This window comes from Crassostrea angulata, chromosome 9, assembly GCF_025612915.1.
Source record: "Crassostrea angulata isolate pt1a10 chromosome 9, ASM2561291v2, whole genome shotgun sequence".
Taxonomy (NCBI): domain Eukaryota; kingdom Metazoa; phylum Mollusca; class Bivalvia; order Ostreida; family Ostreidae; genus Magallana; species Magallana angulata.
In genome coordinates this window covers 29,872,392-29,994,566 of record NC_069119.1, presented here as the reverse complement: position 1 = coordinate 29,994,566, position 122,175 = coordinate 29,872,392, and the positions used below count along the sequence as shown (strand labels likewise).

The window sequence follows — 122,175 nt, the reverse complement described above, 5'->3', positions numbered from 1 at the left end:
CCTGGGTGGGGGGGGGGGGCAATATGGCAATATAGTTTTAAGGCATATAATGTTTAAAATCTTCTTCTCTATTCTCACACATCTTTATGAAAAACTGACTTCATAATTATGTTAACCAGGAAGTCCTCTACTAAATTTTTTTTTTTTTTTTTTTTTTTTTTTTTTTTTTTTTTTTTTTATTCAAACTTTCATGTACAAGTTATTTGCATCTTCTTATATGTTTAGTTTACAGTGCATACACATCACATATTCACTTCATTTGAGGATATAAGTATAATATAAACACAGTCACATAAAAAAGCACACGTACAGACAGGTGTATACACCGACAGACAGACATATATATGCACAAACAATCTTGAAAACTTGCTTTTATCACCCATGAAAGTTGGAGTATTTTTAGTTATGAGGTGGGGGGGGGGGGGTGAAAGAGGGTGGAGAAAGAGAGGGGAACACTATCTATCAAAAAATCATATATATGCAAGAGGATACATAAAAGTAGACTTAACATTTTTTTTGGTCAATATTTGCTTACAATTTCCTTGCAGCTATTATAAACACATTTTATAACAAATCGCAAATAGTTTGCCAATACTTTTCATACTCAGCAAATTTACAATTCTTCAACAACAGTAGTTTCTCAATATGTATTCTATCAGTGACTGTTTGTTTTAACATGAGCGTCGAGAGGTTTGGGACATTCTTATACTTACTGGCAAAAATAAATTGTTTTACTGTAAGAATCAATATGTTTTGAAGTCTATACATATTTCTGTTTTTGAATTTACCAAAAAGTATAGTTTTTTTATCAAATGTCATTAAAAAATTAAACTTCCTTCTTAACCATTCTTCAAAGTAGAGCCATATTTCTTTGACATGAAAACAGTCCACAAATAAATGTTCTATAGTTTCTATGTCTTGATTACAGAAAGAGCAGGCTGGTGAATCAATTATATTGAGTTTGAAAAGGTACTCATTTGTTGGCAAAATTCTATGTAAAATCTGGAATTGCAACCATTGAAATTTGGATTCTTTCGAGGTTTTAAATGGGAGTTCAAAAATATTATTCCATTCTATTTCTGTAAAAGCAAATCCACTTTCTGTCCACTTCTTTACTGAACGAATTGATTCTTTTTTGTTATCGATGAGTACATAATACATATCCTTACATCCTTTGCTTTGTTTGTAAAAAATACTGAGAGAATTTGGAATAAATGGTCCATATTCTACCTTATTATTATTTAAGGCTTTTAATCTTTCAAAAACTGCTCCTTTCAAACTCCTATATTCTAGAAAATTGGTCTTAACATTTGAGTTTTCAAGAGTTTCAAGGCTTACAAAATTGCCTTCTTCTGTCATCAAATCTTTAATAAATTTATAACCACAGTTGAAATAATTCTTAATAAAAATTGATGAGTTATTAATTTTAATATTAGGATTAAACCATATATGTTCATTAAGTACTTTTATGTCATTTTGGCTATAGGACATAACAATTTTTACCCAATCTAATAAAACTTCTTTCCAAAACTTGTTACTTATCTTATTGCTAATATTGGTAATAAAGTCTGAACCTTTTTCCCATAGGGTTTCTATTTTTAATCCTAATTCTGATTCAAAAAGTTTTACCCACTTTGTATTAGAGTGGATAAGTCTTCTTATCCATGTAGATTTCAATGCACAAACAAATTCCATATAGTCTATCATTTTTAATCCCCCATATCTGTAATCTTGAATTATAATGTTTTTCTTTACCTTATGGACCTTGCCTCCCCATAAAAAAATGTAAATTTCTTTCTCAAACTGTTGAAGGTATTCTTCACTAGGTTTTGGTATAGTTAGGATTAAGTGGTTAAGTTTTGGTATTATCAGAGTTTTAATCACAGTCAATCTTCCAACTGTTGTAAGATTTCTTAATTTCCATTGTTTTATCAAACGGGTTACTTCCAAAAATTTTGATTGGTAATTTAATTCTACCATTTCATTCAAATTAACAGAAAATTTAACACCGAGTAGATCGAAAGTGGGATTGTTCCAGTCAAGCTTCCATCGCGAGTGGTGAAAAACTTCTTTTGAAAATTTTTTACTTCCGATACATACCATTTTAGTTTTGGAGAAATTAATTTTTAGACCAGATATGCATGCAAAATAATCAAGTTCTCTTAAAATACCATCCATGGACTGAGGTGATCCATCAAATATTATTGAAGTGTCGTCAGCATATTGCGAAAGTTTGTATTCTACACCATCAATTTCAATTCCACGAATTTCTTTATTATTTCGAATCAAAATCCCTAGAACCTCAGCACATAGCAGAAAAAGATATGGGGAAATTGGGTCACCCTGTCTACATCCTCTCTGAGGAAAAAAATAATCAGAGGCAATTCCATTTTGTATAACACAAGATTTAATATCACTATAAAAAGTTTGGATCCAGTTTTTGATTGAAATCCCAAAATTAAAGAAATCCAGTGTTTGGTATATAAATTTCCAAGAGATAGTATCAAAAGCTTTTTCAAAATCGATTAACATTAGAAGGCCAGGGATCTGATTTTGTTCAGTATATTGCATTATATCATATATCATTCTAATATTTTCTCCAATAAATCTACCTTTTAAAAACCCAGTTTGGTCTTCATTAATTAATTTATATAATACAGTTTTTATTCTATTAGCAATGCAACCTGAAGCAATTTTATATAATACATTAAGAAGACTAATTGGGCGCCAGTTTTTTAAGAACTGTTTTGGTTTTCCTGCCTTTGGTAAACATGTTATTACACCTAGTTTATTTGATTCTGTAAAGTGTCCTAACTCGTAAGTATTGTTTATGGCTCTTGTTATAAAGCTGCCTAAGTCGTTCCAAAAGAATTTAAAAAATTCGCTTGTAAACCCATCAAGCCCTGGGCTTTTATCGTTTTTCATATTCTTCAAAAAGTTATAGACTTCCAATTTATTTAATGGGCCTTCAAGAAGATCAGATTCTTGTTTATTTAATTTGGGAATGTCATACAACTTTAATTTTTCGTAAATGTTTTCAGAGTCTATAGTTTCCCTCTTTTGATAAAGGTTATCGTAGAACATTCTTAATTCATTTAGTATTTCAAATTGATTAAAAACAGTGGAGCCATCTTCTTTTTCAACTTTTGGTATAATTTTGCTCGAAAAATTTCTCGATTCAAGGCTAATGAAATATTTTGATGGCTTTTCACCTTCCTCTATCCACTTTACTTTTGATCTAATACATTGACCTTGCAATCTGTTTTTTCTAATAAGTTCTAATTCTGTTTGTTTATTTGATAATTCATCTTTTGTTTCTACTGTAAAATTCTGTTCAAGAAGTAAAATCTCTTGCTCTAATTGTTTTTCTCGTTCTGTTGTTTTCTTTTTCTTATAAGTTGAATAGGATATTGATTTTCCTCTAATTTCCATTAGTAATGTGTCTAGGAATGATTGGTCACTTATAATAAATTGTATATTATCATCTATTGTTTCAATATTTTCTAAATTGTAAACTGGGCAGGCGTACTGCTGTTTTACATTTTTTATTTTTTCTTTGATTAGATATACATATTCTTTGTCTTTAAGGAGAGAGTTGTTAAATTTCCAAAAACCCTTTCCTTTAAGAAATTCATTTGTTCTTACATACAAGACAACTGGGCAGTGGTCAGAGCGGTAACTGTTTTCATATTTTACATGGAGAGATAAGTTAAGTAAAGATTCTGATATAAGAAAGAAATCAAGTCTAGCCTGTTTAATTGGGTTTTTTTTCCTCCAAGTGAATTTTTTTAGAGTTGGATTATGCTCGCGATATACATCTTTCAGAGTAAGTGTTTCCATAATTTTTAAGACTTCGAGTCTTGCTTTGGTATTATTTAAGTTCTTATAGTTCATGGAGTCTAAGTCCTTATCAAAAACTAAATTAAAATCACCACCAATAACTATATGCTGGTTAGAGTAAATATCTTGAATCTTATTAAGGACATTTATGTAAAAGCCTGGTGAGTCCGAATTTGGTCCATATATATTTATTAATAAAAATGGAAGACTTTCTATGGTAACATCTAATAAAAGAAAATTACCATCACTATCTTTATGTTCATTGAGTATTGTTATATCACAGTTATTATTGATTAGTATAGCTACTCCTCTAGAATTTGATTTATATGAGTTAAAGTAGGCTTTATAACCCCATAATCCCTTTATCAAGCTTTCTTCCTTTTCAACAAAGTGAGTGTCTTGAAGAAAGTATATATTATAATTTTTTGATTTTAAGACTTTAAAAATGTCCCTCCTTTTATTGATATCACCTAAGCCTTGGCAATTTAATGTCAATATGCTTAGATAGCTTTGATGCACTTTATCATCCATGTCTATATAAATGCTTTATAAGGTTTACGGTTCCCGAAAAGAATAGAAAGGGGGCAAATAAAAGGGAGAAAAAACAGTTAAAATGTAAAGGTTTGGAATTGCGAAAGCACATCACGCTTGCTAATTTTACCAACACTAAAAAAATAGTTGACTGCATGAAGTTGACCAAAAACAACCTTTTTTTTTTGTCAACTTAAAAAAAAAAAATCATACAATAGTATAAATAATTAGAATCGGTCGTGAGGAGTTTTATATGTATAACTTATTGTCTGTTTTTTTTAAAAACCTTTAATCCTACTAAATTTTTTTAATTTCATGTCCCCTGGAGTATCTTTTTTGACTCTAGGACAGGGCTAAAATGGATGTATAGGTGTTAATGCATATAATGTTTAAAAATTATCTTCTTTACTCCCACACACATGAAAGGAAAACTGAATTCATGATTTTGTAGACCAGATCTTTTTGCCAAAATTATAGGTTTCATAGTTCTTTTTGAAAGATTTTAGGCAAGGGGGGTGGTCGTCATTACAAAGTTTGTGTATTGGTTATATGCTACTCAGGTGACTGCGTAAAGGCCAATTGGCCTCTTGTTTAACATAACTCAGCATATTTTGATTAAAGGATATTTTGTGCAAGTAGTCCCTTTTTATACAGTGAATAATAAAGCATCTCCAATGACTTCAATCATTTTTATCACAAATCCGACATGGGTGTACACGTTGCGACTGATAAACTGATGCGTTGAGTGGTGAAACTATTAGGAAAGCGAGTTGGAGTTTTTCAAACAAGCATTTTCATTGGCTGTTAGTACCTGCTAACTTTTACCTCTACCGTGGTATTTATAATCTATGTACCAACTGCCAACTGTGTCATTTACTCTGTTTCAGGACTGAAAAACTAAATCACTGCAATAATTGACTAGGAGTTCTAACAATAATTGCTTTTTGTTTTTTATGGTGTAACAACTGTCAAAAATACACTGTTTAAACAGGTTTCCCATTACATTTTTAGGCACATCAATAAATTCAATCATTTTTAATGCATCAATTTAAGTTAAGGCAGTATTTATTTTGTCATAGCTTATTCCAAAGAATTCTCAACAGATACTGACAATAAATGTTACATAACTATTGCATTTTATTGAACTTCAACTGATCAATGACACACTTCTACAAGTGTGCATGAGTTTTGAAACATACACAAAACTTGAAATTTACAGTTCAAATAGTAGTGCAGCGCCCTTTATGCAAAAACGCAAATGAATACACAGACTTTTGCAAAGCATATGTATAAAGACTTTCCTATTGTTTGTAGGTAAACGTATCGAGTTGCCTCTAAGGCTCCACAGAATTATTTGCATAATTAAGGTGTAATGTCCCTCTGCTATTAATTTTATCATATCTTTTTTTTTAAAAATTCATATTGATTTTCATAAAAGTCAATATCAATGGATTCAAATGAAACAAAGTTGAAGTAAGGAAGCGCTACTAGATTTTTATAAAAATTGATAATGTGTCTAGTCATGATATGAAGAAAACTAGACATAGTGAATAGAAAAAGCAAAATTTTACCATCGCAGCATGAAATTAAAAATATCAACTGTATATGAAAATAATATATAGGTATATACATTGCCAATTCATATTAGAAAATATAATGAAGCGCTGCTTTTTAGTTCAGAATAGCACTTTGTTGCATAGGTTTGTAACAAAAATTGCTTCAATTAGCAAGAGTTATCTTTCTTTATCATAGACTACATTACATACAGTACATGATAAATTGCCACAGTTTCGAATCAGAAAGGTTTTCTGTTTTTAAATTTGGATAAGATAATAGTACATTTAAATGGATCCATATGTTTTAGAAATGCTAAAAATGTAAACCAGTTGTGAGAGAATTTTGTTATAACACAAAAAGGGGATCAAATAAATGATCTTTCAGTAATTTATATGATAGAAATATAGTGATATATTGTCTTTAATAAAATGTAATATTATTATTTTTTAATTTTGTTGTCCCATATCTGCTCTCTCACTTAAGAAAACCCTTATTCAATTTTCAACATTTGAAACGGTATAAGTTTCAAACGACAATAATAAAGTCTGGAGTTTGCAATTGTCTTGGTTTTTCTCAATTAAAATTCATTCCCCTTTGTGAACGAGCCATTAAGAGAGAGAGAGAGAGAGAGAGAGAGAGAGAGAGAGAGAGAGAGAGAGAGAGAGACAGAAAGAGAGAGAGACAGAAAGAGAGACAGACAGAAAGAGAGACAGAGAGAGAGAGAGAGAGCAAAATTTCATCCAAAATTTAATGGCCTAAAACATCAAACTGTACTGAACTAGTACATAAAATTTAGTAATATTAAAAAAAAATTAATCCATTGGGGGAAGGGGAATGGGTATTACATGTAGACATTACCTCATTAAAATTTTGATAAATAATGATTCGCTTCCTGCATTTTTTTTTGGTAAAAGTTTTCTTTACTTTTTTTTAATTGCCAAAAGTTTGGGTTCAGTTCGTTTCGTTCAATTTTCTTTTTTTAATAATTGAATATTAAATAAATGTCGCCCTCAAACATAAATGGGGCCCAGCAGTGTTTCCCTTATTGCTACATGCCTTAATAATTGTGAGTTCACAGAAACAACGTGAGATTAATTTGTACAGAAGTTATCTCTCTTATCAGAGGGATATTCCACCTTAAGTACCAATTTTTATCATAAACCTTGCAATTAATATTATTCCGGAAAGTACGGTACTGTCATTCCATACAATAAATTAATTCATACTTGCTAAAAGAATGATCTACAATAAAATTATCAATGTGTGATATGAACAAATTCCAACTCCTTTTCAGTTTATGTATTCATATTATAATCTGGAAATGCAAAAAATTTTCAGTGTATGCCTGTCTGTTTGTCCGTTATTGTATTCTCAATCTGTCTACTAGATAAATGTACTTAATTTAAAGTGGGCGGAGGATTTTGAGCAAAATAATGAACTTGATCAAAAGTTTATCATCTGAGATTTCCATGTTTTTGAAAAATAGAGCTGTTTCAAAACACTTTATATCCAAAGTCATATGCAGTTGGTTTTTGCTGGGGCATCTTTCATATAAAAATTCTTTCAAAATTCAACATTTCTCTTACACATCTGGTATGTAAAAATAGTTGAAAATCCAAAATTTTTTGAGTGCAAATTAAAATTTGATATACTCTTGAATTTAATTAAAAAAACTAAGCTAATCGATCGAATCAGAAAGATTTGTAACACATGAATTAAGATATTCTAGAATTGTTAAAAATAAATATCTTCACTGTAAATACATATGTAATACATTAACAAGAATGAATCTTCTAAACATCCTAAATAGGCACCCTATAATTTGCAAAGGAATCAAACGATTCCAACATCTGTTTTGAAGTCCTGTGTTGATACCATTTTCCCAACAATCACAACCATTATAAACAAATCTATCTTAGAATCAACTGTCCCGACATCACTGAAAAACACCGTTGTTCATCCTCTTCTGAAAAAGCAGGGATTAGACAAAGAGGTGTTAAAGAACTACCGTCCTGTCTCCAACCTTTCATTTATTTCTAAATCATTGAAAAGGTTATCAATTCTAGGCTAGAAGATCATTTACAATCAAACAATCTGCATGATAGACAACAGTCAGCATACCGTGCTTATCACTCTATGGAGACAGCACTCTTGAGAGTCCATCATAACATTACATCTGCTCTAGACAAAGGAATGTGTGTTGTTCTGTTGATGCTGGACTAATCTGCAGCATTTGATGTGATAGACCACACCATTCTCATGAATCGCCTAGAATTTTCTTTTGGAATAACAGGTGCTGCGTTGTCATGGATACAGTCATACCTCAGTGATCGACAGCAAAGTATTGCTATAGGCCAGTCTAAGTCTAGAGACTTTCAATTGAATTTTGGTGTTCCACAAGGTTCAGTCCTTGGACCAAAGCTTTACAGCCTGTTTGCTAAACCTAAATGTGATATTTGCCGTAAACACAACATGAGTTTTCAGTGCTATGCTGACGATACTCAATTGTATATGGCAATTACACCTACTAGCAACTGGATAGATATAGCATCTCGTCTGCAGATTTGCCTGTCTGATATTGGTTCTTGGATGCGTTCCAACTATTTGAAGATTAATCAAGAAAAAACAGAGCTAATTGTCTTCGCCCCAAAACACAAAATTAATTACTTCCAAGAACTCAGCATCAATTTTGACGGCAACAAAATAAGCGTCTCGTCAATTGTAAAAAATTTAGGTGTCATTTTTTATGAACATGGATCACCAGGTTCGAAAACATCACAAAGTCATGTTACCACCAACTGCGGAACATTGGTCGCATTCAACCCTTAATATCAGAAAGCGCCAGTAAAACCCTTGTGTGCTCACTTGTGACCTCTTGTTTGGACTACGGCAATGCCTTACTACACGGTGTATGTACCAGTTCCTTGTCAAGACTTCAAAGGGTTCAAAACACAGCCGCTTAGATTATAACGCGTACTAGGAAATATGACCACATAACACCAGTGCTGGTCAAGTTACACTGGCTTCCAATCGAGCAGCGAATTCAATACAAGCTGATCCTACAGGCTTTCAAAGCCTTACACGGAACATCGCCATTTTATATACAAGAACTGGTCCAGGTCTACAAGCCAAATAGGTCTCTGCGCTCAGAGAGCTCTATGCTCCTTGTTCAGTCGCGTGCGCGGACTAGGTCGTATGGTGACAGGCGGTTCGACGTGGCCAGTTCTACATTCAGCATGGCTTATCCAGACTATTCTTAAGTATTTACGCATTTTAAACCTTATTTTATTGAGTACAGAGACAGCACAGCATTGATTTTTACATGTAAACAAAATTTAGTGTTATATAAGTATGTAGTTTTGTTTTTTTCAAATTTAGTGTATTTAGGTATATTATTTATGTTCTTAGCTTTTTATGCCAATAGCTTTTATATGTACAGCGCTATAGAGTAATTTAATATAAATTATATATGGCACTTTATAAATTTTGAATAATAATAAAAATAAAATAAAAGGTTTTTAGCTCACCTAAGCTGAAAGCGCAAGCGAGATTTTCTGATCAAATTTTGTCTGTCGTCTGTCTGTCCGTAAACTTTTCACATTTTCAACATCTTCTCAAGAACTACTGGGCCAATTTAAACCAAACTTGGCACAAATCATCCTTAGGCAAATGGGATTCAAAGTTGTGAAAATTAAGGGCCACACCCTTTTTAAGGGGAGATAATTAGAAAATTAATGAGAAAATTTCAAAAATCTTCTTCTCAAGAACAAAAAAGCCAGGAAAGCTGAAACTTGTGTGGAAGCATCCTCAGGTAGTGTAGATTCAAAGTTCGGAAAATCATGACCCCTGGGGGTAGGGTGGGGCACAATGGAGGGTCAAAGTTTTACATAGGAATATATAGAGTAAATCTTTAAAAATCTTCTTCTCAGAAACTAATCAGCCAGATGATTCTTTATAATTGTTAAGCTTTTGGCTCCAGGACAATTCTTCGGCCTCACAAGAAGGTTCAGGGTTTGATGTAGCTTGATATCCCATATATAAAAAATTGTTAAGGACTTTTTGAGAACTGCAATACTCAACATGTGATATGACTATTAAATCATCCTGTTAGAAAAGGGACTCATGATTATAAAGAATATCCAGGGGGAAATGGATTTTATTTATACAGGATCTACATGTAATATTGTACATTGTCCAGATAGTTTGTATTATGACTCCATTAAGCTGATTTTATCATACCTATTGTTCCTCAGGTGAGTGATGTGGCCCATGGGCTTCTTGTTTTACATATTCTTGCCCAATTCATTTCTTCAAACATTTTTCAATAACAATTTTTTTGGTTACTTCCTTACATTGGGCATTGTCTCAAATAATAAAAAAGAAGGGTATTTAAATTACAAAATTGTTTGTATATTTGAGACCTTTCAGGTGATATTAAGAAAAGGGGGCTGATCCCTTTAGAAAGGTGCCAAGAGATTAAACTACAGAGATGGTTAAATGGAATTTGAAGATATTTTCACTGGCCACCAGAAGGCGGTCCGTTATTTGACATACATTTAAAAATTGTAACTGCGTTTTTGCGGGATAGTCTTCTTCTTTTTTTTATATAGAAATAATATTATGCTTATTTTTATTTATTTTTTTTATAGAATTAATATTATGCTTATTTTTATTAATTAAAAGTAAATTTGCATGTAGAAATATGTTTTATGCCTTTAAAAAATATGACATTTTTTTAGTTTTACTCGTAAATGTAAAGTATGTCATAGACTATCGTGGAAGGCACGTTTTTTTTTTTATTGAGAGTATAATCTATTCAGAAAATTTCGGAGTTTTTCATTCTTTTCAAAACATTGTATAGGAATCGGTATACGGGACATACTTAACTAAACACTTGAAATAATAAAGACCTGAATGACAGGAAATTTTATATAAATGATTTATTTGAAAATCTATGTTCTGCGTCAAATAAAATGACTTTGTGTGTGTATTTATTATATTTCCATGTGAAATAAGGTTAAAAAAATATCATGGAATGACATCTACATGCATATCCATTATTTACGCTGCTTATTTTTAGTGTTAATCCCTATAATGTTTGAAAATTATCTTCTCTACTCCCACACATCTGTAGGGTAAACTGAATTCCTAATTTTGTAGACCAGGAAGTCCTCTACCAATTTTTTTTTAATTTCATGTCCCCTGAGGTAGGGGTTCTGGATCTAGGGCGGGGCCAAAACACTCATATAGTGTATAGGGCTGGGATTCTTAATGCAGGGTGTGGCTAAAAGCATGGTCCTTTAGTGTTAATGTATAGAGAATGTTTAAAAAAGGTCCTCTGACACAGAATAAAAACTGACTGCATATTTAGAAAAAAAAAGCTGTCACCTTTTTTAATATTTCATGCCACCTAAATGTAAGGCAAGTGTTATGGCTATGAGGGGGGTATATTTGTCTTGTTATTTTATTCTGCTCAGGAATTTCAATGAAACAAATGAGATACCCTGGTAATTCAAATACATGTGTATTTAGAAAAGAGAAAGAATGAAGCTGTGTATCAAACTTATGATATTGTGAAAGTTATTTGAGTTATCTTCCCTTCCTCCTACATAATGGAGTTATCTTCCCTTACTTCTTCATAATGGAGTTATTAATCATTAAATATAATGTAATTAAGAAGTTGTATGATCATAAAACTATGCAAGTATATTTTTATTGAAACAAAACAGTTTTGAAGTCTTTATATAAATAAATAGACTCATTAATAGTAAATTATTAACTGGCTTACCAAAATCACTGATAAACAGTACATGTAAAATAATTTTGGTATAAATACCATATGGTGTAATGATGAAGTATTGTGGAGGAATATTCAGAAATTGAAACAGAATGAAGAAAAATTTGAAGCTTGAACATTATACAGCTCTTCTCTTTTATGTTTCTTTTTCTTTAAATGCCCACAGGGAGAGTTTCTGTCTGCCCCTGGGGATGGGGAATGGGAGGTTGTTTTAATGAAACGTGTCTACTAGCCACCTTGTTTTAGTTTATCTATGAATTCAAAACATTACACATGAAACTTTTCTTGAAAATTTACAAATACAATGTATGAAAATTATTTTCATCTATTCTCTTGTACTTTTTCAATATCAGGTCATGCACTCTATTAGTTTTCGCTAAAATTATAGGTTTCATAGTCCTTTTTGAAAGATTTCAGGCAGGAAGGTGGACATCATAACAAAATTATAATTTTTCAACAATAATATATTTTTTTTACTCCAGAATGAAAATTAAATGCATATATGATACTCCTCGACAAGTTTGTGTATGGGCTATGGTACTCAGATGACTGTTAAGGGCTATTGGCAAACCACCTAGTGACAATACCTACCAACGCAACACCCCCCCCCCCCTGCAGTAAATGAAAAAGTCATTCAAAACTGATCTTCTGTATATGTAAACCTTGAATATGTTTGTAATCTTAGTCATTTCAAAGTTTTCTTATTCACTTTCTCCTGTGATAATTGCAACCCTCTATCTCAAAAAATTGATTCCAATTAATTTTCTTTGATGAGCTTGTTAACTGGGTTAAACTTGCAAAACATTATCATAATTTGCAACTTTCTGTAACACTAAAAGTTATAGGTTATATTACAGTAAAACATGGGGGAAATTGACACTAGTGACGCAGATGGTAGTAAAACTCAAAACTTTAGTGTAGTAAATCAGTCATCCAGCTATTTTATACCCACACATATTGTTTGACCACAGAAAATGTATACCTAACCAACAGCATAAATAGCTACTTTTACAGTATTCAAATGTAAAAATGAGAAATTGATATTAAAACCAAGTTTTAAAATTGCCAAAACACTACTATCATTATGATCAATGATTTTTAATTCTGTCCTGTAGGGTCACTTCATCAATTTAATTGAACCCATCTTCCTTACAGCAGGTAGGGTTAAAAATGTGAATGAATGAAACATCAGAAGACATTGTTACCATAAGATTTACATACAACACTAGTTAAACACTAAATATGTAACAGTAAACATCACTGAATTGTACTATGAAAACTATCAGAACTAACAAGCTCTCTCAGAGAGGGAGAGAGAGATGATTAATTTATTTAAAGGGTTTTACTTGTCTTCATCGTCAAATACAGGATGACTTATTTGCTATGTTAAAACTCTGTCTACTTTTCTATGCTGACGACACTGTCTTGATATCTGAATCTGCGCCTGATTGACAAAAGTCATTAGATGTGTTTGCAAATTACTGTGATATATATGGAAACTTAATGACAACATACCCAAAACAAAGATCCTCGTTTTTTCATTGTCCAATGTCCGAACGTAAATATTTGTATAACGGATAAAAGTATTAAAAACGTAAAATCATTTTGCTGTTTGGGTATTATTTTATCAAGAAGTGGAATATTTAATAATGCTAAAGAGCATTTAGTAGAACAAGCGTCAAAGGCATTACATGGTGTTTTACAAAAAATATGTTATTTTAACCTACTTGTCAATTTGACCTATTTGACAAAGTCATTAACCCAATTAAACTTTCCTCATGTGAAGTGTTGGGTTGCGAAAACTTAGATATTATCGAAAAAGTATATTTAAAATTCTCGAAAGTTACTCTTAATCTTAAATCCAGTACTCTAAATTGTATGATGTATGGAGAAACTGGACAGTATCCATTGTCACTCTTTGTTAAAATTAAAATGATAATGTACTGGGCAAAAGTTTTGACAGCCCACAATTTTAAGCTGACTACTGTAATCTATATAATTGTTATTTTTATAGATGTTACAATAATGAATCTTTTATACATCCATGGATAAAATACGTACATGATATAATCAACTCATGCGGGTTGTCTTATATAATATGGGAAAATCAAACAATATGTAGTTATTACTGGCTTAATTCAATAGTTATATTATGAAATCAATTTGTACAAGTCTGGAGAAGTATAGTATATAACTCACCAAAATTTAATGTATTAATTATAGAACTTAAAAACAAATCAGTTTAAAAAAGTACTTGTTGATTTTACCTATAGATCTACGGATTTCGTTTACATAATTAAAACATGTAACCATCAATTCCCAGTGGAAACAGGTAGATCACAGTCACAAAATTGATAAAAATTTAAGAAAATGTATGTTTAACTCTTAATAGCATTGGGGATGAATTTCATTACATTTTAGAATGTACCCATTTTGTAAATGATCAAAAAATATTTTTGTTTAAGAGATACTTTGAAAACCTAAATATTATAAAATTTAATGAACTAATGAATACTTATAAGGAAGAAAAACTAAAAAAAATTGTCAATATTTATTAAGAATATTTTCAAAGTTTGCTCTTCCAAAAACAAACTTAAACAACCTACATGTACTGTGTAATTGTAAACTCAACTTTTTATATCTTTATTGCTTCTACTGTGAACCTTGGCTGTTTTTTGTGAACATTTGTATATACTGATTTTGAATCCCAAATACTAGTGAACTGGTCTTGAATAAATAAAGAATTGAATTAAATGATATTTGAAATGTTTTTGGAGCTTGTAATTGTTTTAATTTAATTGATCCCTATTGGGGCTATTGTTATCTAAACATTAGGTGAACACACAGTTCAGTTCTGTTCAGTTCACACAAACCTCATTAACTACTTTGGGATTCCTTAACGACAAGAACAGACACAATTAGTGACACTTACATACCCCTTTGTTTTTTTTAGATCTATCTCTTTCTCAGGCGAAATATAACCCCCTCCTCCCCCCCCTCTCTCTCTCTCTCTCTCTCTCTCTCTCTCTCTCTCTCTCTCTCTCTCTCTCTCTCTCTCTCTCTCGTTATTTTTATAGATGTTACAAAAATGGATCTTTTATACATGGATAAAATTTGTACATGATATACTCAACTCATGTGGGTCAAGTGTTTGAGTTAAATCATTTATATTTGCATCAATGATATTTTTTAATTATTTCATTTCCATTACATGAAAATTGAATTTTAATACAAATTTGTAATAAAATAATACAGTATACAATAAATCTTTAAAAGTGGAAACCATTACAAGGGAAACATTTCTTTTAGGTCAGTAGTACATGCAATAACTTCAATCAATTTTGTGTTTTAATTTGTTTTTTCACTACAATGCATTTAGTATATACATATGCATGTATAGGAAGTAATTAATATAAACAAAAGGAAGGCAAAATATGTTAAAGAGCTTCCAAACGTTATGTTTCACTCTGTGATAGTTTATATAAGTTAGATGAACAGTATTTAAATGTTTGTTGTTAATATACTTATATTTGTATTATAGGAAAAAAAGTAAAAATTATTATTGAAATAAAACTTACAATTTTATTTATATACAAAATGGAAGTTTACATATACTTCATACAAATTATTGACTTTAGCAATGTTCTTGGTTAATTCCGTACACGTTTCTATTTACAGACTCTTAAGTGATTTGATAATCATGTCTCTAAGTAGGCAATGGCCGACACCACAGACCCTTCTTCCATGCTTATTTAAAAAAAAAAATAATTCCAAAACTGCACTTACTAAGATTTCAATGTATTTTTTGGAATAAATTGCAATAATTATGATTTAAAAGGAACAGTATTTTAATAAGTAGATATCTGATTAAAAATTAAATGATGCAATAGGGGTTTGTACGTCGCTGACACTAATGCACATAACTCATTGAACTTATTTCTCAACAAAAAGTAAATTTATATATGGACATAAAACATTGATTAATTCAAAATGTTAACAGCTTAAAACTATAAACATACCTTGACATGGCTTGGCCATTCTCTCTGTTCATCTGGACTTCTAAGGAAGTTGAACAAATCATGGTACTCTTCCAAGTCCATGGCAGATGCGGTCACAAATGAATTGATCAGTAGAAACTCACTTTATTAAGGTACGCAACCTTTAGATTGGGCCAGTCCATTTGCAATTCCCAAATTGTATTACATAACAGGGATACCATACAGGCTGATGTCAGCTATGAAGGGAGCCAATTAATGTTTACCTAGCTACCACCGGTGTGTATACGCAGTACACAGGTGTTAGCCCCCTTTTCTCCCACCTGAGGACTACCATTTAGAGTAACCTCCAAGGATACCCTATTTTCTTGGTAACAAAAAGAATCACCAAAAACAATATGATTTTCATTCATAATATGTTTTATTACAGACTGACAATAAAAGCACAATTATACCCCCCCCCCCAAAAAAAAATTGAATTCTGTATATGCATGAAGTAAAGATTTGGGGGGGGGGGGGGGGGCAAAAGCAATAAAAGAAGGGGGGGGGGGGGCATTATTATTTATAATTAAATTTCACAGCCATTAAATTTTGAAACCCTAGATCTCCAATAGCCAGTGATAAGATGGGTTTTCAATATATCGCAGCCATAATATTATGAACCCCCTCTCCAATGGGAATTGGAAATAGGTATGGGGTTCAATATATCGCAGCCATAATACTTTGAACCCCCTCTCCAATGGGAATTGGAAATAGGTAGGGGGTTCAAAATATCGCAGCCATAATATTTTGAACCCCCTCTCCAAAGGAAATTGGAAACAGTAGGGGGTTCAATATATCGCAGCCATAATATTTTGAACCCCCTCTCCAATGGGAATTGGAAATAGGTAGGGGGTTCAATATATCGCAGCCATAATATTTTGAATCCCCTCTCCAATAGCAATAAAAAAAGGAGGGGGGTTCAATATATCGCAGCCATAATATTTTGAACCCCCTCTCCAATGGGAATTGGAAATAGGTAGGGGGTTCAATATATCGCAGCCATAATATTTTGAACCCCCTCTCCAATAGCAATAAAAAAAGGAGGGGGGTTCAATATATCGCAGCCATAATATTTTGAACCCCCTCTCCAATGGGAATTGGAAATAGGTAGGGGGTTCAAAGTATCGCAGCCATAATATTCTTAACCCCCTCTCCAATGGAAATTGGAAACAGTAGGGGGTTCAATATATCGCAGCCATAATATTTTGAACCCCCTCTCCAATGGGAATTGGAAATAGGTAGGGGGTTCAATATATCGCAGCCATAATATTTTGAACCCCCTCTCCAAAGGAAATTGGAAACAGTAGGGGGTTCAATATATCGCAGCCATAATATTTTGAATCCCCTCTCCAATGGGAATTGGAAATAGGTAGGGGGTTCAATATATCGCAGCCATAATATTTTGAACCCCCTCTCCAATAGCAATAAAAAAAGGAGGGGGTTCAATATATCGCAGCCATAATATTTTGAACCCCCTCTCCAAAGGAAATTGGAAACAGTAGGGGGTTCAATATATCGCAGCCATAATATTTTGAACCCCCTCTCCAATGGGAATTGGAAATAGGTAGGGGGTTCAATATATCGCAGCCATAATATTTTGAACCCCCTCTCCAATAGCAATAAAAAAAGGAGGGGGGTTCAATATATCGCAGCCATAATATTTTGAACCCCCTCTCCAAAGGAAATTGGAAACAGTAGGGGGTTCAATATATCGCAGCCATAATATTTTGAACCCCCTCTCCAATGGGAATTGGAAATAGGTAGGGGGTTCAATATATCGCAGCCATAATATTTTGAACCCCCTCTCCAATAGCAATAAAAAAAGGAGGGGGGTTCAATATATCGCAGCCATAATATTTTGAACCCCCTCTCCAATGGGAATTGGAAATAGGTAGGGGGTTCAAAATATCGCAGCCATAATATTTTGAACCCCCTCTCCAAAGGAAATTGGAAACAGTAGGGGGTTCAATATATCGAAGCCATAATATTTTGAACCCCCTCTCCAATGGGAATTGGAAATAGGTAGGGGGTTCAAAATATCGCAGCCATAATATTTTGAACCCCCTCTCCAATAGCAATAAAAAAAGGAGGGGGGTTCAATATATCGCAGCCATAATATTTTGAACCCCCTCTCCAATGGGAATTGGAAATAGGTAGGGGGTTCAATATATCGCAGCCATAATATTTTGAACCCCCTCTCCAATAGCAATAAAAAAAGGAGGGGGGTACAATATATCGCAGCCATAATATTTTGAACCCCCTCTCCAATGGGAATTGGAAATAGGTAGGGGGTTCAAAATATCGCAGCCATAATATTTTGAACCCCCTCTCCAAAGGAAATTGGAAACAGTAGGGGGTTCAATATATCGCAGCCATAATATTTTGAACCCCCTCTCCAATAGGAATTGGAAATAGGTAGGGGGTTCAATATATCGCAGCCATAATATTTTGAACCCCCTCTCCAATAGCAATAAAAAAAGGAGGGGGGTTTCAATATATAGCAGCCATAATATTTTGAACCCCCTCTCCAAAGGAAATTGGAAAAAGGAAGGGGGGTTCAATATATCGCGGCCATAATATTTTGAACCCCTTCTCCAAGAGCAATGAAAATTCGAGAGGGTTTCAAAATATCGCGGCCATAATATTTTGAACCCGGGGTTCAATATTTTATGGGGGGGTTCAATATATCGCAGCGATATTTTGAACCCGGGTTCATAATATCGCATAATATATTGAACCCGGGTTCAATATTTCGCGGTATCAAAATATTATATGACACCGGGTCAATCCTCGTCTTGGGCGTTTTTTTTTCATGTTATTTTCTAGAACAAAAACCGTTTTTAATACCTTTTCTATCATAAAGTTAATACAGTGTGTTGGTAAATAAAGCACAATATTGAATTAGAAGATTTTTTAATGGTTTAAAAGTGGCTTAAAGGTGACTTAACGGTAACTTAAAGGTGGCTTAAAGAAGTTTGGACATTAAGGACCTATAAGTTATCCTTAAAGGCGGCTTAAAGATAGTCTTTAAACTGCCTTTAAGTCATCTTTACGCTTTCTTTAAGCCACCTTTAAGCAACTTTTATAGCTTAAATGGGGCTTAAAAATCGTCCTTAAGCTACCTTTAAGCACCTTTAAGTTATCTTTAGGGAAAACTTAAAGATGGTTATTCATACTTTGATAAATATAAAGATTTAAAACATTTATGAAACATACATGGTTTTTCATTTATTGTCATATTTTCCAGGCTTATGATGTAATGAAAGTATGCATCCTTAAAATAAAACTAAATCAGGATATCCTCTTAATAGTAGATTCAGTGTTAGTCTCGTTCAACCAGACGTTCGGCTGTCTCCGTAAAACTCCGACGACAAGAGAGTCTGGTAAAGCGTCACGTTGATAACCGCTACCGATAGGGGGCGCTGATTTAGTTTCATTTATAGAATCGTTGTCAATGTGTGCCGGTTAAAGATTTGTGTGATATACAGTACTTTATTTTCTTGCCGTGAAAATTATGGAACTTACGTCAATTTAGTCTTATACTATAGTCTCGCTTTCCATAGACTCATTAAACATGGCTGAACTTAAGTTCGACGAAGCGGTGAATGTTTGCATGTTTACAACCTTGACAGCTATAAAATAGATTAAGTATTGGTTTTTACCCTATCCCGTAAGGTAACACTTCAAATAAATCCTTTCCATTTATAACCGTTTTTAAACTTTCCAGTCGTAGATCTTTCAGTTTTAACGGCAAAATCGTTTGCTTCTGTCATTGTTTACATGTTATAGGAGGTGTGTTTCTTTCAACCAATCAAATTCAATACCATGATTTTGGTAAGCCTCGTTTTGACGTTACAAAGATTAACGTGACGCTTTACCAGACTCTCTGCTCGTCGGAGTTTTACGGAGACAGCCGAGCGTCTGGTTTCAGTCTTAAAGTTATCTTTAAGGAGAACCTAAAGATGGTCATTCATCCTGTGATAAATATAAAGATTTGGAACATAAATGGAACATAGATGGTTTTCATTTATTGTTATATTTCCCAGACTCATGATGTAATGAAAGTATGCATCCTTCAAATAAAAAATCAGGATATCCTCTTGATAGTAGATTCAGTCATACATAAAACATACCATGTGTTGAATGGCTACACCCCTTGACATAATCATTTTCTTCAGAACAATTACATGTCGACTGACAGTCCAACCCAATATAAGAGAAAGGACATGCAACGTCACAGTTTATTCCAACGTATCCGATGTCACAAGCTAAAGAATATTGTTTACAAATAGAGGTAACTATAAATATATTTTGTTTAGAAATGATAATTCTAGATATAGTATCAATCTGTATTCATGATAGTGTTACATACGTACACACGTGGCTTGGTCCTGATCCAACTGAAATCCAGAACAACACGGTGAACTTGTTCTACAATGTTCGTATTCATTTGTCAATTAAGGATTCTCGGGGGAGAATGTTTCAAACATACGATTTCCTTTAAATTTTTTTACAGTGAAATGTCAACTTATGAGTAAACTATGTGCAAAACATAAAGTAAATTGACCGGATAGTTTATCTGTTTGTCGCGCTCAAACTTTGGTCGTATGTCCGATTCATCACCGACATTTTATATAGGATTATAGAGGAAAATGAGGGATTTATTTTCAATTTCATATTTTAAAAAATTACAAACATACGATTTTCTTTAAATTTTCAGCGATGAAAGGTTAAGGATGACGTTTACTCAGAATGAAAAAAAAATCCACTGATGATAATGAAAAATCATCTATTGTGTGTTATAGACTTTTGCTTGTATTGTTATTTTTCACTTTCAGAAAAGTAGGTCAATGACCTACTTTTTGAGTTAAAGGCCATTGAATATTTATTGAAAATTCAAGAAAAATCCCATAAAATTTTACACTACGATTGAGATTTTCTTAATTATAAAAATATTACAAATAATTAAACACTTTAAAAAATAAGATACAGTTTACGAATGGTAGTGGCACTAAATAAGTACACAACATTAATATTTCAGGATCAATTTTTAAAAATAATTCAGTCCGAATTTCCTCTATCAGTTTTCAAATCCCTACCCATTTTTGATTCAATTTTACCAAAAATTGAATGATGATAATACAAAAACATTTATGATAATGAACTACTTATATTGACCTTATTCTGTTGGCATAAAATTTATATGAGGTCAATGATCAAAATTTTGAGATATGATGTCTTTTATCGTTTTTAAGCATTTTTCAATATTATTATTATTCGTGCCATAAGATTATTTTAATGAATAAGTGAGGTAAAACTAACGGACATTATGCAAAATTTTGTAGACTTAAATATAAAATCCTAACTTTTAATATTAGACTACTGTCAAAAAACTTTTAGCAGAAGACTAAATCTGCAAAATTTAGTCCGAATTTCCTCTGTTTGGCTAAAAGTCAATTTTTGTTTGAGCATAATTCCATAATAAAGTAAAACTATTGAATGTTTTGTCAATAATAATTCATTTCATAAATACTTTTTGTGTTTAGAACAAAATTTACTCATTACATTGAACTTTTTAACAATCGGAATTTGAGAACTCAAACCCTGAGTAAATAACACCCTTAAAGTAAACTTTTTGCCAAATTAAAACGAAATTGACCGGATAGTTTTTAGGCTATCCGTCCTCATATTTTGATCCTATAAACGTGCCGTGCCAGCCATTTTACATTATAGAATTGTATAAAACAAAAGGATGTTTACGAATCAAATTTAATTTTATTTGTATTAGAAGAAAAAAAGCATTTCCACTCACACAGAACGTAGAAGGGTCGGGTATATGTTTTTATTTTGCAAATTATAGTTTTGATTTTAACGAGGCCGAGTACAGAACGAGTACACACGCTTTCGCGCAGCGTTTCATTTGTATTGTGACGTCATCTTTTTGCTTGATTTACGCCATGGAGTGATAGTTTCAACTGCAGCTATTCAGCGAAATTTGTTGAAAATAGCTCGTTCGATGCGTAAAATTGATATGATATTGTGGAATAAACATAAATGTCTCGAAGTAAAAGCTATATTTGGGCTCGGGTCGAAAACGTGAAGAGGGTTCAGCAAGCCTGGCCCTCTGTCACGTTTTCTTAACCCGCCTAAATATAGCTTAATTCATATATTTCAAGATAGTAACCATGAATTTTATATAATGACCCTTAATAAGTGATGTTTAATATTTATTTTTACTTAAATATGTCTGGATGTTTTAATAATACTACATGTATAAAGATCACCATTTCCGCCTTTATCAAAAAAAAAAAATAGCCATTAGTTGACAAACCTGGGAAATTGTGCATACAAAAAACAACTTTGATAAGACCCCTGGAACAAACCGGGAGGTAAAAGGGTTTTTTTATTTGACCATTTGATGCCTTTTAGCAATAACTTTAATATGTAGAACAGAAAAACAAATCCCTAGGGCAGAAGTTTAAAAAAAAATATAAAATATGTGCAAAATTGATACATTTCAAGCGAAATCCCATAGGGTCCTATGTTAAAAATTAACAAACTTTGAGATGACCCCTTAAACAAACGGTGTGGTAAATGTCTTAGTTTTTTATCTAAAAATAATAATTATATCAGTAGAAATTCATGTAAAAAATTTCATTCAAAAATCTAGGGCAGAACAAATTAGACCCGGCCTCGTTAATTATTGACGCTGTAAAAGAAAATATTTACATTCTACTGTGTTTTTCCATTAAATTCCGTGATGTTTAAATGCCTCTAAATGCAACAAGTAGTCAAAGGTCAAATTGACGAGTTTTAATATGACGTCACAAACGTTGAACGCTGTAAACTGCAACGTCACAAGCGAAAATCAAACTTCACGCTTGTGGCTGTTACCGTGGCTCTTCCATTAATGTTAACTTACCCTTAGGATAAGATCGGAATTTTAAGGTATAATTCACATTTGCAGACAAGGCAAAAAGTTAAAAAATGTAAATATAAGCATTAAATCATGATTTTTTGAAGTATACACTCTCATAACTGCCGCGGTGTGTGCATACAAATTTTCATAACGCGCTAACGCGCGTTACTCAATTTGTATGCACACACTGCGGCAGTTATGAGAGTGTATACTTCAAAAAATCATGATTCAATGCTATAATGCACGACGCTAATTTTTGTCAATTGTTACGTCAGAGTCTCAACTGACGTCATCCTAAGACATTGAATCCGACGACAATAACGTCGATTTTGAAGAAGCGGCGAAAAAATTAAAATACTTCAGTCTGACATTATTCTTACGATTTATTTCACTTAAAATAATTTTATGATAAGTAATTTTTCTGAAATGAAAAAGGTTACATGATAACCTGTATTATTGAACATTTTACTTTAAATTTGTGTTTTACAACAGTAATGCGCTATACCCTGCGCAGAGGGCGCAAAATTTTAAACCCGCTATCGAACTTAATAGAGACAACGATTGTAACACTAAAATAAACATTCGAAATAAAGCGTCTGTATCAAACAATTACTCACCCTTTACATATGTTCATGCATGCATACTCATACATACAATGTAACATCACTACAACATTGATTAATTTAAATTTTTCTGTCATATTTGCTGATTCCGAGCTTCACAAAAATCTGTTTACGTTATAAAGTCGTAAAAACTTACAAATACTTCTTCCTCCTCCTGATTTTAAATAAAAAACATAGCGATATTGGGAATCATATCCTATTATCATGTCATATTTAATTAAAATTGTAAAGAAGAGGAAATGAAACAAACATTGCTTTTATCCAATGCATACTGTATTCATATTGATAATATCAATGGTACTGCCTAAACGATTTTATGTTCTGTTTACATTTTTTTTGACTGCCATTAACATTCTTGCAAAAATCTGGATCCGTAAAATTTCCGAACGGAACCACTTTTACCTAAATTTTGTGTGAGAAGAAGAAGAAGAAGAAGAAGAAGAAGAAGAAGAAGAAGAAGAAGAAAAAGAAGTGAAAAGAGAGGGAGAAAAAAGATTGACATGATCACAGAACGTAACACTAGAGTTACACATTTTTTTATTTCATTGCATCACCTGTCAAAAGATATAATGATATCGTAAGTCTAATATATTTGGACATCTTTACATGTGAAAAAGCATTATCATATGCAATTATCTGATGATGCAAACATCAGGTTAATCCTTGATATTGCACATGTAACTAGTTCATGAAAAAAAGAAACAACATACGTTTACATCTCTTCTAAGCAAGGTCTGTCTCACGTGTACTCTTGGTAGCCGGGTTTTCCTAATGTTCAAATACATATTAAACTATAAACCGTATGTAACAACATTTATTAACAGTTATTGATAAATATATAATTCTACTTATCCATACATATTCACCACAAACATTTTCATCAAATCACAGATTCAATTCAAACCCACTATGTTTTCTTTTGTATCTAAATTTTGAGTGGATTACTTTTCTGAATTATGGAATTGATTATCTCTCTTTAAATCATACGCCGGTCAATGTTTCCTTTAAATGGGTATCAGAGTTACCTGAATTAAATGACATCATTGGCTAGTGCATACAATTCACAAGTTTTAAGTTCCCTGTAAAAGTCATCAATGTTACAGATGCCCTAGACATATGACATTAAATTGTCTAACACTGCGCAGCACTGTTATAGCTTACTATGAAACTATCAGCGGATTTAAACGTTCATAAAACGATGCATCCTATATTTCAAAATACTTATGTAAGGTTATTTTATCATGATATAAATGTTTAACTATATTAAATGAAACAGTATAGTAAATGATACTTTGTATGACTCTTAGTGTGGTCCCCTGAATTGATAGTCACGTGACATTTGTTGAAAATTCTCCCGAAATGTAGGTAATAAACAAATTTTAATATTACAAGGGCATACCCTTATTTGAATTAAAAATTTAAATGATGATTAAATTTCACTTTTCTAGTAGATTCTGAAAAGTACTGCTTTGTATAGGGTTTATCTTTTATCAGAATAAATATTAAATAAATGAGCTCCGGTTGGAATTTATATGACTTTCGCTTAATATTTTACGTATTTATTATTTGAATCTATAGATTTCATCGAAGCAGCAGCACTTTTTAATAAATCAAACATTCCCTTAATTTATATTCAAAAGATCGCAATGATCTGTTTAGCGTATGCCCTTGTAAAAAGCGGATTAAGTTAGTACAGGTAAGACACTACTGATGAATAAAAAATGTCAAACCGGTGCATAACATATGCAATGAGCCAGAAGCACATGTTCCCAATCATGCCATACCGTTTTTGCCTACAAAATACATTTCTAGCTCTAATACTTTATAAACTTTATAAACAACAATGACTATTTATTACTTCATTTTTTTTAAAATGAAAAAGTAATCTCAGAATAAGAACTGTACATACATGTATAAAAACGTTGATCCAATTAATGATTAAAATCAAACTAAATGAAATGATAAAAAAAAAAAACCACGCTTTTCTATATCCGAACGCAGAGAATGATTTATGTTATAACAACTAAAACAAAAAATAAAGCAAACGAAGTTTACCTTACATACATATTCATAATACCATGATTTGTGCTTCTAAAAAGGGTCTCTTGTGAGAACAAAACTTTTCTTGTCTTAGTATATATTTGTTAGCTTCATTTTCAACCAATTTAGTGACACGTAAAATCGCTAAACTGCTTTTCGCAATCAGATACAGCCACACAGTCCTGGTAAATGCACGCATAGTTTATAACGGCGACAATTTCAGTAAGTCGAAAGAAATTTGAGATATCTGATATTGTTTCAAGTTCATACTAAGCACTGTGGTTACACTGATATTCGTGGATATCAGTTTTAAGAAATTTAGATTAAATCACAGTTTAAGGTGAAGGAAATTCCTTGCCAATAATTCTCTTAATACAATGCGTTATTAGAAAAAATGTTTCAATGATCCGTTAATTCTATGAATTAACTCCAAATAAAATCCTCAAAGATTGATATGAAACGAATATTGATGTCACAACAGCAATATATGTATTCAAAAAAGTGGTTCTGAAGAAACAATATTTTTTCGGATGAAACTTGTATGAGACCTTCAACATCGTGCTAAATCAAAAACCTAAATTAACGCCGAAACGACAAGAGTTACTTCTTTAGAAGACGTTTTAATTAAGAGATGGATAAACTACTTCAGTACATTTTGGTTGTAAATACTTTTTTGCAATTATAAGAAACAACACACACTTAAATCGTTTCAGAATAATAAACGTAAGCAGTCATCCAACAATATCTGGTTTACAACCTATTGTTTCTATCATTGTTTAGACTTCAATCTGATCAACAAATCAATGTACATGTAAGATACACTGCAGGAAAAAACATCAAATCAATTACCATGAAAGTCAAGGAGTGGCTCTTTATTAAGATTTTAATGAATTAAAATCGTTATCGTTTGTCATGTAATCAATCGTGTATCTTGTTAAACACATAGATACATCATCATCCTTAAGGTTTAATTAAATATCCAAATCAAATATATATATTGCTATATTTTGGTTTAAGAAAACATTGCGGACCAGGTACTTTTTTTTAATATTATGCCTAAATCACAGGATAAAACAATGGCATTCAGTCAACTGAAAGGTGTCTGAAAGGTAAGTTAAATGTGACTGAATGGTATAGCTCTCCCATTTAGTCATCTTTCCAGATTTTAAATTTAGTAATGAGTTGACTGTAATATACACCATAACACTATATATTCTATAAGGTACAGATATACTATTTACAATGGTTTCAAGAATTAGACCACGCCCATGTAAGTACAGAAGACTTTAAATCAATGTTTGACAACTTAATGTGCTCGAAAACATTGTCCTAGTAAGAACATAACATGCTATCTTACACGTCATGTAATAGAATTTTGTATTCACAAAGTTATCTGAGGTGAGAAATCTGGTGATGAATTATAATATTCAACAAGCATCAACCCTTGGTTACAACGAGTAAAGCGAAAGTAAGAAGAAACAGTTTTTTTCTCTTTTAAATTGAGAGCGCATGTTTGTCTATTAATATCCCTTTGACATAACTTTGATGATGCAAATAAACAATTACTGTTAAACGGAGAACAATAGACAAACATGGGTTGACTATGTATAAAGTCAGTACAAAAGTGGGCGTCTTCATCGTATGGAGATTCAAAAAAACCGTGGTGACCCCCGCATATGAAAACAAATTCGTACTTGTTATCAACCTACTTTTATTACACGCAGTTATGTTAAGTTACAGTTTAGATGTTGACCATTTCTGCAATTGAAAGAAAAATTCTTGTTTTGAAAGTTTATTTTCTCGCAAATATTGCATGTCCTTAAGTGCAGTCATCCTTTCTGTTCAAATTTGATGTAATCATACTTGGTGGATGTAGATATAGAAAATTGACAATTTCATAGCCAAAAACACTGCATAATATGTTATAAAACATTTCTGGATTTAAATGCCAGATATTTTTACCAATATACACATATGGTTGTTTGTATTTCTATTAAGGAAGAGGCAGTGTTAGAATGAATACTGAAAGCTTAAGCTTCGTTGGTCTAATATTCAATAAACTCTATATAAGATACAGAAGAATTACATGTACGCAGAAAAAGAATATCACTGTGGTATAATCTGTATAATTTGATTACAATGTAACATTAAGACGGATACTGTGAAGTGATAAGTCGCAATATCTTTTTGTTTGAACAAGTGACATTGCCAAGTAGAATATCCAGGCGTTAGATGACAAGTTGCCTTGTCGGTTGCAAGGTCTGATGACGTTAAAATAATAACGAGGCAAATGGAATATTTGTATGTATTGAATGAAAGCTTTTTCGTTTGTCCAAGAGGCACTCAGTAGCAACCATTATTACGTAATTCTTTCTCGCATTTCCTATACAACTCGGGTGAAGCGGGCACGAGGACACCTGGTCATGGTCCAACACAATACAATGTGCTACAGAAAAGCTGAGTTCTGTTCTTAGATATGTTGATATGAGAAGTAATGCAAATTAAGTAAAATATAAACCATTGTAATATTTTTATTTTTCATTTAATCCGGTATAATTGCTCTCCCGCCCCTGGATAATTTGAGGGGTTGTTAAGTTAAAACATGTAACCTATAACCATCTTCATGAAACAATACACATGTAAAACTATCTTGGCAGAAAAAATTAGGAAATATTATTTACTATCATGAGAGATTTGTACATTTTCAACATTTATTGATAACATATTGATTATTGTGTCATTATTTAGATACTAAACTGAAACTGAGTACTTATTTTTTTTTTTTTGCAATTTTGTTCGTGATATCAACATTTTGTTGATTATTTTAAACTTAAACCTTAAACTTATATTGACTTTATGTGACAATATTTTCTTTCATTTTCCTGAACTTGAGCTGACAAAATCAAGTAAAATCATCTTTGTGAAAGTTTATCATATCAAAAAGAAAGTTGATGGTTTTTTTTCATTTTCATAATCATCCAGTAAAAAGAATGAGTTGTGCACTTCTTTTACAGATCGCTGTGTTGGTTTACACATTAAATCCCTGTGGCACCACCTAAATCTAGAAACCTAAGGAGGATAGACAAATTATGCGTACTATGTCGATAATTCGAGAATCTTTAAAATATGACCAGAAAGTAGTATCGGTGACTTTCTACGAGAACAATCAACGAAATTGTTGAAATGATGAATAGTGACGGTGACTAGTTTCTTTACAACACCTACCATCGGTGGAAATCCGAGGATAATTTTTGCTTTTATATTTTATAATTTAATTATGTTCTGTCATTGATAATCCCGTTAAAAAGGAAAACTTTTGACATACAGGAAGAGCAGACTCCGACAAATCTTTTATTTTATTTGACAGTGAAAAAAGTGCTTTTGGGGGATTTTATTTTATTAGACGGAGGCTTTTTAACAGCCTACGTATATTGTGATTGTCTTGCTCGTGACGTCAAATAATGAGGATTCCTTAAGCATCATCTAGCGGTAAACGAAGTAATGAATAATTATGAGATTCGATGAAAAAATGGTGTGCTTCTTAGTCTCTGTCGTATATCGTTTGCATTTCATCAATTAAAATCCGCAAGTGATTTGGGAAGTCAGTGTATTTTACTTGCCGATAAAAGTGTCGTACGTGAAAAAAAAATAATAATGACAAAAAATCTTTAATATGATGCAAACAATAGCCATAATATAAATCATTAAAACTGGTACCATATAACTGAACTTGAGTTCTCTGCAAATTCAAAATAAATAGCAAAATAAGGTAAATGTGTTTATTGTGTCCATAGTTTTAACGAGAGAGAGAGAGAGAGAGAGAGAGAGAGAGAGAGATTTCTGTTGAGAAAAAACACAGTATATCAATATTTAAATCAAACATTGTATAATACTTCATTTTTAAGTATGCTTCCTTGCTCTTTGCTAGAAAATAAACATCACAAACAGTGTAGAATACATGTACTTCATTGTTAGACATACTTTTTTGCTCTTTGCTAGAAAATAAACATCACAAACAGTGTAGAATAACTATACTTCATTGTTAGACATGGTTCCTGTCTCTTTAGTAGAAATCAAACATCAAAAACAATGTAGAATACATGTACTTCATTGTTAGACATACTTTTTTTTTCTTTTTGCTAGAAATCAAACATCACAAACAGTGTAGAATACTTCATTGTTAGGCATGCTTCCTTTCTCTTTAGTAGAAATCAAACATCACAGTGTAGAATACTTCATTGTTAGGCATGCTTCCTTTCTCTTTTCTTGGAATCAAACATCACAGTGTAGAATACTTCATTGTCAGGTATGCTTCCTTTCTCTTTACTTGAAATCAAACATCACAAACAGTGTAGAATACTTTATTGTTAGGCATTCTTCTGTTCTCTTTACTTGAAATGAAAACTTTTAGAACGAAACATGTTTCCCTTATCTTGGAAGGAACACGTGTGGCACCTCGCGCGTTGATTTGATTAACAGGGATAACACGTGGACTATGACTGTAACTGCATGCTGGACTCAATCACACTGTACTATATTTTTTGTGTGGATACTAATTTTATGAATATAAAATATAAACATATTTCAAATGAATGTACGTAAAATAACGCCTAAAACGCTCGCTCGCTCTCTCTCTCTCTCTCTCTCTCTCTCTCTCTCTCTCTCTCTCTCTCTCATAGCGATCATAATAAGAGAATATCTGGATCGAAGACACTCATTAATCAAGAAACCCCTTCTGTAAGATAGAAAAGGAGAGGGGGGATGATGTACAGTTAGACAAAGTAGTTTGCAATTTAGAGGTTATCTTTTGTCTTGAACAGGTGTCAAACCTCTAGGATATGCCGTTTTGTACCTTGGGTTTGCAAATTACTATACACAGGATATAATATCGACTTAAACTAAATATACACAAGAAATGAAATGTGTACATAAATAGTTTGCATTGTATTTTTCAAGTTCGAGTTGTATGCATTTAATAACATGTACAGTTTCCCATGTTGTTTTGTGATGCAAAATAATTTCCTCCTTCCTTTTTGTAAAGAATAAACACCTTTAAGTAGTAATATAACAGGCTTATAAGGTTAAAATAAGAGAACACTAATTATTTCAATATTATCTACCTAACTCTGATGTCAACCTGAAAAATATCCTCGCAGCCTTAAATTGCCATAATACTAAACTGTTTCGCGAATATTTTAACATGATAAGTGGTAAGCGCGCTGTTTTTCCTTAAATAATAAAAATCAAAAAAAATTTCATTAGTTTAAAGCTGACATGAATTTATAAATACGCATTATTTCCCTTTTATTTTCTTTACACCCCCTTTATAAGGCCGAGAGCACTATTCATGCTTCACCGCATTTAGATATTTCATACACCCGAACACGTTACCTTGGACTAACAGACTTGTCGAAACGCGTATTGAACAAATATGATATGACAACTACTGCACTGGCAAGGAATATCCAATAAACGACGAAACAATACAGACTGAAATCCATGACATATACTCAAAAAATCCTCGATAACTGTAGACCGTTTTCTTGTGTACGTTATAACATCGCACATGCGCAAACCATACACTGTGGCAGATTAAGCAATGTCTCATGAATTTTAGAAACGGAGCGTTTTTGTAGAAACCAATGGAAACTATATTACGTTGTTACTTTCTTGGATTTACTATCATTTATCTACTGTGATGGATGTAGTGCCGCCGGTGTTTTCAAAAAGATACAGCCGCTATTCCCTCTGTATGAATGACACACGTGTTCGATGTGCATGCAAAGTACCGGTAAGACAGCACTATCTGTGCAAAATAATACTGGTACCTTGAAATTTTTCTCTAAGAATAAATATCTTTTGTAATTTATTGATTGTTGTTTCCTTTATTCTTAATAATAAACATTTTACTACAATGTATATTTCATGAATTTAGTCCGTGCAACCTGAATGCCCCGATTGGAAAGCAACCGACCGTAACTTTCTCAACCGGTATATATACCCCAGTGGCAGTAGAGGAGCGATCGAAACTAATATGGCAACCAAATTCTTTTATGAATTCATGTGAGCTTTAATTTCCTCCGAATTGATGCCTCCGTCTATCAGTAATTTCAGTTCTTTGATTTTTGTTGGTACATGCACCAGGTTTGTTATCTGTTTTTGTCAATAAGTCTTCGTAGATCCAACAAGTATATGTTAATTAAAAGTGAAAGTACTTATTTTTGGTGAGTCCAACAAGGTAAATTCATTCCACTAGTCTGCATCAGCGAAAACTAAACATATGTTTTAAAGAGGCAGTCTACGATAGAACCATGCAAATGGCTATCAATGGAAGTATATCAAAATTTCATGAGACTTGGCACAGATACTCATGGTAACCTAACTTGATTATAATGAGAAGGATTTTTATTACATTACATCAGTAACTATGGAAACGGATGACACTTGGGTTTTCCCCTTGTTCTATTCATAGAACTTTTGAAAAATTAGACAGCATACAATTCGTTTTAGTTTACTGGAAATATTACACACTGCAATTGAATGAAACTCATTTTTCACATTGTGAAAACCCATAGTTATTCTAAATAATAAGGAATTTAAATTTCTAAACACAATACACAAAGATATGTGGGCCTTGACTTCATGAAAATACTGAAATTTTACCAAAATTGACCTATTTGCACTAAAACTGACATAGCGGCCCAAGAAACGCATCAATTAATATAATATTTTGTCAGCAATATGGTCTTTATTTGTCTTTAATCTGGTTGAGGGAATTTGGTTGCAAATGAAATTCAGTGGATTTTTTTTTTGGGGGGGGGGGGTGGATTCGGGAGGGGGTGGGGGTAGACATGGGGCATTATTATCTAGGGTAAGAAAAAATGCTTTTACATAATTATTTAGATTTTCCTTGCCAAATAAAACAAGTAGTAATGGAGAATTAAGTAGTCTTAAAAATTAAACACACAGAATATATATGAATATCCCTCAGTCGAAGGGCCGGGGGGGGGGGGGGGGGCTGCAATTGTAAGGAAACTTGGACCATTAAGTTTGTCACCTAAAAGCGATGTGCAGTGGATTTTTCATCTTTGGACTGATCAGACCCCACAGTTTTCTGAGATGACAGAAAATAAAAATTTGAAAATAAATATTTAAAAAAATATATACCGGTATATTCATTAAAATATATGTATTCAAAGTATTAGACTAAACTCAGCTGTTAGATACACACATATATGTACCACTATAACATACATGTAAAGCATTGACAGCTTTAATAACAACTATATGACATTTCAGAAAAAGTATGCAATGTAAAATTCACATATGATAATCATTTCAAGTGGCAACCAATCTTTGAATGACCTTGATCCCTAAGATGATCACAGTGACTTGTATCTACATTTAGCATTGTCCTTGTGCCTGAATCACATTTAAACTCATTGAACTGTAAAACTGAAATTCAACCATACAGTTCAAGAAACATATATACCACCCATGCGGCAATAATGAAAAAGGTCAAAAATTCATATTTGGAATATCTATGATAAAGTATGCATCATTAATCATCTTGTACAGTACACAAAAACTAGCGCACTTAAAACTTTTATAAACAGCCACAACACTAGACAATAAAAATAATTCTATTAAATTGTGAAACATATATTTTTTCACTGTTATACCTCTTGGGTTAGAAAAAGATATATCAGCGTCCATTGCTTCAGAATCTGTAGTTCTCTCTAATAAACAGCATATTTCTACAAAAGAGTACATTTTAATGTATATCTAATATAATGTATATGTAGTCTATATATAAATAAAAATATAGCCAAATCTTATTTCTGATTTGCATACACAATATCTAATGTACATATACAAGTATCAATTGGATATCCCAAATGTTGATTAGTTGAACTCTCAATAGACATATTGTAATATAACTACGGTAAATATAAAGTGTAGATGATTAAAGATTTTAATCCATTAAAAGACATTGTTATTATCATTAATCTAATGTTGTCCAGCTAAATAAGTTTTTAGCATGAATACAAACCATAATGCTATCTTAATGGGACAAATACATTAACCAATTGAAATGCCCTTTGATTTTTAAGACATTTTTATGTATAAACCTGTTTTTCTCTTAAATAATTCAATGAAAGAACTAGGCCTGGCATGCCCCACCCCCCCCCCCCCCCCCCATATCTTTGGTGTGAAATTATCAGACAACATTTGTTCTTACATGTAGTACTCCTCAACTCCTTTGTATTTATATTTTCTGTTTCATATGTAATGGACAACAAAGTTTTATGAGTTGAATACATCATAATAATTCAGTCAATCAATTGTGTAAAAAACACACCTTTCAACTCCGCCTTCAGATCTGTATTAATCTTGACACAGTTTTCTCTCAATGCGTCTTCTGCGAACACCTATCAATGGTAAAATTCCAAACATCATTCTGATGTGTCCATTATGCATTAATTTCCCCGTAAACGTTGGTTCATTTAAAGTAGATCCAGTGTTCTGTGACGTCACACTTTTTTGTAAAACTTTGAATTCTTTAAAAATTGTGCAAGATAGTTTTATTTATTTTATGTGAATATAATCACATGGATGTAATTAGAATTATTGGTTGGTTAAAGATATTTTCGCACTTAATTTTATACTTAATTTCCAAATTTTTATATATTTTATCTATGCAAAGGGGAAATAACTCTTTTTCTGACTTTTCTCTCAGTTGTATGTCTAAATGCTATAGTTTTTCTTAATCCAACGATTAATTTTAAAATATTTTTGTAATTTTAGTTTTCTGATAAAGTTGACATTAAAATTAAACAAGAAAAACAAATTTCTGCCTACAAGATTTTACTTTTAACAGAAAAAAATACATTTTTCTAATGCTTAAATATGCTTTTGTTTGTGTTTATCTGGCATCTCAAAAAGTGTGATTACATGTATATTTTTTCCAACAATTGATGACATTTAAGTCTATTAAGTCGAAATCAGTTCGGTTTTTCAACTTTCCTCAGAGAATTTTACGAGTATGGAGCTACCTTAACAGAGTTTTTGTTCATAATCAAAACAATAATTTATCAGTGACAACAGGTAAGGAAATTGAGATCAAGCATGGGTTTATAAAAGCACTAATTCATTCCTTGAATAATAAAAACTGGTTTTCAAATTTGTATGAGTATTTCAACAAGTAAATTTTAAGTTTAGAACACTAATATACAGATAGAGTTCAGACTGTTTCAGCAATTTTCAAAGCAGTTCAGATTTTTCAGACAAATTTAGAACTATTCAGATTTTTCAGACAGTTCAGCAATATTGCTGAAACGTGTTCAGAACTGGTTCAGAGGCACAAAATGGTAGTAAGTAATTTTTTCAGATATGATTCAGATATATTTCAGTGAATTTAAGGAAATTTTCAGAATTTTTTTTTTATGAGGGATACCACTATAAAAACTGAACTGTATATCTTTTCCATTGATATCTAATCAAATGGGGAGGGGGATAGTTTTAATCTGATATTGATGTGCATTTATTTTATGCATAAATACATGTAGTAGGTCCTAGCAATATTTACTGGTACACATAAGAGTACTGTTATATAAATATTTTTGGTTTGTTAAGAATTATGTCATTAGGTAAAGGCAATTTTTTCTTACCAGAACCAGTTGGAAAATGTGTGCTCAGCTTCATCCATATCTCTCGGCTTTGAATGAATGTAATTCCACTCGCGATTGTGCCAGATTGAGATTGTTTATGTAGTGAAAGACAGCATGTTCTCCTTTTCCTTTTCCACTGAATTCCATATTCCTGTCTGTGTTTAGCACATGTACGCCCGCTGAAATTTGACAGCCTCAGTCCATGCACACCAGTACGATGATTCTGGTATTTGTGCAAAATCTGACTCAGAAGTACATTTAAAAAAATCTCAAGTGTGCTGAAGTGTCTCTCCCACAATCATAAAGTATGTTATCTGCTTTCTCTTTACAATTTTCACCAACACTACATTTCAAACCATCCATTTTGTTGACATCTGGCTTTCTCCAATCATTCTTCTTTATCTTCTTTACACGAGAGTTCCACAAAGGGAGATAATTTAATTTGTAAAAATCCCGAATTTAAACACTGGAATATAAGCTTAATATTTATTTGCAACCAAATTCCCATTCAAATATATTTTTTTATGGATAATTCTATTGTTTGAACAAAGAAACTCTAAATTTAAAACGTTTCTTGAGGTTTTATATCCTACTAAGAGAAGTAGTGTGTTTTGGACATTACCTATCTTATTATAATATTTGATCATGCTTAAAATCAAAGAATGAATTAAAAAATATTTGTGCACCAAATCAAAGGTATTTGTTTCAGATGTTATGTGAGTCTGACTCCATGTATGATTAAACTCTATTTAATACTGAAATGACTATCTATAATTAGCCTTATTCATGCATGAAATTTATCGTGAATAATGAGCTAAAAATAGAAATGGTCTTATCTGGGGGATTTCAGTGGTGGAGATTAATTTAACCATGAAAATTTGATAAAATAGACAATATACTTTAGATATATCCAGATGAACTATGAAAATTAATCTTCACCCTTCATTATAAAATTTTGATTTTGCATGGTTGTATCGCGGACTGCCTCTTAATGTGATCTTTCTGGTGGATTCACCAAATTTCTTGTAAGCTAAAATTTTCATTTTTTTGGTTACTTAACCAATTTTATATTTAACACGGTTGTAAAACACTTTGTTTAATACTGTGGAATCATTAAATTTCGTGGTGGCTCAATTTTCGTGGAATTCGTAGGTACCTCTCATCCACGAAATAACATCCTCACGAAATGATAATTAAGGGTAATAAAGTCATATTTCCTTTTGTAGATATATAAGAATACACGAAATTACGTCCCCACGAACTTGTAAAATTTAAGCCATCCACGAAAATTGGCCCCCACGAAATGTAATGATGCCGCAGTATTCGCTGAAAATTATCTGTAACTTTACATTTACATGTTTCATTTCAAAGAAAAATACTTTGTAAATTTTCTTCTAGAAAATGTATTCGTTAGGTTCTAGCTTTGCCTCATTTAATTCCGCAGTTGTAGTACGACATGCATATGGAGAACATTGTATTTGTCCATTCAATGCAGTAGATACAATGGGAGCAAAACCATATCAATTATGTGTCCAATCTAGAGAGAGTAAAATGATCTCACCTGTTAAGCATCACAATATCCAAGTATAAATTCAGATCATTTGAGCCACTTAACTTACAAGTAAATGTGACTGGTTGTATTCGTACCACTGTCCGACAAGGCATATGGGTTACATGTAAAAAAAAAAAGAAAGAAAAAGAATAAAAAGCGTTTATTAAATGGTAACATAAAATTTACTGAAGCATCGGCATAGGAGTCACTAAAACATAAAAGAGTATCAAAGAAGGAATTTTAAACCAATTGACTTTAGATATGATATTTTTTAAATTTATCTCATAAATAGGCTTTTGTACATAATATCAAAAGCATTACTCACGATTTAAAATATGCTTAACATGTTACAATTAACACTGACGGACATGGAATCCTGTACGATCTTGATTTTGCAATATACATGTACAGTTTTGTAGAAACAAAACCATAAACAATGAAGTCACCTTCCTGTATATTTTAAAGTTACAGTTCTAAACACCTTAAAGGGGCATGGTCATGATTTTGGTCAAACATTATTTTTTCGATTTTAGTAAGGCATTTTTAATAGGCAACCAAAATTTGAGTGTTATTTGTTGAGTTGTAAGCGAGTTACAGAGCTTACAATTTCTCGCTATGTAAACACAGCTATTGTTTACATTTTGAACGTTGAAGTGAAAATTCCAGTTTTAGACCTCAAATGAATGTATTACTCGTTAGGATCTGTTTATTTATGCTTAAAATGAATAAGAATAGACAAATCATCTTGATTTTTTTTTACTGGAATATGGTACCTATGTAAACAAAAACGGGGCACGAGCCTTGTTTACATAACGAAGAATTGTGAGCCCTGTATCTTGCTTAAAACTCATCGACGGGCACCCAAGTTTTATTTGATCATTAGAAATGCATTCATAAAGCATTGTTAATAATGAAAACAGAAAAATAAAATATGACCAAAATCGTGACCATGCCCCTTTAAGTTTAAGTACATGTATCACTGTTCCTACGGTAACTGTTTTTCGTAACAAAGCTATGTTTACTCTTTGCAGAGAATCAGAGGAAAGAATATGCGTTTTGATTGTTTAAAAGTTTGAACATAGAAAAAGAAAAAGAAAATTAACAAGCATTTTACTAGTTGTTTGTTTATGTTTATTTTAGTGTATTGATATAAACCTGTATGTTGTTAATTACGCAGCATTGTTAAGGCGTCCCGATGCTAAAATACGGCTGGAAAACGATATTATTTGAATCATGGCAAAAATAATTTTACCGGGAGTATTTCTTTAAATCTATGTTACATTTATTGACATCGATGTTAAACATTATATTTGATGCATTTTTGTGACGTCATATGTACTTCGTAATCACGTGACAGGCGAATCCTAATATTGCAAATGATCTAGTTAAAACGCATCGGCGCAGGTGATTAATGACATTAACTCATACATATTTTTAAGAAAAATCCTTTGTTAAGTCATAAACTTTGAAGTTCTTGCTTGGGAAACAAATAGATATTTCGTTTATAGAAGATATTGTTGAAACATTCCACAAAATCATCAAAATAATGCACATTTTTACTAATCAAAAGTGATTTACAAAAAATTGGGGTAAATCCGTAGGTTTCCGCAGCACGATTCACATTGGTACTTATATTCTCTACCAATTTTACGTAAAATATTCTAAAATTGTGTTGATCTTTCACCTGCGCCAAGCTGGTTTTACATGCATGGAAATTTCTTCATTCAGTTGTTTACACGTAGCAGGGAGAGTCTCCAAATCACTAGTTTATAAATAGTCTTTTACTTAAAACGAAGCTTTAAAACTGCCGATTATTTGATACTGGTTTTTAATATGAATGAATTCTGTACGTCTAGAATTAACTGCAGCATCTATATAAAGGAAACATGCGGTATTATACTGGTTTGATATAATTCACTTTTAACGTTAAGATACATTCCCTGAGAACTATCGACAGAAATGCAGATCGTGACGTCAAAGTTAATTATGACGTCATATCGTATGAAGTACAGACAAGTGACTTTCTACATATCGCATCGGGAAGCCTTAACATGCCCGCGTAAATCTCCAGATGAGCGTAAGAAAAATACAGAAACACTTATGTAAAGAACAAATCTATGGTTAAGTAAGTTAAGCGTCCTTCTAGTACGATTAAAAACTTCCGTCTAGTAATACAGATGATTTATAAATACCAACACCCAAAAGTCAATTGCTACTCATATTTCACACGTATGAGTGGTTATATTTTAACCGATTCATGCAGTGCAGGATTATTGTTTTCACTTAAATGTTATAGTGTAAGTTTAGTGGATGAATATAGTTATGTATGAGATGATCAAAGCTGTAGCAAATGCATGTCTGATTAAGGTGTGATTATTAAATAATGTATTGGTTTGTTTAAAAATTGATGAAGATAAAAAAATCAGATCAACAACTTTAACCTTTAAAAAAAGTTCTATATCTAAAAAAATGATTACATTGTCTACTGAGAGACATGTTTGTTTGATTCTCTATTTCCTTTCCAAACCCTGCTTTAGGCAGTTGTGATGTGATGTGTTCTACATGCACATGTATAGGGGGATATTCTGTTTGTCTTTTCATAAGCAGTTGACGTGTTTTTAATGAGAAGAAAACCAGTCTAGAAAGGATAAAAGTTATCAAGCAATACAAAATCCAAGTACAAATTGAAATCTTTTGAGCCATTTAACTTTTAAAAGTGTTTAGGTGACTACTTGTTACAAAAGTGAATACTGTGAAAACACCGACTCTTGTTTTACAGGTACAGTATTGTTTAGGTTATTAGAGTGAACATACTAATACATTTTTAAAATGGTGTTATATATATATATATATATATTCCACCTGTATCTCAAAACGACCGTGTAGTGAGCGACCAGCGCGCTAGGTTCCCTTCGTCATCGAAAGCAAGATTTTTGTCTTGCCTAGATGGCCCAGTGGTTAGCGCGGTGGCCGCTCACTGCTAGGAGAATGGGTTCCAGAGGTCGTGAGTTCAAGCCCCGGCCGGGGCGGAGGTGGAGCTCCAACAAGGTGAATTTCTTTGTGCTTTATGTATATCTTTATCATTCACTATGGGCAGGTATATGTCAATTTGAGAGTTATTGCAATGTTTGTGCTTATTATATATATATATATATATATATATATATATATATATAACTACATGCTAAAGCTTGATATATAATAACCAACACTGTAAACGACTTCAGAAATAAAAAATAATATGTGTGCCATTGATGCATATTTTAAATATAAGATCATACATGTCAGATGATATCGGGTTGACTTATTTCAACGAGACATTAAAAAATTATTTCACTAAAAAGCACTTATTCCCTTTTTTGCTTCGCAAATTGTCACTGGTTATTGCAATTCTTTGTAGGAAATATTAAAAAACATCAAATTGATCTCAATTCTTGTAGGCATTTAAAAAAACAAAACAAAAACAATAAACCAAAAAAAACAAACAAAAAAACAAAAAAAAAAAACAAAACAAAAAACACCAAAAATAAAAACAAACCAAAAACATAAACCAAGAAAACAAACAAACCAAATAACAGGTATGCACTGTCTTGTACACGTTATTATTTGCATCAGCTATTGTACGTATCTTCACATAATGATTATACAATATATTTCATTAAGCATTAGTGATTTAATAAATGGTTTGTGGATTATAAAAAGTGACCTGTGAACTATCCTCAGACTGATCGTCTTTTTTTTTTTTTTTATCAAAATCCCAAAACACTTAATGCCTTAGTATGCATTTTTTTTCTAAAATGCATGAATAAAAGCTACTAGCATTCCATTGAAGAAAACCCATCCCGCATTAAAAGATTCTCTATCTTTTTTGGTAATAGTCATGTCCCTGCCACACTGCAACGATTTATACCCTAATTGCCTACGAATTACTTAAGGTTAAAAATCGCCATTTTTTGCCAGGTCAGTCTTGCGATATTTCTACAGACAGTGCTTCTTTCGAATCTAGTACGACTCGACCACAATGTCCGCTCGACAATGTACGATGTTTGTACGATAACAGGACGATATGTCGCACTTCATATACGAATTTCGGCGATTAAATAACGAGCAGGTAAGATGGAAGACGATTGTTTACGATACTTTTACGAATGAGTACGAAATAGTACGATCGCTACACGAAATTACCACTTTTAAATACGAGTTTTCACTATTATATATCTGGTGTCTTAATTGATAAAGTGATTTTTAAACAAATTGTTGATTACAATTCTGCATAAAATATTTTTATTTAATTTTAAACAGATGAATAATACCATGAGAGCAATTTTCAATTAGATTATAAAAGATGTATGAAAAGACGTTCACGTAGAAGTAAATTTATGTGTTAAGATTAACATGACGATGTGACGTTGTTTGCAATTTTGAGTAAAATTGCTTTCATAATTTGCTGACGGGCGTTTACTATTGTATTTATAAATGAACAAGAAGATCTTGATGTTGTTTTAGTTCACGTATTGTTTAAACAAATCATGAAAGTGACAGCAACTAGATTCGATCTCGTTGCGAGCAACGAGTGGGACTTCCGTCCAATTTTTGAATAGATTAGATTAAACTTATCAATTCAAACATAAAATCGTAGATCTAAGCGAAAAAAATGAAAAAAGTTTTTGCGGCACTCGAGGCTTGAACCCGGGTCGCTTTCGCCATGTCCACGACTATATCGACTGAGCTACTCGGACTCCGCTTCAGAACTTTGACGCTTAATTTCTCGAGAATGCCTTGATCGATTTTAAAACTAATTACATATTCTTAATCAGTAAAAGTGTCACTATAAGGTGTAAAAATTTCAAAGAAAAATATTAAAAAATAAAAAAGTCGAAAAATTCAATTTTTCAAATTTCCTTCCGGTGACGACGGGAAGTGACGGCGGACATTCTCTTGACCGAGGTACATTAGAAAAACGGTAGATCTATCATCTCTGAAAATTTCAGCTCTATATCTTTGCTAGTTTTTGAGAAACCCGACAGACAAAATTGACTTTTTAAAATCGTAAACGGACGATAACTTCTGACCGGAAGTGTATTTTCAAAAAATAAAAATTATATATCAGGTTTAGATAAAAACACGTTTATATTGAAAATTTGAGCGAAATCGATTCAGCCATCTCCGAGAAATCGTCTGCACAAAATCGGTAAGAAAAAAAAAAGAATAATAAGAATAAGACTAGACACGATCTCGTTGCGAGCAACGAGGAGGTCTTCCGTCTGATTTTAGAATTTGAGATATATGTTCGATCTTGATTTTGCTATTTAATAGCTAAACATGATTTAGAATAGAAAAACGGGGTCTACATTCTAAGGGCCAGATACTATTTTGTTTCAGGGATAAGAGCTTTGTTCAACAAGTGTTTAGAAATTCGTCACCGTTGTTGAGATATCTGAAAAAAAAAGTGTTAGGGGCCAGTCCCTTACCTCCTTATTGGAGTCGCTGAACCAAATTTTGAAGGTTGCATTTTGTATAGTACATTATTTTGAGCATCTTTTCTTCTACACTGAATTTCAAAATATTTTCCTTTTTGAGATATAGCTGGTCATAGTTTATGGACTCTTGACCCCTAAAAAAGCATTACATTACTTGGATACAGAACTGTAAGATAAACATATCTGCTTCTATAGCCTTTCATTAAATTTCCCTCTGTAAAGAACTACAGATGAAAAGTTTTAAAGCCCTTTAGTTCCTTAATTTTAGGGGGCAGTCCCTTTTTTGATATCATATAAAAGGTCATTTAAATCTCAACACATTTTGTTCAACAACTGTTTAAAAATTCGTTACCGTTCTTGAGATATATGGGAAAGAACGTTTAAGGGGCTGATCCCTTAACTCCTTATAGGGGCCGTTTTACGAAATTTTGAAAATTGCATATTATTAAGTACATCATTCTGAGTATCTTTTCTTCTTTACTGCATTTCAAAATATTTTTCCTTTCTGAGAAATTGGTGATCAAAATTCTATAATTCTGGCCCCTAAAAACCCCTAATTATGTAATACATGATAAAATCATTACATTGCTTGGATACATAACTGTAAGATAAACATATTTGCTTCTATAACTGTTCACAAAATATCCCTCAGTAAAGGGTTACAGATAAAAAACTTTAGAGTCCTTTGGTCCCCTAATTATAGGGGCCAGCCCCTTTTTCTTGATATCAAATAAAAGGTCATTGAAATCCCAACCCATTTTGTTTAACAACTGTTTAGAAATTCGTTACCGTTCTTGAGATATATGGGAAAGAACATTTTAGGGGCCGATCTCTTGACCCCTTATAGGGGCCATTTAACGAAATTTTGAAAATTGCATATAATTTAATACATCATTCTGAGCATCTTTTCGTCTTCACTGCATTTCAAAATATTTTTCCTTTCTGAGATATATTTGATCAAAATTCTGGACTTTTGGCCCCTAAAAACCCCTAATTACGTAACACATGATATAATCATTACATTGCTTGGATACATAACTGTAAAATAAACATATTTGCTTCTATAACTGTTCACAAAATATCCCTCAGTAAAGGGCTACAGATGAAAGACTTTAGAGCCCTTTGGTCCCCTAATTTTAAGGGCTAGCCCCTTTTTCTTGATATCAAGTGAAAGGTCTTCTAAATATAAACTGTTTTTGCATTACATGTGTGAACAAAATATTTTTCAGAAAAGAGATAAACTAAGAAAACCATGAAAAATTACGACGTTTTTTAGTCTCAATTTTCATGACCAGGCGAGCTTTAACGCCGTTTGAGCATGACAAATATGAATGCCAAATAGCACATCTACAATCTCTTGTCTACAATCCCTAAAAGTTTGAACTCAATATCTTTTACCGTTTAGGAGGAGATCCCTGGACAAGCCGACCCTCTGAAAATCGCTAATACGTCATTATCTCAAGAACGGAAGTGACGTCATCAAAATAAAAAAATATGTATTTAGTTCAAATTAATATCTATCGGATCTGAAAGTTTCATGAAAATCGATTGAGCCATCTCCGAGAAATCGCCTGCACAAAAATGCGTAAGAAAAAAAAACAAGAATAATAATAGGGAAAAAGAAACAAAGCAATAACAATAAGGTCTTCCGTTGGAAACGGAAGACCTTAAAAAGTGAAAAAGAAACAATAGAATAATAGAAGGGTCTTCCGCTGAAGACGGAAGACCCTAATTATATTTGATTTATTCCCCGAATAAGATTATTAATGAAGAACAAAATTCATGTTTTCAATTAAGAAATTACAAGTATATGTTAAATCTCGAAAGGCAAGGTTCTGTAAATAACCTATAAAATTGTACTTAGTAATAAAAAAATGCTGTTGCGAAACGCTTGCTAGTCTCGTATTTTCGTACTAACTCGTACATGTAGTTTACCTGCAAGGTTCTCGTATTGCCCTCGTCCATATTCGCCTGTTTCGTATTGTATTTTCATCAAATCGAACTACATTCGCATTCACCTGGAGGACACTCGGGGAGGACTCGAGGAGAAACAATCACATGAACTCGTAGAACACTCAGGGTATATCGTAAGATATTCGTAGCATCGTAAGTGCTGCGAAGTTGTGCGAGTTTTCTACGAATATCAAAGATCAATCGCAGCTATGTGCACGAGTGCAGTGCAAAAGTTTATAAATACTTAAAAATTGTACTGTGGGCACGATTGTTTTTAACACGTTCAAAACAATCGCTGCGTTTGGCGATTTGCTGAGATGAAAGAAGAAAACCTACCACTATCTCTACGATGAACCTCGGAAAAGTGTGATTATTGAATTTGTACACTATCGTAGCTTAAAATCGTGAAAGTGTGACAGGGGCTTACAGATACATTCATATTTTAATCTTTTTGAAACTGCTCATACAACTGGACAAAGATTTCGTAAATTAGTATGTTTTTAATTTACAAAATACAAATAAAGAGCGTAAACAATTAAATTTTAACAAAGAATATAAATACATGTAAATAAACATGTAAATATAGCTTGATATATGATGTAATCATAATATTCATTTAATTTTTTTTTGCCTTCTTTTGTATGAAAGTTATCAGTAAGTGACATTGTTCGTTTTTTTTTTAATTTTGTTCAGTTTTGTTAAAAGATAAAAACAAAATTCAGATTTACTAATTTTGTCAATAAGATGAAAGTCAGTGAATGAAAAAAAATAATAAAACCTAGTGGGTATGTTTTTTTTTAAACAAAAAACACACGTCTCCCCTTTGTTATGTATTTGTAACGGAATGGAAAGAACCTGACAAGGACTTTCAGGATTAAAGGATAGGAGGGACTTTTTTAAAACAAAGCACATTTTTTTTTTTTACATGTACCTGTACATGGTATATTAATTGTCATATGTGCTGTAAAATAAAATAAAATTTCATTTCTGTTTGGTATACATACTGTCAGCATTTGAGATGACCTTATGTCAAACAATTCAAAGACATTATTCGGAATTTTTATTTAATTAGGCATAAACAATAAATCTGAGACAACAGTCCATTGATGTCACATTTGTTTTTGTTTCAAGTAAAGATTTTAATTTAAAAAATGTTGAATAATTCAAAAGTTATAATTTAGACCACTTTAACAAGTGCATCTCTACTTGATGTCACCGAACAATATTTCAAGTTTCAAGCTCTGATCTCATAAGGTATTTAAGTTAAGGCGACAACATTTTCCCTTGAAAGGGGATACACAATTATTAGATAAAGGTCAAACATTTTGGTAGGGTTCAGCTAGGTTACATACTATCAATCTATGATAAAAGATAAACGTCTGTATGATTAAGGAATCTTGTGTTATTGACTTGACACACTTTTTCAAAAAATGTTTGTCCTTGAGAGACAAAATAGGAAAAGGTCATAAATTTTGATGGCGTGCATTCCTTCTCAATACCAACTAACTATATTTCAAGTGTGAAGTCTAAATGTCAAAGGGTATTTAGGTTACGACCAAAACAAACTGTATCTGTTTTTTTGATTTGACCTTGAGTAAAGACAAACTCAAGGTCAAATATTGAACAATAAGTCTCCTTAGTGTACTATTATTGTTCTTTGTTTAAAGTTTGAAGTCCTTTTGTCAAAGTATATTCAGGAGATAAACAAGCAAGGTTTTTTTTCTAAATTGCCCTTGAAAAAAATATAAGGTCAAGGTAAAAAATTGTGGTAAGATTCAGCTAAGTTACATACTATTTATCTGTAATACAAGTTAAAAGTATGTCTGTTTAAGAAATATTGTGTTATGATCCGGACAATATTGACTGTTTAAGAAAATGCTTGACCCTGAAATACAGAGAAGGTCAAGGCCAAAAATGTTGGTGGCGTGCACTCTGTCTTAATACCATTTGTCTATGTTCCAAAATGAAGTCTAAATGTCAAAAGGAATTAAAGCTTCAGCCCGGACAAAATTTGGATGAAGAAGAAACAGAAGAATAAGACTAGAGCAAAGCTCACTGCAAAGCAACTAGTGGGTCTTCCGTTAATGTCGAGAGTAAAGCTAGATGTTCCTGTAAGAACCAGAGCTCTAAAACCAATAACATGGGTAACTTTAACAATTTTAAAAAAAATCGAATAATTATTGGTACGACTTAACAAGATCCAAAGTTTATGGAGATTTCTTCTGATCAAAATTACTTCTTTAAAACTGAAAATGGCAGCCAAATTTGAACGGAAGTGACGTTAATGCTGAAACCTTAACATCGTTGAGGCACGGTAACTATACAAAAGCTCTTAAAATTTCATTGATATCGAATGAAACTTTTTTGGGATTTGGGATAAGCCGAGAAGAAGTCAGAATTTTTTTTGTGAAATAAAATAATAATAAAAGGAAACCGAAGAAAAAGGAGAGGGTCTTCCGTTGGAAATAGAAGACTCTCAAAATCGACAAAAACAATATGTCCCCCTTTGAAAGGGGAGACATGATAAATACAAGTTGCTGTCCTTTAAAAAAGGACTACAATACGTGGACCATTTGCATGTCCAACGAAAACCAACGAAAACGTGAAAGCCTTAAGATTATCAGAGATTCCACCGACTCTAGCCCTCTGCTTTTAACCACTAAATTTGTACGTTGTATTACATGTATGTATAGCCCTGACTTATTATCTCAGAAGTTAAAGGATTCATATTTCTAAAATAATTATGATCTATCTATGAATGAAGTTTGAATGTATAGTATCAGGCATTCGGTGAATTCTACTATTTGCGCACACATTACGATTCGAACTACTTTGTTAACTATGCAGTAACAGCTGTGTGTAAATTAAAAATTTCATATTTTGATGCATTTTTCTTGAGATTTAAACTTTTATAGTGACATAATTATTTAATCATACTTAAATGCTTAAAAAGAATTAATCGGGACGTTCTCTAGCCTTGCCTTCTATAAATGTAAAGTTAAGTAACATGTGTATTCGGAAAACAACAAAACATTGCAAATTATGCTTGTTGATGCATGCTGTAGTTTCGGCATAACATTAACTTATTTCATAATACTGATAGTTCATATCACATGCCAATCATTTCTTTAAAAGGAATACTTTGTTTCTGTACTGTTTACCGGCCACTTTACAATTACAGCGCCTTTGAACTTATGTGTGCATATGACACGGAATCCCGATCCCGATTCAGATAAACGTGTGCTAGCCTGGAACCAGACTAGCTCATGCATAGGCTGAATTTTTTCTCCATAGCATCCGGTTTAACCTCGCTTATATATTTTCTGCGTGGACTTCAGCACTCTAAAAAAAGTTTTACTTAGTAATCATTTTTTACTTAAAATCATATTAATAAGTAATAGGTAATTACTTAACATTTACTTACAAATTTAAAACAATTACTGAACTTTATGTCAATTACTAAATAAAAATATTTTACTTACATTTACGTAATGTGTAGAAATGTTTTACTAAGTAATTCCTTATTACTGATTATTGTTATGAAAAAAGGGACAATCATTTACTAAAAACAAAACATGATTTACTAAGTAATTCATTTACTGATACTTGTTATGATAAGGAACTATCATATACTTAACATGATTTACTAAGTTATTCCTTTACTGATATTTGTCATGATAAAGAACTATCATATACTAAAAGCAAAAAAGACTTACTATGTAAGTATATTATGAGCGAGAGAGAGAGAGAGAGAGAGAGAGAGAGAGAGTTTGCACATAGACAGGTTGGGCAATACAATAGGATATTCGAAAGTGACTAGCTTTTCACAAATGGCATATATCTCCTTTGCTTTCAAAAAGGTATAATAGTGTCTAAACCGCTTGATGTTGAATCATGAAGATTGAAGAATTTTTCGTATGCTGTTCAGTGTTTGTTTGTACTTTTACTTTTGTTTCAATGTTACGCTACGCGCGCGCTGATTGGTCGATCAATAGCTAGCCGCCAATTTTCACATTCGATGCTGCCATGTTGTCTGCCATCACCGAGATGGTAAAATGAATGAAAATAAAGGAATAAGGCTGTGCACAAGGTAAAAGAATGATTATCAATGGAGTGTTTACTTTTGGAATATCCACGGCTAAACAGAGGACGAATATAAGTGAATGAATCGAGTCTCAACACCCAAGGCCACTGCATGCACCATCTCATGCATGATCATGAGGACATCATGAGCACGTTTTTGAAAAAGTAAGTGAAGTAATGAAAATATATTCGTTGAATGGCAGTTTAAACAGTTTTTGGAATATGAAACGAAAGACGGTGATCTTTTATAATGAGTTTAACAGTTTAAGGCCGTCCCTATGAAAATAGACCAATCCACACTTTACAAAAGTTATTTCCCTTGGCCGCCATCTTTGGGGAAAAACCCATATATTTCTCACAGTAGCCTTTGTAGTTTAGAGGATTGTAACTTCGTCATTTGACATTAGAAATCGGTTTCCTTTGTGAATTTTGATTGCCCCAAGTTGGGGCAAACCACACATCAAAGGAATAAATTAAATCCTAAGAGATTTCTTCACAGGACGCCCAAATATTTGGTTACCTAAAGAAGGGAAAAGTTGTTTTATCCCTTTTGACCTTTGGGTTGACCCCGCAAATTGGAACAACTTTTGCAAAGTGTGGATTGGACTATGCCGGGTGTCAAATCAAGTAAAAAGTTCGTTATTGACATCGTTGTGATGCATGAAAAAATAATTTGAATTCAAAATTTATTTAAACAACGCCAAATTTAGATAATTATCATTACATAGTGTATAAGTACATTTTATATGACTTACATTTTTATTACTTAAAAGAATTCATGTTCTACTCACATAGTCAGAGTTAGTATTGCAAATTTGTAGCTATATACCGGCTGATATAGATTAATAGATGGAGTAAGTATGATATATGATAGGCCAACTTGTTTTTCTTAGAAACTGCTTTAAATTTTAAAAAAAATGTGCTTATATGAAATCCATTTATCTTCCCAATAGGTGTCTGCCCTGGTGACCGGATTACACAGACCTAAAGAAAACCTTGCATGAACAACTAACTCACTGATTTTATGATCAAATTATGCAAACAAAAAAGAGTGAAAACAGAATTTGTGTAAGACTTCGTAGAAAAGCATATAAAGAACAGTGCTGAAGACTGACCATTCCATTGTGGACATTATTGTGATATTCGGCTATTTGTTTGATATTGTTTATGTGTGAAATTAAATCGGAGAGCACATACAGGAGACTGTCATAAAAAAGAAATCAAGAATGCCTTAACTGTAATTAATTGTAATATGACCAGTGACCTTGCAAGGCTTAATTGAGAACTATATGGTTTGAACTTCGCTCATTGTGAACTTTTGTCCAAGTCCATCTGTGCACGCATGTTGTGATCAAACTGCATTCAAGTTTATCAATCTGCAGCAACAAATCATCACTGATTGGTTGAGTACTATTAGTCAAATTTCATTATGGTTTGTTCATCAATTTTGTGTTTATTTTTGAAATTTATATAATGTGCAAAATTCAAAGTTAATAATTTTTACGTGTGTCCTTTATCTCAAACTTTGCTGCAACTGTTTAAGTTAAACATCTTTGTTATTAAATAACTTCTACTGGTGATTTAATCACCAGTAGAAGTTATTTGTAAATTGATTAAAAAGCATAGTACATGTATGAGTAACTCATTATTAAATAATTATAAGTGTTTATTAATTGTTTTTATGTTGTAATATCTTAAAGTTGCTATTTTTATCTGTAAGCTTGCGGTAACTGTTTTTCGCAAATTTGCAGCAAACTCTCTGCAAATTTGACGTTGCATTAAAATTTTGTACAAATTAACGTCATTTTTTTAATTAATGGGCCTTATTTTCTGCTTTAAGTTGTTAAATATAAAATTATCTGGAATCAATTTAATTTCCTCCTAGGTATATCTATTTTTTCCTTATTTTTATTGTTTATATGGTTACTTATATTTCTGTGCATGTTTGATTGTTTACAATGTACATATAGTTGTAAGTCATTACGTTTTTTGCCATGCATATCCTGCAAAATGTTTAAAAATGCAATGTTGAGGTATGTTTTACAACTAATATTTTGGTTGTTGTGAAGGAAACGAGAGAATTTCCTTTCAAGTGTATATAAAAATGTGAAATACGATTTTTCTATCCATTATTTTTTTTTCAGTAAAGCTTTAAATTGCAATTATTACCAACAGAACTTCTATATACTGTAGCTTTTTTAAAGAACTTTCTTATCTGGAAAATTAATTGCAATGCTTATGATTGTTTGAAGTAATTACTGTTTTCTCTCAAGTGCACATTTGTTGTAAATCCAAGCTAGTCAAATTAGCAACCTTGTACACATAACATTTTGTTAGCCAGTTTATTTATATATGTGTTATGGTATTACAGATTTATTGATTTACACAGTTGTCTGGTGGTTTTTTTTCCCTAAAATTTTCTTAGTTCACAGTTATCAGGGAGTGCAAGGAAACAGATTTTAGTCGTTCAATTTTTAAAAACAATGTGATTTAATATTTGGAGAATAATATGTCTACAACAAGTAAAAAACAAATGGGTAAACCATATTGGTATGAAATAAGTAAAGTATTTAGATAAAATAAGTATTGCTATTACTTAATTAGAGAATATTTTAAAATAAATGAATTTGATTACTTGAAATGAGAATTATACATGTATTGAGTAAATAAATAACAAGTATTTATATACATTTTAGTAATTGCAAAAAAAAAAGGAAATAGTGAGTAATAAATTTGTGTACTACAAGTAATTAAATTACCTATAACAAACCATATTAGATAAACTAATGAAAATAAATGAATTTGATTACTTGAAATGAGAATTATATTGAGTAAATAAAAAACATATTTATATACATTTTAGTAATTGCAAAAAAGTAAATAGTCTACTACAAGTAATTAAATTACTTATAACAAAATGATTTTGATTACTTAAAATAAGTATTAAATTGAGTAAATAAATAACCAATCTGTATATACATTTAAGTAATTGCAGAACTGATGAGTAAAATAAATCATAAGTAATTGTATTAGTGGTATTTACTAATTACGATTCCAATTACTAAACGAGATTGTCTTTTACTTGCTATTCTGACTAATTGTATTACTTAATATTTATAGTTTTTCTTAATTCAATTTCTTATTTTAAAAATGTATAGTAAAACTTTTTTTAGAGTGAGGATCCACGCAATTACCATACACTTAAACCTCAAATAGATTTATATCCACTTTGTTTTTCAGTAAAACCAATTTTCGATGACAAGTATGCTGCTCTTGTGTTGTAGAATATCACATATCAGCCTTTGGAAATATACACAATGGCTATCCTAGACGTAATGGTTGATACTGTGTTGTTGGTGTCGTGATAACACAGGACTCCATCTTTGTTGGTTGAGTTTGATACATAGACGGAGAAACCAGGAAATATGCTTGCATAAATGCTGTCAGCTTTGTGTGTATAAAAAGTGATAACATATTCTTATAGATACCAGAAAAGAAAATCAAATACCACATTATTACAATAAGATACCATTTATTTCTGTATACATATTACACCAAATCTTTACCAATTATGAATTGTAACAAAGTGCAATAAAATATATGTGAACTCAATTTTTATTGTGCATTGGTGCAAATAAATAATAATAAATGAAATTAAAATTTAAAAAAATAAATTATCTAAAATTACCATTAAAAATCTTATCTGTGAGAGAAGGTTGTATTTTTAAGTGAAGCCTCGAGACTTTAAAAGATGAATAAAGAGGTATTCATTAAAACGAAAGTCCTTCATGACAGTAAACATTTGTTTTTTTATATACTTGACTCGTTCTTAGCAGGGAGTTGTTTCAGTCTGCTCGATATCGATTAAGATGTTATAAATTGTCTTTTGTTTTCTTTTTTATGAAGTTTTATAACTTTGCACTTGAAATGAATCCTTATACATGCATGTTAATAGTTTACTAAGCGAAGTAGGATCTTAAAGAATTGAATTATCAATTTAAAAAATAATGAAATTCATATATTGTCTAGATAATTATGGGTTGAGTACATTGTTCCTTAACGTACCAACGTCAAAGATGTCTATAAATATTTTACATTTAATAAAAATGTGCTGAATGGATGTCTTCAGATTCATTTCAATCATTACTTTAAAGAGACAGACGAATACAGTTGGAAACACATGTGTTTTGAACTTTAGTTTTGCCTATTGTATCATTAGGAAATATGAAATAACCTTGATTTTGACAGTTGAAGTAAATCAAAATCCCTTTCACTTACCTAATTAATGTAATTCTGAGCTTCCGTAAATTTAAGGGCCGTACAAACCGGAATACTCTTATATCGTTTATTTGTACCACGTGGACTTTGATTGACAGTAAATGACACATGCTGAAAACTACAAGATCTTCGCCCGACTACGGTCACCATTGAATACTAGGTTAAAGGGACTCTCTAAACGGAACACATCATCACTTTCTCTATAATTAATAAATGGTTTATCAATTTCAGTTCAATTAAAAAAAAACAGACATAAATATGTCAAAAAACCCCTCAAGGGGCCTCACTTACAGAATGAATTCAGGTTGTAACAACTCCTGTAATAAACACGCAATATACATGCTTACAAAAGAATAATTATGGTTATCTTAAAAACATTGAACTTTAAATTATTACCCGGGAGAAGTAGAAAAGACATATTTCTATTTACAAACCTATCAGGAAATCTAAGCGAGCTCTTCATGTGTTTGTTTATAGTAAATACGCATGCGTAATAGTATAGAAGGCTGAACCCCGTAACACGATGCGATGTATATATTTATGGGTTATACGTAAATATTAATTTTTATGAAATAATTAGATTTATTTCATGGAGAAATTTGTAATTTTCTTAAAGTTTATATATTGATGAGTAGTACAAAAATACCAAACCCGATCGGACATTTTTTGAAGTCGGTTTTTAATAACATGCGCAGTACCTTTTCTTAAAAGTAGTCATTAGGATTTTTTTTAATCAAAGATTTTTGCACTCGTACAGAATGATAAACATATTTTTGTAGGGAAAAAGAAAAATAATAGGACGCCATCTTATATGTTACAGTTTAAACAGCCTCACTAATAAAATGGCTATATGCTTGATACATTACTTTAGAACTAAAAAACTAAACATTATGTCATTATGAATTAGCAAAACATGCCGTCGGTCTACAAACTGTATGACTGGCCACCTCATTTTTATTTTGCGAAGTTACTATACACGCTAACGCAATGCCAAATTTTGATGATTTCTCAGAACAGTTCGTTTTCCCCCACATTACCCTCCCTCGATGCAAGTCCCTCTCTAAATCTATGCAGTTATGAATTCATTCCCGTATGTAACTCCATATACTAAAAATATCATTTGATGTGACCTTTAACAGACAGAATAATGTTAGAATTATAAAGTATTAATTCCGCCACAGACCGAGTAACGTTCGTGCATGCGCATTAACTCGACTAGATCAACAACCTTAAATTCTCATATATGTGTGCATCATTCACTTTCTTTCCCCAACTAAATTGCATTGATTGATTTGTATGATATTTACGCATAACCAAATCTGGTTCGAATGGATACTATCTTCCTTCAGTATTTCTCGAAGAACATGGCTGACTCTCCTGGTACCGGATCACGACCTGATAATATACTTACGCTGATAAACATTTCATTGGTGTAAATATTTCCTAACAGTTAAATGAAATCAATTAACTTATTTATTATTATACCAAAGGTTATGTTCATTGAATAACATTAAAACATTAAATTATGTACCAAGAATTTATAGCGTTGTGCACTATTTTTGTCAGCAAAATTGCGCATTACTCGTAGAAAAAGGCAGATATTTAAAAAAATAAATCTTATTTGCAGAAAGAAAATAAAGTTTAAAAATCGTAATGATACGCATTTAATCGTTATTTTTGAAAGATGTGGTCTAATTACTACAACAGTGTGTTTATACAAGTTGAGTAACGCGCGCTAGTTAATTATTATATTAATCTCTATTTGTTTTTTAATTTATTTTAAGAGGAAAAAAATATCACCTAAAAATCTTCTTGTAGTGATGATGGTCGACAGCTAGTTATGTAAAACTGTTCTAAGCTCTTAAATTTTCCTGTGTTACTTCCTCGCCACGTAATCATATTGTCACATGATCATTGAGTTTGCGCCTTCTCTACCCCAAACACATTTAACTCCTCCCCTACTTAAACTTCTGAGCAACTATATAAGCCTGTCTACATCTGTCTTCTCAGACGGAGTATTGTTTTATATTAGTTATGCTCTCTCTGTTTGGTAAACAAATCTATACTCATAAAATTGTATAGTTTGACGAGATCAACAACAACCCTACCATGGTGTATCTGTCCGGACACTCTGTGTATCACCTCTGTGCCCTCATTGTTTGGTTTTGTCTGCCGGCAGTTGCCCTGGCGTATTGTGAGTCAACATTTTGTATGTTTCAAAAAATTATTGTTATCTTTAAAATAGGTTGTTTTGGGTTACTTTGCCAGGAAGGACCCAAATCATTTATCGGTAATTTAAAAGAATAATTTAATTCTGATTGTAACGCCTTATTTGAGTGGCTAAACAAAATCACATATTTCGTATAGCATAACTTGCCTTCGTCACATTACGACGCACGTGCGAAACGTATTAATCCGCTTGACGTTACGTTTGAATTTTGTACAAATTAACATCTTTTAACTAAATAATGAACCTTATTTTCTGATTTTAGTAGTAGACAGTTAAATTATAAGGAATGAATTAAATTTTAATTTCTACCTTTGTTATACGAGTATAACATAACTTTGATCAGTTTACCCTTTTTAATAGACAGCTTCACGGTTTATAAAGCGTAAACTGCCCCAAGTTATGTTATGTCATATAACATAGGTAGAAATTTAATTCAAGTAAAAGAGAAATTATTTAAAGTAATTCATTGAATTTCCCAGAAAATCTATAAAATAATCAAAGCGATACCACATTCTTAAAGCAATATCCACAGCCAAAATACATGTACAAATAAATAAATAAATAAATAAATAAATCATTAAATCTATCTATCGATCGGTCGATCGATCGATCCGTCCGTCCGTCCGTCCGTCCATCCATCATTCATCTCTCTCTCTCTCTCTCTCTCACTCCTCTGAAAGGCTAGATTCTTATCGTGTATATAAAAAGGAAGTATTGCGTTTCTAATGGCACTTGATTCCGAGAAGGGTCAATGGTTCGGTATTTTGGACCAATGACAAGTTTGTGATCTTTATTGTGCTGGTACCAACCATGATTCATGACGTCAAACTTCGGTTAATGCTGCAACTTTTGTTTGTGTAAACGATGTTATTGTAACGATAGTATTAAAATAAATTCATGCAGCATTAGTATATATCCATAGGGGTTTAAAATTCAGTGTTATTCTTTCAGATATCAAAGTTTATATTTATACGAGGGTTGTCCCAAAATAGCGTAGACAAGTGGCGTTATTCAGTTAATCGAAAACAAAGGAAGATGAAATTTGTGCCACAAAGGGTTCAAGAAATTTGCATTCAAATAATGTTTTAAAATTGAATATTTTTTGAGATTTAATTAGTGAAATGAAAGCATATTAGATCAGAAATTCGACATGCGGCGCAATGTCAAAAACAAAAAGTTAAAATCAACATAATGAATTGAAAATTGGGCGGATAAGTACTTTTCGAATGAAAAAATTCAAATTAAACATACGCTGATATTTGATAATAATTCTTTCATTTACTCAAAAAATGTTTTGGCTATAACAATACTTTTAAATATTTTATAGCGCGTTTTGTGACAAGTTGAAAAGTTAACTGATAATAAAATGACGTTGTCAGCGTTTAAGGCGGCGCAGCAGTAACTGATACAATATTGTAAAGACCATGAAATAAATCCTAAGCAGCTTTGGAAGTAAATGAAATTAACAAAATCGATTAAAAATGCGTTTTGTGAATAAGTAGTTAAACAACATTGAAAATATTTGAACAAGTCTGATGACAATAAGTGGAAAAAAGAAACACCGAACGATATCAATGGACGTCAAAATGTTGAACGACACATTTCGGTAAGACGGACGTTAGACAACAAGTAATACAGGGCAAGTTTGGAGCCGACAGATCGTTTGTACTTAGAGAATATTTAAAAACAAAACAAAACTAGAAATGTATATTGAATGTGCACGCAGAGTACATGTTCAAAGATAATATTTTTTCTAAGACATTTTCGGAAATAAAACGTAAATGTTATCGTGAACGATGTGGAGGGTTTAGCAATAACGTAAAACTGGAAATTTTCGACGTCGCACATTGCGCCGCGTGACAAAACTTGTTGTTACTAATTATTCATTTTCTCGAGAAATAAATACAGTACAGATTTGAACTTTTCAGCATTGTTTGCCAAAGGGTCATTGAAGAAAACACAGAAGTCTAATGAAATTGCAGTGAACAGATTAGAAATTGTGTGCTGTCTACATTATTTTGGGACAACCCTCGTATAATTATATTTATGATACTTAGTTTCTTTCTCCGGTGGAACTACATTTGAATTTTATATATAGGTTTTGCTAGGGAAAATTGATAAATTGTATAATTTGAATCTTTGAATCGTTTCAACAACAATTACTGCATTTATTTTGAATGTTCAATGCATGCATAAATGTATTTATTTATAAGCTATAAGAAGCACGAGTTTACATCATCACGATTGTAACGCTGTTAGAACATGTTTGTTTATGTTCACAGTTAATGTCGCCCTCAACAAACCAGCATACCAACAGAACATATACGAACACGATAAAGAGAGATATAACGCCAGTATGGCTGTAGACGGACGTAAATCAGACCTGAGTTGGAAAGGAGATCAATGTGCTATATCAGGTGTAGGAACAACCGCCACCTGGTGGGTGAACTTGACCAGCATCCACGGCATACATCACATCACCATCTACTTCAGGACGGACAATAAACGATGGGGTATAGTCACATTTTCTACGTTTTGTTAATGAATAGGTTAATTTGCTAAACCTAACTTCCGTTGTTGTAATAAGGCTGTTTTGGGGTTAGTCCATTATCTCAGCAACAATTCAATTGCAAATATGTATCATTATTTGGAGTATAACATCATTACATATGTATGTCCTATGTATGTGCGAGTCTCTCCTATCAACTTATGAGCAAAATTTAAAGAAAACAATCACAATAAGAAATGTACAACTACTTCATCGGCTTGGTAAAAGGACAAATCCAATACATTTTCAAGTGAGGTGGTAAAATTGTGAGGAAAATATCATTTAATAATAAGATTTGAAACAGAAATTTTGTAATATTGTTATTATTTTCATAAAAAAGGTTAACAGATTTAAGTTTACTATTATAGTAAATTTCATTGTTGAAGCGTTATATTATAGCATGGTAGTTCGAAAACAAATCGTGACCGCATGTTCTTATATATGGTCAATTGTCGCGGTCGGTGTTGGCACGATAAAGAACCATATAGTAAAATAATAAGTTGTGAAAGAGAAACGATCTTGTTGCAAAGCAATGAATAGGTCTTTCCTCGCAGCTGCGTCATGATACTTATGACGTTAAACAAAATTAATGTCTGGCCATGATACAGTATTAGATGTATAGACAAGAGACAAACGCTTTCGATATAAAAATGAGTTTGTTTCATAATGAAGTGCAATTGCTCTGGAGGCATATACAGGTACATTAAAGTTAATTGATATACTATAGATCTATATGATGTGTTACATGTATTATATTCCTAATAATGCCTAAAGCCTAATTACTTTAATACATGTAGATTTAGTCTTGAATTGGATTAAAAAAGTGTTTTGGGCATAGGACTCTTAGCTCTAAGCTTTTAGCTCTTAGGGTTTAGTTAGTCATTTTTTATCAATTGTTTGGGGATTGTCTGGCACTCATATACGAAGTTTTTACCGATTGTTCTTTGTTCGCGTACACTATCTTGTTAACTCTTTAGAAATGCATGATTAGAAATTTCATTGATCGTGTTGATCATACTGTCTGTGTAAAAACATCGACACCATTTCGTTATTTCTAAGGCAGTTGTAATTTTTTTCCTATAAAAACTATAGTATAGACATCTGTTAATTGTCTACTTCATGACCCCCCCCCCCCCCCCGACCCCCCTCCGAATATCCCTTGAAAAACATTATACGTACTAACTTTCGTGCATCTTCGTCAAGGCGATTGATGAAAAGAACATTTCTACCTAACACGTGGTCAACGACTTTATTTACTCAATGGGTATACCCGGTACGAAGGTCAAAGCACATACAATTTTACGCGCGTTTTTTTATCGAACGCGACAAGCGCTAATGAATCTTGTAAAAAATTACAGTTATATGCGGAGCTCCTGAAAGTTTTCTCAGGGATTCTGTGGAATGATTTTGTTTTCCGAGAAAGGGGGGGAGGCTTTTTTGGGGGTAACTTTAACCATTTTTATTTAATTAATTATTTTCAATGACGTACTGTTATTATCGGAATGCCGTTATTACCTTTTAATGCAGCGCTAAAAGTTAAAATTTGAACCAGTTAGTTTCGGAGAGTATTCGACCAACCTGCGCACGCGTAAAAAAGGAAATGGATAATACTCAAGAAATGCAGATGGACGATCTGGATCCCAGATCTTCCATTCGATTGGGTCCCAGATCTTCCATCCGATTTTTTTTTTACCTGGGCAACAGATAAGCAGCTAGAAATGTTCTGCCTCTTATTGATCATGTCAATCTATTTATTTTAAATTGTTTCAAGGAGGCAGGTTTTCACATCAATAAGGTTTTCTCTTTTAAAAAAGTAACATTTTCAAGTCCTAACATTTTACAAACCATTTTTAGGCTCTAATAAAATTTGATTAGATGGGAAGTTTTAAGATTCAACTCTACAATGCCTTATTTGAAACGTTGAATGGAGAAAAGATGAACATTGCATATTCTTAAAATACAAAAAGACATGTACAATGAGCTTGGATATACACCTTACAAACAACCATAAATAGAGCATCATTTAATTAATTACAGGAAGCAGGTCCCCTACCTTTCATTTTCCTTTCAAAACATATGATATTCAGCAACTTGGAGTAAACGTTTAAAATTGGTAAAAAGAAATAAGCTTTGTTGTAAATAAAGTACAGTGATATTGAAAAAAAACTGATCTGACCACACAATTTTTCCCAATGATATGCTAAAAAATCTATAAGTGTTTCAACATAGACCATCTTTATAAGTTCTAATTAAATAAATCACTTCTTTATAAAAAGAATTAATTTCACAAACTTAAATATAAATTATAATAAACTTAAAAATAAACATTAGGGTGTGTTTTATTTTCGTACTTTTCTTTTAGAAGATCATATTGTTTTTGACAAACATAGACAATGATATGTAACTAACGTATCCTTGTTCCACATCGTGTTTGTTTACAAGCACATGCAATTGGAGCCAGCTGAAATATGTTAAACATTGATCTCCATTATCAATATATATCTCATTTTCGTTTCTGGAATTGCCCAATATACCAGATAAAATTTAAATTTGCTGCATATACAGAAAAAGAAGAATGCAGAAGCTGTTGCTAAGCGATACAATAATGTCATATCTGGATAATTCAAATCTCCCGAATTTATGTGATAATAGCAAACTACATGTACGTAAAGTTATGAGAAAAGAAAAAAATTCTAATCGAGAAACGGTTTTTCAAGTAAGCTGAAAAAGCATTGGGTTCTTTTTTAATTCATTCCATTGAACTAAATAAGGTTAAAACAATCATTTATTGTTTATAAAAGTATCAATTATTTCGACTAAACCTGAACATTTTTTCTTCCAATGTGCGTTAATATGATATCGACAATATAAACGCCGTTTGAAAAAAACAAACCCAAAGCGCGCTGACTTGGTCCCCAAAAACTGCGAACGCTAACGCAAAGTTTCCCGCCTACCTTTTGCATCCAAATATTTCGGAATTTCTGTCGGATATTCAAAAACAAGGTTATCCACTAAAAAGCATAATCAATTCCTAATTGATATATATTAAAATGAAATTTGTAGTTAAATAATTATTTTTTAAATAAAAGTTTTGCTGGGGGGGGGGGGTGTCTTAAAAAATCTTGCATCGAAATCGGTCTCTATGAGTGAGGAATATATTGTTTAGCGGATGATATGTGCATACAACTTATTAATCACATGTTTACGTTAGATATTTAAGTAAATTTTAATTCATATTTGTTAATATTTTTTGAAGAGTAACAAAGCAAAATGATTTTTTTGGAATGTATTTTGGTCTGCAGACATATGTGTCCCCCTCCATCCCCATCCCCGTGAAACAAGAAACCCTCTGTTGTGAATATGGTAAATAATTTCAATTAAAAAATGATCCAAATACGACTTTCAGTTTGCAGTTACGCACTTTAAAATGTTTTATCCAAAAAACTTCATTTTTCAAAGTGCGTTGTAACATGGCATCAAGTGAAATGTTTTATTCTCTGTTTAGATACACTAATCAAGTAATTTTGTTTTTCTTTGTCTTTTTGTTGACCCATTAAACACTATACTTATATTCATATATATACTAGTAAACTGTTTGAAACGTCGCTATCTACTATACACAGGCATCACCGATATTAAATTACCATAAAATATGTCTACAAAACAGCTTCATATCTGTATTAATATTAATATGTCCCAGTCATATTTTTGTTTAGACAAAGACGAGTAACATAATCGTGTTTTTTTAATCTAACTACATATGTTCTTTCATCTAAAATCATTTTATTAAACTCTTCTCCAGATTCAAATTCTGCCTCTTATATAAAGGGGTTTTTTCTTGGATTCTCTGTGTATGTCTCCAATACAACAGACATACTACAAGGAACTCTGTGTTACAAGGACGACAACTTTACACTTGACACCTTACCTGATGTCTTTAACACCACCTGTCATGTACGTGGACAGTACGTCATCTACTACAACGAGAGACTACCAGGAGCTACCTACCCTAGCTATTATTCTAATGGTTTTGTTAACAGTAACCTTTGTGAAGTGGAGGTGTATGGTGATTATTCATTATTTTTCAATTAAGTATGTAAATAAAAAGTTAGTAACGGGGATTCTGCCAACATTTTTAAAATTAAGTTTAGTATGTGAATGGTAAACTGTGTTTTTGATCGATATTAGTGTGTTTATTCCTTACAACAGGGGACATTATTTTAAAATATTTAATTTTACATAAAATTATCCAATGATGAGTGTATTTATTTGGCAATAAAGTCATCATAAATTCTACATAAAGTGATGAATATGCATTATTTAATTACCACGAAGTAACACATGGATAGTTGCGTATAAGCAAAACATGTTGTTTACATATGATGATATTGGGAACTAAACAAATAAAAAACTAAATCATTACATTTGTAGGAACTAAAGGGTGTCTTGATATAGGATATTTTGGATCTAACTGTTCCGTTCCCTGTCCAGACGCTAACTGTCAGTACTGTCACATAGAGACGGGCATCTGTCAGGGCTGTAAACCTGGCTACCAGGGTGACCGATGTGACCTAGGTAAGGTTGCAGAAATGTCATTCTACAGCGAAAATAGGCTGAGATGCATCTAGATAGAATTATTCACATACTACTGAAAGTGACAACATGTTATATATATTTTTCTTTCTGTAGCCTAGGATAGAAAATGAATTAAATAAGTAACAAATACATGTAATACTTCATGTTTGATTTTTCCATAATAAATTGGTTAAAACTTTGTAATTATAGAGTGTGAAAGGGAAACGTATGGTGCTGACTGCAAAGAAACCTGTGGATACTGCCGTGACGTAAACCAGTGCTTCAAGATCAATGGGACATGCTTAACTGGATGTGATGCTGGTTTTAAAGGAAACTTGTGTAAAACTGGTAAGGGTGTGGATTAATAAATACATTAAGTGAAGACGTGTTTTAAGGAGTAGTAGACTGCAAGGGAGAATAAGCAAGAACTAGACCTAACATGATCTACTGTCAACTTCATGGGCAATTTTGCCACAAATGAAACTGATATGAAGTGTTTTCATATCAAAACTATATTGGTATCACATAACAATGATATGAAAATTGGTTCTTATAAGAACTATATCATCCTTATCACATGATTCTGATATAAATTGCATTATACGATTATTACTTCATGTGAAAATCTTTTAAACAATAGAATGTTTTTTTGGTAATTCAAGCGAAATATAAAGGTAACGACATTGCAGAAAAAATAAATAACCCGCTAACAGGTTATGCCTTTTTTTTTGCAATGATCGCTACCTTCATACCCCGCATGAATTGTTGATGAAAGCATTTATTGAACGTTTTTCAAGTTTTCTTTTTAATGTTATTGTAATATTTAACCCAAAACTTAATCGAAAATAGATTTATTATATTTCTATGTATTTTATTTTTTGTCTTTGCATTGCTCATATTTTATGCCTATTTATTAATTTATCTTTTTTTAGGTACATGTAGTATCAAACGGTGTTATAATGTTGTCATTTTTTTTGGGACATTGCTCTATCAGAAATGCATGCACACTCTTTCAGTTAGATTTTTTGGTAGATTGCGAACCGATTGTCCAAATCACAATGCATGATTTTTAAATTTATTCTTCCAGTATCCAAATATTATCCAAAATGATTACATAGTTAACAGTTAACGACTTTTTATTTTAATCACATTAGAAATACGTCTTTGAAATTACGAAAATAAGTATCAAAGTATTCAATTTCACTCCTCACTGTTCTAACAGGAATAATTGAAATTAATGTTAACATATCGTTTTAACTAATATTTTTTGTTTAGCTTGTGACAGAGGGTCGTATGGTTCTAATTGCAATGAAAAATGTGGACACTGTCGTGGCATAAACCGTTGTTCCAATATCAATGGGACATGTTTGTCTGGATGTGATGCTGGTTATCAAGGGGCCTTGTGTAAAACTCGTAAGTTGAACCTATTGAACAAAATATTTGATTTGCTTATACACATTTAAATGAAGTAGTTATAAAGTAGTCATGTTTTTTTTTTATTCTTGGTAATATTGTATAAGAGTGCAATCAGATTGATGTTTATTTTGTTGTTGAGACTGTATAAGACTTAAATCAGTACTAAAGATGACCATATTTAGGGTTGTCATACACTGAAGTACGTGCATGCATATGTAGATGCATTTTTTGTTTATCATATCTTAATTCAGGAAAAGAATATTCAATATATTGTTGTATTTATTGACTGATTCTTCAACGTTAATTCTTTAACCTAACTATTAAAATGCCTCTGAGATATCAATCAATATCTGTAAGATAAATATCATTGCATGTTAATCATTAAGTTGAACACAACGCGTCACTATTCATCAAAAAATCTGCGGCTTTATGACGTTATCAAATTATTGGGATCAAATTACCGTAAACATATATAACAAAAGACCGTAGATCATAGTTTCTTACATTCTTACATGTTCTTTGTATTAAATATTTACATAAAATTCCAAGTTTCATTTGAGAAATGATAAACATTATTTTTTTTTAAATTTTTAATAAAATACCAAAAATAAGTATAATCAATAAATATACCTCGTGTCTGATCATTTTGCATAACAAATTGATTTGTAACGATAGCTTGTGAAGGGGAAACGTATGGTGCTGGTTGCAGAGAAGCCTGTGGATACTGCCGTGACGTAAACCAGTGTTCCATCAACAATGGGACTTGCTTAACTGGATGTAATGCTGGTTTTAAGGGGAATCTGTGTAAAACTGGTTAGTGAATTGCAAATAAAAACTATTAGTTTAAAAAATATGCAGTGAAACTGTTGTTAAGCGCAGTAGGAACTACACATAACTCGCACCATTGTAAACTACAATCCACAGCAACACTCCTATGTTACAGGTACATGCCGACTTTTCACAACAAGTCAACCAATACAGTAACCTTTGCCAGTTTCTTCAATTGCACCTGTTTCATTTTTGTTTTGTTTTGTTTTCTTCATAATTTTACATTTTTTGAAATTGATTTCTTTCTTTAAATTTGTAGTTCGACCGAGCAGGAAGTTGAAGTAAGCTATTCTGATCACTTTTTTCTGGCGTCCGTCTGTTTGTAATTTTGTTTATAACATTATCAACTTTATCGCCAGAACCACTGGACTGATTTCAACCAAACTTAGCACAAAGCATTCTTAGGTTAAGCGAATTTCAGTTTGTCAATATCAAGGGTCAGGTTCACTTTCAAAGGAAGATAGTTAAGTGAAATTAAAAATCTGTTGGTATCTTTCAAACATTTTCTCAAAATCCAAATGCCAGGAAAGCTGCAGCTTGTGTTAAAGCATCCTCTGGTAGTTTGGATTCAAGTTTTATCAAATCATATTCCCAAGGGATAGAATGGGGCCACAATGGGGTCGAATTTTTACATAAAAGTATATAGAGAAAAATATTTTCAAATCTTCTTCTAAAAAAAAAATTGGCTAAAAAACTGAAACTTGTATCATATAATGGTAGCATTCTCAGAAAGTGTACATTCATGTTTGCCCAATTCATGATCCCCAGAGGAAGGGGGTCGAATTTTATATTGAAATTATAAAAAATATGTAGATCAAAATCTTTTTAAATCTTCTTTTTAAAAACCAATTGGCCAGAAAAGCTATAATTTGCGTGGAGGCATCCTTAGGTAAAGTAAATTCAATCTTGTTCAAATCATTATCTCCAGGGGTAGAGTTTGGCTACTTGGGGGTCAAAATATAACATAGCAATTTATAAAAAAAAATCTTTAAATTTTTTTTTTCAAAAACCAATAGGCCAGAAATTATGTGGAAGCAACAGGCCAGGAAAACTGAAATTATATGGAAGCATAATCAGGTAGTCTATATTCAAGTTCGATCAAATCATATTCCCAAGAGGTAGAGCTTGGCAACATGTAGGGGTCCAGTTTTTACTTAGTAAGATATAAAGAATAATCTTCCTCTCAAAAATCAATTGGTCAGAAAAGCTGTTACTTGTGCGAAAACAACCTCAGATAGTGTAGAAAGTCCTTCGAGTAGGGTGGGGCCATATTGGAGAGTTGCATTTTTACCAAGAATTGAATTACCAAAATCAAATTTTAAAAAAAAAAATGTTATAATATATGGTTGTTGAAGTTGTTTAAGATCTTTTTATGAACTGCAATGCTCAATAATGATTATAAAATCACCCTGTTACAATAATTATGTTTTACATAATAATTTCAGGAGAAATTTTTAGAATCTTTTCAACAGAGTCTGTTCTACTATATCGTCCAGATATTTTGTATATGACTCCACGAAGCTGATTTTATTATGGCTAATGTTGCTCAGGTATGCAATGTGGCCTGTGGACCTCTTGTTTATTATGTTGTTAAATTTATTATCAAACTTTAATATATTGTTAAATAATTTAATTCTGGTTGTAACGCGCTTTCTGATTGGCTAAAAAATTATTTTATATCGTATAAAGTATGTTGCCTACGTCATAGTAAGACTAACGTCAAAAACGTATCACTACGCCTGACGTTACGTTTGAATTTTGTACAATTTTACGTCATTTTAAAGGTCAAATGACCGTTTTTATCTTCAATGAAGAGTAAAAAAATTAAATTATAAGCAATGAATTCAATATTTATTAGTTTTATACGATATAAAATGGTTTGAAACAGTTTACGCTTTTTTATAAATCGCTTTGCGGTTTATAAAGCGTAAACTGTCCCAAAACCATTTTATATCGTATAAAACAAATAAATATTGAATTCATTCCTTAAATCAAACGTAATGATTCGGATAAAACCCAAAGCGACAAGCGACTCAAAACCGTTTTGTTTTAACTTTTAACTGTCTTAATCAATTCATTCAAGTCAAAATTGACTGTCTAGTCAATTTATTTACCCATCGCTATCACCGCATGCCGTACACCTTTCAACACATTTTCAAAAAATGTGCATGATATATTAACTGTTTCTTGTATAGTTTCTTTGGTGGTTTAAGCTGAAGTTTCAAACGGAAGACCCTCTTGTTATTCTACGGTTTTTTTCTGTATTAATCTGTTTTTTTGTTTTTCTGACTTTTTTGGAGCGTTATTTCTCAGAAACTTTAGATCTTTTTAGTTGCTACAGATTATCAAACTTTAAAATGATGACGTCACTTCCGGTTTTAAATATTGACGATTTTGTAAATTTTTAATTGTCATTTTGTCCACGCATCTCCTCTGCAACTAATTAAGATCGAAGCTTGAAATTTAAGTGATTGTAGATGAATGTTTGTAGATGTCCCTCCATGCTTAAAATAAGGGGCCAACAGGGCTCTAAAGTCTTTTTATGATAACTCTTTTCTAAAAAAAAATTGTTATCAATTATAGAAGCAAAAATGTTCTTTGTACAGCTGTTTTTCTTTTTAGTACCATACCTAATTCATATGTTACGTAACTAGGGGTTTTAAAGGGCCAGAAGTAAAAAACTCTGAACATCAATATCTAGGGAAGGGAGAAATATTTTGAGAAGCAATGTAAAAGAAAAGTTTCTCAGAATAATGTTCTCAACAATATGATACCTTAAATTTTTTTGTTGGTGGCCCCGGTAAGGAGTTGAAGGAACGGCCCATTTAACACAGTTGTTCGTATATCTCTAGAACGGCTAATAATATGTGAGCACTTGTTGAACAAAATATGTTTTTATTTGCAAGACCTTTCATTTTATATCAAGAAAAAGGAGCTAACCTATCAAATTAGGGGGCCAGTTGTCTTTTTGTGATAACTTTTTTTGAGCGATAATTTGTAATTAATCATAAAAAAAAAGTGCTTATTAAGCTTAATTCAAAACTGAAACCCGTTTTAAAATCAAACAATGCATTGCAGAGATATAAGGCTTTAAAAAAAGATTTGTCCGGAAAATTTGATTCTGCATTTTTTTGGTTAAGAAAATAGTGCTATGTTCAAAATAAAATTAACTCGTATCTAAAATAACTCAAACATTGTTAAGTCGTACTTTTGGCTGATAACACGATTGGATTTTTATTTGCTAAGTCGTTCTTTTGGCTGATAAGGTTTTTGCTAATTCGTACTAAGAATCATTCGAAATTTGTTAACTCATACTAAGAATAATACGATTTTGTTTTAGTTACTTATGTTTATTGGTTTAAGAACTCTGCTTTTTTAAGGAACTTCTAGCGTTACTTTCGACGTTATCGGAAGACCCACTCGTTGCTTTGCAATGAATTTTGCTCTAGTTGTTTTGTCTATTCCCGTGTCATGCAACTTTCTTTTTGTGTCCAGAGATAGGGACTGGTTGCCATATTTTTTAAATAATGAATTGATTTATTAATCCAGTCTATTAGACATGACTTGGCTTGTCGGAGATCGTTTTAATGATACGTTAATAAATATGAAAACTATTTTAACATTTTATAAGAGTAATGTATTGATACAATTATTTTTACATATTAAAATGAATTAAATTTATAGCTTGTGACAGAGGGTCGTATGGTTATGACTGCAAAGGAACATGTGGCAATTGCCGTGAAAAAAACCAGTGTTCCAATATCAATGGATTGTGTTTGACTGGATGTGATGCTGGTTATCAAGGGAACTTGTGTAAAACATGTAAGTCTTTTGTCGTATGATATACATTTAAAACAAAATATAGCAATCATTACTTGTCATAGTAATGATATTAATAATAATAATAATAATGATAATAATGCTACCTTGTAATCTGATATTTTAGATCAACACTATAAGTTTTCTGAATGCATATTACTGATGTCTTATTAAACTGATGAAGACATTTGATTTTTAATTGTGTTAAAAATAAAAAAAATAACTTAAATAGATCGCTTCTGTAGTTAGATAAACATTGTATAATCGCTACCCCAAATTAACATGCAATAAAATTTATCATTTCAAGTAAATTATACCTAGCCGAAGGGACGGAGCACATTACTTCTTTATTGATCTGATAATCTATGCATGTCTTATTGATATCAGACTACTCAGATCAAGTTGCTGTTAAAATGAAATATACTATCTATTGTGATTATATAAGGTTGATTTCAAAACATTTAAATTGATTTGAATTTCTTAACACATTAACCTAATGATAATGAACATTTTATTCGAAGCATGTGACATAGGGTCGTATGGTTCTGAATGCAATGAAACATGTGGACACTGTCGTGAAGTAGACCAGTGTTCCAATATCAATGGTACATGTTTTACTGGATGTGATGCTGATTATCAAGGAGACTTGTGTAAAACTCGTGAGTAGATATGTATAAATATATTGCATAGAAAAAATAAATATATAAAACATGTATTACATAGGTAAGTAGAATGACATAATAGGTGGTGATTAATACTAATTATGTTACATATTTGGTCCATGTCAGCTTGCCCTGTTGGATACTTTGGATTAGACTGTACTGAGACATGTATCAACAGTTACACGTGTGATGGTTGTAACGATGTCAGTGGTTCGTGTGATTATGGCTGCCGTCCTGGCTGGATTGGGTACCTCTGTCAAAAAAGTAAGAATCTTATTTACACACATATTTTCATTTGTTTTTGAGTTTTGTTAAAAAAATTATCATCCATATATCTTTTTTAAAAATGAAACATATTTTGCATACCAGATGATAACAAAGAAAATATGTTCTTTATTCTACTTATTTATTGATTTTTTGACAAATTTTAATCGGGTATAGATATGTTTTTTTAAATGCTAACGGCTAAATTAAAAACTGTACATAACTGAATTGAGTTCATCAGAAGCCAATGATATGTTCGTAGGTAAGTGTTTACGCTTTTCTTTTATTTTACAAGAAAAACAACTAGAGAAACAAACAAACACAGACAGATTAATAAATTACAAACCAAACATTATTATAATCATATATTTACATTTTCAACTGTCTTTGTCTGTGATAACATTACAAATCAATTTTGAACCCTAAAACCGAATAACATCAAAAAAATATGAGTGACACAAAATGAGCGTGTCTTATAGCAAAACCGAAAAACGGTATTGGCTGCACGGCGCGCGTAGTAATACATTGCATGTGCTAAATAAAAAAAGTAGTGGTTTTGAAATGTTTTCTTTTCGCACACAAAATGAATGAAAATTAAAATGAGCATGTAAAGGTTACCATTTAAAAAAAAATTATAGAAAAATATCTTAATATGCAATTTAAATATTTTATATAAACGGCTCGTCTGCTGATGAATAGATTTCTTATAATGATCGTCTGCTGATCACTTCATTTTTTATTTCGATCGAATGCAGCCACCATGAACGACGATATATCAGATGCGGTAAAATATGGCGATTTTGAAGTATTTAGTGGGGATAATTATGAAGCCCTCCTGCCAGAATTAAAATTAGAAGGTTTTGATTCTGATTTTGACAATTTTCTATCCGAAATGGTCGTTTCGGACTTTGATATAACATTAACCCAACAGGCATTTGCCGATTTGAAAAAATTCGATGATCCCGGGTTGCCAGCCCCAGAAACGCCAACAAGTACTCGTTTTGCCAAGCTTTCCGACGACGAAATTAAAGGATTTTAGGAACTCACACAATCAAAGGCTACAAAACAAAGCACCAAATGGGGTTTAAAGATTCTTACAGGTACGCTTCTTTTTTTTTTAAAAAGTGAATATTAGTAAGCAGCAATTAAACGCAAACAAAAACAGCCCATATTATGCAGTTACAGTTTTTTCTCAAATAACTGTCAAAACATGGATATCATTGTGCGTTTTCTATTACAGATTGGCATATTGAAACGTTTGGAGTCCCTCTAGATCTGGCTGAGATTTGCGAGGAGGATCTGGCGAAAAAACTCAGTCGCTTTTACTGTGAAGCAAAACCCCAAAACCCGAAAAAGGAGCATACCTCCGAATATCATAAAAATACCATGAAAGCAATCAGAGCCGCCATAAACAGGCATTTATCCGACATCGGTCGAAATATAGACATTGTAAACGATAAAGCATTCAAAACTGCAAATAAAAGTTTGACCGGTCTCATGAAGCATAGAATGGTCACTGGAACTTCTCGCCCTACAACTCATAAGGAAATCATTCACAAATCAGATTTACAGAAAATTTCTGCTTACCTGGAGAGTGCATATTCTTCTCCAGTCAATCTGCGACTTGCAATGTGGTACATCATCGCGATACATTTTGTGTCTCGTGGTCTTGAATTCCATCATCAGCTTCGGGTAGATTCCTTCGATTTCAAAGTTGACGAAGAAGGCTCCATATATGCTTGTTTGAAGCATGAAACAAAACAAAAAAACTATCAAGGTGGCATTCACAAACTTGAAGCACTGAACGACAAAAGAATGTATGAAACTGGAAACGAAACTTGTCCTGTGAAGATGTTGAAGTTCTTCTTGTCTAAAACGGACCCAAATGCGTCTCATCTTTTCAATAAATGCGTTAAAGATGCCATTTCTTACCCGAAAGATTGCAACATATGGTACACAGCCGATCCCATGAAAAAGCGATCATATGTTAATTTCCTTCTGGATATTTGCAAGGCCGCCGGGTGCAAACGTTACACAGCTCACTGTCTAAGAGCGACAGCAATTCAGGCCATGAACGACGCTGGATTTGAAGCAAGACACATCATGTACTTCTCCGGGCATCGCAACGAAGCTTCCATACGTAGCTATAATCGTGAACTGTCTTCTACCCAAAAAAAAAGTGCGAGTGCAACTTTATCTACAATAACCACCGCAAGTGTCAAAATAAATGATCCATCTGAAGATTCATGTGTAATTTCCGGCCAACAATCACAGAATCTTCAAATCGTTCCCTATAATTCTGAAAATTCCAACTTACCTGTCGAAAATGAACTTAATTGTTCCACCATGTCCGACTCGAGAATTAAATCTGGAGTTTTGAATAACTCCCGCTTTGAGAACTGTTCCATTACCATCAAGTACAATCTCGACTGAGGTGTAGATCGACCGCCTTACCGCGCAGGAGGAAAGTGCCTTCCGCTATCACGAAATAAACACTCTAGTTATTTACTATTTTGCAACTACACACATTTTTTTTAAAAATCAAATGATATTTGATTTGATATTTTGTTGTATCGACTTAATAAATTTGCAAATTTGACTCTTCAATACATGTCTGTGAGTTTTCATGTACAACATGCGTGTGATGCAAGTGTCAAATGACGTATTCCTGGGGCGCCAGTGGGGTTTGCATAATTATACGAATTAAAACAACGGTAAAAATGTTATAATTATTAGATATTTAATCGTGCAGATTAGAAATAATATAAATATAAGTAATAAGGAATCATTCTTTGAATATTATGAGGTGATAATTTCGGTCGGAGCGTGGTCAAATCTATCATAAAGCCCTTCGGGCTTTATTTGATTTGACCACGCCCCGACCGAAATTATCACCTCATAATACTCAAAGAATGATTCCTTATTCCTTATTTACTACATGTTATAAGGACCACACTCGGAGTTTGCGCAAACATAAATACTTATGGGGTTAAAATTTTTTATAATAAATCAACGGCAGTGTGATGGAACTTCGGTGAAAATTCGAATAACCACGAATAATTTTGATACTGATATGTCTGTACATTGCATGCGCATTTTTATGCGCATTATCACGTTATTTTCTGAAGAGTTTTGGTATGTATGAAACAACAGGGAATAATACACGCGACGATCGTGGGTAAGTGTTGAAATTTTGTATGTGGAATTTATAAAGCAATTTTCAAATTTCAAACTCCTACAGTTTTAATGTTTGTCACCAGCCAGCAGAAATCATTTATTTATTGAATTTTTATTCAACATTAGGGAGTATTTACTTTGATTTTCTACGTTACTTCCTTTTTATACCTCTAAGTTATATTTAAATCTGCATTGTGCTCGTTAAATGATTAGTGTTCGTAACTTTTTTAAGAGAAAAATATTTATTTTTACGAATTTTTAGACATTATAATTTCCGTTCAAATCTTAAAAGCTTTTTTTAAAATACTTTTGTTACGAATAACACACAATATGATACAAAAAGATGATGAAAATAGTTTGAAAAATAGTTCAAAACTTCATTGCTTTAAACATTATTACCACTCATTGTGAAGGACAATAACTGTTGGAACACTAGTTACGAAAGTTATTCAAAACTTAACCCGATTGTTTCATTTTTAAGGCAATATCGTATTTTTTCTACTTTTTTCTCCTTAAAATAAATCAAACAACATTATAATATCTATTTGAAACATATTTTCACCAATCTTCTCAATTTTGTGTTTGAATGTAGAGTGCCCAGTAATTAAGATACACAATTTACCTGTGAAAGATGTTGAGCGAAATCAACATGCTTGAATTGTGCATACTATAATTATGTGTAAGATCAACATGTTTTGAATTATGCATATTGTTTTTAAAACATTGGGTACATGTAATAGTTATCATGTACATGTATTTTAACGTCATTGTTTGTTCATCTTTACCTTTAATTTTTCTTCCTTTATATATTTGGATTTGTTTCTAATAAACCACTTTAAGACCCATGTCCGACGGAGTTTCGTCTAGAACGTAAGTGCATTTAACTTGTAAATGTATTGCAATCAATACTATGCCCTTATTCATATATTCTTCAAATTGGAATGTATATCATAGATTTTCGCAAGCATCATCAGCTTTGATATCGCACATCTTTATTAATATTTTATGATAGTTTTACAGAAAGAGCGGAAGAAATGACGTACATGATTAGAGACAAGTTACCTATCTAGATACAACATTCAAATATGCTATGGCATATTTTTTTTTTTGTATCTTATGTAGGCATAGTATTATTACTCTATATAAACCCCGTATATTCTATGCGAAAAAGATGAGTATTGAATATAAAGAGACAAGTTGACAGGTGGCATACTGTAGATAATATTATATACAGATCTAAAACAAGGTCTGACTACGTGAGCTTCAAATCTCATGAAATTGTAGGTAAGTTTCTTTTTACTGAATATATTTGTGCATGAATTGAAAAAAAATGTGCATTTTTCATGCTCATATATTTTATAATATAATTATGTAATATCACTCGTGTGTGTGCGTGTATTTCATTAAAATAATTCGGAATAATTATAAAGGTATTATTCATTTGGTAATGAAACGCATACATTCCAATTATATTTTTATAATGTGTAAAAAATATATGTATAGTATTTATATTTGCTTTCCTTAACAATTATTACAATGGAAACGTTATATGTAAAAAAAAAGTATAAATTACAAATACTTCAAATTTTCTAAAATGCAACTTTGATAATATGGAAATCTAATTTATTATCGCTAATGGAAACTAGATTTATTTTAGGGATTAGACGGACCAAAACGTTCTGATAGCTGAAGTAGACCAACGTTACTGGATCGTCAGTATTACAATGGAAACTTTACATGTAAAAAAAAGTATAAATTACAAATACTTCAAATTTTTTAAAATGCAACTTTGATAATATGGAAATCTAATTTATTATCGCTAATGGAAACTCGATTTATTTTAGGGATTACACCGACCCAAACGTTCTGATAGCTGAAGTAGACCAACGTTACTGGATCGTCATTATTTTAATTCCACTTGTTCAGCATAAAACAATTAGTAGCGCATCTAACTTCTATCGCTTATGTGTCTGATAGGACTTGTGATCCAGAATCTTGTTCATGTCTGCTATTACATGTACAAGTGCTCATGAAACCTATGGATCTGACATTACCTTTTGTCAAGAAACTTGTACGTGTCCGCCATTACCTATGTTGAAGAAACCTTCATGTGTCCGTCATTTTCTGTGTACAAGAAACGTGTACGTGTCGGCCATTACCCGTGTACAAGAAACTTTTAAGTGTCCGCCATTACCTGTGTACAAGAAACTTGTATATGTCCGCCATTCCCTGTGTTAAAAAAGTTGCAAATGTGCGCCATATCCTTTTTTTAGTAACTTGTCCGTGCCAGACAATACCTGTGTTTGAGAAACTCAGTCCGCCGTTTTAGGAGCATCATACCATTTCCGCATCTGACCATTTTCCGTATACAGACATTTAAAGGAATATAAATGTAGTTCCTTTAACCAATGTTTTACTTGGCCTTCTAAATATGATATTTTTTTTAACGTTTTGCATCGTATGTAAAGTATATTTAAGTGCAAACAAGTTTCCAAAGATTATTTAATTTCAGCATTTAATGCTTATTTTTTGGATGTCGTCGGTCCTATAACCAGGGATGGGGTAATGGTAATTTGTAATGGTAATTGAGTGTAATTAATTACAAATTTTGATGTAATTGGAAGTAATGTGTAATTGGCCACATTTTCAATTACATGTAATGGTAATTTAATTAATTACTTTCAAAAAGGCATGTAATTCCAATTACTTTTCAATTACTTTCAATTACACACTGATGGACATATAAACATTAAGCTGTCCACTACCCATTTTCCCCCACACAATGGTACATTAGGTCAAGTTCGAAGAGTAGTTAAAAAGCATTGTACTATTATTATATATATCATACTAAATATTTTTCAAAATGGATTTTTTCAATGATTCAATATTTAATGATTAGTTTCCCAAATGTATTTGATGATTTGTTTGATCTCTTTTTTCTTACAAATACTTATTTCCCTTCCTATTAGAATCATTAGTGTGTCAATTATCATTGAGTTAGTATAAAACATCACTGTTTAATTTACAAACAAAATCAGTGTTATCGAAATTATATAAACTATCAAGTCATGCTTTGTAAATGATAGCCTAAAATACAAAGAGCTAAAATGTATGGCTTCAAATGGGTTTAAGTTTTTGATGCCTAACATGTCCACAGGGTATGTTCCCTTATTGCTAACATTTTGATAATTAGGTAGAGAACAACAGGTGTGAATTTTGTTTTGATAACAATTATAGTCTGCCCTCTACCCGAGATTAACCTGTACTTTGGCATTGTATTTACAAAAGAAAAAAAATAGTGTATAAAAATGCAAAGGAGAAAGTTTTTATATAATAGTTTTGCATGCAAGAAATACCTTAGTTGACATGGTAGGTGTAGGTTAAGGGATATGACTTCTAAATGTTTATTGAATATCAGGGTGTATGGGACACCTCCATATTGTGACTACCAGTACCTGCGTTTTAAAATAATCAATAAAAACCAAATATATATTTTTTCTTTCCAAAAATTGTAACTAATTATCAGAATAGTAAGCAAATTCTCAAACAGTGAAATTATTTTGATTATGAGGAAATTTTATTCATTTTATAGATATACCTCCTTAAATGTTTATGTGTTGTATATAAATCATGGTTTTAGTAAATTTTGATGAAAATGTAATTTGTAATTTAATTAATTACATCTGCAAAGTAATTGTAATTTAATTAATTACATTTGAAAACTCTTGTAATGGTAATGGTAATTTAATTGAAGAATTTAAGCAAGTAATTGTAATTTAATTAATTACTTTCCATTGTAATTGACCCCATCCCTGCCTATAACACACCAAGCGGTGCGGACAAATTGAATGTTCTGTTCATATTTTCATACTGGTGTCTATTTTTATGAAATATTGTTAATCGCACCTATAATGCCATTTTTTACGCTCTTTGTCAGAAATATGAAGCACACATGGAACAGCCATATTAACATTTTATTTTTTTTTTAGCGACAAAAAATATAGTGCGGGAACTGTGGAGAAATATTATTTTTATTAATGAGTGATACATATTAAAGACTGTTTTTCGAAAGTACATATCAAATTGGTTATGTAAGATTTAGAGTTTTATTTAATCTTACAAAAATAAATATACTCAAAACACGTGTTGACGTTTATATGTAAATATATAATTTTGTTTTGTGTATCTTTTGTCTTGAAAAATTTAAACATTTACATAAAACTCAATGAAAATCTCATTTGTATTGTTTTGATATTTTTTTCGTTGACTAATTGAAAGTTAATATTTTACGTAACATTAATTATGGAAGGAGTTTATGGTTAAACAATCTGAATATCATTTAAGCAATAAAATGCTTTCTTTGATGGTTCATCCAGGATATGAACCCGCATGAATCATCAAAGAAAACATTTTATTGTTTATATTTACATCGTTCTTTTAACAAATTAATAAAGTAATTATAAAAAACGATTAATAAGTAAAATTAACTAAATTACTGTTGATTAGCATCAGTACATTAATTAACAGAAACAACCAAATTGGGAATTCGAGTCTAACATTATTATAAATATTTTGTGCAGTCCGTGATTTTTATTAGATTGCTGAAGGTTTCGACCAATTGATAAAACCGGGTGTGAAGATTTCAGTTCTGTTAGTTTTTATTTATTATTTGACACAGTGCATTTGACGTGTTTACTATCTCTTGACCTTTGACCCCTATAAGCACACTACTCACCGTTTAACTTTTTGTGATATCAACATCTTTATATCGTAGGCGTTTTTGTCGTTTCCACAACCTTGAGAAAAATCAACGACAAAAAATATGTAGATCTTCTGTATGATTGTGAGTTGAATCAATTAAGATTATTGATTGATATTGAAATGAAAACAAAATTGTTGTAGGAGACCGATGGTCAGGCTCGCATATGGCATGCGTACTGTCCGTAGCCAAAATTTTATACATTTTCTCGTGTTCACGAATATTTCTTATTCTCAATTCACCAATAAGAAACCGACACTCATTTGTGTTTTGTTAGTAGATAAGGACATGTTTGTTTTAAAAACTTTGTGCCGCTATTTCCTTCATGGGAGTGTTGGGAAGCCAATCGGATAAGAACATGAAAATATTTGAGTTGAGGAAAAAAATCATATACAATTACTTTAAAAATGTTTTCGCCAGTCAACTAGTCAACTACAAATTCTTGTAACTGTTGTTCTCGTTCTAAAGACGTTTCTCTTGTATTCGTGTATAAAAATACAGCATGAATATGATAAATGACAATCCTTTTAGTCCGACTACCCCAAACAATAGTGTGATCCTTTTAGATGGTGTTTTCTTTGTTTCAAAAACATGATTAGGTTGATTCGTTGAAGGGTTTGTCGTTTCATTGGACATATCTCTTGTTGTATCGTTGGAAATGTCTGTAATTAAACAACTATACATGTGTAATTGTGTTACATTGAGATAACTTAAGTTCAACCCATAACTGAAAGACAATAACCACCCCCCTCCCTCCAAAAAAAGGGAGGAGTAATCAAAAAATTTTACTATGCTCTTGATTTGTTCGTTATTAATATTTTTATAAATGCGTTCATTTTCTAGGTCGTCGTACAGAAAAAAGTGTCTCTTTCTAAAAAAAATTATTTATTTTAAGAATATTACAAAATTTGCTAATAGAATATTTTACAATTTAAATGTACTTCAGCATAAGTATACTATCTTCTCTATGCAATATTGTCCTTAATATACTATATAGTGGGCTATTTAAACAGTACGATGCGTTTCTTGCACAATACGATGACTTTGTTGCATGTAACATACCGGTTCGTTTTTTTAACGGTACGTTATGATTCTTTCACCATACATTTGGTCCAAAAACGATACCTTTTCATACGTTCTAGGTAAAAAAAAAAAGCGTTTGGGTTTTAACGTTACGAGATGATACATGCTATTATTTACAATACTAATAAACAAGTCATTAACGATTTTATTTACATCTATGCTACTATATTGAAACAATGGACTCGAATTGTTGGGCTTTAACACCGAGAAATCGGAAGAGTACTGTCACTTGTTATATATATTTTTAACATTATAGGTACTTGAAGATTACCAATTTGTTTTTACATGTATTTTTTCTCAATTAAACTTCGCTAATTAAAAATCAACGAAAATTCATTTAAAAAACCCGGAAATCATATGGATTTTTCTCATGCGCATTTTATTCACGCCAAATCAGGAGAGGCTCTTTAGTTTTTGTTTCCACAATATCACATTTGAATGGCTAAACTCAGGTATTATACAAAAACGTAAACATTTTCATTGAAAATTTATCATATATATATCTGTTCATCAAAGAATTCGGGAGATAACTCTAACTAAGTGCATTTAATATGAAAAATCCCGATAGTTCCGAATGTCAACTCGAAGCGAGTGAAAGACGTTGCTGGAGAAGTGTTGAATTCTTCATTAATATGAATTAATTTTTTAGACAAAAGGTATTTACAGCCTCAAATTTGTTTATTATGAATAATTGGCTGTGATATTTTTAATCCAGCTTCATTCATTTTCTCCAAAATAAGCAGATTGTAGTGAAATAAAAAGCTTTATTCTAGGCATAAAACTTTATTACATGTATGTAATTGGAAACAATACGGTGTGTCGATGTATCTATTTCGTAAATGCCCGATAGCATATACAATGTCAACCCGTGCACGCACGGGTCAAAGTCTAGTATATATATATAATTGATGTTTTCAACATGTCATTTTCAGAAACCAAGTCCTAGAGACGTACTCATATAAAAAGAAGTAAAAAATACCAAACTAAATTTTTCTTCTACCAATTTTTAGATTAATTCATTCAAATAGTTTTAAATTTATATTTAAAATAATTAGTCTTCATGGTATGCTAGAACTGATATTAAATGATACAAAGCTGCCATGCTATAATTTAACATTTCTTTTTGTAAAAGCTACTTTCACTAGTATGATTGTTATTTTGCAACTCTGTCCTTAAATTTGGTTTGTTTTCCATCAGTATGTGTACCTTGGACTATCTCCTTTTTCCAACTATTTAAATTTCTGCGAGGCAGTTAAATGTACAATAGAGTTGATGACCCGTGCTATATGCATGTTGCGTGGTTATATTAAAAATATTGTCTATAGTTTACTATCTCCCATCTACACACAATCACCGTTAACATACATTGTGTCCGTCATTTTTAGATGTGTATCGTAGCATATCGTAAACTAACGAAATCGTAAAATAAGGAAAAAAAGATTTTAAAAAAAAAAGACCGACAAATACTTTACCCGCCCCCCCCCCCCCCCAATTTTACAAGGATAATTTATGTCAAAAAGACTTTAACAATATATCATTCATATTGTTATCAATAATAATGTATCATACTTTTCGTACGTTGTATACAACCATTGACATTATCACAGTTTTGAACATCACAAAAAAAAAAAAAAAACTGGCAGTTCTTTCCATACCAAGGGTACTGACACTTCAATTTGCAGTTTTTTCCTCCAAATCAATATTCACAGGCTAAATGAATGATTTCGAAAACCTAGTGAATTCGTAATTATCTTACAATTTCTTTATTAAATACTTCAAATTATACAAATATCAATTTTTCCCAATGATTGCAAGTATCCGATTAAAGGATACATACGTATACATATACTATGTGCAAGATTCCACTTGAAACCAGAACAGCAGTGTGCTCCTTGTAGTCTGCACAAATAACAATAAATATACTTGTAGAAATGGTTACGTTCAAAACATCTCTAAAATAGTTGAAAGAGAAATCAATGCTACTCACCCATTGCATATATTCATAAATACAATTGCAGACAAATGGATCAGTGTCAACAAAGTAAGAAACAAAGGCACATTTTTTTCAACTGCATTTGAATCATGGTAAAAGTGCAAAGATAACACTAAATTCTGAAATGAGCAAAATGATTGGTTTCCCTCAAACAACACGTTCGATATCCCTGTTTCTTGTGATGAAATACGTACATTGGGATGTAAGCAATCAAACTGAAAAAAAAACCCAATGTCAATGCAATGATGCAATGGTATTTATCTCTTACGTGTGGTAATATTACCCGTGTGATAAACCTTTGCTATATCAAACAGTTGTTGCTTTATCAAATACTTCCGGTCTGAACTATTTTTGACACAGCCACTCGCTTCAACGCTTCTGTGACCTATTTTCGAAGATTTGCTAGTACTTTCAACCTAACTATATCTACTAAAAAAATTGATATTAAATGGATTTGGCAAAGATTTAAATTACAAATATGAAGGAAAACTGCATAGCACAGGCGTCGGAAAAGGGGGGTGGGGGTGGGGCGGGGAGGGGGGCTATTGTTGGAGGGGAGGTGGCTTAGCGCCCTCCCCCCACTCTTTTTTGCAAAGCTATACATAACCGTGACCAAAAGACCCTTGCATCTTGTTTGTCAAGATTTTATATATAAGTTTAGCCCGCTTCCAACTTTCAATTTGCCTTGTTAGTTTATAAAACTGCAAATTACGGTAACTATCAAAGAGTTCATCCTGACGACGCGATGAAAACAGAGCGTACTGGTTGTGTTTATATACAAGAACTTACCGAAATAATGTTTTATAAGACTTTAATTCCACCACCAGTAGGTATCCTTAATCACTATTTTCAATTTCGAATCATTGGGCTAGTGTTTGTTTTATGAAACATCAACAACTGTTCCTCGTTCGAGTCAATTCAAACTAACGAGCATTCCCAAATTTGTGTATGTCAACAAACCTGATTATTCAAGTCTTCTGATCAGTATTTCCCTTTAATTAAGTGAATAAGCTCTAAGAAAATTTATCTAGAGCCAAACAAATATTTCAAGGTTTATTTCAGTGAAAATTTAGAATGAAACAGTTAGATATATCTCAGAAATGACGTATTAAATTGTATTGCGCAAGGTCACAATAACCGCATAACACAATGTTGCATCATAGTTTTAAATCTTAAAAAAAGATCAATTCGGGTCATATAAGGGACTGTCTCAAAAGCTTCCTAATATAAATCAAATTGTATGAGATAAATAGAACATCTATAAATATGTGATTTTATATTTGCTTTATCCAACTCGTTGAAATGGTTATATTCGCTCGGCAAGCCTTGCGAATATCTCCACCATTTCAACTCGTTGGATAAAGGAAATATAAAATCACACAATATAGATATTCTCTATTCTTTATCTTACTATTGCATGCAATAATCAAGTATTTTTTCTGTTAAAGCCATTCCTGTGACAGATGAACCGAGAGATAATTCAAACTGATACATACCTTCAAACAAAAAAGTCAGGCTCTTTTTACTTTCAGGAAAAAAAATATATCATACTATAATTCAATATTTGTATTAACATGCTATTTCATTTGATAAATCATAAAGTATTATTAAAATGTTTAGATAACGTCACAATCACTCGCGCTGTAAACGAAGTTGCGTTTAAATGTTGTACATTTTATTTTCATTTATGGCGTAAATTTGTCTCAATTTCTATTCTTGATGATAGATAATTGGATTATAAGGAAAACATTCCAACGCCACAGAATTCATTCGAGTATTCGAGTATAAAAAGTTGTACATGTAATTGTTACATCTTATTTATTGAATAAATATCATTAAGTAATTCACTAAGTTTTCTTATGATTTCGTACAAGGCAGTTTATTTTTGTGTTGTTTTTGTTTTATTACAGTCTTAAACTATTCCAACTCTGTTTTATGCTTGGATAATTTTTGTATTTATTGGATTTTTTTTGTGATGTATTAACATTTTCAAGTGTCTATGTCTGTAAAACACTGCGAATCGATTTTGTAATGTATAAAGTGTAGTTCAATACAGTTTATCAATGATTATTTTAATATCTTATCTTAAAATTAATGACAATTATATAAACATAGGTAATAGGGAATCATTTAATTGGAATGTATGAGCTAATCAATTACGATATTGGTTTATAATCCTTTCGGTCATTATTTGATTTGATTACCCAACCGTATTTGATCGCCTCATAATACACAAAGAATGATTCCTTATTCTTTTCAACAATAACACCAACTAGACACGATCTCGTTGCGAGCAACGAGGAGGTCTTCCGTGCGATTTTTTGAAGGTAATATGACCTTGACTTTGATATTTGACCCTTTATCTCCTTATTGGGGCAACAAAAAAAAAATTGATGGTTGAATTTAATTAGGAACATCATTCTCAGCATTTTATTATATATTGATTTTCCAAATAATGTTTTTTAAAATATTTGTTCTGTTTGAGGTATGTTATCAAAGTTTGGTACTTCTGGCCCCTTAAAACCCATTAAAACCCCTTAATACGGAACACATGATAAAATAATTATAATATGTTGTTAAATAAATGTGAGATGAACATTTTTGCTTCCTAAACATATAACAAAACATTTTTCAGTAAAGTGCTATGGAAGAAAGACTTTAGAGCCCTTTTGGTCCCTAAATTGAAGGGCCAGCCCCTTTTCTTGGCATCATACGAAAGTTCTTTTGATATTAAACATATTTTGTTCAACAAGTGTTTAGAAATTCTTTGCCGTTTTTGAGCAATCTGGGATATGACGTTCTAGGGGCCGACCCCTAATCTCCTTATTGGGGCCAGATAACGGAAATTTCATGATTGAATATTGTTTAAAACATCATTCTAAACATCTTTTATTCTATATTGCTTTTTAAAATATTTGTCCTTTTTGAGATATATTCGATCGAAATTTTGGACCTTTGGCCCCTTAAAACCCCTAATTACGTAACGCATAATAAAATTTTTATAATGTATAGTTTTATTAGTAAAAGATGAACATTTTTGCTTCTTAAACATATTACAAAACATTTCTCAGTAAAGTGCTATAGAAGAAAGACTTTAGAGCCCTTTTGGTCCCTAAATTGAAGGGCCAGCCCCTTTTTCTTGGCATCATACGAAAGTTCTTTTGATATTAAACATATTTTGTTCAACAAATGTTTAGAAATTCTTTGCCGTTTAAGAGCTATCTGGGAAAGGACATTTTAGGGGCCGACCCCTAATCTCCTTATTGGGGCCAGATAACGGAAATTTCATGATTGAATATTGTTTAAAACATCATTCTAAGCATCTTTTATTCTATATTGCTTTTCAAAATATTTGTCCTTTTTGAGATATATTCGATCGAAGTTTTGGATTTTTGGCCCCTAAAAACCCCTTATTACGTAACGCATAATAAAAAATTTATAATGTATAGTTTTATTAGTAAAAGATGAACATTTTTGCTTCTTAAACATATTACAAAATATTTCTCAGTAAAGTGCTATGGGAGAAAGACTTTAGAGCCCTTTTGGCCCCTTATTTAAGGGACCAGCCCCTTTTTCTTGTTATCAAACGGAAGATCCTGTAAATATAAATTTTATTTGCTCTATATGTTATGGTAAAATATTTTCAGGAAAGGAGATAAAGAACGAAAACCATTAAAAATTACGTCGTTTTTTTAAACTCGATTTTCGGGTCCAGGCGAGCTTCGACGCCTTTGAAGCCAGACAACCACAAATGCCTTTAAACACATCTACAATCTTTTGTCTACAATCCCTGAAAATTTAAATTCAATACCTTTTTTCGTTTAGGAGGAGATAGCAGGACAAAATGACCCTCTAAAAATCACTAAAACGTCAATATCTCCCGAACGGAAATGACGTCATTAAAATAAAAAATTATATATAAGGTTTTTATCAATATCTACAAGATCTGAAATTTTCACGAAAATCGGTCAAGTCGTTTTCAAAAAATCGCTTGTACAAAAAAGCGTAAGAAAAAAAAAAATAATAAAAGGGAAAAAGAAACAAAGCAATAACAATAAGGTCTTCCGTTGGAAACGGAAGACCTTAATTAGATATAAATGTTAAGTATATTAGACTGTAAGAATGCAATTTAAAACAATTTAAAAGATCAATCAACAAATTATTCATATCAAAATGCACCTTTTATTTTGGTCATTTTAAAATTTCCATTTTTGTGATCGGCTTCGGCCGATCACTATTGTGTCCATATGAGGCATCCGGCAAATGCTTCCACGTGCGCACACATTCCGCTTGCATAAGTAGTTCTTATAAAACTTGAAGCTTTGGTTTAGTATTTATATAACATTTTACTCAGTTTTATTTCCATTCATTTACCTTAAGAGATGCAAACATACCTTAAACACTGTTCGACCTGTTAATTCAAGAATGCACATTTTGTCTCACGCGTAAGAATTTCGATCGAAAGATTCATTCAGTAATGCAGTTGACCTCGATGAACTGACCTCGATCATAAGAAGATGCTCCATGAACTGACCTCGATCTATTGATGTTGCATAATAGTAGCTAGGAAGACGGCTTGATACGTTATAATGCGACCTCAATAGCAAGTTATGATGGCATTCAATGTTTTTCAGTCGCATTAAATTATTATATTTACATTTTCAACTGTCTTTGTCTGTGATAACATTACAAATCAATTTTGAACCCTAAAACCGAATAACATCAAAAAATATGAGTGACAAAAAATGGGCGTGTCTTATAGCAAAACCGAAAAACGGTATTGGCTGCACGGCGCGCGTAGTAATACATTGCATGTGCTAAATAAAAAAAGTAGTGGGTTTGAAATGTTTTCTTTTCGCACACAAAATGAATGAAAATTAAAATGAGCATGTAAAGGTTACCATTTAAAATAAAATTTATAGAAAAATATCTTAATATGCAATTTAAATATTTTATATAAACGGCTCGTCTGCTGATGAATAGATTTCTTATAATGATCGTCTGCTGATCACTTCATTTTTTATTTCGATCGAATGCAGCCACCATGAACGACGATATATCAGATGCGGTAAAATATGGCGATTTTGAAGTATTTAGTGGGGATAATTATGAAGCCCTCCTGCCAGAATTAAAATTAGAAGGTTTTGATTCTGATTTTGACAATTTTCTATACGAAATGGTCGTTTCGGACTTCGATATAACATTAACCCAACAGGCATTTGCCGATTTGAAAAAATCCGATGATTCCAGGTTACCAGCCCCAGAAACGCCAACAAGTACTCGTTTTGCCAAGCTTTCCGACGACGAAATTAAAGGATTTCAGGAACTCACACAATCAAAGGCTACAAAACAAAGCACCAAATGGGGTTTAAAGATTCTTACAGGTACGCTTCTTTTTTTTTTAAAAAGTGAATATTAGTAAGCAGCAATTAAACGCAAACAAAAACAGCCCATATTATGCAGTTACAGTTTTTTCTCAAATAACTGTCAAAACATGGATATCATTGTGCGTTTTCTATTACAGATTGGCATATTGAAACGTTTGGAGTCCCTCTAGATCTGGCTGAGATTCGCGAGGAGGATCTGGCGAAAAAACTCAGTCGCTTTTACTGTGAAGCAAAACCCCAAAACCCGAAAAAGGAGCATACCTCCGAATATCATAAAAATACCATGAAAGCAATCAGAGCCGCCATAAACAGGCATTTATCCGACATCGGTCGAAATATAGACATTGTAAACGATAAAGCATTCAAAACTGCAAATAAAAGTTTGACCGGTCTCATGAAGCATAGAATGGTCACTGGAACTTCTCGCCCTACAACTCATAAGGAGATCATTCACAAATCAGATTTACAGAAAATTTCTGCTTACCTGGAGAGTGCATATTCTTCTCCAGTCAATCTGCGACTTGCAATGTGGTACATCATCGCGATACATTTTGTGTCTCGTGGTCTTGAATTCCATCATCAGCTTCGGGTAGATTCCTTCGATTTCAAAGTTGACGAAGAAGGCTCCATATATGCTTGTTTGAAGCATGAAACAAAACAAAAAAACTATCAAGGTGGCATTCACAAACTTGAAGCACTGAACGACAAAAGAATGTATGAAACTGGAAACGAAACTTGTCCTGTGAAGATGTTGAAGTTCTTCTTGTCTAAAACGGACCCAAATGCGTCTCATCTTTTCAATAAATGCGTTAAAGATGCCATTTCTTACCCGAAAGATTGCAACATATGGTACACAGCCGATCCCATGAAAAAGCGATCGTATGTTAATTTCCTTCCGGATATTTGCAAGGCCGCCGGGTGCAAACGTTACACAGCTCACTGTCTAAGAGCGACAGCAATTCAGGCCATGAACGACGCTGGATTTGAAGCAAGACACATCATGTACTTCTCCGGGCATCGCAACGAAGCTTCCATACGTAGCTATAATCGTGAACTGTCTTCTACCCAAAAAAAAAGTGCGAGTGCAACTTTATCTACAATAACCACCGCAAGTGTCAAAATAAATGATCCATCTGAAGATTCATGTGTAATTTCCGGCCAACAATCACAGAATCTTCAAATCGTTCCCTATAATTCTGAAAATTCCAACTTACCTGTCGAAAATGAACTTAATTGTTCCACCATGTCCGACTCGAGAATTAAATCTGGAGTTTTGAATAACTCCCGCTTTGAGAACTGTTCCATTACCATCAAGTACAATCTCGACTGAGGTGTAGATCGACCGCCTTACCGCGCAGGAGGAAAGTGCCTTCCGCTATCACGAAATAAACACTCTAGTTATTTACTATTTTGCAACTACACACATTTTTTTTAAAAATCAAATGATATTTGATTTGATATTTTGTTGTATCGACTTAATAAATTTGCAAATTTGACTCTTCAATACATGTCTGTGAGTTTTCATGTACAACACACGTGTGATGCAAGTGTCAAATGACGTATTCCTGGGGCGCCAGTGGGGTTTGCATAATTATACGAATTAAAACAACGGTAAAAATGTTATAATTATTAGATCTTTAATCGTGCAGATTAGAAATAATATAAATATAAGTAATAAGGAATCATTCTTTGAATATTATGAGGTGATAATTTCGGTCGGAGCGTGGTCAAATCTATCATAAAGCCCTTCGGGCTTTATTTGATTTGACCACGCCCCGACCGAAATTATCACCTCATAATACTCAAAGAACGATTCCTTATTCCTTATTTAATACAACTCTTTCTTTGTATACGTGTTAATGTTAGTTGAAGAGCCCTACCTAGTATTCTGAAGAAGAAGAAGATACATTCACATTTAATAATTACGTTAAAAATATAAAACAAGACAAGGAGTTTACGAACGGCTTTCCCCTTTATTTCAAAATTAAATTTGTTGACGGTTTATAATGATGAAATTATGGTGTACAGATTCAGAATATTCTATATTTTGTAAAAATACAGTATTTTAAAATTATTTTACATCAAACTGATCATGATGATTGCTTCTAGCTATCTATATATCATTATTGCCGATCATTCCTTTAAAAGGAATACTTGTTTAGTCTTCAAACTGTTGAGAAAAGATAATACATTTATACATTTAGGTGCATGAATTACAAGAATATTAATATTTTATATTCGTTAATCATAAATGAAATATATGTTTGTTTTGATTTTAATAAAAAAAAACTAAACCAGCAAACAAATGAATACACAGAAAGACTTGTGGCATTCAGTTAACTAAAATCTGGTCAATTGCAGAGCTATATCACTAAGTCAATTTATTGATCATTTTTAAGTTTGGACTCCATCACACGATTAATATTTATCCTGTGGAAGTATTTTTGATTGTCAGATGTATATGATTAAAAAGATGTGACTGCTGCCATCTTACTGATATCTGATCCTATTGGTTCCCTTACCAAAACATGGCGTGAACATTTGAGAGGTAAAATGATGATCTTGAGTTTATCAGCAGATTTTATTTTTTATTTTGCCGTCCTCAAAAATTAAAACTAGTCACCATATTAATAGAATTCATCGTCTGTTAAAGTATATTCCATGTTTAGGAAAATTTAGACTTAACACGGAATCACAAAGTTTACAATTTAATTAATTATTAATTGTTGCATTTGTTACATGCTAGTTTACTATGCTAAATAAATCAGGATATTTTTTTCTTAATTCATTAGATATTCTTTAGATTTCTGCTTAGTTCATCTATCAATATCAGAATATAATTCCTTCGGGAATATAAAGAAGAGTCCTTTCTCTTATGAACATGAAATGAAACACATAATACATGTATATGCAATTTTCATTCAAAATGTACAAATTAATCCGAAGATTAAAGGAAGATTTCATATTTTTGAAGTTTAATAAACATTTTTGAAGTTTCGTCTTACATTCTAAAGCTTGATTGATTTTCTTTTTTAATAAAAGGGAAGAAAATGAAAATTACTAATGTAATCGCGCTTATATCAAGATTCCGAGAAATTGAAAACTATATAGTCAGCAAATATAAAGAATAATTGAGCTTGAAGGAAGAAAGCTTTAAAAAAAATCTGTAAATTGATGCTCAGTATTTGCCACTCTTAAATGTACCTGATACTATGAACGGTAAGTATATTTTCTTCAATGAAATCTGACTATTAGTTTTAAAAATCTATTTAATCTAACTTTAGATCAAGATGTAGTTAATGAAAGTAAATGATTTCTGAAATTAAGACACAATTCTTTCATTGATGCCTCATAAGGGTAACAGATGTGTTGGGGCCGAATTTTTGGAATAACACAATGACAGGTCATGTTTGAAACTGTTTATTTCATTGAATTTAAAACACGGGAACAAACGGAGGATTTTTAAAGATTTTTGACGAATGAAATTTACCTAAAACGCATACAGTCTATCTAAAACCGGTATATAGAATGTCCTCGATCTGTTCGAATTCTTTAAAGGGACTTGGACACGGTTTTAGATCAAAGTTTTATTTTTCATCTTTTATGCATAAAATGCTTTACTTGTGCATTTTGAATGGTTGACCAAAATTTGAATACTAGAAGTCAAGCTATCAGAATATTCAGGGGTAATAATTTTTTGTTTTGTAAACACAGCTCGGATCTTACTTGTATATATATATCATTTTTTTTTTTACAAATAATGTAAAGTATGGAAATGCCATTTCCTTGACAATTTGACTCGTGAGAAACAACGTAAACTGATTAGATGCATTCCTAAATATTAGAGCTCGCAAACAAAAACAAACCATTTTTAACTTTAAAATTGAAAAATAAATTGTATTTCTTTTTAGCTCAAATGTGTTGAAGTCCCGTTAATGTGATAATGAATTGAACATAGGTATCTGTATTACTATCATATTTCAATTTGAAGTTAAGAAAATGTTTTTCTACATCATTTCTTTATAGTCTAAAATGTAGGAAAATTATGTATAATATTAAGCATGAAGTCCCAGTGGATCAAGTAATAAAACGGCACCCTGAAATCATTGACTAGATCTTGACCTTTATTGACAAAACATGGTGTATTGATTTAATAAATAAGATAAACAGAAATGAATTGCTAAACAAAATAGATTTTATTAATTACAAACAAAAAGTTTTGTAAAATGATTTTTTAAAATAAATCTGTTCGGTTTTTGTAATTGTACGCAGGATATAATTTTTCGCTGATTTATCCTTAACAGGTCCGCACGAAAGTAATATATATATATATATATATATATATATATATATATATATATATATATATATATATATATATATATATATATATATATATATATATATATATATATATATATATATATATTAGTTCCAAACATCGTATATTATATAGTATACAACATCGTCCCTCAACGACAGCGTTTCGGAAGCTTATAAATGGAGAGAGAAGAAAAACTCATTCTAACCACTCTAGGGGTTATGGCTACTGTCGAGAATCTTATGGTTGTACTGGCAGCCACTCGAAATAAAAGTCTCCGAGACAACACACATTACAATCTTGTAATCTCGTTATCAGTCTGTGATTTCATATTTGGGGTCATCCTCATTATGTATGGAACAGTGCTGATGCCGAACAATGACTCAAACGATGGAAACCTTCATTTATCGTGCACTATATTGAATATTGTCAGTGGTGCAACCTATCAAATGTCAATATTGCAGACGATATTCATCAGTTTAAATCGGTACCTAGTGATTACTGAAAATAGGTTAAATCATCTTTTATGGAACGGTAAAAGGAAGTACATTGTGTTCAGTGTCACGTGGGTTGTCTCTATTGTTTTGTACGTGCTTGTTTATTATTTCTTAATGCACGGATGTGATTTGAACTATCTATTACGAAAAACCAAATACGCAGTTGTGTTTGGGTCATTCCAAACCCTAGTTCTAAGTATTGCTTTTTTCTTTTACCTTCTTACTTTATGGAAGATATATAAATTGCACAACATGACGATTATTGGTGTAAACTCGAACTCAAATAATCGAGTGAGAAAAAGAATGGTAAAATCAATGAAGGTTGTGACCTTGATACTCATCACCTTCATGATTTCTATCGTACCCTCTATCGTTATTGGGTTCAAGGGGGTCTCCTCGCGGTTAGAGATGTTTTTGATTATCTGCTTTTCTGCCTCAAACTCAGCTGTCAACCCATTTATTTACTGTACACAGATCACGAAACTTAACAAAGAGATGAAAGCAATGTTCAGAATACATTCATGAACAATTTGTTTCCAGACACAATGGGTGCATTTGTACCAACATATTTCAAGATTGTTAAACATATACAATATTTGTCAATCTTATCAATATATTAAAAAACAGTAAGAAAGTATTACAAAGTTTTGTCATGAGAAATGTACTGGCTAGTATATTCAAATGCAACAAAGTTTATGCCATATAAAGAAATATATTTTAGAAACTGATAAGTCAAATATTTTAGCTATTACAGTATGAAAATAATTTCATATGAAGAAATATATTTTAGAAACTGATTAGTCAAATATTTTAGCTATTACAGTATGAAAATAATTTCAACACGAACCAATTATCTTACAGTTATAGGGTTTTGTCTAATTATTACAGTAGAATTAATTTTCTTTCCTAAAAATAAAACATTTAAATAAGAAAAAGATTGTTTTGTATGAATTTTGTAATTTTCCTTCGGAATTTTGATCTAGAACACTGTTCGTTAATGGTACATTTAATGCTAACGAATACACTGGGGCTCACTGAACAGCAAAATTCATATGATTTGTGTAGAACTGTGATAAACAGCTTTACAAAAATTAAACTCATAAAAACAGTTATGGCTGGGCGGGCGGAGGAGGGGGGGGGGGGGATTAAGATTGACGAACGTGTAAATAGTCTAGGCAAGTGATAGTAGGATTTGTAACGTCCTTAAAAAAAATGTTTTATATAATATTTTACACTTATAATATATGTGAAAATGTTCATATACAGCTCAATTTCATCTCGAAAAGCAATTAAATGAGTAAAATTCACTTAATATTGATAAATTTGCTAAAATATCGATATGGTATGTATCATTTTCTGAAAAAATGACCAAGATGCGAATATCACGATGTTGAAAAGTCGGATACTTAACAAAACTAATTTATCAAGCAGAAAAAAAAAACAAATAGTCAAAACTATTGTTTAACAACCATTGTTCAGTGTGGAGCGAAAATCGTGAGGTTGACAAGTCAAATAATTATGCATAAAAAAATTGGCCTAAATCCATTAATCAAGCAGAGGTTACAAACAGCTGAAACTTTTGTTCTCCAATTATTGTTCACTTATTAAGCTTTCATTTTAAACACGATATATTAACGTTGACCCGATTATAAAAATACCGAAACAACCATCGTTCCACTTGAAAATGTTAAAAAAAACCAGTATGGTAGCGATTTATATTCTTGCTATATGCATGGAATTTATAAAACAATGATGGATATACTTCTATAAAATCTATGTTTTTTTTATTTATAAAGAATTAAACACTGTACAAAGTAATCATTTCATGAAATTTACTTCCGCTCCTCGTGTGATTGTTGAGTTAGTTGTCAGACTAATTGTTCAACTCGCACTGTAGACAAGAAATATCCCTTTTAGTCGGTATTATGAGGTCAGTGGTGTTATTACAAATTCATTTTTCGTGAAAGCTGTGAAAATGCCTCCTGTTAAGCACACACGTGTGGCGAGAAAGCAAAGATAAACCCCACTAAATCGAAAGAAGCTATAAATCACAAGATATCATTCTTCTGTAAAACCCTTAATCTTTAATTTTTTAGCATTAACTCTGCATCTATCGTTAAATAATCAGCCTTTTACAAACATATGTAAACTAATTTTGAGAAGAAGACGAGTTGTAGAAATATTTTCATGAAAGAATGAATTACATACAACAGCGGATACCTTAAAATAAATCATGTGTTACTTTACCAGTATTGGTTCATTGATATATATATATATATATATATATATATATATATATATATATATATAAAGCACAGAGAAATTCACCTTTTTGGAGCTCGACCTCCGCCCCGGCCGGGGCTTGAAATCACGACCTCTGGAACCCATTCTCCTAGCAGTGAGCGGCCACCGCGCTAACCACTGGGCCATCTAGGCAAGACAAAAATCTTGCTTTCGATGACGAAGGGAAACTAGCGCACTGGTCGCTCACTACACGGTCGTTTGAGATACAGGTGGAATGCAGTTAAACGACAATTTGAGAGGATCGGGACTATACACATTGCATAGATATATACATATAATAAGCACAAACATTGCAATAACTCTCAAATTGACATATATATATATATACACACACACATGTATATATATATATATATATATATATATATATATATATATATATATATATATATATATATATATATATATATATATAATCAGAAATATTATGTTTTGTTAAAGTAAAAAAATATCTTGTGTGTAAACACTTCCTTCTCGTTGACACGGTGTCTGAAATACTTCCTTACCACTTCTTCTTCGAGGACTGAGCAACGCTGTCTCTATCAGATAATATTACTAAGGCTCTGTGGAAAACTTATGCATAGTTAAGTGGTGACACCATCGAAAGGATTTCAGTATTCTCCAAAAGTACCAAATTTTAAAAGTTAATGTTCGATCTTTCGTTAATGAAATAATGTTAGAGATACAAAAGATGTTTGGAAAGATTAAGTGATTATATTGCTATTGCTATACTTTTCATTATGACATGACGATTTAAAGGGTCATTTATTATTGAGATAAATGAAGTGTCTGTTATTTATAAATAACTGATCAAATATCTTGAGGAGAAGCCGAAATCATCAATTTTACCTTTGTAAACTCGTGTGAATGTTATTAATTTACTAGATGTAAAGGTATATTTGGATATTGAAGTAAAATGAATGAAAAATCCGTTTCTATCCTAATGATAAAATCAAACATCCACCTTTTGGGACAAGTTGGTTTAATAAAATATTATTGATGTCGGGTTTGTATTTGAAATAATCTTGTCAACAACAAATAACGGTTTTCAACTCGAAATTAGGGTCTAGATTTAACATTTGATTCCAGAGTGTCTTGTTGATGCTAGAACCATTATGACGTCATTATTGATTTGACGAATCGTTTCTCTCACTTTCCGGCCTTCAAAGAATTATGGAGAAATGAAAATTGTGGTTACTAGAATGGAACACAATGTTAATACAATTAATTAAAGCTATTATTATGAAGCATCATCGAAAAAATTCAAATCTGGAATTTCATTCACCTGTACGCAACTTTTATTTTTTAGATACTGTCCTTAAAAGAGATTATGGTTATAAAATGGATCAATTTTGTTATTTATTATTTCACCTAAACTGAGAGATTGAATTCACTAAGCGTTTCTCTAATAGTCGTGTGTAAAGATACATCATGTATATGATAAATGAAACTGTCATTAGTCCTATTATACCAAACATGAGAGTGTTGTTCTTTTTAGGTTCTGTTTTCTTTGTTTCATAAACCGGGTAAGTAAAATTCTTAGTAGTGTCTGTCGAAACATTAGAAATATCTGGAATAAAACAACAATAAATGTGTTATTACGTTATATCAAGATAATTTTTCCTGTTAATATACCCGCGTCTGTAACTTTAAGATTGCTATTGTTTCACATTTTTATTACCACGATCTTTTTATTATTCTATAACATAAGTTTAAGGTAATCATAATAATCATACACGAATATAAGCAGCACACGTAATCCCTCAAATGAAACAAATCTCAATCTCCCTTAATAAAAAAACTAATTAAAAATAATAATGACGATTATATCATACAAACTGTCCCTTTCCACCTTAAGATCTAATCTTCAGACATTGTTTATTACATATTTTACACAAATATAGACAAATTCTTTAATGACCTATCATTGAACAAAACCAAATGTACACAAACGGGCACACTACAGACAAATAATTACTGATTCAAACAGAAACTTATTTTAAGGTGGCTCTACACACCACTTTTTGATGACGCAGTACGCAAAAAAGTAAATCTAAAGCATGCTATTCTGGTACTGGCTGATTTAAACTGAGGCGAATTGTATGGGAACCGCTCTTTTGAAAAACTTGTTAAATGAATAGATTTAATTTGATAATTGGAAAATTCATTACTTACAAGTAATGTGGTATGTGACACCTGCACGTTGTGTGGTATTATTTATCGAAATAAACAATAAAATCAAGTATAATTTTTAAAGAGTTTCTTTACCATAATTGATATGTTGCACCGTAGCGCAGTGGGTTAGTGGGTTCGCTACGAACCATTAGATCATGAGTTCGATTCTCGCTGAGAACAATATTTTTTTTTACTTTCCAAAAATTTCAAAACGTATTTTTTGATTTAATACCGTGAAAGAAAATTCAAAACCGGTGAAAATATTTCAATTATAATTTACTTTAATGCACATTAATATCGACACCTAACGGGCATGAGAAGGTTGCTTTGAATTTCTCTCAGGTTGGGATACATAAATCCTATTAGCCTAGTCAATGTTCCCCTTTATTTATTTGACTTAGTTTTGCATTAAAGCGAATATATTCACTTATACAGGGCAACGTCTATAATGAAATATTTATGTATTTATCATTCCAACATTATATTCAGGAAATTTTCCTCAACTCAAAAACGAAAAGTCCCCAAGGTGTTTGGGCCATGGAATAATAACCTTTACCTGAGGAACTTTCATACCAAATAAAATTTAAAATATTTTTTGTGTTTATTTGCAATGGTTTTCATTCAATTTTTTAAGTCACATTTCTTAAAATACATTTTCTTATAACATCAAGCAACTTTTTCAGATGATTTGTCAACAGAGTAAGAAAATATGAAAAATTATGTTTTGGGAAAATACTAAAAAAAATTGCAATAATAACATTTTTGAATGTTAAGAAGTGTAATAATTTTTTTTATGTGTCCGAAGGAAATATCCATCATATGACAAACAAATTTTTCTCAATTTGATAATAGCTGTCTTTCAAAAAAATATTTTACAAAAACACGAAAAAACATTAAAAAATTCTTTAAAAATACCTATAGTATCCCTATTATCATTTTAATATTTGATAAGTATATGTTTTGTTGTCTTCTGTTGAGATTTGGAATAAACTGTGGGTGTATAGAGCCACCTTAAATTACCTTTATCACTTCTGACGTTATGTATCTCAGTTTGCCCTTTTGTAGCGGTCTTGTCGTTCGTGTGTAAGGCAGAATGAACCTTATATTCTGTAACAAAAAACCTAGTAAGTAAATGCAGGAAATTGTATTGTATGCTCTTTACTAAAATTATTTATATATGATATGATAAAGTAACGAAAAAAAAATAATATAAAATGGACTTCAATGATAATTGATGCTAATCATAGATAAATGATAAAGTATCTTACTTGTTGTAGGCTGTGTACAACCGTTGACATAATCACAGTTTAGGACATCACAGTCACACTTAGACTGACAGTCCTGTCCATACGTAGGGTATCGACACTTGGTGTCACAGTTCCTCCCAAAGAATCCATATTCACATACTTAATAAATGATTTTTTAAATCTAATGAATATATTATTATTTTTCAATTGCTCTCAATAATACATCAATCAAATTATACACAACTTTCCATCAATAATTACAGGTATCTGATTAGAATATACATACCTATACATTTCCTATGTGAATGATCCCACTTGTACCCATGACAACACCCTGATCCATTTATTCTACAAAAATATCGAATAATACAATGTGTCATGTGTATAAATGTTACTAAACGTTACTAAAACATTCAAAGAGTATCGATATCACCTACCCATTGCAGATAAGCATAGAAACTTTCACCGCCAACTGAAGGAGTGTAAAAAAAGTAATAAACAAAGTCACCATATTTTTGAACTTACTCTTATTTGTGATAGAAATGAAATGATCTCTTAAAAGTATTAACATTATGTAAATGGACGGGTTTTCCTCAATAAACGCGTTCGATATCCTTGTTCCTTGTAATGCAATGTGTACATGGTTTTACTGCAGACAAAAACAATCCAATCGAAAATAAATGCAATGGTGCTTAATCTGACTAGTACATGCAATAAACACGTATTTCCTTTCCGTTAAAGGTATTCCTGTAACAGATATACCGGAAGATACTTAATACATTTTTTAAAAAATGAATTTTAATGTACTAAGTAAAGCACTCACATGTATAAACAAGCTATAGATAACCATTTGAGTAATATAAAAGTGAAATAAAATGTGTCAACATATTATTTAAATATGAAGTTGGGAAAATTTGCAAAGCATTGATTGAAATCTGCTCACATCTTAAGAGGACTCGATGGTTGTGGCCATTTTTAGTCTGTATTTATCTCACTAAGATGAGAAGTTTGGTAGAAATATATGGTTAAACATTTAAAGCTGAAATATTCAGATTATTGACCTAAATATGATATATGTAAATAAAAATTACATGACTAATTATATTGTGAATTTTTTTGAATTTCTACTTGACTTAAATGTAATTATACATGTAAACATTTGTCCTAAGAGAAAAAATTATGTTTTTCATGCAAAGACTAATTTTACATAATGTTCATATTCCATTTTTTCAGAACGATAGAAACAACTAGTATGTAACTCTTATTCTTAAAAGGGAAGAGAAATCATTCTTAGAATAGATTAAATATTACTTGCAAACTAATATAAAGATTGTAATGATGACATCAAATCTGTGTGTGTGTGTGTGTGTGTGTGTGTGTGTGTGTGTGTGTGTGTGAGAGAGAGATAGAAAGAGAGAGAGAGAGAGAGAGAGAGAGAGAGAGAGAATTTAGAAGATAAATTAAAACTGTACTATGTGTTTGATTAAAAACTTGAGCAGAAAATTATTTCTTTCCGTCTTCAAAAGTCTGCTCATATAATGATCTAAAAATTATATCCATACATTATCCATTACTTTTTTTTCTCTGACTAAAGCATTTGTGAAAGTGAATGAAATAAAGGAAGTTTATGTACCATATTAGGGATTAATACTTCCTGTACTTAAGAGGAAAGTGTGGTAAATGATATCCTTTGAATGATTTTTTCAATCATTGTCCCCTTTTGACTATAGTATGTGTTCTATCTTTTTTCGATTAAAAACGGTATCTAATATATATTATCTACCTGTATACTGGCTATGAAGACGATAGCAAGTTTATTGTTTCCCAAGACAGAAACTATTTTACGAGGCGAAGCCGAGGGAAAAGTTGCTGTCGAGGGGGACAATAAACTTGATATCGCAAATAGGTATTTTATTATACCAAAGAAAACTTTGTTTGTTGTTTTTGATGATAAACAAATTAGAGTTATCGGATTTTGAATTTAATGTAGCGATAAGAATACGTCACAGGTGTTCCGAGTTTAAAAAGGAGGGAAATCGAATGCTGCTGGTGTATGGTTTTGATGACTATTCACCATGGGCAGATCACAAGGAAACTATTTCACGGTTAGATAGAATAGCGTGTTAAATTTTTGTTGTAATGTTACATAGGAAATATTCACAGAGGTATTATAATATATAATATTAACAAATAACAAAAGATTACAACATGTGCATATTTTATATCTTTTTGTTCTTAGATTAAATAGCTTATTCAAAAATCCTTTTAGGCTATACATGTGTATACATGTACATTCGACAGCCAAATTGTATAAATTGTATAAAACCACGCATTAGATAACTTAAGAAAATATGTGTGCGTAGCACTCCATTCACTTTGAAATAAAATAATTGTTTGAAATACAAACCACTTCTTCTATGACGACTAATGAGATAACAGTACTATCAATACATAATTAAAAAACTATAAGAAAAAACTAAAGATTATTAAGGACCAAATGCTATTGATATATTGTTGTAAATGTTTAGTTTTTTTTTATAAATACAACCATTTTCTGTATTCAGTGTATAGAAAATCAAGTCACATTCATCATTTATGTGGTCCAGTTCTGCAAAATTAAGATGCTGAGGAACTTCTTCATTCTTGGATTTATATCGTCCCGGCCATTAAAGCCATTGATGTGGCCTAAAATGTGCCGTACTGTTGCACGTGCTGTACGGTGTCTATCAGAACGGTGAGTTACCCTAATGTAGCGGTCATGTTGACGTGACGTTCCATGTCGTTCTGGCCTTCATGGTGAGTCTTCAACACTTCCGATTGCACTGAACTTCCGGTCAAGCCTTAGAATGATTTAGTGATGTCTGTGAAAAAATCTAGCAATCTCTGATGAAAATTAGGAATTAGGAAAAGCTGATTTATTGTTAAGGACTTAATTTTTAAAGAATAAAAGTAAATAAAGCAAACATTTGGAAAGGAAACAAACAAATTGTGAACCGCACTCTGCTTGGACCACGCTAATTGATCTTGAAGGTTCTTCAGACATGCTCTGTTTTTTCTTAATTGTTTTTATGTTTTTTACAATCAGTTAAAGATAGGAATCGATCGAATCGAGTCCTTTGGAAAAACACATCCGACAAACATATCGAACACGCATTCCAAGCTTTCAACAAAAACGGTCATGGTTGAGTAATTACTTACTCGACTACAATTTTTTCACATGAATAGTAGAGCATTTTAAGCAGCAGTCGGTAGTGTTAGCAACTAATGTTAAATGTTAAAGTTTTGTGAAATAATAAAAAATAAAAGTGGGGCATTAACAATTTTGACCAGTATACTTTTATGTTGTTTCATTAAAGGCACTTTGCATGAAAATGTCACTAGGAATATATTTTTCCATGAAATCAAATGCGATATATCAGAGTAGATTTTTACGCTGTGAAAATTTATTTCTCAAACTCTTCGATTCCGTTAGTTACATGCTTTTTTGAAATTCGTTTAATAATTTCAAAATTTAATCGCAAATTCTGTAGTAATAGAATTATGTGAGAAACTATTTTGTATGTTGGCAGTAGCACTATAAATAAGACATAATCACTCTCGTGCTCCTTCTGACTAATTTAAAAAGTGTAGAATCGTCTAATGTGAGGTGAACTTCCAAACTTATGATTCAAAAAGATCTTCGGAAATATTTGACTTGTATTGTTTCACAGTAATTACTGCGCAGGTAACTGTTGGTTTTGAAAAATACTGCTCTGCATCAATTTGGTATGGCCCAGCCTTCACTCCCTCTTATCAACAACGAGTTTGCAGTGTAGCTTATTTTACTTTAATAATTCACATATGTATTGCTAATAGAAACTTAAATTGTACAGTTTTACTCAGAATACTGTATTATAAAATAATCATCATCGGAAATTCACGACCAGTCTCGTATTCAATTATACGCAATAAGTAAGCGTATTCGAGAATGGCCTCTGGTTTCCAACACTGATTTATAAGAAAGTGATTTCCCAATTAGAGCATATTTTCATCACACACTAGAATGGAAAATGTGGTGTTTAAGTTTCATAGCGGATGCAAAAGAAGCATTTTTATGATATCAGCATAAACTTGTGTGCAATATTACGCGTTTGAAATCTGTAGATATTGACGTTACATTTGTATATTTCATTTATTAAATATTTATTTTTTTAAATCAACATGTTATATTTGCATGTAAAAAAACTGCGGTTACAATGACGCTACTTTGACGTCGTTTTCTGAGCATTGTGACGTCAATAGATAAGGGCCCTTTTCTCATGACGGTAGTCATTTTATTGAACACAAACATTCTACTGAAACGGGCACACTACATACAAATATTTATTGATTCAAGCAAAAACTTATTACAAATTACCTTTAATACTGAAGACGTCATATATCTTAATTTGTTCTTTTGTAACGGTCTTGTCGTTCGTGTGTAAGGTAGAATGAACCTTATAATCTGTTAAAAAAGCCTCGTGTTTAAATACAGAGAAATTTCATTTTACGCTTTTTACTCAAAATATTGATCTATCTTATCGATGATATAATAGACTTCATATAACATGGACAAAACGTAAATTATGCTAATCATAGATAAATTATAATGTATCTTACTTGTTGTAGGCTTTGTACAACCGTTGACATAGTCACAGTTTGGGACATCACAGTCACACACAGACTGACAGTTCTTACCATACCATGGATATCGACACTTGATATCACAGTTTATCCCAATGAATCCATTATCACATGCTAAATAAATGATTTCTAAAATCTAATGATTGTGTTATTATATAACAATTGCTCTTAATATACATCAAACTGAATCTAGTTATACACAACTTTCTATCAATAATTATAGTTATCTGATTAGAATATATATACATACGTATACATTTACTATGTGAAAAATCCCACTTGTACCCATTACAACACTTTGTTCCATATATTCTGCAAAAAATATCAAATAATACATAATTATGTATAAATGTTTGCGTTACTACGATTCTCAAACCGTCATTGAAAAAGAACTAATATTACTTACCCTTCACATATTTGCATAGATATCTTTACCGACAACTGGAGGAGTATCAAAAGAGTAATAAACAAAGTCATCATATTTTGAACTTTCTCTTATATGTGATAGACATGAAATGATCTCTTTAAAGTATTACATGTAATGGAATGTTTTCCGCACTCAGCGTGTCAATATCCTTGTTCCTTGTAATGCAATGCCTTATGGGTTTACTGCAGACATAAACAATCCATGTGTACAATCGAAAATAAATGCAATGGTGCTTTATCTGACTAGTGCATTCAACATGCATTTCCTTTCTGTTAAAGTCACTTTTGTGACAGATACACCGGAAGAAACGTTATACATTTTTAAAACATTGAATATTAACGTACTAGGTAAAGTACTCGCATGTATAAAAAGGCTATAGATACTCATTTGAGTAGTATAAAAGTAAAATAAAATGTGTCAAGGTATTATTTAAATTTTTAGTTTAGAATTTTTGCCAAGCATTGATTGAAATCTGCTCCCATCTTACGAGGGCTCGATGGTTGTGGCCATCATGGGCTGTTTTATCTAATAAAGATGAGAACTTCTGAAGAAGTTTATATAATTAAACATTTAAAGCTGAAATATTCGGATTTTTCTATAATAAATAATAGCTTATAGCCAAAAAATATCATATATGTAATTGAAAATTACATAACTAATTATATGTGAAATTTTTAACAGATAACTGATAATTGAGAAGATAATTTAAAACTGAAAACACATATGTAGGATGTGTTTGATTAAAAATTTGAGCAGAAAGTTATTTCCTTCCGTCTTCAAAATTTTGATTATATAATGATCCATAAATAATATCCATACTTGTTAAGTGCAGTAGAGGTATTCATAAGTTTTTTTAATGCTTCAGCGTTTGTGAAAGTAAATGAAAAAAAAATTATTTACAAGATTAAGGATTAATACTTCCTGTATCTTAACTAGAGAGGAAAGTGTAGTTAATGATCTCCTTTGAATGATTTGTTCGCACATTGTCCCCTTTTGATTATAGCATGTGTTTTATCTTTTTTCGACAGTAAACGTTACCTAATATATACTTTATAGCTATTTACTGGCTATGAGGACGATAACAGAAAGTTACTTGTCCCCCAAGACAGCAACTATTTCAGGAGGCGAAACCGAAGGAAAAGTTGCTGTCGAGGGGGACAATAAACATACTATCGCCCGAATATCGAGTAAATAGGTATTTTGTTATACCGAAGAAAAATTTGTTTGTCGGCGATGCAGAATTCTTTATTTATAAACAAATAAGAGTGATCGTGCTTGGAATTTAATGCAGCGATCAGATTACGTCAGAGTTGTTACGAGTTTAAAAAGGAGGTAAATCGAATGCCGCCGATGAATAGTTTCAATGACTATTCACCATGGGTAGATAGCACGGAAACTATTTCACGGTTAGATAGAATAGCGTGTTTATTTGTTGTAATGTTACATAGAAAATATTCACAGAGGTATAATACTATATAATGTTAACAAATAACAAACGATTACGACATGTGCATATGTTATATCTTTTTTTGTTAGAAAGTAAATATAAAATCAGCAGACATTCCTCCCTGATCTAACCCCATTTAACTAAACGGTGCCCCTTCCATCCTACCCAACAAAACAAATACGACATTCTTCAATCCCATTACTGATGAAAAACAATTAAAAATACTAAATAACATGTATTACAAAGTAAGTGAAGTTTAAAGGGACTATAAGTGGCAATACATTGTGTAATACGTAATCATAATTTATGTTTTCTCATGCTGCACAACCTCACCGCAGCTCCGTTTTTGCTGTCTGATAAATAAACTCAACACTTGTGCATGATGAAATATGTCATTTATTAAAAATGACGAAAGTAAAGAAAAACAACATAGTAGGGGATCAGACCCAAAACTGTTCACACAAAATGTTGAATAACTTATCAATATGCTGATCCCCTTAAAATACAGAAAAACAATATTTTGTTCAAAATTATATACAATATATACAAAACCAGCAAAAAGATGGCACCTCAAAAATAAAATATTCCATATGCAAAATAACAATATTTTGTACATGTATACAACTTTCGAATATTGGAGTGGTGAAACGGGGATGGTGGTGGGTGTATAAAAACATTACTCGTGCTAACACTCTCATAGATGAAGACAGAATGACCCTACTCTCACTGGTCAGATACTGACCGCATCAAACCACGGGACCGTATCGCTTGATTTGATTGGCTATTAAATTAAATTTGGGGAGAATTACACCATGGAATTTTTAGCAATTACATAATAGGTCACTGGGAGGTTTCTAGACTAGGAATTTGGGCTAAAAATAGACATGGACAGTGACCACTGCAGGGAAATTACATAATATGGCCAACGACCTCTACAAGGCCTGGGAAAGAAATGCAACTTATCCAATCAAACATAAACATGAAAAATACAATAAATCAGCAAATAAAATTATAGCATTCAACACATAAATACAATTATTAACATAATTGTTGTTTTATGTTTTCTCATGCTGCACAACCTCACCGCAGCTCCGTTTTTGCTGTCTGATAAATAAACTCAACACTTGTGCATGATGAAATATGTCATTTATTAAAAATGACGAAAGTAAAGAAAAATATAAACAACATAGTAGGGGATCAGACCCAAAACTGTTCACACAAAATGTTGAATAACTTATCAATATGCTATTCCCCTTAAAATACAGAAAAACAATATTTTGTTCAAAATTATATACAATATATACATATGGAACCGAGTTTAAGATCATCATATTTTTTTGTGCTGTCTATGATTTATTTTAGGTTGCTGCAGATTTGGACCAATCTATAAACGGGTCTTGTAGATTTAAGTCCTGTCAGTTTCAGTCGCTGTAGGTTTCGACCAATCGATAGACATGGCGAGTAGGTTTCACTCGTGCTGTTTCTATACAGCTATGAATAACTATAAATCTCGGTAAGAAATAGAGGAAATCGTATTCTGTGGATGTAATATACTCTTTTGAAGATGGATAGATTTGCTTTTTATATCAGTTTTGCTAAATAGGGGCTGTGTATACAATACGTTTTTCTAATGATATACTGTAAATGTATATCATATATATGATAAACGACACTGCTGCTAGTCCGATCATACCAAATAGTATAGTGTTTATCATTTCATGTTTTGATTCACGAACAGGATTAGTTAAATTCGTTGCGACTGTCGTAACATTGGAAAAACCTGTAAAAATAGTCATTTGACGTTTTAATGAGATTAAAATACTGTCAGTACATACTAAAAAAATATAATGTATAAATAAAGGGTATTCAGGACCAAAAGCTATTGATATATTTGTGTAATTATAAATAATTAGTTTTTTTTTTTTAATGTAGTCATTTTCTGTATTCAGTGTATAGAAAATCAGAAGTTGTACATGTAGAAACATTATGTACATCGACATGGAAAAACCCCCACACCCATGCAATATGTTTCCTCAATATGGAAAACGATTTGTATAATATACAATACACTCTGTAACTCGCACGATACGATACTTTTCTTGTATGGTACGTTGACGTTCGATACGCTTTTTTGATACGATATGCTTCTTATGCGGTAAGAAATTATAATGAACGCTTTTGATACGCTGCTTTAAGGTGTGAGGGTCAGTAAAGCATTTCATGGTTTTCAGGGTATGCATCTTACATTATTAATATTTAATGTTATTATTTCCAAAAAAAAAATATATATTTTACTAAAATGCGGTGTAGGAAAACCTTATTTACCTTTATAACTGGTGACGTTATCAAGTTCAATCGATCTTTTTGTGATTGTTATGGAGATTTTGTGCATTATAGATTGATTCTTATATTCTGAAACGAAACACATATTGTAAATACGAAAAAAGTGTATTTTTCCGTTCTTTACTCTAAATATTGATCCACATTATTTATGATATAATAGAACAGTTATGGACTTCATCAATAGATTGTACATTTTATAGATTATTATTAAAGAATTTTACTTTTTGTAGGCTGTATACAACCGTTGGCATAATCACAGTTTTGATTATCACAGTTGCACAACGACTGACACTGCTTTCCAAATGTAGGATATCGACATTTGAATGCACAGTTAGTTCCTAAATATCCATCTTCACAAGCTAAATAAATTTTTATATTTTACAATCTAATGAATCCAACATCATTTTGAAATTGCTCAGTAAAAACTATTTATCATAGAAATATCAAATTTTCTCCAGTAATTGCGGGTATATAATTAAATTTTACATACGTATACATATATTATGTGCAAGATCCCACTTGTATCCAACACAACATGTTCCATCTTTTCTACAAAAATATGGTTAAACAATAAATGAGTGCTTGCAAAGAATAATATTTTCAAAACAATCATTTTAAGAAAATAATTTTTATACTCACTCTGAACAGATGTGCATAGATACACCCATAGACAATTGGAACATAATAATAATGGCAATAAACAAAATCACCATAATTTCATATACATCTGAATTAATATAAATTTGATACACCGGTATTAGTTTTCTAAGATATTTAAATGTATAAGATCTCAAATTAACACGCTCAATATCCTTGATCCTTGAAATGATTTCATTGCTCTTAGCTTATATCCAAATTAATTGCATTGTTTCCCTCTTCCCGTGCTATTTAAATATACATATTTTATCGTTTCTGTTAAAGCTATTAACGTGACAATGTACCGGAAAATACTGCAAACATAATTAAAAAAGCACACTGTGTTGATTCATTGAAAATATATCATGAACCATGTTGTGTATTTTAACAGAAAACATATCCCCCAATCTCAAGTTCCTTTTGTACATGTACTTATATATTTAAACATTTGAAGTATTATTCTTGTCTACAAAAATGCTTTTTTTTTAAATATTAAGGATTTATTTTAAGAAAAAGATAAATAATATAAAAATTTTAAAATTTAACCTTAACCATGATAATGAAATGAATAAGTGCAACTTCATCATAGACAATATAAGTATGCTCATCATATGACTGGTTTTAATTGGATTCCTAAGTGGCTTTACATGTGTGTTAGTGGTCGGCTTGTTTTTTTCACAGCTTGTTACACATCAGACTCACGTGGAACATTTAACAATCATTACTTTAATATCTTAAAAATTACTACACATATATTTTTATCTTGCTTGCCTAACCATTCATTAATAATTGTACATGTGTATGAATAATCCTCGTTGACTGCTTGAGGGGGTGGAACGGTATGAAATAGCAGCATACTCTGAATGTTTAAAAAAAAACCCACATGTGTCTTCCTAGGAGACTGGCAGATTTGGCTTATAGCCAGGAAGGAGTTGATTGTCTTATCTACGCAGACGATTGCTGATTTATGTTTAATGCTGTCGAAATGGAAAAGACACGTTTCATCAGTCGTAATAATCCTGTTGATAACAAGAGGCCCAGGGGCCACATCGCTCACCTGAGCAACAATTGCCTTAATTCTGATCAAATTAGCATTACAGTATCAAAATATCTTGACAACTGAGTACAGTAGATCTTGCTAAAAAAATTGAAAATCTGCCAATTTTTATCAACCTCTTATTTTTTGGTAAATACCAAGCCCCTTTTGTTGTTGTACCTGTAAGAAGATTTGTCTCTATTCCTATATACCCCCCCCCCCATTTCATGGCCCCATTTTTCTCTAGGGAATCATGGTTTCATCAGACTTAAATCTGCATAACCTTTGCTTTCACACTAAGTACTGAGTTTTGAACCGAATACTTTCCCAAAATAGTTTTAAAGATTTTCTCTTTATATTCCTATGTAAAAATTCAAACCGCCATCACGGTCCCGCCCTACCACTAGGGACTGTGATTTTGCAAACTTGAATTTACACTACCCGAGGATGCCTCTACACAAGTTTAAACCCTTTCTGGCCAAAATTCTTTAAAAAGAAGATTTTTAAAGATTTTCTCTATATATTCCTAAGTAAAAATTCATCCCCCATTGTGGCCTCACCCTACCCCTGGACTATTATTTAAACAAACTTGAATCTATATGATCTGGGGATGCTTCCACTCAAATTTGGGCTTTCCTGGCCTAATAATTTTGAGAAGAAGACTTTTAAAGATTTTCTCTATCTATAAAAATTCATCCCCCATTGTGACCCCGCCCTACCCCCAGGGACCATGATTTGAACAAACTTGAATCTACACTTCCTAAGGATGGTTACATGCCAATTTGAGATTTCTTGGCCAAATATTTTTGAGAAGAAGATTTTTAAAAGATTTTCTCAATATATTCCTATGTAAAACTTGATCTCCCAATTGTGGCCCCACCCTACCCCCGGGGATCATGATTTGAACAAACTTGAATCTACACTACCTGAGGATGCTTCCATTTCAATTTGAGCTTTTCTGGCCTAATAGTTTTTGAGGAGATTTTTAAAGATTTTCTCTATATATTCTTATGTAAAACATGATCCCCCTATTGTGGCCCCACCCTACCCCCGGGGACCATGATTTGAACAAACTTGAATCTACACTATCTGAGGATGCTTTCCTGGCCTAATAGTTTTTGAGAAGACTTTGGCTCAGGTGAGCTAAAAAAGGTTAAGTTTACAATACAATAAGTTGTTAAAGTTGGTTTCTGGAAGAAGAGACTTTGAAAATTTTCTTAATAAATATTGAAATTTTTTTTAGTTTTTTAATCTTTAGTTTTTAAGATCTGTGTACAAACATAGAATCGTGAGCAAATCTCTGTATCTTGCTTATAATTCGAAGCTTAACACTCAAATATGGTTAGTAAATAGAAATTGTAAACAATTAAAACACAAGAAACATGCACTATAACAAATAAAGAACACAATTTATTTTTTCGAAATGAATCATTTATATACATGTACATGTATATACCTACATATTTCCGACAGCGATATCAAACTCTATTTAAACTGAATAAACTCGAGAAAATGCCGAGCATCTCAACAAAACCTATTGCATTAATATACCATTACGCAAAATATAATGCCGAATTACCGATAGAATGAATTGTATTTCAGTACTTTTTTGATACATCAGATTTTGCTTAATTTGCGCAGGTAAACAGTTAACTGTTTGATTTACCGAAGTCTCTGTTTGATTTGATACGTAAAAATCACGAAATACAGACGATAGTTCCCAGGTTACAAAGCATAAATAATAAAACGAAACGAAAATCAGAACAAGCTAACACCAACGTCGTGTGTGAAAACTGTCAACGCATTGAAATATTTAGCCTCAATTTACTTCACAAAATCGGCACCAATATATTTTGCATGTTTCAAAAATTTCCCTTCATTCGCGAACTGTTACACAACAAGCAAATTCATCATAGTCAGATCGACCCTTTTTCGTATAATGTCATGGCTGCTTTAAACAAAGAACCTCGTTTTAGATGTATGGAATACGAGTCTTGGTAAAATGGGTACGCAAACCCGGGCCGTGGCAAAATAAAAGCCGGGGCAGATCGGCAATCGTCAATTCCAAATACGCATTATTTTGCAGCAATATTTACAGCAAATATAAATATACTGGTCCATCAAATATCCTGAAATTTTAATGAGATTGGCAGATTAATAACTGCCAATCTTTTGTTTTGTCCAGGCCAAGTCTTGTCTACCCATTTTACCGGATGCCGAATCCGAAGCTATTAAACTGATTGAAACACGCCTTTCCTTTATTATTATTTTCGTAATAACTCAGATTTGAAACAGAATTAGACCTTAATTTTTGCAATTTATATTTTCCTTCCCATAAGGATAATTTATGCTAAACTACGTTGAATTGGAATCAGTAGTTCTTGAGAAGAAGATTTTTTAAAATGCACCCCCCTTTTTCTACAGTTTCAAGGTTTTCTCCGCTTCAAATACAGATCGGACTTTTATTTCTGCAATTTATATTCGCCCTCCCATAAGGATGCTTTGTGCCAAATTTGGTTGAAATTGGATAAGCGGTTTTAGAGAAGTTCAAAATGTAAAAAGTTTACAGACGGACAGACAGACGGACAGACAGACGGACGGACGGACGGACGGACGACGGACAAAAAGTGATCAGAATAGCTCACTTGAGCTTTCAGCTCAGGTGAGCTAAAAACGTACACATAACGTGCTTTTGCATCTAAGAAATATCATTTAAAGTGGAATACACTTGACTTTATCATTGTAATACAGCAATCTAGAAATATACTCTGTCCGTGTTTATATGATCAGTCAATATTGTATGAAAAGTCAGTGCTTAACCCGAAAATTGCAAATATCTCCGATATTGTTTGACGCGAGTCTTTCTCAATGACTTTTCGGACAATCTCTTTCGTTCTCTCCTCGAATCGTCTTGCACAGATGTTCAGCCATCTGAAAACCTCTTGTGTATATTAAAAAGGGGCCGTGACCTCCCGAATATTGTTTACAGGCATTGATATGATGACAGTATGTAACATTACAATCATACACAGCAAGTAATATCCATAACCAGGTATTGGACACGTGGATTTACAATTTTGTCCATGATATCCATATTCATACGCTATAAATACATTGTTTAATGTCGAAAATTGCTCTATCAAACACCAATTAATTATTCATACATTATAATTAATGTCGACATCCAAAAACTTTGAACATACCTAGACATTTATTTTAAACAGGGTACCACATGTACCCCGAAAAGCATACTAATTTGCCATGTGTTCTACACAACATTAAAATTATATAATTGGATGAATGAAAATCCGAAACGGTAATTGAAAGATAATGTATGATGCTTATCCATCACAGGTTTACACAGATACAGTTGACAAAAACAATTGAAGTAATATCACAAAAACAATGCTACAAGTTGTATTTTCCAGTGAATGTGATCTGTTGTACATGTGCATAAACAAAACCGTTGTTCTTTGTAAATTGATTATTAACTTGACTTATTTTAATGATTTACATAAAGATATTACATTGTAGCGAGCAATGAAATACTGTCCGTAATATATGAACATAGAATTTTTTCAATGATATACAATACAATTTCTGTTTCGAAAAGTTTTTCATGAGAGAGATGAACCGGGAAATATCTTTTAAAAATGCTGCATTATAATACATAAGTAAAGTTGGGTATTTGCTTGATGCAACATCGAGCAAAACAGATCATTATAGTTTTTTTTATGAAAAGCAAAAAAAAAAATGTTTTATTTAGGGAATGTGATGGCATATAGTTATCTATCATGTGGGAACGATACACAGACATGACATTTTTTGACTTCACAAATGTCAAAATAATGCTTACTCAAAATCTTGATAATCTTCATTTTGTGTTTATTTAACAGACAAAAATATTTGCTTGAATAACAATAACAATAACAATGTGTTCAATTACAAGAACTGTTATGACTCCATAATTAAATTGACATCTTAACCCCTGTACTTTATGACTTAAATAGAAAAACATTAACTGCATTTGAAATCCTATAAAAAGTATCCTTAACCCATATTTGACCTAATAGCATTTTTAAGGGGCATTGTCGCAATATTTTTTGAAAATTTATTTTTTCGGTTTTAAAAGTAAATGATGTATCAGTAAGGCATTTTTATTAATACACCAGAAATAGAACGCCAATAATCGAGATATAAGCAAGATACAGATCTCGCAACTTGTTTGTTTTGTAAACAATATTATTGTTTACATTTCGAATGCTAATTAGAAAATTCAAGATTTAGACCTATAATGAATGCGAAAAACGCAAGGATCTGTTTTCAAAACATATAAGTAGATGGAAAAAATCAGCTTGAAGTAGAGATTATACAGGTTGAATGTTTGTAAATCAAAAACATAGCAAGAACCTTGTTTACATAATGAAGAATTGTAAGTTTTGTATCTTGCTTATAACTTACGACTGACACTCAAAATTTGATTGATCATTAGAAATACATTGCTAAAGTATCGTAAACAATAGAAATAGGAAAATAAAATTTGACCAAAATTGTGACCATGCTTTGAAGAGATGGAGGACTCTTTTTTGCCGATTTTAAAGAAACAATTGACATATTGTTATAAATTGAAGAGAATTCTTGGCTTTTTTCAATCCTCAAATTTTTGATAGTTTCAAGCATGATTTTCTTCAAGTTTATCATAAAGAAAACGCCTCAATACACCTAATTTTTTTTCAAGCTTGATCTCAAGTATTATGTACATACTTGTAAGTAAGTAGCTAGCTTAACTTAGAAAAAAATAAATTATACGCGATGATGTCCAATAGCAAACAAATCATAATAACAGTTTTTAAGAGTGCATTGTTAATTAAATGTACATGTATATCAACCTTTATTTTTTAGTTATTCAATGCTTCTGTAATGAGAAATGTTCAATTCCGGAAAGTTTATAAAAAGTTATCGTTTGTCCTTCTAACATGTTTTGCTTTGGTTCTTAAACAATACATACGATATTGAAGACAACAGGTATTGCTAACATTTTAATCATTGAAAACAACTGCAAAATATAGAACACGAAGGTAAGAAATAAAACAAATTGATATCAATAGATGTGTGAACAAAAGTTGTTATTTTAACTAGTTGAATTATGGGAAATAATTTAGATTTCTTTTTAAACTAAAAATACCTGTATGAAAGTACCATAGCAGTGCGTATCTATGTTGATTGGTGTTTTTTTGAAAAACAATTACTTGTATATTATCTTTAAATATAAACATAATCTGGTTATTCAATATATTTACAATTTTGACTTCAAAATGCAAATGAATAAGTAATCATTTTTATTTAAAAAAAAAAAAAAATTTTAAATTTTAACATTTTTCGAACAACCCTGTGAAAATATACATCATAATCACGATTAAAAATACAACTGTTAGTCCGATTATAGCTAACATTAAAGTGAAACTCATTTTAGATTGTGTCTTCTTAGGGTAGTAGAAAATTGTCGTATTTTCTACTGTGGCACTGAAAGAACCTGTAATGAATAAAAAAAAAAAATCAACATGGTTGTTTCGATTAAGATAATTGAGATTTTTTAAGTATGAATCTCGAATTATGAGTATTTGAAATTTATTAAGCATGTAAAGGACCGAATATTCTTTTATGTATATTGTTAATAATTCTAGAATATTAACTCTTGGTTAAAAGTTATCGGAGGAAAATAGATACAGGGAGAGGAGAATCACTTTCAAGTAACAAAACACACGGTGTTATCACTCATTTAATATTTTATAAGATGTAAAAAATTCATCATAATTGAGGGAAGTTTTACTGTAACATTTAAGAAAATACGACATATACACCGAAACAAACATATAAGCATTCGACTTATACAGTGTTTCGGTTAAATGAAATAAAAACATATTCGTTTACGAGTATTGTAGCTGGAGTGGCTAATTTTCGTCCAACTATGAAGTGGTTAAAAACGATGTAACAGTCTTGACCTATGGATGCGACCTAAGACCTGATCATTTGCTGGATATATTGAACACTTCCGGTTTGGTTGAGCTTCCCCCTACAACTTTGAAATTCTTATTGGTTGCTGATGGCAAAGGCGATAAACTTATAGCATTGAAAAATCATGTTAAGATAACTTATCATAACGGTTCTTTCGGATTGCTAATATTTAAACAATATCTATCGAAACCTAACTGAACAGTAGATAGACAGTGAGTAGAACCTGTCGTAAGAAATATTTTGACGCAAACATTCCAACGGCTCTTCATTTTCCTTAAATGGTTATTTTATACTTTTTTAAGTGTTTTTCAATAACGACCAATACTGACGTCTTTTGACAATCGCAACAAAGGTTGCCATTAACACGAAACGAGTTCTTTTAGGTTTCGTCACGTGAACCTAATTTTAAGCAGCATTTTTATCATTTATGCTATTTTTAGCACATATCGATCACAAAATTTTGAAAGTTTCATATTTTATAAAAACCAAATTCAAGTTATTATATTACATGTATCAGAGTGAACACGGACATACGGACTTTTTTTTTTTGCCATCAAACAGCTTGGTGTCGCGGGGGGTGCAGGTGTTCATACTAAAGATTTGATTCACTATTTTGAATGGTGACTCTCAAATTTTAAATCATGAATCGCGTATCTCGAATCTTGTTTTCTCGAATGTTTCGAATAGGACTTTGGGTTTTGTACACAAATGCTTTAATAACGTAAACTCCAAATTAAGCAAAAATATTATAATAATGGTTAACTAAAAATAAACTTCATACCAACTGTCCCTTGCTATGTTTAGGTTTAACGCTAAGATAGATTTTGCTTAACATGTAAACATTTTTTTTTAACAAATGTTCACAAACAAACGGTCCAATACAAATATGAAACAATATATAATTAAACGATTACTCACTTTCAACAATGTTGACTTTATTCATTAGAGCTTTTGTGATCGTCTTGTTGCTTAAATGTTTCGAAAAGTGCTCTTTAAAAGAAAAAAAATCTTCACGTTTTAAAACAGAAAACAACGCTTTACGAATCTTGCACATTATGTTGCCTCGTCTTATTCACATTATAAAAAATGAATTACAAAAGAATAAGGAATAAAAAAATCCAGGATTTACAGAAATAATTTGATTTATGTACTTATATCTTCCTAATTTAAATATCTTGAAATATCTTGACATATTATAAATAATATATTTCGACTGTAGCTCAAAGGTATATTGTACCCATTTGTTATAAATCTTACCTTCTGAAGTCTCTGTACAGCCGCTGACATGATCACAGTATGTTACGTTACAGTAACACTCAGACTGACAGTCTTCTCCATACGTAGGATAAAGACACTTGGTGACACAATTATCCCCCAGAAAACCTCTGTCGCATGCTATGCATATAGCATTTTTAAAAGGCCATTTTTAACAAAGCTATTTATAATGCAGTTATTGGATTAAATAAATATTACAATACTTTTAAATATGGCAGGTAAGAATGGAAGTAAACATACGTATACAATTATTTCGTTTAGGATTCAACTTGTATCCTGTGCAGCATTCTAATTTTCCATTAAACCTACAAAATATTGTGTGAAACTACATATCTAAACCAGTTATAAAAAGAAAGGGGGTTTAACTTACCCATTACAAAACTTGGAGTCTATAGGAACAACTGGTTGGAACAGCATCAAAAACACAATGCAAAACTTCACTGTATTCTCCATTGTAACTGTTTTAAACAAAGCTATTTATAATGCAGTTATTGGATTTAACAAATATGACAATCCTTTAAAATATGGCAGGTAAGAATGGAAGTAAACATACGTATACAATTATTTCGTTCAGGATTCAACTTGTATCCTGTGCAACATTCTAATTTTCCATTAATCCTACAAAATATTTTGTGAAACTACATATCTAAAGCAGTTATAAAAAGAAAGGGGGTTTAACTAACCAATTACAAAACTTGGAGTCTATAGGAACAACTGGTTTGAACAGCATCAAAAACACAATGCACAACTTCACTGTATTCTCCATTGTAACTGTTTCATATCTACAAATTCTTTTGAATAATGTGCAAGGAAAACTTTCTGCATGTGTTCAAATGGTATTTTGCAGTTGAATATTCCTGCTCTGTATCCTCGTTCCGTGTATATAATGTTGACATTAATGAATTGCTTTATATGCGACTAAATAAGGAAATATATATATTGTTGATACTTGAACGCACCATTTATTTATAAAATACATAATTTAAGTCCTTTCATTACGTATGATAGCCATCCCCCTGTTAAACAAACCATTTTCTCATAAGTATATTAGCATTTAATCAGCACTTATATCTAAAACGTTTTAAAATCTTGCAGTGAGTTCCGATGTTATCAATTAACATGTTTTCGATTTTCTTTAAATACAGTACTCATTTTGCTGATGATTTTCACATAATTAAATTCTAATTTCTCAAAATTGAATGCAAATTAGTTTTGTTTTAAACAAAACATACTCGTGTTATATATGTTGTCAACAAGTTCAATATTTGTACATGTTGGACTAAAGGGGATTTCCCAAATGAAATGCCATTTGTTATTTGAACGTGGTAATTTGAACAAAAACGGGAGTTTGGAGAACTGTTTGCAAATACAGTCCTTTATGGTAATACGTATTCATGCTATACACTCACATACGTACTCACTTGTGCTTGAAGTTTTGTATATTGAGAAATGTTCTTCTTTGATATGAGATAAAAATTACCGTAACCGTTGTTGTATTTAAGGCTCAGAAGTAGTCATCCAGAAATGGAATAAGAGAAGAGATTCACCCGAAATACACTTTGCAAATTTTGAATTCACATTGAAGAAACCAAACAAGACTAATACATGAAGAATATCAAGTTTCGATTAGAACGAAATCATCTAGTTTAAGCATCACAAGAAAACGTCAGCAAGATATATATAAATCATGACGATATATGAGTTCCAATGAAATTAAGTTATAGAGCTATCTAAACCCTGACTTGAAAATAATTTCCTCTATAAACGGAAAATAAATATCTTTATCTTGGGATTGGATAAAATGATACAAATCGCGCTAAGATAACGTGCTACAATTTTAAAAATATTTAAGGACTTAAAAAATATTATTTAGCTGAAATTTTTTTATAATATATCTACAAAAAGAATGTAAAAATTACTTAAAATAATTCTTAAACAAGGCAACTTTAATATATACATGTATAAAAAATTTGGCTGTTTTTCTTTTGTGCTCAACTCAATTTATGAGGATAGCTAGCTTTGCATTAAAAATACATAGCTTCAATAACAAAAATCATAAACAGTTAATGTGATTTGTGTATTATTTGATGCAATGCAATATACTATTATACCAAAAAGAAGCATAAACATTATTTTATTGTTTACGTATATCGTGGTTAAGAACGAAATTTCTGATATAACCACATGAAATGCGTTTGAAAAAATAGCGACACCTAAATAACCTAGTTATATGGGAAGTTAGTTTTTTGTGATTGGTTTTGTTGAAATGTGGCGTATAACAACACTCACTATACACTATAAAATTTTATATAACCGTATGAAGAGCCGACATGGCTGAAAGCGCCAACAGGAAACAATTTATTTAATTTGGACTGTCGCATTCTGTTTTATTTATTTAAGTATATATATATATATATATATATATATATATATATATATATTGTAATAATGAAACCGGTAGAGTTTTGAATCGGCTTTCAGATATTTTTTATTATCTATAACTTGTGTGGATTAACCTACCTCATTTTGGATTATATATATAAAGAATAACATATCAATAACAACTATTAAAAGACCGTTATACATACTCACCTATGACAGATTTTCGTGGAGACAGCTGCAAGCATTAGATGCAAGGTTACAAAAACAATGCACACATTTACCATGTTCTTCTGTTAATGTGAAAAGCAATATTTATGCTTAAGGAACTAAGTTTTTTATATAGTTCAACGGCAGATGTTAATTAACAATAAAACAAACTTTGCCGTGATACTTGATTCTGCAATCAATTCAAAAACAATATTCGGTTATACAAAAGCTAGTCAGGTGACACATATCCTGGAAATACTTTCAATCAATACTATCGAATACAGAACATCTTTAAAATTGTGAAATTGTGAACCCAACGTAAGGTAAATAAGAATTAAGTTTGTTCAAATCATGTTTCCCGGTATGGGATGGGCCACCATGAGTTGAATGGTAACTGCATCTTGTGTAATTTAATAAATTTCCTTCTACATCATGGTTCCTCTGAGTCAAAATACTTTCTCTTGTGCGAAAATGTTCTCGTTCAGCCTCACACGGCTATCAAATACTTGTTCAAACCTTTCATGCTTCATTTAAAACATACATCTTTTTTTTTCCTTTTCCTTTCACTAAAAGTTACATGTACCACTAGTCTAACCTCAGGAAAATTACAGAACGTACAATATCACCAAGGTATAAAGGATATTGCATTTTTAAAATAGTACATTTTTTTTAAAAGAGTATGTATTAAGTATGAAAAAAGATGTTTCAAAATACAATAATAAAATTTTCAGTGAGAAAAACATTCACCTGACCGTTAACAATTCCAAGTTTGACATCGAGTTGCGTTGGACGTGGCTTCTTAAAAAAATAACCAAGAGTGCAATTCTTTTCAAATAGTTTCAAACCTCGTATAAGGTAACGTCTTTTGCGTGAGTTTATATCTCCGATTTTATTGCTATAAGCTTTGATAAGATTTTTCATAAACAAACACGATTTTGTTACTGAGCTTAATAGTGTGTAGTATTTTATTCATCGTTGATATAACAGTATCCATGATTTAAAACGCATTGCAGTTTGTTTAATCGTTTAACAAAAGACTCTTGCCAACAGTCTTATAACTAAAGTTTCATAAGAAACAAAGCAGCCTCGTTTCAAAGTTTATTAAAGTAAAATACAGTTATTCATGTTAATAACAAGGTTACAATAAAAATATCAGCAGTTTTTTTTTCACTTTGGTGAACGAAGGAAAAAAAATCACTTTCAAAAATATTTAGAAAATTTTACACTAACCCATTTTAGATGTTAATTAAAAACAGTGTTATTGTAATTTGTATTTGAAATAGTGTGGTAAAATACATATAATTATATAATTTATTATACTATGTTTCTTTTCACTATACGTTTTTCTAAAGATCGTGTGTAAAGATACACCATATATATGATGAAAGATAATGCTATTAGTCCGGATATTGGATACAGTAGATAATTGATGCTTTTATCAAACGTTTTATTTGCACCACATTCAGAAGTATTTAAATATGCTGTAAAGTCTTCCGAAACGTTGGATAGACCTGTAACCAAACATTAAAACAAATTTAAATAAGTAATCTGAGATAACCAAAATATTAATACAAATAAAAAGTATAAAAAAAGTAATAAGACACCAAGCATTATTGATGTGTTTTGTTAGAAATATATCTATGATATTGGATGTGTACATTTTCATTTAGTTCGATAATTACGTCGTGTAAATAAAATCAATCACAGCTAAGGAGATTTTAAAATGTGCTTATTTTACATACCTTGTAAGGCAAATATTCTTGAAAAATGATTCACATATTTCTTCACAATCTTTTTTCTCAGAGTTTAGTTACATATTGAGTCTTCTTTATAGTATAAAATGTTAATTAAAATTAGGGCAGCATGTTGGTCCTAAAGGCATATATATTGCGGATAAATTTATGTCTTTAAGTCCAACAAATCACATGCTTTTTTAATCACAGTCACTGTATGTTTTGTTGTACCCTTTGCTTCGAATGCAAATATTATTTCCTGTGTAAGTCAGCAATTCATGTCGTATCACCGTTTCGGCTATTTTCGTTCCGGCGAGTTCAAAGAAATATATAGATTAGTTAGCTATGACAAAACGGTCTAACAAATTTGAAATTTGACCGGAAGGCCGACTAACATTTAAGTCGTTGGACCAGTTTGATTTTTATGAACTTATAAAATCAATGACTCATTTGTGATACATTATTTAGTATAATTGATCAGGCATTTTTGCAAAATGAAACTAAACTAAAACTATTATTAAAATAAAAATTAGTTGCATATTTATGATACATTATATATGATTGTACGGCATTCTTTTATCAAATTCAATCGGATTAAAGTTGTACAGAATCACATATACAAATGTTGTTGGTTACTTTTATAGTACCCCTACTCACACTTTTTCTCCTGCATCTTTTCCGTAACGATTTTCCTATCCATGATATTTGCGTCTAGCTAATTTTAATGATAGAAAATATCACCGGTCTATGTTACAGTATTTCCGAATCAACTTTGTCGCCCGACTGTAACTTGACAATTTATATTCACTTTGTTTACTATTTCTAAAACTTGAACTATAATTACATGTATTATCATTTATTTTAATATCGTATTTTTCCAAAGCATATGATTCGTCGATTTATGTCTTATGATTTTGCTATAAATTATGTTAAAAACATACGATATCAAAAATAGAAAATTTATAAACCACATAATGCTAAAAATACATATTCAAGACAATAAATGTGATTTGGCATGTGCGACATTGTAACGTAACGTAATGTTTGGTTAACGCCTTGAATGCCTCTACATCAGGAGCAAAATAAAATTACTGTGATACCCTTGAATAGCATTCTTTATATATCTATCATGATAAGATAATTATATCACAATCGAGATCGGTAATTACATGTTTTGTGGACCTAATGAGAATACATTAATCCTTGACTTTGTCCTCGATATACTTTCTCGATATACTTTCACAAGGTGTAAAAAAAAAATGTATTGAACTTAATAAAAGGATATACTTGTTAAATATGTAGTGCTTACTATTGATTCCGAGACATACCATTAACAAAAAGTTATTTTTATAAAAAAAAAAACAGATGTTAGCTTATCAAGACCAAATGCGTAAAAATAGAAGATGTCTTCTGTTTACGTTATTTGATTATTAACATCACCTATTCGCTCCTCTGTGACAGTGTTGTAACTTAAGTGCAGTGTAGAATGAATCTGATAGTCTGTAACAGAAACCTCGCTTTTATGCATATTATCAATCCTTATCACATTAAATATGTACATTTGCAACTGCAAAGATATAATGAGATATTCTATAGAAAATTTGTAATTTTTAAAAAATTAAAAATATTTATGCTTTATTTCATAATTAATGAATACACGAGTACATACCCCCAATATACTGTTCACATCCTTTAACATGATCACAGTTAGTGACATTACAGTTACACCAAGATTGACAGTCCTGTCCAAACGTGGGATAAAGACACTTCTTGTAACAATCTGTTCCATAGAATCCAATGTCACAGGCTATGCATACAAATATGTATATCAAATCTTTACACTTGCGGGACTACTGTTTGATGTATTCTAATTCACCAAGAAACACATACAAGTTAAAATCTTCTTTTTATAAATATTTGAGACAATATATATACCTATACATTTATCTTGAACCCATCTGTACCCGTCACAGCAATAATCTCTATCTATTCTACCAAAAAAGAAAAATCCAAAACACAAAACATGATACTCGATTAGTTAAGATGAATAACATTCCTGAAATATTCATTCTTAATAATATTCTACTACTTACCCTTTACAAATATTCATTGATACAGCTACAGGCATTTGAAGCATAATCAATAAAGGAAAACAGAAAGTCATTACATTTTCCATCGCATCTTAATTTATAGATATGTAAGGATAGCCAAATTTTTATAGTATTTGAATATGGATTATTTCCAATTAGCATTGCACATGCATGTAATTTTGTTTCATGAAGTTCACTCAATAGAAATGGCAAACCTTGAGATCAAAGCAATGTAACATGTGCGATATTTTCATTTGAATATAAATTTCCTCAATTAACTAGCAATGTTTTTCTTGGTAATGCTAATTGGTGACAGATGTAGCGGAACCATATTTCAAACGATTGCATAAAATTGAAGTGCAGTGATCAGTATGGCATTCGTAAACAATGTATGAATGATGAGTATGATAGTATACATGTAGGAGTAAACATACTGCATTGATATTTAAAATTGTTCTCAAAATATCTGTGTGAGTAACAACCAAAGTTCATGCTTTGGGTTGTATTTAATCACACCTTCAGTCTCTTTCTGTCCATACACATTCTTGTAAATAGAAGTTTAATATTTCAATTCAATGTTGTAGAACACAAAAAGGAAAACTCTATGTATATAGATTTCAGAGTTTTTTGAACGTATTAAAATTTATGGAAATATATGCATACCATACCATACCATATCATACGATATCATACCATAACATATCAACTTCCTGATAACGAGAAACAGCAGTCCAGTTAGACAAAAAGTCTTTTAAAAATCATATCACGTTGATTGGTACATTAATAAAAAAGTCATATTATCATTGACCTACTATCAGATTTATACAAATGAAACCATGCTGGTGTTACGGTGGCACATGTAAATTGTCCAATGTTTTTGTCCTTATGTTATTTTTTATCATTTATTTTGCCAAAACAGTCTAGTCATGCTATTTACAACATTGGGTTATTGTTGTATTGTTAAGTGAAACATGTGTATTGTATATAATATCAGAGCTGAATATAAGTGATTCCGATATTTTTTTTACATTCAATATAAAAGATTTCTTTACGTCTTTATCAATATTACATGCATTTATAATAAAACTATAAATCACAAAGTCTTAATGATTATACGGAGAAATAATATACATTACTTCAAATTGATTTTTTTAAATATTGAGTTGAATGTTGATAATAATTTTATTTATTGAATGGAAAAACAAATTATGCATAACAAAATTGTCGTTAAAATTTTGCCAATGAATAATTTTAATACTTTTGAATGTGAAATATTTGTTCTTTGTGCAATCATCAGTGACAATTATTGATCATTAATTATCTTAATTAAGAATTTGATATCTTTTTAACATCGAAACAATGGATATTTAATGGCATTTAAATACAATTTGGCCAGTTCTCTTCAATTCATAAAACTCATTAACTGAGTTACTATACCTTTTACAATGATATGCACGCAGACAATAGAACATCAAAATGCATGTGAATTAATTATATATGTTAAAATCATGTCGATTCAAGATTGGCTTCCAAAATGTAGCTACAGCATCAACAACTTTACAATGGTATGCACGCACAAAAAGGTCCCAAAATAAATGATTGAGGTTAATTGATTTTTCATTAAAAAAAAAGAAAGTTTTTTGACTAAAAAACCTTTTAGTCAATAAATATGTGAGCTTAATGGATTTTGTTTTATAACGGTTTTACTAATGCAATTATGTAAGCATTATGTAAACATTTAAACAGACAAGATATATCAAATTTGCGTTTTAATAACAATGAAGTAGAGTAGACATTTATAAATGCATAAAAGTAATAATATGTTTACTGAATTCCTCTTTGGTTGCAACAAAATAACGCGAGCCATCGATGATCTATCTCGTCCGGAAACTTTAAACATAAAACTTTTTAAACACACCTTTGTCACTGTCTACTGCCAAAAAATGACGCTGGCTAAATGCAAAGATGATAAAGTCAGAAAAGAATATCGAAAAAATGACTTTACTTCAGAAAATTGAAAAATATCAAAGTTTTCTAAACTGTATCGGTGTTTAAATGGCGGTTCTCTAACACACGTGCGTAACAATACACCATATATATGATAAAAGACACCGCGGCAAGTCCAATTATTACAAACATGATAGTAATGATTTCTTTAGATTGTCTTTTCTTGGTATCACAAATCGTACTGTTGAAATCAGTTAAGTTGTCTGACGTAATATCAAAAACCCCTGTAAAATATTTTAAAAAATCATAAACAAATCATCTAAAAATTG

General features: G+C 31.5%; 4 protein-coding genes, 1 long non-coding RNA gene and 3 pseudogenes across 5 annotated transcripts; 3 read left to right on the top strand and 5 right to left on the bottom strand.

Moving 5' to 3' along the window:
* Nucleotides 1-32,862: 32,862 nt before the first annotated feature.
* On the bottom strand, nt 32,863-35,378 carry LOC128162264 (uncharacterized; annotated as a pseudogene).
* A 12,407-nt stretch (nt 35,379-47,785) lies between these two features.
* On the top strand, nt 47,786-50,467 carry LOC128162896 (uncharacterized). Its single transcript, XR_008240732.1, has 2 exons — nt 47,786-48,248; nt 49,037-50,467. It is a non-coding gene; the product is annotated as an uncharacterized LOC128162896 (long non-coding RNA).
* Nucleotides 50,468-54,395: 3,928 nt separating this feature from the next.
* Nucleotides 54,396-69,006, top strand: LOC128162263 (multiple epidermal growth factor-like domains protein 10; annotated as a pseudogene).
* A 745-nt stretch (nt 69,007-69,751) lies between these two features.
* LOC128162262 (uncharacterized) lies at nt 69,752-71,136 on the top strand. The gene is made up of 2 exons (XM_052825428.1): nt 69,752-69,803; nt 69,944-71,136. The coding sequence occupies exon 2, from the start codon at nt 70,090-70,092 to the stop codon at nt 71,134-71,136; it is 1,047 nt and encodes a 348-aa protein (XP_052681388.1). The 5' UTR covers nt 69,752-69,803; nt 69,944-70,089.
* Nucleotides 71,137-93,093: 21,957 nt separating this feature from the next.
* On the bottom strand, nt 93,094-96,469 carry LOC128162877 (uncharacterized). Its single transcript, XM_052826294.1, has 5 exons — nt 96,084-96,469; nt 95,933-95,994; nt 95,668-95,805; nt 95,420-95,506; nt 93,094-93,794 (listed from the first exon to the last, which is right to left on the bottom strand). The coding sequence occupies exons 1-5, from the start codon at nt 96,215-96,217 to the stop codon at nt 93,592-93,594; spliced, it is 624 nt and encodes a 207-aa protein (XP_052682254.1). The 5' UTR covers nt 96,218-96,469; the 3' UTR covers nt 93,094-93,591.
* An 897-nt stretch (nt 96,470-97,366) lies between these two features.
* LOC128162884 (scavenger receptor class F member 2-like) lies at nt 97,367-100,856 on the bottom strand. Its single transcript, XM_052826300.1, has 5 exons — nt 100,715-100,856; nt 100,559-100,620; nt 100,285-100,422; nt 100,043-100,129; nt 97,367-98,486 (listed from the first exon to the last, which is right to left on the bottom strand). The coding sequence occupies exons 1-5, from the start codon at nt 100,786-100,788 to the stop codon at nt 98,386-98,388; spliced, it is 462 nt and encodes a 153-aa protein (XP_052682260.1). The 5' UTR covers nt 100,789-100,856; the 3' UTR covers nt 97,367-98,385.
* Nucleotides 100,857-102,764: 1,908 nt separating this feature from the next.
* Nucleotides 102,765-105,319, bottom strand: LOC128162879 (uncharacterized). Its single transcript, XM_052826296.1, has 5 exons — nt 105,165-105,319; nt 105,016-105,074; nt 104,747-104,884; nt 104,508-104,594; nt 102,765-103,962 (listed from the first exon to the last, which is right to left on the bottom strand). Exons 1-5 carry the CDS (start codon nt 105,236-105,238, stop codon nt 103,778-103,780), a joined length of 543 nt encoding a protein of 180 aa, XP_052682256.1. The 5' UTR covers nt 105,239-105,319; the 3' UTR covers nt 102,765-103,777.
* A 12,071-nt stretch (nt 105,320-117,390) lies between these two features.
* LOC128162883 (uncharacterized) lies at nt 117,391-119,878 on the bottom strand (annotated as a pseudogene).
* Nucleotides 119,879-122,175: the final 2,297 nt, after the last annotated feature.

Coding starts and splice junctions, on each gene's coding strand:
- LOC128162884 (XM_052826300.1), bottom strand. CDS start 100,788: ATGATGACTTTGTTTATTACTCTTTTGATACTCCTCCAGTTGTCGGTA. Junction 100,130..100,284: donor TTGTACAAAGCCTACAACAA/GTAAGATACATT, acceptor CTTTTTTAACAG/ATTATAAGGTTCATTCTACC. Junction 98,487..100,042: donor TGACGTCTTCAGTATTAAAG/GTAATTTGTAAT, acceptor AATCATTCTAAG/GCTTGACCGGAAGTTCAGTG.
- LOC128162877 (XM_052826294.1), bottom strand. CDS start 96,217: ATGTTAATACTTTTAAGAGATCATTTCATTTCTATCACAAATAAGAGT. Junction 95,507..95,667: donor TTGTACACAGCCTACAACAA/GTAAGATACTTT, acceptor TTTTTGTTACAG/AATATAAGGTTCATTCTGCC. Junction 93,795..95,419: donor TAACGTCAGAAGTGATAAAG/GTAATTTAAGGT, acceptor GTTTTATTCCAG/ATATTTCTAATGTTTCGACA.
- LOC128162262 (XM_052825428.1), top strand. CDS start 70,090: ATGAAAGCAATCAGAGCCGCCATAAACAGGCATTTATCCGACATCGGT.
- LOC128162879 (XM_052826296.1), bottom strand. CDS start 105,238: ATGGTGATTTTGTTTATTGCCATTATTATTATGTTCCAATTGTCTATG. Junction 105,075..105,164: donor TCTATGCACATCTGTTCAGA/GTGAGTATAAAA, acceptor ATATTTTTGTAG/AAAAGATGGAACATGTTGTG. Junction 103,963..104,507: donor TAACGTCACCAGTTATAAAG/GTAAATAAGGTT, acceptor CTATTTTTACAG/GTTTTTCCAATGTTACGACA.